The sequence below is a fragment of the Pinus tabuliformis genome, chromosome 8 (genome assembly GCF_031772625.1).
Source record: "Pinus tabuliformis cultivar Carrire ecotype Pingquan chromosome 8, CPIR1, whole genome shotgun sequence".
NCBI lineage: Eukaryota > Viridiplantae > Streptophyta > Pinopsida > Pinales > Pinaceae > Pinus > Pinus tabuliformis.
In genome coordinates, this window is record NC_142294.1 from 1,888,805,766 (window position 1) to 1,888,949,944 (window position 144,179).

A 144,179-nucleotide genomic window follows, 5' to 3' on the forward strand; every position below is an offset into this window, starting at 1 on the left:
ATAAATCCAAACAAAGTGTGGCTGAAAAAGGAAGAGAAGTAAAGGCTCTTAAGGAGAGGATAAAAGAGCTAGAGAAAGAGCTCTCTTTGGACAAGGTTGTGGCTGAAATCAAGACAGTCCTATGGGCCAACATTGGTCAATCTATAACAGACCAATGGAAATTCATAGAAACCATTCATGAGCACATGGACCTCATAGGCAGGGCACACAGGGAAAGCCAAAGAGCAAGGGCATCTCTAGGCAATATGCCTGAGATAGCCAATAGGATGATCAATGTCCTGAACAACCGTACAGGCCCTCAGTTGGCAGCAATAGGTATCCAAGGCAGGACTGATACTATTCTATTGATTAAAAGGGTGCTCACCTTGAAAAGTCTTGTGCAAACATTGGATAGGAGATGCCAAGAAATGCAAACAGAGGTAAACAAATTCATGGATAAATTCGCAGCATTACAGAGCAGAGGCCTTCCTGGCTTACTGAACAGCGCAGGGAGGCTACTATCACATGAAAATTATGCCAAAAGGGTAAATACTTTTGCTACAAATCAGATCACTACAGGATCAAGCACCTCAGAGGAAACAGGGCCTGCATCTGGGCAAAGTCTCTATGACAGAGTAGAGAACTTATTTTTTATCATGAATGAGATCAAACATCTGTTTGAAGTGCCTCCCAATTTCTACAAATATACAGAGGCAGATGAAACATTAGGTGCAATTTTGAGGCATCAGTTGCCTTCTCAGGAATGGTGGACCAGCATGATACAGACATTGCTGTGAACACACATTTTCACCAAGTTTTTGCATTAAAAAACAAGTCATCATGTTCAGACAGTGGATACATTCACTATGACAGTAAAAGAGTGGACTGAGCCAACTCAGCAAACCAATTCGGCCACTAGAGCAACATTGACAGATACAGATGACGGGGCCGAGAAAGCTACAGCCCGACAGAACATTAAAAGCATGTCATTCAGAATTAACGCCGAAGTACTCAACCGACTCAGTGGCCTCCAAAGGGCAAAAAGATCTCTGACAGAACTGAAAATCCATTTATTGTATATTTAGAGTAGCAATAACTCTCTTATCTGCTGTTCTGAAAGTTGGTGAACACATTTATTGAGTAAATGACTCAGCGTTCAGATATTTTGTAAAACTTATTGTATATATATCCCCTCGCATAAGTTTGCAGAGGTTGTTGATTTTCTCTCAAAGAGATACTATGCTGTAAATTTCAGAGTTTTAATACAAAGAGCTGATGGAATTTCCAAAATTCTGAGTTTTGGCGTGTTGCAGTCTGATGGCTTACTACTACAGGATTCCTGCGTATTTCGTGGCACAATAAGTTTTCTTGAACTCCTTTGTTATGTATTTCGTTCTTCCAAAATCCGTCCATGCTTTGTATTGCATAATTTAATAGCACAGAAAAAGAATAGTTTCAGGATTTGTTCACAGAACACCCTGAACTCAATCTGTTATGCTGTTATGAATGTTTTCCTCTAGTATTAGTTATGAAAGTGTAATTCTTGATTGCTTCACCTTCAGACTAAGACTTCACAGTGAGTATTGTTCAGGAATTCAAATTTGCTCCTGAGTGATATATCTCTTTCTTACATCACCAGCTTAGTGAAAAACTCTTAATTGCCTTTCACTGGCTACTCATAATTCATCATCACAATTTTAAGTTTGTTTCATGACATACCTAAATGGCCCTGCAGTCCTAAGCTATCTTACTCAATATCTCAAACAACTCATAATCACGGACTCCATTGCCCAATGGACTGAAAACCCCTGAAAATTTCACCTCATTTCCTGGAAGACATCATTCAACCAAAACTATAAACAAAACCCTCACTTCATAACTAGCCTAAAATCCTTCAACAAACAAAGTCAAAATTAAAAGAGAGAGCCCTCTCTGATTACAGGTAGGCTAGAACCTGTAATCCAAAGCTTGGTTAGTGGTTACCCCGGCCGTATTCCCTTGGGAGTCAAAGGGAACAACCTGGGTGTTAACAGGCTGCATCAGTGGTATTTTCTCCAAGGCAAAGGCGGTAAAAATAGAACCATATCCAAAGTTCTTCAACCTCCCGCTCTTTACCTTGGTCAACTGTTCTTTCATCACAAGAAGTACTACGTCACACCAGTTGAACACCTTCGGTTGGAGGCATTCCAAGGCATACTGCATATAAGATCGGTTGGCTACATGAAGAGCCGCACCACCAGCCATCCTACCAAAAGTAAACAAAATAGTCCTGAGGGACCTGTCAGTAACATCACGGATGATGATCTTGCCATCTTTACTCGGCTGAGATCCTTCTCTGCAGTACCGGCGGACATAATCTCTCACCGAGTCACCTCCTCGGGCCGAACCTGATAAAGAGATGGGGGCACCCCGCCTCGACAAACCAGTCAAGAAATAGATGTCTACTACAATCAAGGGGATAGATTTGCCCCTGATCTAGAAAACCTGGTTGGTAGGATCCCAAGCATCGAGCAAATACTGCAGTAAGTTGATCTGTTGTCTCATGCTAGAAATGCAGAAAAACTTCAGCAAGCCACAGTTCCGCAGTGCATTTACTGTAACTGGATCATGTAGGGAAAGCATGTCCTCTTCTTCATGCTCACGTTCTCACCATGTAATAGTCATCTTGCTCCAAAGATCTCTGAAAAACAAACAAGAGAAGAGTTAGATCCTGATTTTGGCAAGAAACAGGCAAAATTTCCATTAAAAATTGTGCACAGAATTCCTTCTCCGCGCCCATCGCACCTGCAGCAGTACTATGGGTGCGTTGCATGTCAGATGGCCTTCACAATGACCAACATTCAATGCACCTTTCGATACACAGAGGGTGCGCTGAAGGCAGAGCGAGTTTTTTTAAACCCTAGGGGTTCAGAAAAACTAGGAATCAAGCTCAAAATGCAAAATGGAAACCATGAAATGAAAGAGCTCAGGTTTAGCTCCTACCTGGTCCAGATGGCGCCGAGAATCGTCCACAGAATCTCCCGAAATCAGCTGATGAAAATCAAGGGGGAAAAGCACCTCCAAAGCTCCAACAAACCAAAGTTCAAATGAAATGGTAAAATGACAGGTAAAAGCACTTTTAATTACTTTTTATGTAATTTGAGTAAAATATTAGTGTTTTAACTCGTTTTTCAAGCATATATTGTTCATTTCTAACTAGTTTGATGAAGCAATTGAGAATGCAGTACAATCTTTGAAAGAACAAAAGCCATTTATGGTAAAGTCAAAAAGAGACCATTTAATCGAGCAGTTTTAGCGCATAGTTCATGCTCGTTAAAAAATAAACATAAGCCATGAGCAAATGTTTCAACCCGCATTTAAGCTCATTAAAAAATGAACTATTCCCCGGTAAATAACCATCGTGAATGTAGTACTTCAGCCATTAAAGCCTTGGTCGTGTTTGCACTGTCACCTCCACTTTTTCATTGGTCGATCATTCACCTCCATTTGATTGTTTACCCATTTTGAGGAACAGCTGCGAAGAGTGATTTCACTAGCCATCCTTGTGACACTGCCGTGATTGGAAAATTCCAAACCTTACCTGGAATCAGTTGCTACCCATTTTATCACTCGTTCCTCAAAAGACGAGTCTCCTTTAAGCTCTTTTCAACTGACTCGTAAAATATGAAAAGATTGCCGAGTCCTTGGCCTTTCCAGCTCGTTAAAGGGACAGGAAGTGCTATCCCTCCTCTAGATTTTAATCTTTTTGGACTTGAGGGATTATTACACAAAAAGATCGAGCGCTTGTTTTGTTCGGCTCGTTAAAAGTATCGAAAATTCATCCCTTCTGTATTGTTTTATACTTTTTCGGACTTAAGGGATTAGGTGACGAAAAAGGAATTTTGGATTTTCCTTTTCAGACTCTCTAAAATTGAAAAGGACCGAGTTATCTTTGTCGTTAAACTCGTTAAAAAGATTAATAGTGACAAACTTGTCTATAGACGAGAACGAGTTTCACTATCGCTAGGCTCGTTAAAACATAGCGATGAGTTTGCCCGAAGGGAAAATTATAGAACAAGCATATGTTATCCTCCTCAAGCTTGACAAAAATAAGAGGTACTGGTCAGCAATGACTGGGGAAAAATGGGAAGAAAACTCAAAGAAACTTTGTTGGTAGCAAGTCACTCTTGAACATGACACTTCCACTCCGTGTCCGAGTCGGGTTGGGTTGTTTCATTCACCGGTCACATCACCATGGTCACGCCATACCATCCACATTTGGGGTTAATGCTACCAATCCATCACATCAGTGTCGCCGATATGTTCAAGAGAAGTCATTTAGTGAATTCACCTGTGTCTCGCCCACTACCATACATTATACTCCATTCATTCATGATCGCCACCCTGAAACTTATATCACGAGATCATTTTCACCTCCATTAAAATCATTTGCTCCGTTCCGTGTCATTGATGTGGGATTCATTAAGGCCCTCCTATGACGGATCACTTCTTGTCGACATCAGCTCATTATCCAAGAAGTTGATCTAGGAACACCCCATTCAGTACTTTGAAGCTTGCATGCCTCAATGGCAAGTTTCTCACTTCCGGCGACAGGTTTACATCAATGGCCTTCGACCGAAAGATTTTGCGTGGTGTTCGACGCCAAGTCCTTTATTCACACCACGTGAATTGTACTGTAGTACCTTGAGGGTCATTATCATTATCGGTGATTCCTCTTGCGCTTGTTAACAGTTTACATCATTGACTGGTAATCAAGCGATGTCTTTCCATGTTCGACTTCAGAACAATTCTCACATGGATCGACTTGTACTTCGAGTGAACATCGAACGAGATTGAAGACCCCGGATCTAGTTTCATCCATCCGGGCTGCGATATATATTCAGGGAAATAAAGACATTAAATGTACATCATTACTGCACAGATAATCGTCCACTCAAAAGGATGATGGCTCTACCAGAATCATTAGTCTACACTCAGACGATTGTCTGTCCTATGTACATGAAAATGAATTTATAAAGTTGAGCATGGGAATGCCCGCCTCAGCTAGATCATGAAAATAGTATGAAGATAATGTATTGTATTGTATCTTATTACAGGTCTCCTCCCAGCATCGAAAGAACTTCGGATCCTCATAATAAAGCATTTCACCCGACACCAAAAGGTTAACGGGCTCATACTTTAGGGGGAAACTGTTATAGACATTTTTGGGCCCTACAACCCCAAGCATGAAATGTCCATAAATCAAGGGCTCCTAAGTCCCTAAAAGTGTTGTTTTAACCCCTAAAGGAACAAGGTCAACAGATTACAGCTTCTCCCAGAAGTTCTCCACCAGAAACTACTCAAAATTGGTCAAATCAGGATCATTGCAGCTGCTCCACTGGCTAAGTGCGTTGCATTGCACCTAAATACACTATGAGGGTGCGTTGCATTTCAAAACTCCCTTCTGTGGGGTGCGATGGGTGAGAAATGGCAAATGGCAGTGTCATTCCGCGAGGTGGAGAGGCAATGGAAGCTTCCAGAATCTTCTCCTGTGACACTTGCCTCACTGTGTTCGACCAAGGATGAGTAAGAGGCCTTCAGTCTCCAAGTGGAAGCAAGAACTATCAGAGGGAAGACACTAATCAAATCACAAGCTGACTCATCCCCCTTACAGATATCTATATATGGATCCCTCATCCCAGAGATCCAGGAGGCTGGAATTTTGCATATTGTAAGGAATTGCTGTTGGTTTATTGAGACAAACAATCAGATTGTTGGGTGATCTATGCTTTGTTTGAGGTGAAGAGGGGCTTCTTTGCTGGGAGGTTGATGCTGGGTCAGGAACCATTGGTTGTAACTCCTCCTGAATCTTTTCTTGTTTCTCAATAAAAGCTATTTGAGTTTTCCTCCATGCTTTTGTATCATTGATGCTTGTTACATTTGTAGGGTCAATTTACATCTGATCCTAGATTGTTTATGAATATAGATCCATGTCTTTGTATAGTGCTATGCTTCTGTGATCTTACAGGTACTTTGTGAAGCTGGGCGTGCAAGGGAGCAGGTAGCTGAGGACTATCAAAGAAGAGAGGAATCGACTTAAAGGATTAGCGCAAGACAGAGGTTGGTCTTTCTATTTCTCTCTATCTATAATTCATAAAGGAAAAACAAAAGTAGCTTTTCTCTGTTTGTTTCTAAGGCAGCTGTCACACCTTAGTGGGATAGAGCAGTTCTATATAGACACTTTTCCCTGTAACACCTGCGTACTGGTAAAGGACTGCACCAGTACAAATTCATTGTAAAAGAAATTCTATTTGAAAGAAGACATATTGCAGCAGGTGGTTTTCACCCACATTGGGTTTCCACCTTATATCTGGTGTTCCGTTGTGTGACAATCTGTTTTTAACTGTTCTTGTTCATCATTTTATGGTACTTACATACAAGTTAATTATCAATTTCGGAAGAATAATTTAAAAGCATAAATCTGGATGGTTTATTGAAAAGAAATTAATAATATTGATTGACCCCCCCCCCCCCCCCCCCCCCCCCCCCCTCTTAGTGTTATTTCCAACAATTGGTATCAAAGAAGATCCTTCTGAAGAAGCTTGATCGCTTGAAGGAGATCGTTCATCATGAGCAACTACGAGAGGGAAGCATCAATCAGGCCACCAATTTTTGATGGGACAAACTTCGTATATTGGAAGGTAAGAGTTACTGCTTATCTTCAATCTCTGGGTACATAAGTCTTGGACATCATAGAAACAGGTTATACTTTTCCATCAGCTACTCCTACAGATCCAGCTGAGAAGAAGAAATATGAAACAAATGCAAAGGCGGTCAATACTCTTCTAGGATGTCTATCTCAATCAGAATTCGTGAAAGTTATGCAGTTAAAATCAGCAAAAGAAATATGGGACAAGATTGTCCTAAGCTATGAAGGAGATGATCAGGTAAAACGAGCAAAACTTCAAACCCTCAGGATTCAGTATGAAAATCTCAAGATGTATAATGATGAAAGTGTGGCTAACTATTTTCTTCGTGTAGATGAGATTGTTAATTGTATGAAAAACTTGGGAGAAGAAATAAAAGAGGCTATTGTGGTTGAAAAAGTTCTAAGATCTTTGTCACCTAGGTTTGAATCTAAAGTTTCTGCAATAGAAGAAAAGGAGAATCTACAAAGTCTTAAAATGTCACAGCTGCACGGAATTCTTACTGCTTATGAAATGAGGAAAGGAGGTCCATCAGATAGGAGAGAAGCTGCCTTCAAGGCTTCAGGCAAAGGAGAATACTATGAATGAGGACACGTGTCAGAAGAAGAAGAAGAATCAAATTTTGTCAAAAATCTCCAACGGGGTGCTGGATGATTCCGAGGTAAGTTACCTTTCAAATGCTTTGCATGTGGAAGAGTGGGTCACTATGCTGCCAAATGTCCTCATAAAGAAAAGAATGACAAGGGAAAGGAACCTGTTAGATGTAACAAGAAACAGAATGCTAACAGGAAAAGCTATTACACTCATGAAGATAGTGATGGACTCTCAAATAGTGACGAAGATGAACAAGGTAATGACTATAAACTCTTAATGGCTTTTGAGGATGATGACTACATGGATGTTATAGATGAAGAAGGTTTTTATGAAGAAATGTCTAATCTCAAAATTTGCTTAGAAGAGAAAAATGTGATTATTGAATCTCTGCAATGTCAACTAGCTGAAAGAGAAAAACATCTTGAAAAATTGGAATGTGAAATTGTTGGTCTTAGAAAAGAGATTGAGAAGACAAAAGCTCTTAATCTTAAATTTGTTAAAGGATCTGAAACTCTGGATGAGATCATCAATGTGCAACGTTCTCCATTAATCAAGACAGGTCTGGGATATAATGGAGAAGCATCTCAAGCATCCAGCTCCAAAAGTTATCTTGATGCAGCAAGAAGGAGCGAGCAAAGGCCTAATAGAAATCATCAAGTAAATCAGGGACAGTTTATCTCAAGAATGAACAAAAACTATCAAGAAAATCAAAGGCAAGCTACAAACAGAAGCTACAACCAGCCACAGGTAAAATCTTCCCAATTTGCCTCAAGAATGGATATTGGTAGAAACTACAATCGGTTGGATGACAGATTTGATAATCGCAGAAGTTTTTTCAATGGGCAATGTTTCTCTTGCCATAACTTTGGTCACAAAGCAGCTCAATGTGTTGCCTATAAGACAATCATGACTAGAGAAGCTCAAAAACAAAGAAGTATGTCTGGAATCAAGAAAAGGACCTATAACAATTTTTTCGCCCTTGAAAGTGAAATTGAATGTTCTATTTGTAATAACTTCGGTCACGAAGAATCTGAATGCAGGAGCAGGTTTCGGAAGACAACTCAGAAGGAACAAAGCCCGAATGCCAGAACATGGAGAATGAAGGAACCACAACCAGAAAGATGTGGAATAGCTTTTTATGCAGAAGGACAGGAAAATTTATGGTTTATCGATAGCAGATGTTCGAAGCATATGACAGGTGATAAAGAAAAACTTGAATCATATACTACTCTAGAGAAGGGAAAGAAGGTTTCTTTTGGAAATGATACTCCTGCGGCCATAAAAGGAAAAGGCACTGCTCAGTGGAAAGAAAAGGTAAAGGTTGGAAATGTTTTGTATGTTGATGGCTTGAAGCATAATCTACTGAGTGTCAGTCAGATGTGCGATCAAGGAACGAAGGTAATATTTCGATCAAATGGATGTAGTGTTCGTGATCTCGATACAGGAAAAACAGTGATCAAAGGCAGAAGAACTCCAAATAATTTATACATATTTGAAGAAGGACAACAACAATGCTATTTGAGCAAGGACGATGAACATTGGTTATGGCACCGAAGGCTGGGGCACCTAAGATTTTCACAAATAAGGAAAGCATGCAAATACCAGGTAGTCCGAGATCTTCCAGACATCAAAATTCCAGACAACACAATATGCAAATCATGTCAGTTTGGTAAGCAAACCAAAACTAACTTTCCTAAAAAGGAAGGATCAGCTAGCAGGCCTCTTGAGCTGGTACATACAGATGTATGTGGTTCATTTAGGACAAGGTCACCTTGAGGAGAAGAATATTTTATATTATTCATTGATGACTTCGCTAGGATGGTTTGGTTAGGACTTATGAAGCACAAAGACGAAGCATTCGAAAAGTTCAAGTCTTTCAAAGCCTTGGTTGAAAATGAATCAGATTACAAAATTAAGTGCCTCAGGTCTGACAGAGGTGGGGAATTTACCTCAAATGAATTTTTCGATTTCTGTGAAGAACATGGAATAAGAAGGGAATTATCTACAGCTAGGACTCCTCAGCAGAATGGAGTTGTGGAAAGGATGAACAGAACAATCCAACAAATGGCTCGTGCTATGCTTGATGAGTCTGGAACTCCCGCAACCTTCTGGGGAGAAGCTGCATTTGCTGCGGTTGTTATTCTCAACAAAACAAATGTCCGAGTGAATAGCACTCAAACTCCGCATGAGCTTTGGTATGGTGAGACTCCTTCCGTAAAGCACTTCAAAATTTTTGGGAGCAAATGCTATATTAAGAATACTGATGAACAGCTTGGAAAACTTGAGCCTAGAGCAGATGAAGGCATTCTCCTTGGTTATTCTCCTCACAACAAAGCATATAAGTGTTACAATAAGAGACTTGGAAGAATTGTTGACAGCATTGATGTAGTGGTTGATGAAAAGGGATACATTCCTAGGCAAGTAAGGTATGAAAATATCGAAGAAGATGAAGACTACCCTCCAAATCAGACCAATGATAAAGAAAAAGAACCTCAAGAGGCACCCGAAGAATAGATAATGATAGAAGAGAAGACTCCATCCAGGTATGTACAGAAGAATCATCCAGAATCTCAAATTTTGGGACAAAAAGAGGCAGGAGTACAAACAAGAAGATCAACTACAGAAGCTTCAAGCTATTTGGCATTACTCTCCTCCACTGAACCACAAAATGTAAGAGAGGCATGCAAGGATGAATGTTGGGTCAAGGCAATGGATGAAGAACTTGAACAGATCGAAAAGAATAACACTTGGGAGTTGGTTCCTAGACCAAAGGATAAGAATGTCATAGGAACAAAATGGATTTTCAAAAATAAGTTGAACGAAAATGGGGAGGTAATTAGAAACAAGGCAAGACTGGTGTGTAAAGGGTATGCCCAACAAGAAGGAATAGATTTTGAAGAAACTTTTGCTCCTGTTGCAAGACTTGAGGCCATCCGAATGTTCCTTGCTCTCTCAAGCTCTCAAAAGTTCAAAGTATTTCAAATGGATGTGAAATCAGCTTTTCTGAATGGAGACTTAGAAGAAGAAGTATACATTGAGCAGCCAGATGGTTTCATTCTTGGGAATGATCCAAATCTTGTATGCAGATTGAAAAAGGCTCTCTATGGTCTTAAACAGGCTCCAAGGGCTTGGTACTACCGTTTGGACAAATATCTTCATCAACAAGGTTTTTCAAAAGGATCAGCAGATAGCAATCTTTCAATAAAAATTGAAAATGACAAGTTGCTAATACTTGTTGTGTATGTAGATGATATTATCTTTGGCAGCAATGAAGAAGCTATGAGTCAAAGCTTTGCCTTGGTAATGCATAAAGAATTCGAAATGTCCCTGCTAGGAGAACTGACATACTTTCTTGGATTGCAAATCCAACAAAATGAAGATGGTATCTTCTTGTCTCAAGCCAAGTACCTCAAGCAGATTTTGAAGAAGTATGGCATGGAAGATTCAAAACCAGTATGTACCCCCATGGTTACAGGATGCAGTCTTAGTGTGAATGATGAATCAACAGCAGTTCATCAACCAACCTACAGATATATAATTGGAAGTCTACTTTATTTGACAGGTACTCGACCAGACATCATGCATGCAGTGGGAATAGTTGGAATATTTCAGGCCAATCCTAAGGAAACTCATCTTCATGCAATTAAGAGAATCTTCAAATATCTTCAAGGTACTCAAAACTATGGCTTATGGTATCCTAGAAACACAGATCTCACACTCCATGCTTACACAGATGTAGATTGGGCCGGAAGTGTGGATGACAAGAAAAGCACAAGTGGTGGTGCTTTCTTTATGGGTTCCAGATTAGTATCATGGTTCAGCAAGAAACAGAGTTCAATTGCCTTATCTACAGCTGAAGCAGAATATGTGGCTGCTGCATCTTGTTGCACTCAACTTCTTTGGATGATGCAGACCTTGCAGGATTTTCAAATCACTTGTACTCCACCTATCTCCATCTTATGTGATAATACAAGTGCAATCAACATTTCAAAGAACCCAATCATGCATTCAAAAACCAAGCACATACCGATCAAGTATCATTTTCTCAGGGAACAAGTGCTTGAACAAAAGGTCAAGTTGGAATATGTTTCTTCTAAGGAACAAGTGGCTGATATATTTACCAAACCATTGCCCAGGGAGACTTTTGAATACCTCAGGCAAAAGCTGGGGGTTGTTGACGCATCATCCTGTTGTTAATTCTCAGATTGGTGCTTGTACGCGAGGTCCTTATGGGGTATACGCGTACAAGGTTTAGGGGGAGCATAATTCATTGTTGGCATTATAGTATTACAGAAGGAGTAATATGTTGGTAGATGAACTGTAAATAAGGTGTGCACCATATTTGATTTCAGTAGGAGCGAACAGGGCAGCCAACGGGCCTCGATAAGTTCCTTTAACGGCACCAGCTGAAGGGAAAAACAGGGCGGTCTCTGTATTATACGTAGCCAGAATAGCTCGACTTTCTGTCATAAAGAACATGGTGTCGCCAACTGCTGTGGAATGAAATGGTTGCCAGAAAACTCTGATGTTGATGTCACTTTCAGAATTCGGTTCATAATCAGGCGGAACAGGTTCTCAGGGGGAGAAATCAGGAGGAGCAAGCTCTCAGGGGGAGAAATAGTCAGGAGAAGTAGATATCCACCCTTTGCCCTTGATGTCAAAGGGGGAGAGCGCTTTTTGGTCGGTATTGTTTCCATCAAGTCCAAAGGGGGAGATTGTTGGCATTATGGACATGTGTTGAACTTGATGGCAACTCTCTCATAGACGGACATCTCTCTTATATACATCTTGATGGGGACAAGAAGAGCCAAGAGGAGCTAAGAGGAGAGAAGAGGGGCCATTTACATATGTTTATATCACAAAGAAGCAGTTATTGGAACCATTGAGCCATTGGGAGCTTATTAGAGCAATAGAGGCTCATTATCATATATATGCTTATCGAGAGGTATCAGGCTTATTAAAACCCATATATGCATGCATTAATATTATCGGGAGCAGTTTGGGTGCGTAAAACCCATATACATATGCTTTATTCAATAAGCAATAGGATGTATGCATTTTCCCCTTTCGGCGGATATATCCCAGTTACATGAGTATTAATACATGTGTTTCGGCATATCGGCATCGGGGCTTGTCGACCCGATTGCATTGGACCCGATGGCATTTCAAATATGGTTTATAATAATATCGCATCCGCTATATATCGCAAGGTATATAGGGTCGCCCACCTCAAATCCTCTGATTGCGATAACTCCGCGGACCCGATGGCGGAGTTAAAACTGGTTTATAACAATATCGCATCCACAGTATGTCGCAATGTATATAGGGCCGTCCACCCCAATCCTCCGATTGCGATAAGAGGTAGCGGACCCGATGGGAACTTTAAAGGGCCTTTATAATATATCGCATCCATCGCACAGTTTATAAAAGCCTCCCTCTTCAAATCGCCGATAGCAATGAAAAGAGCGGACCCGATATATATAAAAAGGAGGGTTAATGGGCATGTCGCATCCAATCCATCGGATCGGAAGTCGGGAATAAGCCATGACACGAGCATGCGTTGTTAGCGATGAGGAGTGGACCCGATATATATATATATATATATATATATATATATATATATATATATATATATATATATATATATATATATATATATATATATATATATAGGCTGGTTAATGGGGCATGTCGCATCCGATCTATCGGATCGGCCATCGGCAAATAGACAATGTTATACAGCGATAAGGAGCGGACCCGATATATTTATAAAGCATGGTTAATGGCCATATTGCATCCGATCCATTGGATCGGCCATCAGAAAATAGACGATGTTATACAGCGATAAGGAGCGGACCAGATATATTATTGTTATGGGTGCATAATGTTTAAAGTCCGCCTTTTGTTGTTTGGACTTATTTTTTCGTTTTCCCGCTATCATCGGTCAAAGCAAGCGAGCCTCAGGATTTCGGATCCTCTGGTTTCGACTCATGGTTTTATCAAAAGCATGACTATATAAGAAGAAAAGAGATCCTTTGGCAAGGCATCGATTATGAATTGAAGATCTTAAGGGAGAATTGATTGGCATTCTTGTGATCAGTTAAGGAGCAATTACTGAACCTAAATCAAGGAGAATGCACGCAGAACAAAGCAAAGGATCGCAGGCTTGAAGTTCAGACATTTCTTCGAGAGAAATTGCATTGCTTCGGGTGTATTGCAGTTCAGTAAGTAGCATAAGAGCAGCCAACCGCAGGGTTTCTTTTAAGCAGCAGTCATTCTTTAACTCTGATATAGCCTCCTCTGTTGTTCGCTAAAGGGTTCTGGGTGCGCATATTGGGTTTGTCTTGTGTCTAGCCTCCAGGTGCACTGTTATATGTATATCCTCTGCATTGTGTTCTGATTTCGGCATAAACAACCTCTGTTTTATTGGGTGGCCAGATCGAATATTTATTTATATTTGATCTAGTGCTTGGGTTGGCGCTTGGGTGTTTTTGAAAGATCTGCTGTATAAAGAAAATATATATTGATCTGATGCTTGGGTAATTCTGAAGAATTGTTTATACTTGATGACCATTTGATCTTCTTGGATCCAGTCTGAAAATTAATGAAACGTGGTCCTTGAACGAAGTAGGGGGTTGTAGCTCCCTTCCAGGAGAGACTGGAAAACGAGAGAGGGTTGTAGCTCTCTGCAGGTTGCAGCCTGCGTACTGGTAAAGGACTACACCAGTACAAATTCATTGTAAAAGAAATTCTATTTGAAAGAAGATAGAAACATATTGCAGCAGGTGGTTTTCACCCACATTGGGTTTCCACCTTATATCTGGTGTTCCGTTGTGTGACAATCTGTTTTTAATTGTTCTTGTTCATCATTTTATGGTACTGACATACAAGTTAATTATCAATTTCGGAAGAATAATTTAAAAGCATAAATATGGATGGTTTATTGAAAAGAAATTAATAATACTGATTCATTGCCCCCTTCTCAGTATTATTTCCAACATCATCCCTGTTGTGGTCACTCCTACTGTGATCATCCTTGCTGGGATCCAAAAATAGAACTTGCGCCATAATTTGCCTGAGGGCCCACTTAGTGAAGGCAACTCTTTTCACTAAGCTCCATCATCTTGTTGCATTCTCAACAAGCATTTCTTGTTGCACACTTTTCAACACAAAACCCATGCATTGAAGTAGCTCAGCCAACTTACAATGCTGAGGTACAACACTTCCAAACATCTCCTCTTGAGATCAATGGTATTCACCATAGCTCAGGAAGAGTATTGCAAAAAAGAGACCATCTTGATATCATTGAATGACCACATCCAAAAGAAGAATATCCAAATAAGAAGACCACAAAACCATCGGTTGCAATTGATGAAGAGCAGACATCAAAATTAGATATCAAGAGAACTCCCTCATGGTTACCATCAAATCCTCTATGTATTCAAGAGATCAATCAACAAAAAGAGGAATACTTGAAGGTCATGGTAGAAGAATACATACAAGATGATCTAAATCAGCAAGTGGACCAGAGGCATCAATACTATATTGAAATAAGGTTCTAGACAGTCACTAAGTTGCAGCATCACTTTCTTCCTCAACTATGCTTGATCCTTTTAAAGTCTAATCATTGTGTCTCTAAAATCCAGGTATATGTCAAAGCATATATTTCAAGCCTCCACATCATTTTGTTTGTCATCATGATGTGCACATGGCTCCATTGGAAGTATTCTTATACTTGAAAGTGATTTTGTTTTTCAAGTAGGGTAGGGTAGAAGAAAAAAATGAAAAATAAGAGAAAATAAAATAAAAATCTAAGGTGAAAACCTCCTTGGAGGCGCCTCACATTGGCTCATTGATTGAAAACCTCCATGAGGTGGTCAATGGGTTGAAGAAAATAGAGGAAAAAGAAGATCCTAGGTGAAAACCTCCTTTGAGGTGCCTAGTCAGGCCTACTAGATGAAAACCTCATTGAGGCAGCTAGCAGGCCTAGAAGAAAAAAAGAGAAAAAAATAAAAGAATCCTTTCTCCATGCATGCATGTACTCTCCAACATCTGCAACCAACAAGAACAAGTTGGTACCGAAAGGAAAATTGGTCAAGCCTAGTCAAAAGAAGTCAAATTTTGACTTTCTCCTACTTCGCTCAAATGCTCCAACAAGGCCCAAGCCATGCCAATCCATCACCCTCATCTATTTTCACCATCTACCCATCATTCTAAATCTTCTACCACTTATTTTCCTTGCTTTCCTAAAAAACTACAGGATGCTCTGTTTTACTATAAGATACAAAAATACATAAAACAGATTATTTTTTTGCCATAAATTGAAAACCTTGCATCCATTTGCCAAGATGTTTCAGTGGGAGATTCATATGGATGATGGTAATATGATCAAGCAAATTGAGCAAATTCCAGTGCACGGTTTCCAAGATATTGGCCTCCATCACCTTCAGCCATATCCATTTAAAAAGATGTTTCATGGGGAGATGCATATGGATGACGGTAACATGCCCAAGAGGTTTTAGCAAATTCCAGTGCACGGTTTCCAAGAAATTAGCCTCCATTACCTTCAACCATTTTTAGTTTTTTTGAGATCCATGCATCTGCTGACCAAAATGTTCCTATGGGGAGGTGCATAATGATGACGGAAACATGCTCAAAAATTTTCAACTCAATCCAATCTACTATTTGAGATATATGGACAAAACAAGTCATTGTCTTGTAAACCTATAGGATACAAAACATCACCTATAAGATTGATAGTGAGTAATTTTAAAGGAGATCCAGAGGTCAAAGAAACTCCTCTAGAGCTTAGCAGCAACATCAGGATCATCAGCATCACCATCCAACACCTGCACATCAACATCAACTCAGCAACAACATGCATGTCTCTCCAACAACCGTCAGGTAGGTACAGGTATGCAATAATCTTGACCTCTTCTCTTGAGCATATTATAGTTATAAATATGTTGTTAATGCATGAGGGATGAGGTTTTATAAGCTAAGGATAGGTCAGCAAGCTCAACTGCCTTCAACTAGTTGATTGTAGCTCACTCCTTCACTCATGCAAATGTTGAAAAGTCAAATTAAGAAGGGTGATGATTCCAAGGAATGAAGACAGCAGTTAAAAGAAGAAATTTTTGCAAAGGCCAAGGTCACCACAGCACTCAAAGCCCTCCATCCACTTCATATTCACTATCTATTCATTATTCATCCATCCCATTTCTTTCTTGCAAAAAAAAAATAGCATCCTCTCCATTTTCATGAAATTTCCATTTGCAAGTCAGCGAGAACAGTCAAAGAGAAAAGGAGGATCACAAAGAGACCCCTATCACTCACATTTTTATTTACCACTCATTACCATTCATTCTTCCAACATTTCTATCATTTTTTCCACTCCTTTACTTCAGTTTACAAAGGGACTGTGTTTTCTACAGGATGATCCTGTAGGAATTACAGTGACCCATAAATCCTACAGAAGGCAATCCTAAGGAAAATAAATGACTTTCTATGTAAGGGTGTGGAAGACCTTGCTAAACAAAAAAATATTCAAGAACTCATCTTGAATAAGGGCAAGAAAGAAAGCTAATGGTCTCAAGAAACAGTGATTTTTCTTTGAATAAATATGTTTTTGGGCTTGTCCATGCAGAGCTTACAGCCAATATTCTTAATGCACAAGAGAGAGGCCACCACAGCCATGGATGAGGCACAATAAGGTCATTAAGTTGCTCAGAGGATGAGAAACACTTTCGGCAAGGAGTATGATGGGCCTCTAGATTTAAGGCCTATGAGCATCATTTAGCACATTAAACCTCTTTTTTTGCATTAGATAAATTGCTTTTAACTTTAATATATTCACTAGGAAGGTTTATGAATAATTGAATATTTGTGCCTAATATTATTTATTTTTTGTGGAATATTATGAGAATATTGGGCAGATTATGAAGAATTGGAGGAGCTAATTTAGGGACGTTTTCCCTACTACTGGAGGATCAATAATAAATAATAAGTCAACAAGATATTATGGCATTATGGCACAAATTACGGAACTCCAGTGATTGAGAAAACCTAGGAATGTGTTCCACTAATCAAGGGATTAGATCCACCAATCAAGGGAGCATATCCACTAATCAAGGGATTTCAGTTGGGAAAGCTTCCTCCATCCATGGGGAATGAATATTAATCATTTTGTATACGTACCAAGTCGATTTTTCCTCTAGGGAATGATTGAGAAAATCTAGGAATGTGTTCCCTACCATTTAATGCAAATTCCTAGTATTGGGGACTAGATCTAATAATCAAGGGATTTTGGTGGAGAAAGCTTCCTCCATTCATGGGGAATGATTCATAATCATTTTTATAAGTACAAAGTCGAATTTTCCTCTAGGGGGACATTTTCATTAGTGTTATTGTGGAGAGAGCTTGTATTCTTGCAGCTCCATTGTATTTTCTTGCAGGGATGTAATTCTATTAATGAAAATAATGAAGATTGGTTTCATGTGCAACTTCTAAATCTTGTTCTCTTCCATAGGTCTCTGATTTTCCTTGGGCTTGGCCATCCCAAGAACCTCAGAGCCTTTTTGTATCATTTTCTTTCCTTATTTTCATTGCTTATTCACATGGATCTCTAGTTTTTATTTCTTTCTATTTCTGCATTTAGTATTAATGATTTCTTGTTGTAGGATTTAGTTAAATGGTTGATGTAAATTCTTTCGCAAGATCACAAGCATTATTTCATCCTTGGAAAAGTTTTGGAATTTCATAATAATCATTGAGTTGCTTGGATTAGTCTTCTTATTCCCAAATCTAGATTGTTGGACCTCCTTTTTTTCTAATATTTTTTAGAGCATGCTAACAAGATTCAATCAACTTGATTCCACTTGAATTAGATCACAAAAACATTCTAGTTCATACAAAAAATTACCTCATTGCATTTTCACTTGATTTGGTTAGGCATTTTTTTAGATTTACTAGCTTACTAGTTCTTGAATTTCTAGATTTTCGACTAGTAATGTTTTTTATTTTTTTAGAATGGGTTAACAGAGGTCTTTTTTAATGATTCCACTTGGAGTGGGGACCAAAGACATCCTAATTAATAAAAAAAAATGGTCCCATCCAATTTGGATTTGATTTTCTTGGTCATTAAATCCTCACAATTTCATCATTTCACAAGGGAACTTCTCCAAGCTTCTTGAGAAAATGCATCCATCTCCCAACTTTGGTTTTGAGTTCTAAGTGATCCTAGGCATTTTCCCACTTCATTCCACCCATCACACACCTCTCCTAGGCCTCCCATCACCTCCAACACCTCACATTTTTCTCTCAATTGTATCTTGTAGGTTCACTATAATTCCTACAGGATCATGTTGTAGGTTTCTATTACATCTTGTAGGTTTTCCTAAAATGGCTTGTTTTAAGGCTGAATTGATGAAAAACCTCTAGGAAGTCACCAAAAGCCTCCCAAGGGTCTCCCACACCATCCAACCAACTCCTAACCCTTCCATACAACCTCCAACATCCTTAATTCACCTACCACATCACCAAAGGAAATTAGTTTGTATACTTGATTTTGCATGAAAAGACAAAAAGACAAAAACATTTTTATTTCCGTCCCTTTACTTGCACATTAGTGATGTTTGATGCTTCTTAATTCCATGCTTAGATAGTAGCATTTGTTTCATGATAATCTAGCATTATTTCAAAGCATAGTTTCTTGACAGTTAATTAGGAAATGGTGTGATTTAGCATTTAATTTTCATCTCTTTCCTTGTACTTTCTTCCTTCTAATAGGTTAAGGTTCCGTTTCGAACATTTCATTTTCTGCAATTAGTTTAGGATTTGACTTCAGTACATGCATTCTATTACATCATGATAGCAAAGGAAGGTGTTGGGTCCCTATAATACTAGTGATTACCCCATTACTATTGTAGTTGTATCCCTTATTAATATTGTTGTGCCCCTATTGTCCCCATATTGTTATTACTGTGCCCCATAGAATCCCTCTATTGTTATTTTTGTGGCTTTATATTATTATTGTTAGGTCGGCTGGGTTATATTGTGACTCCTTAGACTCCTGTACATAGAAAGGAGGTTTTGTCATTTGAATCATCCAAGAATTGTTCATTTATGTAATGTAAAGGAGGTTTCCCCCTCGAAGAGGCTGAATTCTAAGGCGTGGATCTATCTTTTCTATCTTTTTCTTGAGCTGGTTCATAACATCTGGTATCAGAGCTTTGGATTCTAGGGTTTCGCTGCTCCAAACAGGTCATCGTGGAATTTTCGCTATAACTTTTTTCTGCAATGTTTCAGAAGCTTAAAAAAAAACCCATTTGAGAAGACATCGCGCTGAATCTCGGGTCTGAATTTCAGATCTGTTCGCGTGATGTTTGCGGAGATATGATCTGAGGAATTTGGTCTTTTTGTAGACTCCTGAATTACATTCCAAAGAGGTGACTTGGGGAAAATAATCATAACTTTCTCTCTGAGCATCAGATTGAAATTTCGTAAGAAGGTATAGAAAGAGGATGGACTTTAGTTTCTTATATATCTTTTTTAGAGCCAAAAGTCGAAACAGGGACACGTGGCATGTCGTACAAGTTCGCTCTACTGAACTAGTCTATAATCAGGTCACTATGGGAGATTTGACATAACTCTTCCTTGGAGAATCCAATTTGGATCAGACTGGTGGCATTGGAAACAGGAGACAGGGGGCTACTACAAGTTGCAATTTTAGAACTGGATGATTCGAAATTACAGAGAGACATCAGAGGCAATATCGAACTCCTACAAAGTGAAAAAAGGTGTGTAGATTTTTTTAAATTTTTGCTTAAGCTTGGTTTGAAAAATTATTTTGAAGGAATTCAAAGGGCATAGTAGAGCATTGTTATCGGTAACTGATGCCCCGAGGAAAGAAAATGCAAACACCTAGTAAGCAACTTGAAAGCCCTAGCATGACTCATAAAGAAGAGGAAGAAATGCTACATGATATATCAAAATTACAAGACCAAGTGCAACAAATTTCACTCTCAAAAAATCTAACAGAAGCTAAGATAAATTGTGTGGAATCTAAGATAAAGGGCGTGGAAGCTAAGATTAATGATTTGAAGACAGATTTGACAAATTTTCTAAAAGAAATACTTACTAATGGTGAAAAGGTAGTAAAGGAAACTCATGATGCTAACAAAAGAAATGTTAATCATGATTTCATAGAAGCTAATGTGGGATCAAAGACCCACCATATTCCAAAAATTGATATGAGGAAGTTTGATGGCAAGGATCCCGCAACATGGATATTACAGATGGAGCAATTTTTTGATCTCAATAATGTGCAAAACACACAAAAGGTATGTATTGCAACTTTATATTTGGAGCCAAATCAGTTTGTATGATATCAATGGCTTTGCTCTCATAAACAAATTATCACTTGGGCAATTTTTATGGAAGAATTGATAGCACATTATGAGGATACAAAAAGCAACACTTTTTTAGCCAATTGATAAGTCTCAAACAAAAGGGTTCAATAATGGAGCACATTGAGGAGTTCCAAAAATTGAACATAAGGGTAAAAAATATTCCAGAGGAGCATAGGATTGATGTGTTCATAGGGACTTTAAAGGATAATATCCAATGTGATGTTCACATTTGGGAACCTGATTCATTAGAGAAGGCATTCAGGTTAGCAAGAAAAATGGAAAGCAAAATTATGGCAACCAGGAAGCGTACCACTCACAACTATAAAGATGGAAGTGTTGTTGCCCCTAGTCTTCCACAACCTATAAGGTTGACACCACAACAATTGGAAGAAAAAAGAGCAAAAGGGCTTTGTTACAGTTGTGATAGCAAGTACACTAAAGGTCATAAGTGTGCTAAGAAGAAATTATTCTACGCAGATTGTGAAGAGGAAGAAGAAAAGGAGCAAGAAAGGTCAAAAGAAGAGGATATACTCTAGGAACAAAGCCTAGATAAAATAGAAATGAATCCAACCATATCTTGTAATGCATTGGTGGGAATTACCACTCCTCAAACCATCAAGATAGAAGGACAAATCAAGAAGAAAAAGGTAATAGTGTTGATTGATTCAGGAAGTACCCACAATTTTATTCATTGTAAGGTAGCAAAAGAATTGAATTGCTTCTTATATCTAGCACCAGAGTGTCAAGTGATGGTTGCAAATGGAGGAACAATAAATTGCTCAGGAAAGTGCCATAATATCAAGCTATCCAAGGGAGAATATGTATTGACTAGCCCAATGCTTTCCATTCCAATGGGAGGTGTTGATGTTGTACTAGGAGTCCAATGGCTACAATCATTGGGTACAATAGCTTTTAATTTTCAAGAACTTTTCATGAAATTTTCTGTGGAAGGAAAGGAAGTTGAATTAAGGGGTATTGCAGGGAAACCGGGAAAGATAATCAACTCTAACGGTATGACAAAGCTTCTAAAAAATGAAAAAGAGGTGTAATTGCACAATTATGCTCACTAAATGTTTCCACGTTGGAATCATCTATTTCTCCAGATCTCCAAAAAGTCTTGGACAATCATTCCAAGGTATTTGAGACTCCCAAAGGTCTCCCACCTATTCGTGATCATGATCATGCTATTCATCTGATTCTAGGAAGTGTTCCTCCAAACATCAGGCCGTACAGATATCCCTATGCCCAAAAGAGTGAAATTGAATGTATGGTTGCAGAAATGCTAGAGGCTGGTATAATTCAACTGAGTCAAAGTTCTTTCTCTGCTCCAGTAGTATTGGTGCACAAGAAGGATGGATCATGGCGCATGTGTCCAAATTATAGGGAGCTCAACAAGCTCACTATTAAAGATAAGTTTCCCATTCCTGTCATTGATCAATTACTGGATGAATTGCATGGATCAATTTACTTCACCAAGTTGGATCTTCGTTCAGGATATCATCAAATCATAATGAAGACTAAAAACATTCCGAAAATAGCGTTTAGAACTCATGAGGGTCATTATGAATTTTTGGTCATGTCTTTTGGCCTTACCAATGCACCTTCAACATTTCAAGGTTTGATGAATTCCATTTTCAAACCATTCCTTCGAAAATCTGTGTTAGTATTTTTTGATGATATAATAATCTACAACAAGTCTTGGAAGGATCATGATGAACATGTTGACAAGGTGCTACAACAATTGGAAGAGAAACAATTATATGCAAAAAGATCCAAATGTTTCTTTGGAGTACAAGAGGTGGAATATCTGGGTCATATTGTATCTCATGAAGGAGTTAAGGTAGACCCTAGCAAAATTAAAGCCATTAAGGAATGGAAAATCCCCACATCCATAAAGCATCTATGAGGATTTCTCGGGTTGACAGGGTATTATCACAAGTTTGTTAAGAATTATGGGAGAATAGCAGCACCTCTAACAACATTATTGAAGAAAGATGCATTTTCATGGACTCCAGCAGCAACAAAGGCCTTCGAACATCTTAAAGAGGCAATGTGCCAAGCACTGGTCTTAGCTAAACCAGACTTCAAAAAAACCTTTATTGTGGAATGTGATGCTTCAGGAAATGGAATTGGTGTTGTTTTAATGCAAGATGAAAGACCCATTGCTTTTAAAAGTCGTCCAATCAAAGGAAATGTTTTACACAAAGCTATTTATGAGAAGGAAATGTTGGCAATACTCCATGCACTTAAGAAAAGGCGACCCTACCTAATGGGAAGACACTTCAAGGTAAAAACGGATCATGATAGCCTTAAATACTTTTTAGAACAAAGATTATCCTCTGAAGACCAACAAAAGTGGGTCACAAAGATGTTGGGTTATGACTTTGAAATCATCTACAAAAAAGGGAAGCAAAATGTGGTGGCAGATGCACTCTCAAGAAAGGATGAGGATGTGGAAGCATTGTTGTATGCCATTTCTATTATCCAACCAGTTTGGATAAATGAAGCAAGGGAGGAATGGAAGAATGACGAAGAAGTGTGGGCACTTATTCGAAAGTTACAACAAGATTCTAGTACGTCTAATACATTTAGCTGGAAAAATGATTTGTTATGGTACAAATATCACTTATACCTCTGTAAGAATTCCCAGCTAAAACAAAAGATTCTTATGGAATTGCACACTTCTCCCTTAGGAGGGCACTCGGGACTTTTAAAAACTTACCACAAGGTTAAGAAGGAATTTTTTTGGGATGGCCTTAAATCAGATATTCAAAAGTTTGTGGCGGAATGTTTGGTTTGCCAACAAAATAAAGTTGAAGCAATTAAGACACCGGGTCTATTACAACCTTTATCCGTTCCAAGCCAACGTTGGGAGGAGGTTTCAATGGATTTTATCACAGGTTTACCCATGTCATAGGGAAAGAGTGTCATCATGGTGGTAGTTGATAGACTTACCAAGTATGCACACTTTTGTGCATTATCACATCCATTTAAAGCCAGTACAATTTCTTCTGCATTTATGGAAACAATTCAAAAGCTACATGGAAACCCAAAGATTATTGTAAGTGACAGAGATCCCATTTTCACTGGAAATTTTTGGACAGAATTATTTTCTTGTCTTGGTACTCAGTTAGCTCATAGCTCATTTTATCATCCTCAATCTGATGGGCAAACTAAGATAGTAAACAAATGTTTGGAAGGATATCTTCGTTGCTTTGTATCTGATAAACAGACACAATGGGTCAAATGGTTGCCTCTAGCTGAATGGTGGTGTAACACTTCCTTCCATACAACAACAAAAATGACCCCATTTATGGCACTTTATGGATATCACCCACCATCCATCACATCATATTTAAGAGAAAATTCTAAGGTTCAAGCAGTGGAACATAACATCGAACATCAACAACAAGTCCTCCAAATCTTAAAGGATAACCTCGTGTTGGTACATAATAGAATGAAACAACAGGTAGATCAACATCGCAGCGAAAGAAGTTTTGATGTAGATGATTGGGTATTCCTACGGCTACAACCATATAAGCAAATGTCCTTCAAGCAAGCTAAGAAGGATAACAAATTATCACCAAAGTATTATGGTCCGTACAAGGTGTTGCAAAAGATTGGTACTATGGCATACAAATTGGAGCTTCCTACAGCTTCTCGATTGCACCCAGTTTTCCATGTTTCATGTTTAAAGAAGGTTATAGGCAACAAGCTCCCAGTTCAAAAAATATTGCCAGAACTTGACGAGGAAGGAAAAATTATATTGGAACCAGAAGTAGTCACAGAAACAAGAACTCGACAGCTACGAAATCGATCAATTTCGGAGTATCTTATCAAATGGAAGAACTTATCCACTGAAGATTCCACATGGGAGGATGAGAAATTTATACAGAAGCATCCAGAACTACTCAAGCGTTGAGGACAACACTTTTTTGAAGGAGAGGGGCATGTTGGGTCCCTATAATACTAGTGATTACCCCATTACTATTGTAGTTGTATCCCTTATTAATATTGTTGTGCCCCTATTGTCCCCATATTGTTATTACTGTGCCCCATAGAATCCCTCTATTGTTATTTTTGTGGCTTTATATTATTGTTTTTAGGTCGGCTAGGTTATATTGTGACTCCTTAGACTCCTTTATATAGAAAGGAGGTTTTGTCATTTGAATCATCCAAGAATTGTTCATTTATGTAATGTAAAGGAGGTTTCCCCCTCGAAGAGGCTGAATTCTAAGGCGTGGATCTATCTTTTCTTGAGTTGGTTCATAACAGAAGGACACATTATGTGCCGCACATATAGTATCGACACCTCTTAAGTTTGTATGAACCGCTAGTTGATAACTAAAGTTGGTAGCCTTGGAAGTTGCAGCATTCTTGTTGCAATACCAAGGCTCATTAGGCTTAAACTAGTTACACTTTTCAACACTTTGTCTTAACTAGGGAGGTATTCATAAGGGTACTTGGTTATTCTCAATCAGAATAATTTCTCATAACAAGAATCAGATTGGTAACCCATCTGTATAGCATCATATCAACTAGCATTGTCACATAGCAAGGCCTTTTCTAACAACTCTATCTCTCCACAAGACCTGACCTCAATTATGGCAAGACCAATGATTTATAAACAATCTCATCATTGTCTCACCCGGAACATACCCCACCTGAGTTCTTAGGGTGTGTTCCATCAAGACTTTTCTTATCTAGGAGTCCCAATTGTTGGCTTGATGGGGTCTGACCTAGGTTCAAATTTGGTCAGCCAAGCAAATCCCTACACTACTGGCCCTTTCAACATTAGTTCGCAGAGTGCACACTGTAGTCTCACCCGAAGTAATATGGGGGGATGCAGGAACAAAGTTTCCACACCATGAGATGGATGTGATGTTGGTTTTATATCTTAATCTCTGCCTTCGCACAGACCGATAAGCATTTTTAGGGCTTATCGATGTACTTTCTTATTCCTCTTTCAGGACCTCTGCGACGGTCTATGATCACCCTTCACGCAACCCTAACAAGTGATGTAGGCACTTACATGCCTCTGTAACCACTCTACTGTATAATTACCCAAATTATCTTAAGTGTTTGCCAACTCTAACGTGCAATTAATTTTATCTTTGCGTAGCCATATACCTTTACTTGTGTTCATATAACAGAGGAAAACATATAGATTGACGGATCAAAACAGCATTAAAATATAAACCCAATGTTCAGCATAGCATAATCACATGCAATTGACAGAAGTAAAATACACAGTAATTTCAGAATACTTCTCTTTATTGATGGTTCAGATTTCCAGTACAGACTCCAACTACCCTGTGCACATAGCTGCAGGGGTCCACACACTCAGCTGCAAACCTCTACCCTAGGCCTCTGCGCACTCAAATGCAGAGCGTCTTCCTACACTAAGACTCTTACTCTTAGTTCTTCACAGACTCATCAATGACCCCAACTATTATGACTTACTACTAAAAGACTCTTCTAATACTTCCTTTTCGTTATAGACATATTTGGGCACTGCAACCCCAATCAAATATGTCCATAAACCAAGGGCTTCTAAGCCCCTAAAAAGTGTTGTTTCATACCCTAAATGAACAAGGTCAACTGATTACATCATTTCCCAGAAGTTCTCCCTGAAAAACTACTTAGAACTGGTCGAAACTGGACCATCTGACCTGCTCCATGGTCAGAGTGCGATGCATCTCACCTGCTACACATGGGAGGTGCGATGCATACTGAAAATTCCTTCTATAGGGTGCGATGAGTGAGAATAGACAAATGGCAGAGACAGTTTGCTAAGTGGATGATCAAGGAATCTTCTAGAAACTTCTCATATGACACTTGCCTCTTAGAATTCGCCCAGGGATGAGTAAGACATCATGAAATCTCCAAGTGGAACCAAGAACTATCAATGAAATGACACTAATCAAAATCCCAGAAGCTGACTCACCCACCTACAAATATCTATATATGGATCCCTCATCCTAGAGATCTCGAGGCTGGAATTTTGTATTTTGTAAGGAAGTGTTGTTGGTTTCTCTGTGTAACATTGTATTGTTGGGTGATCTAAGCTTTTCATGAGGTGAAGAGGGCTATCATGCTAGGAGGATGGCGCTGGGTCAGACGAATGGGTTGTAATCCTCTCTTCTACTACTTCTATCAATAAAGCTATTTGAGTTTTCCTCCATATTCTTGTATATCTCTAAATCTTGTATTGATATATGCATTTGTATGGTTAATATACATCTGATCCTATATTGTTTATGGTTATATATCTCTATGCTTTGATGGTATTATGCTGCTTTGACTCTATTGGTGTTCTTTGAAGCGGGACAAGTAAGGAAGGAGTGGCAAAGTTCTGTCAAAGGAGGGAGGAAACAAGCAAGGAGCCAAGCGAAAGACTAAGGTTGGTACTCTCTACTTCTCTCTCATCTATCTCTCATAAACGAAAACGCAAGTGACTTTAGTTTGTTTGTTTCTAAGATAGCTACCCGTCTTAGTGGGACTAGTAGCTCTGAATGGACACTAGTTTTCCCAATAACAAAATGGCGACTCCACTAGGGAGCGAATAGCTTGTTTGCTTGTTTATATTTGTTTGCTTTATAAACTACAGACGGAGCCTGAAGTTAAGCCAACTAGCCTTCGAACTGCATTTGCTATGCAAGTGCAAAGTAGATCAATGTTGCTTCAGTCCATCTCTAGGTTTTATTTATAAACTGAACAACTAACTTGCAAACATCCTAAGTGCCCTGGTGGTAGCTCAAGTAACCTCATTAGATCAGCCCCTATACTTTGTGTTTACTGCCTATCATTAGCTCAGCCTAAACCCCTGAACTTAGCTGCAAACTGTGAGCAAAAACCAAGCTCAGTCTCGTCCCTGGACCATCGCACTGTCCCCCAATTGCAATCTGGATGCATCGCACCTCTCGTGTGCTATAGGTGAGATGCATCCCTGTTTCCCTATGTTACAAGTGCGATGATTAGATAAGACTGTTTCTGCCTCTAGATTTTGGTTTTTTCTTCATTGTCTTTAGCTTTATTCAGTAGTTTTGATGTCTATGATCAGTATATCACTGTTGAAAATCCCTTCCTTTGCATTATTCAGCCTCCATTGTGTAAAGAATTGTTTTATGTATTTTTCGCCATTTACAGTTCTCTTTTGGCAAACAGTAGCTTAATCGAATTGTCGTTTGTTGATTTGAAAGTGTCACAAGTGTCATTTTCAGTCAAAGAAAAGATTCTCCCTCTTTTTTGATAGTCGATTACACTTTTGCCATTGTATTTGATTTGAATCATCAATTCTTTGAAGTGTCTAAAGCAGTTTTCAAATTGAAATTGAAAGTGTAGTTCTTAGTCTCCCTTTCCTTTTTCAAATTCGAAATCACAAAGTGTCATCTTCTTCTTCCTTTCGTTTTTGAAAAGAAAATTGTTAGTACTGTCACTTTGAAAGAAGAATAGTTCAGATATGTACTTAGCATTCTTTTTGTCATTCACGGATTAAGAAGGCGGAAAACAAATACATGCATGTGCATTTGCATTTAAACTATTTGTGGAAATTGATTTAGGAAAGTGCATCTTAGTGTGTACTCTCTACTCTATGTTGAAAGATTTGTATTTCTCCTTCCTTAATAGCTAGGATTTTCATTACAAAAAGAAAGTAAACAACTGTTTATCATCTTATATTGAATATTTAGTATTTGTGTATCTACATCACGCGGTGAACCTTAAACTCAAACTTCTTAAGAAAGATCAACTGTAAAATAAATTTCAATGAACATAAAAATGCTTTGGAACCTAACACACAACATTTAGAAGTCAAGGCTAGAGACGTATTTCGGCGTCATAAATCCTGGTAACTATCGCTTTCATCGTAGGTTGGGTGATTCCTCCTCTTTGAGACAACAAGTGCCAGTACGGACTTGTGCTCCCACATACCGTCGACTATATATTGGGAGACCACAATAGGCTATATCATTTATCCTTAGGAAGTTGTGCCTGCCGCCCTATCGATCGCAATGCACTGAACACAGCATTCGAGAAGATTGACTACCGTACCGTAAAAAGTATTCTGCAATTTTGCGATTGGTTTGGTAATCCCTCTATCTAGATTTCCAGAGTAGTCAATTTCGTTCCTTTTGAGACTCCTTAAAAGAAAGGGTCGATCTGAGAACTTGTCACTACAGGCTCATTAAAAATCGAAGGCGACTAGAGTCATCTTTAGTTTTTTCTCGACTCTTAAAAATTGAAAAAGCAAGTTGTGTCAAAGCGTCATAAAATTCATTAAATTCGGAATAAATGGGGTGAGGCCAACAGGCAAAAAGCTATCTTTCAGCTCAATGATTTCTGCCTCTGTTCTGTCTATGTCTTCCAAGTGCATTTGTTTCAATTGTTCTATGTTGTCTTTGTCAAAAACAGTTGGTTTGAGAATTTGCTTTGCTGTTGCAGCGGTTACAGTTTGCTGATTTTCATTTATTTGTTGTTCTGGATCTGTCATAGCATCCATATCGATGTTGATATTTGAAAATTCATGCTCAAGGGTGAGGAAATTGTTAATTTGGGCATCATTCTCGAATACTTGCCAATCTCTAACGTTATTTGGGACAGTGGGCCTATGTTTTATTTCAGCTGTGAAGTGATGATTCGAGTCAAAAGGAAGCTTACATGTACTTGCAAAAGTGGCTAGGTTGTGCGCATGAATGTTGTGATTTCTTGAAATCTTGTCAAGCTTGAATTGGGTGAATGCCTGGAGTACGTTAGTAGCACCAGTCCTATAGGCTCTCATTCTGTTGTCATTGGTAACAAAATTACCTTTCATTTGTTATATAACTAGATCAGAGTCACCTAAGATAGACACTTTTACAGCTCCTAGAGTTTTCAGCAGTTTAAGGCCTAAAAGCAGAGCCTCATACTCTACCATGTTGTTTGTGCATTTGAAATTCAGTCTGTAGGCATGTCCTTCTGCATGGTTATTGTGTGTATTGTGAATCCAAACACCTGCCCTTGCTCCTAACTTGTTGACAGAGCCATCAAACTCTAGGTACCATGTGATTTCATGCTTGCTGACAGTACTGAGACTTTCAGCTGAGTCAGGATTGGGCAGATTTGCACTATCTGTTTGGGGAAATTCTTCTAGCAGGCTGGTTGCATTTGTTGTTTTGACAATATCTTCAGTGTGGGCAACCGATTCTTCATTGATGTGTGCTTGTTGTTCTAGAGCCAAAGGCTCATTATTAGGGGGCAAATTTATTTCGTCATTAAATAAAATGAAAGAATCCATATCAGAATGAATTGAATAAATGGGAAAATTTTCAGGCTTGCTCTCACTACTCACTACATACTTCATCAGTGTTTCTCTGTACAGTCTCTTTGGTTGCCCAAAGACTGAAATAGTAGTGTAGGAAAGGTCTAATTCAAGGGATCCTTCGAGCTTTGCTCCCCATGATCTTGAGAGGAGCATTCCGTACTTTGGTGGGATGTCAGCCACCACTACATCCATGAGAATGGTCTTGTTGGGATATTGGACTAAGGAGACACACAAGTCTTTGATGAGGCCTAAACATTTCACTTGACTTGAGTCAAATGAGTACAGATCTTTGTAAGGTCTTGTAATATCAAGGTTGAGTTTTTCCATAACTGCTTTGGGCATTAGATTGTGTGAAGCCCCTAAGTCAAACATAGCGTTGTGCAAAACTTTGTCATGTATATGCAGACTGATATAAAAGGGTGGGACAGGTCCTTGTGTTGATTTTCCATTAACTTCTGGTCCAAACAGCAGTTCAGGGGAATCATCCAAAACATTTACATCATCTTTGTTTTCTGGTATTTGAAGTGACCTTTGAATTTGTTGCCTATATACATCGTGTTTGGCGAGTTTTGGAAGGGGAATTGATATCTTGAGTTTCCCAATCTCTGCCTCTAAATTAAATGGCTTTTCCAGTGGAATCCTGGTGTTGATAATGGTAGTTTTTTCTTTTTCCTTTGGATTGTCGGCGATTTTCTCTTGTTTTTCAGCATTATGGGAAGTTTTTGCTTGCGGTTTTACATTTTCAGGAGTGCTTTTTGGGATTCTATTTGAATTTTCTTTTGAGGAAGGAGGTGGCAAAGGCTGCTCAACAGAAAACAGTGTTTCTGTTATGTCTTCTACAGTCACTTGATGCGGGTTTGGGACAGTTATATCAGTTGGTTCTGTTACAACAGCTTTGCTTTTAATCTTGTTGGGCTGTTTGCCTTCCTTTGTTTTGCTAGGCTTAGAAATGACAATGGTCCTAGTTCTCAGTTTGTATTGTTTGTGTACTTCGTAAACAGCAGTATCATAACCTTGTTTAAAATCAAAAGACTCACCAGTTTTAGTCTGAAATTCATTACAGTCATGTTCATTTTGGTCTTCTTGCGTCATGAAAGTTTGATGCTCACCCTTTAGATCCATTAAATTCATGTGAGCATCTTCTATGGGTTGACTAGAAGTAGATCCTTCTGCATAGTTATCTTGAAAAGGGGGCCTTATGTCATGGTCTTGGTTAGACCTGCCAGCATTTGTGTTCTGTGTTTTCCTGAAATTTGGGTTCCTTATGGGATTTGACTGTTGTCCTTCCCATGATGCTTTTCTCTCAACATTTTCCACTCTCTCTCCTAGTCTTTGCAGGCCATTGATAATAGCATCAAGCTTCTGGTCAAAGGCTGAGGGTTCTTCCTTAAAGGTGGTTCTTCTTTCAGCTCTAGCTCTGTTTCTATTGGCAATTAGGTTCGCCTCTACGGTGACAGCAACCTTTTGCGCGTCTTTAAGGGTTTTAGGAGCTCTTTCTTTTAACTGATATGCCATATCAGGGTCAAAACCGTCAGGGAATTTGTACAAGGCAAGGTCTAGTGGAGGCCCTAAGTTCTGCGGTATTGCATTATATACATTATTGAATCTTGCACAGTAATCCAAAACAGTCTCTTGAGGACCTCGTTTGATCGTATCGTATTCAGCTAGTATGTGCAAGGGATCTTTCATTTTCTCCCATCTGTTGGTAGAGGATAGGTAAAGCTCATCAGGAGTGGTTATGGAATTTGCAGCAAGTGATCTGAACCAAGTTCTTACATCACCTGTTAGACTCTGGACAAAAATTCTCATTCTCACAGTATCATCATCTATTTCGTAGTTTTCAAAGTAATCTTGCATCTTTTTGGTATGCTGAATGGCTGTGAGATGACCAGTGGAATCAAAATATGTAATTTTCGATTGGTAGTCATGGGGTAAAGCACCAGCATTAGCAGGTAATTGCAGGGGTGCATATCTATTAGCCATATTCGCAGGTACAAGTGGAACAACGGGGATGAATGGAACAACTGGAACAGCTAGGATAACAGGAGTAACAGGAATGGTGGAAACAACAGTAGAGGTGATGGGAATATGTGCAGTGAATGCAGGTGTAGAAGGAGTGCTATGAGATGTGGATGATGAACAAGGGGAAGCAGGGGTGGACCGGAATAAAACCTTGACAGGAGTTGGAACAGAGCTAGGGTACTCTGTTTCAGGACTCAAATCAGCAAAATTTTCCTGTCTTTGTTGCTTCCTAAGGACTTTTTGGGATTATATTAGGGTTTTCAAAAACAGCTGGTGGATCTAGGTCGGGATTTGACCTTGTATATCGTGGATTTTTCTTGGGAGCCAGCTTTCGAATATGTTTTTTGGGTATTTTTCTGGGAATATTTTTTGTATTAACAAGGGACAGATTAGATTTTGGAATGGTTGTGTATATCTTAAAACTAGCATGAACATTGACTGAAGCAGCTTTTATCTAATCCTGTTAATGTAAAACAAAAACAGTTTCAAAGGCTTCCTGGCTGACATTCAGGCTTCACCTGTAGTTTTAAGAAATATACAGCAATTAGAAAATCGATTTTTCAGGGGATTTTTCCAACCTTCTTTGTGAAACTAACTGAGGAAACTTCCCCAGTGGAGTCGCCATTTTGTTATCACTCAGGTTGTCCCTAGGTTGGAGTAAGGGATACGGCCGAGGTAACCACAGACCAACTTTGGATTACAGGTTCTAGCCCACCTGCAATCAGAGAGGGCTCTCTCTTTAAGATTTAGCTTTGTTTAAAACGGATTTTAGGCTAGGTATCGAGTTCAAAGGGTTTTTGTTTTGTTTTGGTGGGAAAATTGATATTTCAGGTAGAGAGGCAGAGCATAATCTAAGGGTTTCAAACCATTGGGCGTGGATTCGAGGAGTATGACTTCTGGTGCTTTCACTTGGTCACAACAGAGGGAAAATGGAGCAAGATCGCTGAGCAGGAAACAATGTTTCATGTCTAAGTGATGGAAAGAAATGCTAAGCGATGAGAGGCAGTTAAGAATCTCCCAATCAACTTAGCAGAGGGAAATAACAGAGCGCTACCTAGGGGCAGTAAAGAATCCCTAAGTAATTGGCAAACACAGGTGAATCGGGGTAAACATGAGCCGGGAGGAATTCATATTCATAACCAATTCATTCAGAAGAAAACATAAAGAAACAGCAGAAATTGAGCATAGAGAGTATTTAAACTAATTCTAGGCTATTCTTTCTTTCTGCTATTTAGATAGTGGTAAAAATAAAACAGAGGTAAGATGCACTTATTGCTTCAGGCTACAGCACAAGAATTCCATCTTCAGTCTACAAAACATTCATTTACAACAAACAGTTTGCTCTCCAAGCTTTCTGCAATCTTTGATTATAGAAACAGTCAAGTATATAGTGCGAGTCTCTAGTGGAAGTTCTCAATTGACCAACCCTTGTAACAATGTAGAGGGCGGTATATATAGGAAAACCCTACAAAATTGTTTATTTACATTTTGACCTAAACAGTCCTGAAATAATGATTATTTTTAACCTAATCCTATCTGAAATAAATGCATGAAAATATCTCAGGCTGCGCTGGGGGCGGCCGTATAAAAAATGAATAAATGATGTAGTCCTTGGTGCCTAGGTGCAGTGTCTTCTAAAATAAATATGTATGGGCTTCTGCTTCCTTGCTATCTGGTGGCTTTGAATGCCTTAAATGTTGTAGCTGTGCTTTGAAGGCAAGGATGGGCTAATGTTGCCTGATTTGACTTTCTGGGGGCTGCATTAATGTACAGGTGCTTCGAGACCCTAAAAAATCTTTGCTGATACTCTTCGACATCCTTTCCTCCTCTAATACTCTTTGACGGTGAACTGGGCTGCTTTTATGGGGTGTTGTGGGTCTAATCACAAATTAATGGCCGTTGTTCGGCCTCTGTTTCCTCTGGAACTGTCTTCTGCTCCTTTCGGTATGCTTCACAAAGAAAATGGGTCATTTTTGCGCCTTTCGCGCCCAAAAAAGTGTTGATGACATTAGCATGACGTCAGCATGATGTGACATTGTACGGTGGGTGACGTCAGCATGACATCATCATGTACGGACGGTGACGTGGCAGGTACGGTGGCAGGGTACAGTGGCATGACACATGGCAAGGGGCCACGCAGGCAGATGACTCGACATGTGACTGGGCAGGAGGGGTGACGTGGGAGGTCACATGGGAGGTGACATGGGCTTACGTCACAGGGGAGGGCGGTAAGCGATATTGTGGCACACCGCTTTTTGGGAAGGGTGGTTTCGTGAGGGGGGCCTCCGCCACAGCCCAGAAGGTGACGCGTGGCGGGAGGTACGGCGACAATATCGCCCATCTCCCGGACGCTAACCTTCGGGCAGGTCGGGAATGGGGATGCCCGCCCACCGTTGATCTATGGGGCGGGCGATCTAACGGTTGGCGGTAGACGCGAGGCGGAGGGTAGTTAGGGCGGGGAATATTCAAGGAATATAGCCTTTTTAATTATATGCGCGCGGTGGGTTATAACTTAGGGAGCAGCGGGTTATGGGGGTTAATACGCGACGGGGTGTGGTATTTACAATTAGGACTTAGGGAAAAGGGGTAAAACATGGGTTTTTGGGGATTTGGGAGCGGGGTTTTTAACAATTTATGCACAAAAACTTAGGATAAGGGCGGAAATGTGGGTTTTTGAGGGTTTTAGGGCTAGGTGAGAGGTTATTAATCTGGCCAGGTGTCAGATTAATCCCTGCTATGACACGGATGGGCTAAAAACAGCCCCAGGTGAGCCATTTTTTCCTGGACTTGTAAAAAAAATATGGCTATATTGCCAGGGAGGGGATATTTACATAGGGGGTTTTATATACTTAGTTTTAATAGGGGAAGGGGGATAACTAATAGGGAGTTATATAATACTGTTAGTAGTTAATATGCAGATGATAAGCAGGCGCTAAGGTCAGGGACCTTAGGCTAATTTTGGGGAAAAGAACTAGTAAAGAACTGAAATCCTTGAATGAAACATATCTTCACCAAGGAAACTGATATGGAGTATGATGAAACTAAGAGGAATCAGGCAGATCCTGACCTCTTTGGGGGAATTAGTAAGTGACTTGGGGAATTAGAAGAAGGGGGAGTTAGTGATGTCCAAATTGAGATCCTCTTAATGCAAAACTGCCTGCAACTGTGATCTGTAAAGATGAAAACAGTTTGTAACACAAAATTGATCATCAATTGTCATTCTGCAACCACACAGCTACCTACCCAGCCTACTTTCCTAACATTTTTTCTCCTTTTTTGATTTGGGTGCACTTAGACTTGCAGACCCAGATTTACAATTTTTCTTTTGAATTTTTCCTATCTAAATCTACACTTATTTCTGCCAGGGCCCAGATTAAACAGTTGGGTCCCTTTGATTCTCTACCTATCTACAAATCTGCCAAGATTAAACTGTTTGGACAGATACATTCTCTATATTCTACAACAGGAAATTGAAACCTAGGGAGACCAAGATTAGACTGTTTGGACCTCCCTTAAATGAAAACTCTTCAAAACTGGAACAACTCATCAAAAATGGAACATCAGTGCATTTGGATCAGCACACTTCATGGCTTTCTTCTTTGGTCTCTTCTGGAAATATGGAACACTGCAGCTTGCAAAGTATGACATATTTGGCATGTAAAAATGTCAATCATGAAAGATGATACCCTGTTGCAATAGGAGGCTAACAGTGGCTCCACTTGGGGATGGCTTTTCCTTGTGAAAAGTCAAGAACAGCAGGTCAGACTGCCTTGATCTTCTGTTGTTGCTGTTGACTGAAAAAACTTCTTTGTTCTGGCTGTTACAAATATGAAACTTTGAACTATGAACAACCTCCTTCTCATCTGTGAACTGTACAGCATCGCCTGCTTTCTTCTGCGTGCTTAATAATTATGTACCATGCTTCGAGCAACTATGCTGATATAAACTGAAAATTCTTACTCAGTTTGGGTACTTGTGACTGAAAATGCAAACAGTTTCTTTCTACCATGAATCTCTTGCAGTGTGGCATTCTTCTTCTTGATGTTTTGCGTAAAATACTGTGGAGACCGAGCTTTGAAACAATGGATACTTGTATTTGTTGTGCCTTCACGAGATTTACTGTTGCTCCTTAAACAATTGGCTTGAAAATAATAAAAAATGTTGATATATACAAATAAATCTGTACAAGGATATACACAACGCTACATTGTTTCAACAACGAGGATCATGATAATGTTTCAACATCCTGCCATTAACAGGGCCTTCTTCAACAGTGTTGTCTTCTATAGATCTGAGAAAATAAGTGTTATTTCCCTGAACACCGGAAACGACAAATGGACCTTTCCATAAAAAATCAAACTTTGCATGTTTTCCCTTGTCTTCCCTTCTTGAGTCCCATCTTAAAATTTTGTCACCAATACTGAAATCTTCAGCCTTAGCCCTCTTATCAAACATCTTTTTGAGCTTTTCTTGCAAAATTTGTGCTCTGTCATAAACTTGTTCTCTGGTTTTTTGCAGGTGAATTGTTTGATTAATTCTTCTTTGAATGTCATTTGGTTCAGCCTGAATCTCCTGTAACGGTTTGATAGTAGGAATTCCCAGGGATGAAGGAAATCTAGCCTCCATGCCATATACCAGTTCATAAGGGCTCATTCCAATGGATCTTTTTCTTGAAAGCCTGTCTGCCCATAGGGCATTCACCAGCTTTTTGTGCCAGTTCTTCTTGTTTTCTTCTAGCATTTTCTTTATGATGTTGATGAGGCTCTTGTTAGATGATTCGGCCAATCCATTACCTTGAGGGTAATAAGCTGTCGAGTGGCCTAGGGTGATATGAAACTTATGGAAAAAACTGATCATCTTTTTGGACTTAAAAGCAGCGGCATTGTCAGTGATGATTTTTTCAGGGCAGCCAAATCTAGAAAGAATATTACACTCAAGGAATTGGATAATGATGGTATCGTTCGCTTGTCTACAGGGAATGGCTTCAACCCACTTAGTGAAATAATCAGTGGCTGTTAGGATCCATTTGTGTTGGCCTGAAGAGGAGGGATGGATTTCTCCGATGAAGTCAAGACCCCATTGTTGAAAAGGTTTTTCTATGGAGACTGGTTTAAGGGGCAGGGGTAACAATTTTCTCTTTCCCTCAAAAATTTGGCACTTGTGACATGATATGGAAAACTTTTTTACATCTGCAAAAAGGGTGGGCCAGTAAAAACCATCCCTCAGAATTTTGTCTGCTGTGGACTTCCAGTAGAGATGTCCTCCACAATCACCTGCATGGAATTCTCTCATGACATTGTTAGTTTCATTCATGGTTAAACAATTTAGCAATATACCTTCATGATTTCTCCAAAATAAAGCACCATCTATAACACAAAATTTCAAAGCCTTCATTCTTAAAAATCTTTTCTTTGTCCTGGACAATCCTGGGGGAGCACACAGGTTTAACAATACGTAGCAAATATCAATGTACCAAGGGCATTGCAGAAATATTTCACTGATCTGTGGAGTCGCCAGCTCCAGTTCATTGTCCAGCTGGTTTATGTCTAAGGCTTGAAAATTTGTTTCGGACATCAGTTTAGCTAAACCTTGTCCCTTTATCAGTTTGGTTGGTTTTATTTCTATGTCATACTCAAGGATGCTTGTGATCCATTTACCTCTTTTGCCTTCTAATCCGTCTTGGGTCAATATGTCTTTTACAGCAGCGTGCGGGACATAGGCAGTCACATGTGAATACAATATGTACATTCTAAAGTCCTTGATGGCCTTGACAAGTGCGTAGGCCTGTTTTTCCATTATTGGGTACTTTAATGGGGCGTCTCTTAAGGCTCGACTGAAAAAGGCAATTGGCTTTTCAGCTCCCTGCTCGTCCTTTTGCAACAGGATAGCAACTATTGTGTGATCAGATGCAAATGAGAAAATGATAAAATCTTTGTCAAACTGTGGGCTGGTGAGGTCAGGAGTTTGGGTTAATGCAGTTTTGATACTTTCAAATGCTTGCTTGGTTTCAAGGGACCATCTTACCTTGGCATCCTTTTTTAGCATGCTGCTTAACAATCTTATTAATTCAGCTAAATTTGGAATAAATCTTCTCAAAAATTTGATTTTCCCTAGGAATGCTTGTAGCTCTTTTATGTTTCTGGGATATGGAATTTGGAGGATGGCTTGTATTCTTTCAGGATCAATTCTGATCCCATCTTTTGATATGGTGTGGCCAAGTAAGTTGCCTTCCTTAAGGCCAAATAGAGATTTCTTTGGATTCAAGGAAATTCCATATTTCCTGCATGTCATAAAAATTTGCCTAAGATGCTTGAGGTGTTCTTCATCAGATTTGGAAAATGGAGTTAAGTCATCTAGGTAGACAACTAGGAAATCATGTATTTCTTTAGCAAACGCAATATCCATTGCTCGTTGAAATGTAGCACCAGTGTTTTTAAGTCCAAATGGAATCTTTACATACTTAAATGTTCCCCACGGTGTGGTAAAAGCAGTTTTGTCCTGGTCGTCTGGGTGAACAAGTATTTGGGTGAAGCCTGAAAAACCATCTAGCAAGGAGATTCTAGATGATCCCACTACTCTCTGCAATATGTGGTCCATTTTGGGCAAAGGATAATGGTCTTTTAAGGAGACTTGATTTAAATTTCTAAGATCTACACAAAGTCTGATTTCACCTGTCTTTTTCCTTGTAGGAACTAGGTTGGACACCCACTCAAAGAATCTGATAGGTGCTATGATGCCTACTTCCCACATCCTCTTTACTTCCTTTTCAATCGGGGGAAGAAGCACAGGGTTAATTCTTCTCAATTTCTGTTTGAAGGGCTTCTAATTGGACTTCAATCGAATTGTATGTTGGATCACCGAGGTGTCATAGGATTTCAAATCCTCATAGCTCCAAGCAAATACATCCTGGAATTCTTTGAATAAGTCAATGTACTTGGGCTTTTGATCTGATGGCAAATTTTTGGACAACTTGATCATTTTTGGATTTTCTGGTGTCCCATTGTTGTGCTCTTCAATATCAGTGTTCAGTGGTTGTAACTTTGGTTTTCTGGGAACATCATTAGCGTCAAACATATCTTCTAGAGGGGTGAGGCCAGCAGGCAAAAAGCTATCTTTCAGCTCAATGATTTCTGCCTCTGTTCTGTCTATGTCTTCCAAGTGCATTTGTTTCAATTGTTCTATGTTTTCTTTGTCAAAAACAGTTGGTTTGAGAATTTGCTTTGTTGTTGCAGCGGTTACAGTTTGCTGATTTTCATTTATTTGCTGTTCTGGATCTGTCATAGCATCCATATCGATGTTGATATTTGAAAATTCATTCTCAAGGGTGAGGAAATTGTTAATTTGGGCATCATTCTCGAATACTTGCCAATCTCTAACTTTATTTGGGACAGTGGGCCTATGTTTTATTTCAGCTGTGAAGTGATTATTCAGGTCAAAAGGAAGCTTACATGTACTTGCAAAAGTGGCTAGGCTGTGCGCATGAATGTTGTGATTTATTGAAATCTTGTCAAGCTTGAATTGGGTGAATGCCTGGAGTACGTTAGTAGCACCAGTCCTATAGGCTCTCATTCTGTTGTCATTGGTAAAAAAATTACCTTTCATTTGTTGTATAACTAGATCAGAGTCACCTAAGATAGACACTTTTACAGCTCCTAGAGTTTTTAGCAGTTTAAGGCCTAAAAGCAGAGCCTCATACTCTGCCATGTTGTTTGTGCATTTGAAATTCAGTCTGTAGGCATGTCCTTCTGCATGGTTATTGTGTGTATTGTGAATCCAAACACCTGCCCCTGCTCCTAACTTGTTGACAGAGCCATCAAACTCTAGGTACCATGTGATTTCTTGCTTGTTGACAGTACTGAGAGTTTCAGCTGAGTCAGGATTGGGCAGATTCGCACTTTCTGTTTGGGGAAATTCTTCTAGCAGGCTAGTTGCATTTGTTGTTTTGACAATATCTTCAGTGTGGGCAACTGATTCTTCATTGATGTGTGCTTGTTGTTCTAGAGCCAAAGGCTCATTATTAGGGGGCAAATTTATTTCGTCATTAAATAAAATGAAAGAATCCATATCGGAATGAATTGAATAAATGGGAAAATTTTCAGGCTTGCTCTCACTACTCACTACATACTTCATCAGTGTTTCTCTGTACAGTCTCTTTGGTTGCCCAAAGACTGAAATAGTAGCATAGGAAAGGTCTAATTGAAGGGATCCTTGGAGCTTTGCTCCCCATGATCTTGAGAGGAGCATTCCGTACTTTGGTGGGATGTCAGCCACCACTACATCCATGAGAATAGTCTTGTTGGGATATTGGACTAAGGAGACACACAAATCCTTGATGAGGCCTAAACATTTCACTTGACTTGAGTCAAATGAGTACAGATCTTTGTAAGGTCTTGTAATATCAAGGTTGAGTTTTTCCATAACTACTTTGGGCATTAGATTGTGTGAAGCCCCTGAGTCAAACATAGCGTTGTGCAAAACTTTGTCATGTATATGCAGACTGATATAAAAGGGTGGGACAGGTCCTTGTGTTGATTTTCCATTAACTTCTGGTCCAAACAGCAGTTCAGGGGAATCATCCAAAACATTTACATCATCTTTGTTTTCTAGTATTTGAAGTGACCTTTGAATTTGTTGCCTATATACATCGTGTTTGGCGAGTTCTGAAAGGGGAATTGATATCTTGATTTTCCCAATCTCTGCCTCTAAATTAAATGGCTTTTCCAGTGGAATCCTCGTGTTCATAATGGCAGTTTTTTCTTTTTCCTTTGGATTTTCGGTGATCTGCTCTTGTTTTTCAGCATTATGGGAAGTTTTTGCTTGCGGTTTTACATTTTCAGGAGTGCTTTTTGGGATTCTATTTGAATTTTCTTTTTAGGAAGGAGGCGGCAAAGGCTGCTCAACAGAAAACTGCGTTTCTGTTATGTCTTCTACATTCACTTGATGCGGGTTTGGGACAGTTATATCAGTTGGTTCTGTTACAACAGCTTTGCTTTTAATCTTGTTGGGTTGTTTGCCTTCCTTTGTTTTGCTAGGCTCGGAAATGTCAATGGTCCTAGTTCTCAGTTTGTATTGTTTGTGTACTTCGTACACAGCAGTATCATAACCTTGTTTAAAATCAAAAGACTCACCAGTTTTAGTCTAAAATTCATTACAGTCATGTTCATTTTGGTCTTCTTGCGTTAGGAAAGTTTGATGCTCACCCTTTAGATCCATTAAATTCATGTGAGCATCTTCTATGGGTTGACTAGAAGTAGATCCTTCTACATAGTTATCTTGAAAAGGGGGCCTTATGTCATGGTCTTGGTTAGACCTGCCAGCATTTGTGTTCTGTGTTTTCCTGAAATTTGGGTTCCTTATGGGATTTTACTGCTGTCCTTCCCATGATGCTTTTCTCTCAACATTTTCTACTCTCTCTCCTAGTCTTTGCAGGCCATTGATAATAGCATCAAGCTTCTGGTCAAAGGCTGAGGGTTCTTCCTTAAAGGTGTTTCTTCTTTCGGCTCTAGCTCTGTTTCTCTTGGCAATTAGGTTCGCCTCTACGGTGACAGCAACCTTTTGCGCGTCTTCAAGGGTTTCAGGAGCTCTTTCTTTTAACTGATATGCCATATCAGGGTCAAAACTGTCAGGGAATTTGTACAAGGCAAGCTCTAGTGGAGGCCTTAAGTTCTGCGGTATTGCATTATATACATTATTGAATCTTGCACAGTACTCCAAAATAGTCTCTTGAGGACCTCGTTTGATCGTATCGTATTCAGCTAGTATGTGCAAGGGATCTTTCTTTTTCTCCCATCTGTTGGTAAAGGATAGGTAAAGCTCATCAGGAGTGGTTATGGAATTTGCAGCAAGTGATCTGAACCAAGTTCTTACATCACCTGTTAGACTCTGGACAAAAATTCTCATTCTTACAGTATCATCATCTATTTCGTAGTTTTCAAAGTAATCTTGCATCTTTTTGGTATGATGAATGGTTGTGAGATGACCAGTGGAATCAAAATATGTAATTTTCTATTGGTAGTCTTGGGGTAAAGCACCAGCATTAGCAGGTAATTGCATGGGTGCATATCTATTAGCCATATTCGCAGGTACAAGTGGGACAACGAGGATGAATGGAACAACTGGAACAGCTGGGATAACAGGAGTAACAGGAACGGTGGAAACAACAGTAGAGGTGATGGGAATATGTGCTGTGAATGCAGGTGTAGAAGGAGTGCTATGAGATGTGGATGATGAACAAGGGCAAGCAGGGGTGGACCGGAATAAAACCTTGACAGGAGTTGGAACAGAGCTAGGGTACTCTGTTTCAGGACTCAAATCAGCAAAATTTTCCTGTCTTTGCTGCTTCCTAAGGACTTTTTGGGATTATATTAGGGTTTTCAAAAACAGCTGGTGGATCTGGGTCGGGATTTGACCTTGTATATCGTGGGTTTTTCTTGGGAGCCAGCTTCCGAATATGTTTTTTGGGTATTTTTCTGGGAATATTTTTTGTATTAACAAGGGACAGATTAGATTTCAGAATGATTGTGTATATCTTAAAACTAGCATGAAGATTGACTGAAGCAGCTTTTATATAATCCTATTAATGTAAAACAAAAACAGTTTCAAAGGCTTCCTGGCTGACATTCAGGCTTCATCTGTAGTTTTAAGAAATATACAGCAATTAGAAAATCAATTTTTCAGGGGATTTTTCCAACCTTCTTTGTGAAACTAACTGAGGAAAGTTCCCCAGTGGAGTCGCCATTTTGTTATCACTCAGGTTGTCCCCAGGTTGGAGTAAGGGATACGGTCGAGGTAACCACAGACCAACTTTGGATTACAGGTTCTAGCCCACCTGCAATCAGATAGGGCTCTCTCTTTCAGATTTAGCTTTGTTGAAAAGGGATTTTAGGCTAGGTATCGAGTTCAGAGGGTTTTTGTTTTGTTTTGGTGGGAAAATTGATATTTCAGGTAGAGAGGCATAGCATAATCTAAGGGTTTCAAACCATTGGGCATGGAGTTGAGGAGTATGACTGCTGGTGCTTTCACTTGGTCACAACAGAGGGAAAATGCAGTAAGATAGCTGAGCAGGAAACAATTTTTCAGGTCTAAGTGATGGAAAGAAATGCTAAGTGATGAGAGGCAGTTAAGAATCTCCCAATCAACTTAGCAGAAGGAAATAACAGAGCGCTACCTAGGGGCAGTAAAGAATCCCTAAGTAATTTGCAAACACAGGTGAATCGGGGTAAACATGACCCGGGAGGAATTCATATTCATAACCAATTCATTCAGAAGAAAACATAAAGAAACAACAGAAATTGAGCATAGAGAGTATTTAAACTAATTCTAGGCTATTCTTTCTTTCTGCTATTTAGATAGTGGTAAAAATAAAACAGAGGTAAGATGCACTTATTGCTTCAGGCTGCAGCACAAGAATTCCATCTTCAGTGTACAAAACATTCATTTACAACAAACAGTTTGCTCTCCAAGCTTTCTGCAATCTTTGATTATAGAAACAGTCAGGTATACAGTGCGAGTCTCTAGTGGAAGTTCTCAATTGACCAACCCTTGTAACAATGTAGAGGGCGGTATATATAGGAAAACCCTACAAAATTGTTTATTTAAATTTTGACCTAAATAGGCCTGAAAGAATGATTATTTTTAACCTAATCCTATCTAAAATAAATGCATGAAAATATCTCAGGCTGCGCTGGGGGCGGCCATATAAAAAATGAATAAATGATGTAGTCCTTGGTGCCTTGGTGCAGTGTCTTCTGAAATAAATATGTATGGGCTTCTGCTTCCTTGTTGTTTGGTGGCTTTGAATGCCTTAAATGTTGTAGCTGTGCTTTGAAGGCAAGGATGGGCTAATGCTGCCTGATTTGACTTTCTGGGGGCTACATTAATGTACAGGTGCTTCGAGCCCCTAAAAAATCTTTGATGATACTCTTCGACGTCCTTTCCTCCTCTAATACTCTTTGACGGTGAACTGGGCTGCTTTTATGAGGTGCTGTGGGTCTAATCACAAATTAATGGCCGTTGTTCGGCCTCTGTTTCCTCTGGAACTGTCTTCTACTCCTTTCGGTATGCTTCACAAAGAAAATGGGTCATTTTTGCGCCTTTCGCGCCCAAAAAAGTGCTGATGACGTCAGCATGATGTCAGCATGATGTGACGTTGTACGGCGGGTGACGTCAGCGATGATGTGGCGGGATGACGTCAGCGTGACGTCATCATGTACGGACGGTGACGTGGTAGGTACAGTGGCAGGACACGTGGCAAGGGGCCATGCAGGCAGATGACTCGACATGTGACTGGGCAGGAGGGGTGACGTGGGAGGTGACGTGGGAGGTGACGTGGGCTTACGTCACAGGGGAGGGCGGTAAGCGGTATTGTGGCGCACCACCTTTTGGGAAGGGTGGTTTCGTGAGGGGGGCCTCTGCCACAACCCTGAAGGTGACGCGTGGCAGGAGGTACGGCGGCAATACCGCCCATCTCCCGGACGCTAACCTTCGGGCAGGTCGGGGATGGGGATGCCCGCCCACCGTTGATCTGTGGGGCGGGCGATCTAACGGTTGGCGGTAGACGCGAGGCGGCGGGTAGTTAGGGCGGGGAATATTCAAGGAATATACCCTTTTTAATTATATGCACGTGGTGGGTTATAACTTAGGGAGCGGCGGGTTATGGGGGTTAATACGCGGCGGGGTGTTGTATTTACAATTAGGACTTAGGGAAAAGGGGTAAAACATGGGTTTTTGGGGATTTGGGAGTGGGGTTTTTAACAATTTACGCACAAAAACTTAGGATAAGGGCGGAAATGTGGGTTTTTGAGGGTTTTAGGGCTAGGTGAGAGGTTATTAATCTGGCCAGGTGTCAGATTAATCCCTGCTATGACACGGATGGGCTAAAAACAGCCCCAGGTGGGCCATTTTTTCCCGGACTTGTAAAAAAAATATGGCTATATTGCCAGGGAGGGGATATTTACATAGGGGGTTTTATATACTTAGTTTTAATAGGGGAAGGGGGATAACTGATAGGGAGTTATATAATACTGTTAGTAGTTAATATGGAGATGATAAGCAGGCGCTAAGGTCAGGGACCTTTGGCTAATTTTGGGGAAAAGAACTAGTAAAGAACTGAAATCCTTGAATGAAGCAGATCTTCACCAAGGTAACTGATATGGAGTATGATGAAACTAAGAGGAATCAGGTAGATCCTGACCTCTTTGGGGGAATTAGTAAGTGACTTGGGGAATTAGAAGAAGGGGGAGTTAGTGATGTCCAACTTGACATCCTCTGAATGCAAAACTGCCTGCAACTGTGATCTGTAAAGATGAAAACAGTTTGTAACACAAAATTGATCATCAATTGTCATTTTGCAACCACACAGCTACCTACCCAGCCTACTTACCTAACATTTTTTCTCCTTTTTTGATTTGGGTGCACTTAGACTTGCAGACCCAGATTTACAATTTTTCTTTTGAATTTTTCCTATCTAAATCTACACTTATTTCTGCCAGGGCCCAGATTAAACAGTTGGGTCCCTTTGATTCTCTACCTATCTACAAATCTGCCAAGATTAAACTGTTTGGACAGATACATTATCTCTATATTCTACAACAGGAAATTGAAACCTAGTGAGACCAAGATTAGACTGTTTGGACCTCCCTTAAATGAAAACTCTTCAAAACTGGAACAGATCGTCAAAAATGGAACAGTAGTGCATTTGGATCAGCACACTTCATGGCTTTCTTCTTTGGTCTCTTCTGGAAATATGGAACACTGCAGCTTGCAAAGTATGACATATTTGGCATGTAAAAATGTCAATCATGAAAGATGATACCCTGTTTCAACAGGAGGCTAACAGTGGCTCCACTTGGGGATGGCTTTTCCTTGTGAAAAGTCAAGAACAGCAGGTCAGACTGCCTTGATCTTCTGTTGTTGCCGTTGACTGAAAAAACTTCTTTGTTCTGGCTGTTACAAATATGAAACTTTGAACTATGAACAACCTCCTTCTCATCTGTGAACTGTACAGCATCGCCTGCTTTCTTCTGCGTGCTTAATAATTATGTACCATGCTTCGAGCAACTATGCTGATATAAACTGAAAATTCTTACTCAGTTTGGGTACTTGTGACTGAAAATGCAAACAGTTTCTTTCTACCATGAATCTCTTGCAGTGTGGCATTCTTCTTCTTGATGTTTTGCTTAAAATACTGTGGAGACCGAGCTTTGAAACAATGGATACTTGTATTTTTTGTGCCTTCACGAGATTTACTGTTGCTCCTTAAACAATTGGCTTGAAAATAATAAAAAATGTTGATATATACAAATAAATCTGTACAAGGATATATACAATGCTACATTGTTTCAACAACGAGGATCATGATAATGTTTCAACATCCTGCCATTAACAGGGCCTTCTTCAACAGTGTTGTCTTCTATAGATCTGAGAAAATAAGTGCTATTTCCCTGAACACCAGAAACGACAAATGGACCTTTCCATAAAAAATCAAACTTTGCATGTTTTCCCTTGTCTTCCCTTCTTGAGTCCCATCTTAAAATTTTGTCACCAATACTGAAATCTTCAGCCTTAGCCCTCTTATCAAACATCTTTTTGAGCTTTTCTTGCAAAATTTGTGCTCTGTCTTAAACGTGTTCTCTGGTTTGCTGCAGGTGAATTGTTTGATTAATTCTTCTTTGAATGTCATTTGGTTCAGCCTGAATCTCCTGTAACAGTTTGATAGTAGGAATGCCCAGGGATGAAGGAAATCTAGTCTCCATGCCATATACCAGTTCATAAGGGCTCATTCCAATGGATCTTTTGCTTGAAAGCCTGTCTGCCCATAGGGAATTCACCAGCTTTTTGTGCCAGTTCTTCTTGTTTTCTTCTAGCATTTTCTTTATGATGTTGATGAGGCTCTTGTTAGATGATTCGGCCAATCCATTACCTTGATGGTAATAAGCTGTCGAGTGGCCTAGGGTGATATGAAACTTATGGCAGAAACTGATCATCTTTCTGGACTTAAAAGCAGCGGCATTGTCAGTGATGATTTTTTCAGGGCAGCCAAATCTAGAAAGAATATTACACTCAAGGAATTCGATAATGATGGTATCGTTGGCTTGTCTACAGGGAATGGCTTCAACCCACTTAGTGAAATAATCAGTGGCTGTTAGGATCCATTTGTGTTGGCCTGAAGAGGAGGGATGGATTTCTCCGATGAAGTCAAGACCCCATTGTTGAAAAGGTTTTTCTGTGGAGACTGGTTTAAGGGGCAGGGGTAACAATTTTCTCTTTCCCTCAAAAATTTGGCACTTGTGACATGATATGGAAAACTTTTTTACATCTGCAAAAAGGGTGGGCCAGTAAAAACCAGCCCTGATAATTTTGTCTGTTGTGGACTTCCAGTAGAGATGTCCTCCACAATCACCTGCATGGAATTCTCTCATGACATTGTTAGTTTCATTCATGGTTAAACAATTTAGCAATATACCTTCATGATTTCTCCAAAATAAAGCACCATCTATAACACAAAATTTCAAAGCCTTCATTCTTAAAAATCTTTTCTTTGTCCTAGAAAATCCTGGGGGAGCACATAGGTTTAACAATATGTAGCAAATATCAGTGTACCAAGGGCATTGCAGAAATATTTCACTGATCTGTGGAGTCGCCAGCTCCGGTTCATTGTCCAGCTGGTTAATGTCTAAGGCTTGAAAATTTGTCTCAGACATCAGTTTAGCTAAACCTTGTCCCTTTATCAGTTTGGTTGGTTTTATTTCTATGTCATACTCAAGGATGCTTGCGATCCATTTACCTCTTTTGCCTTCTTATCCATCTTGGGTCAATATGTCTTTTACGGCAGCGTGCGGGACATAGGCAGTCACATGTGAATACAATATGTACATTCTAAAGTCCTTGATGGCCTTGACAAGTGCGTAGGCCTGTTTTTCCATTATTGGGTACTTTAATGGACCGTCTCTTAAGGCTCAGCTGAAAAAGGCAATTGGCTTTTCAGCTCCCTGCTCTTCCTTTTGCAACAGGACAGCAGCTATTGTGTGATCAGATGCAAATGAGAAAATGATAAAATCTTTGTCAAACTGTGGGCTGGTGAGGACAGGGGTTTGGGTTAATGCAGTTTTGATACTTTCAAATGCTTGCTTGGTTTCAAGGGACCATCTTACCTTGGCATCCTTTTTTAGCATGTTGCTTAACAGTCTTATTAATTCAGTTAAATTTGGAATAAATCTTCTCAAAAAATTGATTTTCCCTAGGAATGCTTGTAGCTCTTTTATGTTTCTGGGATATGGAATTTGGAGGATGGCTTGTATTCTTTCAGGATCAATTCTGATCCCATCTTTTGATATGGTGTGGCCAAGTAATTTTCCTTCCTCAAGGCCAAATAGAGATTTCTTTGGATTCAACGAAATTCCATATTTCCTGCATGTCATAAAAATTTGCCTAAGATGCTTGAGGTGTTCTTCATCAGATTTGGAAAATGGAGTTAAGTCATCTAGGTAGACAACTAGGAAATCGTGTATTTCTTTAGCAAACGCAATATCCATTGCTCGTTGAAATGTAGCACCAGCGTTTTTAAGTCCAAATGGCATCTTTACATACTTAAATGTTCCCCACGGTGTGGTAAAAGCAGTTTTGTCCTGGTCGTCTGGGTGAACAAGTATTTGGTTGAAGCCTGAAAAACCATCTAGCAAGGAGATTCTAGATGATCCCACTACTCTCTGCAATATGTGGTCCATTTTGGGCAAAGGATAATGATCTTTTAAGGAGACTTGATTTAAATTTCTGAGATCTACACAAAGTCTGATTTCACCTGTCTTTTTCCTTGTAGGAACTAGGTTGGACACCCACTCGGAGAATCTGATAGGTGCTATGATGCCTGCTTCCCACATCCTCTTTACTTCCTTTTCAATCGGGGGAAGAAGCACAGGGTTAATACTTCTCAATTTCTGTTTGAAGGGCTTCTGATTGGGCTTCAATGGAATTGTATGTTGGATCACCGAGGTGTCATAGGATTTCAAATCCTCATAGCTCCAAGCAAATACATCCTGGAATTCTTTGAATAAGTCAATGTACTTGGGCTTTTGATCTGATGGCAAATTTTTGGACAACTTGATCATTTTTGGATTTTCTAGTGTCCCAATGTTGTGCTCTTCAATATCAGTGTTCAGTGGTTGTAACTTTGGTTTTCTGGGAACATCATTAGCATCAAACATATCTTCTAGAGGGGTGAGGCCCGAAGGCAAAAAGCTATCTTTCAACTCAATGATTTCTGCCTCTGTTCTGTCTATGTCTTCCAAGTGCATTTGTTTCAATTGTTCTAGTTTTCTTTGTCAAAAACAGTTGGTTTGAGAATTTGCTTTGCTATTGCAGCGGTTACAGTTTGCTGATTTTCATTTATTTGCTGTTCTGGATCTGTCATAGCATCCATATCGATGTTGATATTTGAAAATTCATGCTCAAGGGTGAGGAAATTGTTAATTTGGGCATCATTCTAGAATACTTGCCAATCTCTAACGTTATTTGGGACAGTGGGCCTATGTTTTATTTCAGCTGTGAAGTGATTATTCGGGTCAAAAGGAAGCTTACATGTACTTGCAAAAGTGGCTAGGCTGTGCGCATGAATGTTGTGATTTCTTGAAATCTTGTCAAGCTTGAATTGGGTGAATGCCTGGAGTACGTTAGTAGCACCAGTCCTATAGGCTCTCATTCTGTTGTCATTGGTAACAAAATTACCTTTCATTTGTTGTATAACTAGATCAGAGTCACCTAAGATAGACACTTTTACAGCTCCTAGAGTTTTTAGCAGTTTAAGGCCTAAAAGCAGAGCCTCATACTCTATCATGTTGTTTGTGCATTTGAAATTCAGTCTGTAGGCATGTCCTTCTGCATGGTTATTGTGTGTATTGTGAATCCAAACACCTGCCCCTGCTCGTAACTTGTTGACAGAGCCATCAAACTCTAGGTACCATGTGATTTCTTGCTTGCTGACAGTACTGAGAGTTTCAACTGAGTTAGGATTGGGCAGATTCGCACTTTCTGTTTGGAGAAATTCTTCTAGCAGGCTAGTTTCATTTGTTGTTTTGACAATATCTTCAGTGTGGGCAACCGATTCTTCATTGATGTGTGCTTGTTGTTCTAGAGCCAAAGGCTCATTATTAGGGGGCAAATTTATTTCGTCATTAAATAAAATGAAAGAATCCATATCGGAATGAATTGAATAAATGGGAAAATTTTCAGGCTTGCTCTCACTACTCACTACATACTTCATCAGCGTTTCTCTGTACAGTCTCTTTGGTTGCCCAAATACTGAAATAGTAGCGTAGGAAAGGTCTAATTGAAGGGATCCTTGGAGCTTTGCTCCCCATGATCTTGAGAGGAGCATTCCGTACTTTAGTGGGATGTCAGCCACCACTACATCCATGAGAATAGTCTTGTTGGGATATTGGACTAAGGAGACACACAAGTCTTTGATGAGGCCTAAACATTTCACTTGACTTGAGTCAAATGAGTACAGATCTTTGTAAGGTCTTGTAATATCAAGGTTGAGTTTCTCCATAACTGCTTTGGGCATTAGATTGTGTGAAGCCCCTGAGTCAAACATAGCGTTGTGCAAAACTTTGTCATGTATATGCAGACTGATATAAAAGGGTGGGACAGGTCCTTGTGTTGATTTTCCATTAACTTCTGGTCCAAACAGCAGTTCAGGGGAATCATCCAAAACATTTACATCATCTTTGTTTTCTGGTATTTGAAGTGACCTTTGAATTTGTTGCCTATATACATCGTGTTTGGCGAGTTCTGAAAGGGGAATTGATATCTTGAGTTTCCCAATCTCTGCCTCTAAATGAAATGGCTTTTCCAGTGGAATCCTCGTGTTCATAATGGTAGTTTTTTCTTTTTCCTTTGGATTGTCGGTGATTTGCTCTTGTTTTTCAGCATTATGGGAAGTTTTTGCTTGCGGTTTTACATTTTCAGGAGTGCTTTTTGGGAGTCTATTTGAATTTTCTTTTGAGGAAGGAGGTGGCAAAGGCTGCTCAACAGAAAACTGTGTTTCTGTTATGTCTTCTACAGTCACTTGATGCGGGTTTGGGACAGTTATATCAGTTGGTTTTGTTACAACAGCTTTGCTTTTAATCTTGTTGGGCTGTTTGCCTTCCTTTGTTTTGCTAGGCTCAGAAATGTCAATGGTCCTTGTTCTCAGTTTGTATTGTTTGTGTACTTCGTACACAGCAGTATCATAACCTTGTTTAAAATCAAAAGACTCACCAGTTTTAGTCTGAAATTCATTACAGTCATGTTCATTTTGGTCTTCTTGCGTCACGAAAGTTTGATGCTCACCCTTTAGATCCATTAAATTCATGTGAGCATCTTCTATGGGTTGACTAGAAGTAGATCCTTCTGCATAGTTATCTTGAAAAGGGGGCCTTATGTCATGGTCTTGGTTAGACCTGCCAGCATTTGTGTTCTGTGTTTTCCTGAAATTTGGGTTCCTTATGGGATTTGACTGCTGTCCTTCCCATGATGCTTTTCTCTCAACATTTTCTACTCTCTCTCCTAGTCTTTGCAGGCCATTGATAATAGCATCAAGCTTCTGGTCAAAGGCTGAGGGTTCTTCCTTAAAGGTGGTTCTTCTTTCGGCTCTAGCTCTGTTTCTCTTGGCAATTAGGTTCGCCTCTACGGTGACAGCAACCTTTTGCGCGTCTTCAAGGGTTTCAGGAGCTCTTTCTTTTAACTGATATGCCATATCAGGGTCAAAACCGTTAGGGAATTTGTACAAGGCAAGGTCTGGTGGAGGCCTTAAGTTCTGCGGTATTGCATTATATACATTATTGAATCTTGCACAGTACTCCAAAACAGTCTCTTGAGGACCTCGTTTGATCGTATCATATTCAGCTAGTATGTGCAAGGGATCTTTCTTTTTCTCCCATCTGTTGGTAAAGGATAGGTAAAGCTCATCAAGATTGGTTATGGAATTTGCAGCAACTGATCTGAACCAAGTTCTTACATCACCTGTTAGACTCTGGACAAAAATTCTCATTCTCACAGTATCATCATCTATTTCGTAGTTTTCAAAGTAATCTTGCATCTTTTTGGTATGCTGAATGGCTGTGAGATGACCAGTGGAATCAAAATATGTAATTTTCGATTGGTAGTCTTGGGGTAAAGCACCAGCATTAGCAGGTAATTGCAGGGGTGCATATCTATTAGCCATATTCGCAGGTACAAGTGGAACAACGGGGATGAATGGAACAACTGGAACAGTTGGGATAACAGGAGTAACAGGAACGGTGGAAACAATAGTAGAGGTGATGGGAATATGTGCAGTGAATGCAGGTGTAGAAGGAGTGCTATGAGATGTGGATGATGAACGAGGGGAAGCAGGGGTGGACCGGAATAAAACCTTGACAGGAGTTGGAACAAAGCTAGGGTACTCTGTTTCAGGACTCAAATCAGCAAAATTTTCCTGTCTTTGCTGCTTCCTAAGGACTTTTTGGGATTATATTAGGGTTTTCAAAAACAACTGGTGGATCTGGGTCGGGATTTGACCTTGTATATCGTGGATTTTTCTTGGGAGCCAGCTTCCGAATATGTTTTTTGGGTATTTTTCTGGGAATATTTTTTGTATTAACAAGGGACAGATTAGATTTTGGAATGGTTGTGTATATCTTAAAACTAGCATGAAGATTGACTGAAGCAGATTTTATCTAATCCTGTTAATGTAAAACGAAAATAGTTTCAAAGGCTTCCTGGCTGACATTCAGGCTTCATCTGTAGTTTTAAGAAATATACAGCAATTAGAAAATCGATTTTTCAGGGGATTTTTCCAACCTTCTTTGTGAAACTAACTGAGGAAAGTTCCCCAGTGGAGTCGCCATTTTGTTATCACTCAGGTTGTCCCCAGGTTGGAGTAAGGGATTCGGCCGAGGTAACCACAGACCAACTTTGGATTACAGGTTCTAGCCCACCTGCAATCAGAGAGGGCTCTCTCTTTCAGATTTAGCTTTGTTGAAAAGGGATTTTAGGCTAGGTATCGAGTTCAGAGGGTTTTTGTTTTGTTTTGGTGGGAAAATTGATATTTCAGGTAGAGAGGCAGAGCATAATCTAAGGGTTTCAAACCATTGGGCGTGGAGTCGAGGAGTATGACTGCTGGCGCTTCACTTGGTCACAACAGAGGGAAAATGGAGCAAGATAGCTGAGCAGGAAACAATTTTTCAGGTCTAAGTGATGGAAAGAAATGCTAAGCGATGAGAGGCAGTTAAGAATCTCCCAATCAACTTAGCAGAGGGAAATAACAGAGCGCTACCTAGGGGCAGTAAAGAATCCCTAAGTAATTGGCAAACACAGGTGAATCGGGGTAAACATGAGCTGGGAGGAATTCATATTCATAACCAATTCATTCAGAAGAAAACATAAAGAAACAGCAGAAATTGAGCATAGAGAGTATTTAAACTAATTCTAGGCTATTCTTTCTTTCTGCTATTTAGATAGTTGTAACAATAAAACAGAGGTAAGATGCACTTATTGCTTCAGGCTGCAGCACAAGAATTCCATCTTCAGTCTCCAAAACATTCATTTACAACAAACAGTTTGCTCTCCAAGCTTTCTGCAATCTTTGATTATAGAAACAGTCAGGTATACAGTGTGAGTCTCTAGTGGAAGTTCTCAATTGACCAACCCTTGTAACAATGTAGAGTGCGGTATATATAGGAAAACCCTACAAAATTGTTTATTTACATTTTGACCTAAACAGGCCTGAAAGAATGATTATTTTTAACCTAATCCTATCTGAAATAAATGCATGAAAATGTCTCAGGCTGTGCTGGGGGCGACCGTATAAAAAATGAATAAATGATGTAGTCCTTGGTGCCTTGGTGCAGTATCTTCTGAAATAAATATGTATGGGCTTCTGCTTCCTTGCTGTCTGGTGGCTTTGAATGCCTTAAATTTTGTAGCTGTGCTTTGAAGGCAAGGATGGGCTAATGCTGCCTGATTTGACTTTCTAGGGGATGCATTAATGTACAGGTGCTTCGAGCCCCTAAAAAATCTTTGCTGATACTCTTCGACGTCCTTTCCTCCTCTAATACTCTTTGACGGTGAACTGGGCTGCTTTTATGAGGTGTTGTGGGTCTAATCACAAATTAATGGCCATTGTTCGGCCTCTGTTTCCTCTAGATTTGTCTTCTGCTCCTTTCGGTATGCTTCGCAAAGAAAATGGGTCATTTTTGCGCCTTTCGCACCCAAAAAAGTGCTGATGACGTCAGCATGATGTCAGCATGATGTGACGTTGTATGGCAGGTGAAGTCAGCGATGACGTCAGCATGATGATGTGGCAGGATGACATCAGCATGACATCATCATGTACGGACGGTGACGTGGCAGGTACAGTGGCAGGGTACAGTGGCAGGACACGTGGCAAGAGGCCACGCAGGCAGATGACTCGACATTTGACTGGGCAGGAGGGGTGACGTGGGAGGTGACGTGGGCTTACGTCACAGGGGAGGGCGGTAAGCGGTATTGTGGTGCACCGCCTTTTGGGAAGGGTGGTTTCGTGAGGGGGGCCTCCGCCACAGCCCAGAAGGTGACACGTGGCAGGAGGTACGGCGGCAATACCGCCCATCTCCCGGACGCTAACCTTCGGGCAGGTCGGGGATGGGGATGCCCGCCCACCGTTGATCTGTGGGGCGGGCGATAAACGCGAGGCGGCGGGTAGTTAGGGCGGGGAATATTCAAGGAATATACCCTTTTTAATTATATGTGCGCGGTCGGTTATAACTTAGGGAGCAACGGGTTATGGGGGTTAATACGCGGCGGGGTGTAGTATTTACAATTAGGACTTAGGGAAAAGGGGTAAAACATGGGTTTTTGGGGATTTGGGAGCGGGGTTTTTAACAATTTACGCACAAAAACTTAGGATAAGGGCGGAAATGTGGGTTTTTGAGGGTTTTAGGGCTAGGTGAGAGGTTATTAATCTGGCCAGGTGTCAGATTAATCCCTGCTATGACACGGATGGGCTAAAAACAGCCCCAGGTGGGCCATTTTTTCCCGGACTTGTAAAAAAAATATGGCTATATTGCCAGGGAGGGGATATTTACATCGGGGGTTTTATATACTTAGTTTTAATAGGGGAAGGGGGATAACTGATAGGGAGTTATATAATACTGTTAGTAGTTAATATGGAGATGATAAGCAGGCGCTAAGGTCAGGGACCTTAGGCTAATTTTGGGGAAAAGAACTAGTAAAGAACTGAAATCCTTGAATGAAGCAGATCTTCACCAAGGTAACTGATATGGAGTATGATGAAACTAAGAGGAATCAGGCAGATCCTGACCTCTTTGGGGGAATTAGTAAGTGACTTGGGGAATTAGAAGAAGGGGGAGTTAGTGATGTCCAACTTGAGATCCTCTGAATGCAAAACTGCCTGCAACTGTGATCTGTAAAGATGAAAACAGTTTGTAACACAAAATTGATCATCAATTGTCATTTTGCAACCACACAACTACCTACCCAGCCTACTTACCTAACATTTTTTCTCCTTTTTTGATTTGGGTGCACTTAGACTTGCAGACCCAGATTTACAATTTTTCTTTTGAATTTTTCCTATCTAAATCTACACTTATTTCTGCCAGGGCCCAGATTAAACAGTTGGGTCCCTTTGATTCTCTACCTATCTACAAATCTGCTAAGATTAAACTGTTTGGACAGATACATTATCTCTATATTCTACAACAGGAAATTGAAACCTAGGGAGACCAAGATTAAACTGTTTGGACCTCCCTTAAATGAAAACTCTTCAAAACTGGAACAACTCATCAAAAATGGAACAACAGTGCATTTGGATCAGCACACTTCATGGCTTTCTTCTTTGGTCTCTTCTGGAAATATGGAACACTGCAGCTTGCAAAGTATGACATATTTGGCATGTAAAAATGTCAATCATGAAAGATGATACTCTGTTGCAAAAGGAGGCTAACAGGTAACAATACTGCCTCAACAACTAAGGGTTGTATATTCTATACAACCGAATCAACCTGTGTTGAATATTCCCACTACATCAGCTATTGTGATGGTGTTGCAAGTACAAGCGCTGCCTATTGTATGTCAACCTCCAGTCGTTATACAACAGCCTCTTGTCTCCGCAACTCAATCACAACCATCGATTAGTGGATCCTTAACTGAAGCGACCCAGGCTCAAACAGGTACTATAACCCCTCATCTTGGTCAACATCCAGTATTGGGCAACAACAAATGGTCTTACAGCCGTGGCTGGTGCAATATCAACAACCACAATTCCAGCAAGCTTACCAAGGACCTGAGCAACAAAGCTTTGCGTGTAATGGGCAGTTGTATATTCAGAACAGTCACTATCCATCCTAACATAATGGTTATGCCCATCAACCTTATCAAAGTTATCAGTGTCAAATACATTATGTTGGTATGCAAAGACCCATTGCTTAGGCGATCCCGTCCTATCCTGGGTATGCTTCGCCAAACCTGAATCAACAGTTGCCTTTCGTAGCAACTTTAGAATTACGAGATCTGAATCGGCTAACAAATGATCCAATTGCTTACGCCCCTTGGTGGCCAGTGATTCCTCATAAACTTCCGTCAGATATTCCTAAATTAAATGGAAATCCAGGTGAAGATCCATCGAATCATGTGATGACCTTTCATCTATGGTGTTCATCCAACACTCTCAATGATGATTCGATTAGGCTTCGCCTTTTTCAGCGAATGTTAATCGGTCTGGCAGCAAAATGGTACATCGAATTGCCTAGAGCTTCAGTCGATAACTTCAGCACCCTTGTCACCACTTTTTTAACCCATTTTTAGTTACGAATAAGGTACGAAACAAGAACGGAGCTTATTACCAATTTTAAGCAGACGACAGCCACTCACATATTTGATCATATTCATGAGTGCCAACGTCGTCGTCGAATGGTAAAAACATATGTTCCTGATCAGTTGCTAGCTGAATGGTTTATTAAGTCATTGTTACCTTCTATTACAGAAGATGTGGCTACAGGGGGAGTTGTCACTGAAGAGCAAGTCATTACTCGTGCGCAATATCTAGACTTGATCTATACTCAATCTGGCATGCTCTATGACAAAATCCCTGATGCTCCTAGACTAGAGTTTTCCGTTCCTCCTCCTCCTAAATCAAACAAAGACTCTCATGTCGGCGATGGCGTGATAGGTACGACCAGCACGAAAACCGCAAAGGCTACATCTAAGAAAGCTCGTACGGTTTCTGGTCAAAATGCAAATGAAGAACTTCTTGCCTCAGAGGTTAATGTCATGTCGACTGACAAAGGCAAAGAACCGAAGCAACCAGGGGGCAAGAAGAAAGGGAAAAGCAAAAAGAAGAAACAGGATGATTCGTCTCCTGAAAAATCTTCTACAAACCCTTCTGGACAAAAGAAACCTCCTTTGGCATGTCACATATGTGATGAAGACCATTGGACAAAGGACTGTCCATATAAAGCTGAGATTATGAAATTTTTTAAGAGTTCATTAACCTCAGCAGTATTGACGATCCGTTTCCAAACCTAGAAACCAATCTGGTTGCTAGCGAAAATGCTTCTCGATCCCAAGTTCTCATGTTGTCCATTTCGAAACAACAAAATGATGCTTTGATATCGATAAGGAATAAAGAATATAGGAATCCACAGCTATCGAGCAACAAGGCTGCAGATCAACCTAGTAGTTTGACAACAACTTCAACCGAAGTTGTGCCACCCATCATTCCCGAGCTAACAATAAAGCTGACAAAGGGAGTAGTACTCAAATTGACATTTAATCCTCATGCCTAAGCAGTACAGAATTATAATATAGTAGAGAATTTGGCCCAATCATCGTCTGCTATGTCGACACTTGAAGTACTGCAAAATTGCCCCTCCCAAAAGCAGGCTCTATTATCAGCAATAGGTGGGATTGACCCAGTGGATTCCAATCTTGTGGCCTTTAATCATAAAGGATATGAACCTCAGTTACCGGCTAAACTCACTTTCCTCATCCAAGTGAAAGCCCTCAACAAAACTGTTCATCGAACAATTATTGATGAGGGGGCATCTACATGCATTATGTCAATGAGTTGCTAGAAAACTTTAGGCTCACCACCCTTGTCAGGATCGTCAATGACATTAAAAGCATTCAATGGATGAACATACACCCTATATGGGATTTTAAGTAACTTGCAAGTTGAACTAGGGGGCAAAACAACAGAAATTGACGTTGCAGTTATCGATGGAAACCTCAATTACAATATCCTACTAGCAAGGCCCTGGATTTATGCTATGGCTGTAGTTGTGTCAACATACTTTAGAAAGATTGAATTTCCTTTTCAAGGAGGAATTACAATCGTTGATCAACAAACCTTCCTCCCCAACATTTCACAAGTTATGGGAAGCATTCCAATGATACATGGAAGCTCTCATTTGCTTCAAAATATCGGAGTAGGCCTCCTAAAACACCCTACTTTAATGGGTACTTTTTCCCTACCGCCTCCGAGTAATCTGGCGGAAGTGGCCACGGTGGAAACCTACAATATGATATCTTCTATATCTAAAAGATTCAGAAGATTCCCGAACATTTTGTCAGCATGGATCATCGCCAAGTATTGCCCCCAAGCCCAATAGAAATATTGTAGCAATCAATTTTCTTGGCCTGGGGGGCAAACCCAAATCAACGCTCATCGAGTGTTTGGATAGATAGGTCTAAGGAATATGGTACCTCTTCAGATCCTTGGTCACATGTACATTCTATAGACGAAGGAATCATTCAGTCAATGATGATAGGAGAGGCACCATGGGAATATCACCACCATCGTTCCCATCTTCCGGATTACCACGAAGATTATTCCAGCGACCTTAATCATCCTTCAGTTTTTTATTTTCTATCAAATACTGTAAATACAGTGGATTCCGAGGACGGTTCCTATCCTGTGTCAACCTCATTAAAAAATGAAACAACTCCCTTTCCAAATCGAGTCTTTGATTACAATCTTGTAAAATCCAAGTTGAGTCTTTCAAAGATCTCGAAGGTAAACCTTCATTCCAACCACCGCATTGAATGCAATGAAGCTTGGGGGGCATGCACCTCGATTTGCATCATTATGTTGGGGGCATGCAAACTTATAACAAGCATAGTTTTTTGTTTTAAGCTTGTGTAAACATGAAACCGAACACGAGCAGTTTTATGCGAAGTTCAAGCTCGTTAAAAAATAAACCTAGCAATGAACATATGTTCCACCAGAGTTTAAGCTCATTAAAAAATGAACCTGCCTTCGGTAAATAACCATTGCGATCACATAATTATCAGCTTTTACACCTTGGTCGTGTTCTTACCATCACCTCCACTTTTTTTAGCCGATCATAGGCCTCCATTTGATTGTTTACCCCTTTTGAGGAACAGCTATGATGAGTGATATTATTAGCCACCTTCTTTACACTGTCGTGATTAAAAAGTTCCAAACCTTACCTGGAACCAGCTGCTATCCGAAAAAATCACTCGTTCCTCAAAAAATGAATCTCCTTTAAACTCTTTTCATCTGACTCATAAAATATCAAAAGATTGTTGAGAAATTGGCCTCCCCAGCTCGTTAAAGTGATTGGAAGTGCCATCCCTCCTCTAGATTTTAATCTTTTTGGACCTGAGGGATCATTACACAAAAAGATCGAGTGCTTGTCTTGTTCGGCTCGTTAAAACTATCGAAAAGTCATCCCTTTTGTATTATTTTACACTTTTTCGGACTTAAGGGATTACATTACGAAAAAGGAATATTGGAGTTTCCTTTCCATCTCTTTTCAGACTCTCTAAAATTGAAAAGAACTGAGTTATCGTTGTCGTTAAACTCGTTAAAACAATAGCAACAAACTTTTCCATGCAGACAAGAGTGAGTTTCACTGTCTGTAGGCTCGTTAAAACATAGCGACAGGTTTGCCCAAAGGGGAAATTATAGAACAAGCATATGTTATCCTCCTCAAGCTTGATTCAAATAAAGAGGTACTGGTTAGCAATGATTGGGGAAAATTTGGGAAGAAAACTTGAAGAAACTTTATTGGTAGCAGGTCGCTCTTGAACATGACACTTTCACTCCATCACCATGATTGAGTCAGGTTGGGTTATTCCGTTCACTGGTCATATCACCATTGGTCCTCCATACCATCCATTTTTGGGGTTAACGCTACCAATCCATTTCAGTGTCACCGATATGTTCAAGAGAAGTCGCTCAGAGAATTCACCAACCCAGCTTATGTCTCATCCGTTGCAATACCTTCATGCTTCATTCTTTCATGACCGCCACCCTGAACCTTGTATCATCAGATCGTTTTCACCTCCACAAAATCATTTGCTCCATTTCGTGTCGTAGATGTGGGATTCATTAAGGCCCTCCTACGATGGGTCACTTCTTGTTGACATCAGTTCATCATCCAAGAAGTCGACCTAGAAACAACCCTTTCAGTACTTTGAAGCCTGTATGCCTCAATGGCCAGTTTCTCACTTCTGTCGACAGGTTTACATTAATGGCCTTCGACCGAAGGATTTTGCGTGGTGTTTAACATCGACTCATGTATTCACACCACGTGAATTGTACTACATGTTATAGATATTTTTGGGCCCTACAACCCCAAGCATAAATATCCATAAACTAAGGGCTCCTAAGTCCCTAAAAGTGTTGTTCCAACCCCTAAAGGAACAAGGTCAACTGATTACAACTTCTCCCAGAAGTTCTCCATGAAAAACTGCTCAGAATGGGTCAAAACAGGATCAGTGCACTTGCTCCATGGCTAAGGTGCGCTGCAGCTCACCTAAGTACACTATGGAGGTGCGTTGCAATGCAAAAAGCCCTTCAATGGGGTGCGCTGAGCGAGAAGAGACAAATGGCAGTATCATTCTGCAAGGTGGAAAAGCATGGAATCTTCCATAACTTTCTCCTGTGACACTTGCCTCTCTGAATTCGACCAATGATGAGTAAGAGATCATCAATCTCCAAGTGGAATCAAGAACTATCAGAGGGAGGACACTAATCAAAACACAAGCTGACTCATCCCCCTTACAGATATCTATATATGGATCCCTCATCCCAGAGATCCAGAGGCTGGAATTTTGCATCTTGTAAGGAATTGTTGTTAGTTTCTTGAGGTAACATCAGTGTATGTTGGGTGATCTAAGCTTTGTATGAGGTGAAAAGAGGGCTTTTCTTGTCAAGAGGATGATGTTGGGTCGGAACAGCTGGTTGTAACTCTCTTGACTCTACTTTGATTATCAATAAAGCTATTCTTGTTTTCTTCCATACTCTTGTGTAATTTATGTTTCATGCATTTGTATGGTTAATCTACATCTGACCCTAGATTATTTATGATAATAGATCCATGTTCTTGTATAGTTTTGTGCTGTTGTGATCTTGCAAGTACTCCGTGAAGCTGGGTGTACGAGAAGGCAAGCAGTGAAAGACTATCAGAAGAGAGAAGAACCGAACAAGGAGTCAAGCGAAAGACAGAGGTTGGTCTCCTTATTCTTCTTTCATCTATCTATCGTAAAAGAAACGAAAGTAGACTTTACTTTGTTTGTTTCTAAGGCAGCTACCACACCTTAGTGGGATAGAGCAGTTCTATATAGACACTTTTCCCTATAACAAAATGGCGACTCCACTGGGGAGCGAATAGATTGTTTGTTCATTTACATCTGTTTACTTTATAAACATACAGACGGAGCCTGAAGCTAAGCCAGCTAGCCTTCGAACTGCATTCGTTTTACGAATGCAAAGTAGATCAACGCTGCTTCAGTCAATCTCCGGGTTTGTTTATGACTTAAACACTTGATCTACAAGCTCTCTAGTTGCCCTTTGTGGTGGCCTTAGTAACCTCATTTAGATCTACCCCTGATTGTTGAGTTACTGATTACCATTTTCACAGCCAAAAACCCTGAACTGAACTGCAAATTGTGACCCGGAGCCTGCTCAAAGTCTCGTCTCTAGACCAGCGCACCCTCTGTTCTGAGAAACTGCATTTCAGCGCACTTCCCGAGTGAGGAACCTGCGCTGCAATTCAGTTTCCCTGTGTTACAGGTGCGCTGATCAGATTGAACTTTGTCACTGGATTTTGGTTTCTGTGTTCACTCCTTTCAGTTCTATTCTTGAATTTTGCAGCCTGTGATCAGTACACCTCTGTTTGAAACCCTTTTCCTTGCTGATATTCCGCCTCTAATGTGCAAAGAACTGTCAGTGTTTTAAGTGTATTTTTAGTCATTTTCAGTTCTCATTTGTAAAAAGTAACATAATCGAGCTGTCATTATTTGATTTGAAAGTGTCGTAACTGTCGTTTTCAGCCATAGACAGCAATCCTCCTGTTTGGTAGTCGATTATATGATTTACTATTGCATATGATTTGAATTGGTGTAATTTTTAAAGTGTCGAAAAGCAATATTTCATTTCAAAATCGTTGAGTGTCTCTTTTACCCTCACTTCTTTTTGGAAAGAAAGTTGTTAAATTACAGTCGCTTTAAAAGTAATTCAAATTTGCACATTAAACTTTCTTTTTATCATCTACATATTAAGAAAGTCGAAAAAATACATGCATGTGCATTTGCATTTAGACAGTTTGATTGGTTTGATTTAGGAAAAGTGCATATAGTGTGTGCTCTTTGCTCTTTGTTGAAAGAAATCTGTCTATCTTTCCTTAGTAGCTAGGATTTTCATGGCATAAAGAAGATAAAACGTTTGTTTATCATCTTAGATTGCATTTTAGGAATTGTATCTATACATCACGCGGTGAACCCAAAAGGCAAATTTCATAAACAAGATCAACTATAAAATAAATTGAATGAATCTAACAACGCTTTGGAACCTAACGCAACATCTAGAGGTCTAGGATAGAGACGTGTTCCGGCGTCGTAAAACGTGGTAACTATCGCTTTCACTGTTGGTTGGGTGATTCCTCCACTTTGAGACGACAAGTGCCAATACGGACTTGTGCTCCCACGTACCGTCGAGTATATTTTGGGAGACCACTATAGGCTTTATCCTTTATCCATAGGAAGCCATGTCTGCCGCCCTATCGATCGCAATGCACCGAACACAGCATTCGGGAAGATTGACTGCCGTACCGTAAAAAGTATTCTGCAGTTTTGCGATTGGTTTGGTAAACCCTCTACCTAGATCTCCAGAGTAGTCCCTTTTGTTCCTTTTCAGACTCTTTAACAGAAAAGGTCCATCTGAGCACTTGTCACTTCAGGCTCATTAAAAATCGAAGGAGACTAGAGTCATCTTTTGTTTTTTCTCGACTCTTTAAAATTGAAAAAACAAGTTGTGTCAAAGCGTCTTAAAATTTATTTTAAACGGAATAATCATCACCTTTCCTACGTTGGTCTTGGGTTGAGAAAATGGAGTCCACCAACCAAGGAATTCCCCTTGGAGGGAATCCTAGTCCCTTCTCCTCTTGGGGAGATATTGGTGCACCCCACATGGCCACATTGTCACTTCCAGGATTGACAATAGGCTTGCCGGTATGGCTCTTCTCAACCTCTGTCGTTCAGAACACCGCAATTCCTGAACAGTCAAGTCAGTAGCTAGACGATCCAAGAGTTACCCCCCAAACCTCCACTTCATCCAATTCTTCCTCTCTTCCTTCCTCTTCGCTTGATGGGGCTGGTAAAGCCAAGAATCAAGTACCTGAGAAGAAGAAAGAAAAGAAGAAGAGAGAGAAGAAGAAGAAGGAGCCAAAAATGAAAGGGGGCAACAAATCGTTATCTAGCGAAAATCCACACACTGCACCGACCAGGCCTAAATCGCCATGTGTCATTTGCAAAGGAGACCACTATCACAGAGATTGTCCCTGCATCCCTCGGATCCTAAGGGACTGGTCTCCTCATTTGCACAATCCGGTGTCGTCAACCTCTGATAATCATGTTGAAAGCACACCGTCGACTAGTGAGAGTGAAGTTCATGGACAAAAAGGAAAATATAAATTTCCTTGTAAACTGTGTGAAGGCGATCATGCCGTCCACCGTTGTCCCTTCTTAGACGAGGCTAAAAGAGTTCTGGAAGATCGTCCGGTTTCACCGTTACGACTTCCACCTGGATATAAAAAACTCTCGCCAAATCCATCACTAGTCGAGAATCCGGCTGGCCCTCTTAAGTGGTCGGCCGAAGCATCTATCATTGAAGATGAACCGTCTGAATCCACACCAGACGAAAGTCAAAAGGTCGAGACGGCAGTTGACCCGGTCTTGCCTTCAGAGGTTCCATCTTCGGATGATACAGTCACCGAAGAGAACAAGGATGACACCGTCCAAATTCTTTTCGTAAACACAAACTCCGACGAACAAGGGAGCAATTTACCCATTCCTTTACCGCAGGAAGGAAGTTCGTCAGAGTCGTATCCGACCGTCTATTCGGTCCCACCTCCAAGCAACCTGGTTGTTTCCTTCGATTGGAATCAACTAGGCAGACCCCGCCTACGACTAATGTACCATTTCGAATCATTGTTCAAATATATAAAATGGTTATGGCCGGTACCATCATAGATGAAGGGGCTTCTGTGAGTATCCTTTCCTCGACTGCTTGGAAAGCGCTTGGTTCGCCATCGCTTTTGCCTGAAATGAGAAATCTAACAGGCTTTGAGAAAGGAACCAGTCGACCTTTAGGGATCCTTCCCAATGTACCCATAACATTGAGAAGGAAAACCGTTCAAATGAACGTAATGGTCGTCCAAGGGCCCTTAGATTATAATCTACTCCTTGGGCGAGACTATATTTATTGCATGGGAGCGATTGTCTCCTCACTCTTTAGAGTAATGTGTTTTCCGCACGAAGGAAGAGTGGTCAAGCTCGTAGACCAGCTTTCGTTTCCCGGTTCACACATGGCAAATAGTCATACACCATCCCTAAATGGTCTTTTCACGCAAGGAATGTCTCAACACCCAGTCCGTCAGCCCGATGAGCGCGAGTAATTCGGGGGCGTGACTGAAACCCAAGGGGCATGCACCCTGGTCTGCTTCGGCAGGAAAACTTCAGGTATAGGGTAGGTTTCCGCGAGAGATATATGACCTCCGTACTCCCGTCCGTGATTGGAAATGGGGGTTGGACTGGAACAAGATTCTCTTGTCAAAGTTATGTGAGTGAGTGAGCACCACCACTCACCTTTGTTTATTTCGGTAAACATCGCCGAAGAAGTGTTTCATTTGCGCCGTGAATAAGACAATCTTTGGTAACCTGTAAGAGGTAGGCCTCTCTCGGTAAAACGAATGTTTTGACGGATAGAAGAAGGGGTAACCTCGAAACTCTACATTATACCTGGGGGCATGCAAACCTCTCGCAAACAAGTGAAAAGAGACCAGCGTAACGCTAACCTCATTCGTTTTCTAACTATAACCACTCGAGTCGGGTGAATGGTCGAATCGACCATTCATTTCGTGCAGAACCTTTTTCCGAAAGGCTCGGCGGATTAAAGGAGAGATTTCCTACCTTGCTTTAGTGGCTAGCTAACTCCATAAACAGTAGTTGGTCACTCCTAGCTTGCATGTAAGAGGCTCAAGGGCAAAGAATTGAAAAATTGCCATATCAAATGAGACATCCTTTTTATACGACTGGATTAATCGAGCAGTTTTAATGCGGACTTCATGCTCGTTAAAAAATAAATATAAGCAATGAGCACATGTTCCTCCAGAGTTTAAGCTCAATAAAAAATGAACCAATTTCTGGTAAATAACCATCGTGAATGTAAGACTTCAGCCTTTAAAGCCTTGGTCGTGTTTGCACCGTCACCTCCACTTTTATATTGGCCAATCATTCACCTCCATTTGATTGTTTACCCATTTTGAGGAACAGCTGTGAAGAGTGATCATGTTAGCCATCCTTGTAACACTGCCGTGATTGGAAAATTCCAAGCCTTACTTGGAATCAATCGCTACCCAATTTTATCACTCATTCCTCAAAAGACGAGTCTTCTTTGAGCTCTTTTCAACTGACTCGTAAAATATGAAAAGATTGCCGAGCCATTGGCCTCTCCAGCTCGTTAAAATGGTCGAAAGTGCTATCCCTCCTTTAGATTTTAATCTTTTTGGACTTAAGGGATCATTACACAAAAAGATCGAGCGTTTGTTTTGTTCGGCTCGTTAAAAGTATCGAAAATTCATCCCTTCTTTATTGTTTTATACTTTTTCGGACTTAAGGGATTAGGTGACGAAAAAGGAATGTTGGAGTCTTCTTTACGTCCCTTTTCAGACTCTCTAAAATTGAAAAGGACTGAGTTATCTTTGTCGTTAAACTCGTTAAAAGCATAATAGCGACAAACTTGTCCGTGGCAGACAAGAACGAGTTTCACTATCGCTAGGCTCAGTAAAACGTAGCGATGGGTTTGCCCGAAGGGCAAATTATAGAACAAGCATATGTTATCCTCCTCAAGCTTGACAAAAATAAAGAGGTACTAGTCAACAATGACTGGGGAAAAATTGGGAAGAAAACTTGAAGAAACTTTGTTGGTAGCAAGTCGCTCTTGAACATGACACTTTCACTCCACTTCCATGTCGGGTTGGGTTGTTTCATTCACCGGTCACATCACCATGGTCACATCACACCATCCACATTTGGGGTTAATGCTACCAATCCATCATGTCAGTGTCGCCGATATGTTCAAGAGAAGTCATTCAGAGAATTCACCCAGGTCTCACCCACCACAATACACTTATACTCCATTCTTTCATGACCGCCATCCTGAACCTTATATCATCAGACAGTTTTCACCTCCATAAAAATCATTTGCTCCGTTCCGTGTCATTGATGTGGGATTCATTAAGGCCCTCCTATGACGGATCACTTCTTGTCGACATCAGCTCATTATCCAAGAAGTCGATCTAGGAATACCCCCTCAGTACTTTGAAGCTTGCATGCCTTAATGGCAAGTTTCTCACTTCCGGCAAAAGGTTTACATCAATGGCCTTCGACCGAAATATTTTGCGTGGTGTTCGACGCCAAGTCCTTTATTCACACCACGTAGATTGTACTGCAGTACCTTGAGGGTCATCATCATTATCGGTGATTCCTCTCGCGCCTGTTAACAGCTTACATCATTGGCTGGTAATCAGGCGATGTCTTTCCATGTTCGACTCCAAAAAAAAATTCACATGGATCGACTTGTACTTTGAGTGAAGATCAGACGAGATTGAAGACCCCGGATCTAGTTTCATCCATCCAGGCTGCGATATATATTCAGGAAAATAAAAACATCAAATGTACAGCATTACGGCACAGATAATCATCCAATCAAAGGGATGATGGCTCTATCCGAATCATCAGTCTATACTCAGATGATTGTCTGTCCTATGTACATGAAAATGAATTTATAAAGCTGAGCATGGGAATGCCCGCCTCAGCTAGATCATGAAAATGTTATGAAGATAATGTATTGTGCTGTATCTTATTACAGGTCTCCTCTCGGCTCGAAAGAACTCCGGATCCTCATTATAAAGCATTTCACCCGACATCTAAAAAGAATTAACGACCTCATGCTTTAGGGGGCAACTGTTATAGATATTTTTGGGCCCTACAACCCCAAGCATAAATATCCATAAACTAAGGGCTCCTAAGTCCCTAAAAGTTTTGTTCCAACCCCTAAAGGAACAAGGTCAACTGATTGCAGCTTCTCCCAGAAGTTCTCCATGAAAAACTGCTTAGAATGGGTCAAAACAGGATCAATGCACTTGCGCCATGGCTAAGGTGCGCTGCAGCTCACCTAAGTACACTATGGGGGTGCGTTGCAATGCAAAAATCCCTTCTATGGGGTGCGCTGAGTGAGAAGAGACAAATGGCAGTATCATTCTGCAAGGTGGAAAAGCATGGAATCTTCCATAACTTTCTCCTGTGACACTTGCCTCTCTGAATTCGACCAAGGATGAGTAAGAGATCATCAATCTCCAAGTGGAATCAAGAACTATCAGAGGGAGGACACTAATCAAAACACAAGCTGACTCATCCCCCTTACAGATATCTATATATGGATCCCTCATCCCAGAGATCCAGAGGCTGGAATTTTGCATCTTGTAAGGAATTGCTGTTAGTTTCTTGAGGTAACATCAGTGTATGTTGGGTGATCTAAGCTTTGTATGAGGTGAAAAGAGGGCTTTTCTTGTCAAGAGGATGATGCTGGGTCGGAACAGCTGGTTGTAACTCTCTTGACTCTACTTTGATTATCAATAAAGCTATTCTTGTTTTCTTCCATACTCTTGTGTAATTTATGTTTCATGCATTTGTATGGTTAATCTACATCTGACCCTAGATTATTTATGATAATAGATCCATGTTCTTGTATAGTTTTGTGCTGTTGTGATCTTGCAGGTACTCCGTGAAGCTGGGTGTACGAGAAGGCGAGCAGTGAAAGACTATCAGAAGAGAGAAGAACCGAACAAGGAGTCAAGCGAAAGACAGAGGTTGGTCTCCTTATTCTTCTTTCATCTATCTATCGTAAAAGAAACGAAAGTAGACTTTACTTTGTTTGTTTCTAAGGCAGCCACCACACCTTAGTGGGATAGAGCAGTTCTATATAGACACTTTTCCCTGTAACACTATAGTACCTTGAGGGTCATTATCATTATCAGTGATTCCTCTCGCGCCTATTAACAACTTACATCATTGGCTGGTAATCAAGCAATGTCTTTTAATGTTCAACACCAAAACATCTTTTCACATGGATCGACTTGTACTTTGGGTGAAGATTGAACGAGTTTGAAGACCCTAGATCTAGTTTCATCCATTCGGGCTACAATATATTCAGGAAAATAAATACATCAATTGTACATCATAGCTACACAGATAATCATACAAGCCAAAGGATGACGGCTCTACCAGAATCATTAGTCTGCCACACAAACGATTTTCTGTCCTATGTACATGAAAATGAATTTATAAAGCTGAGCTTGGGAATGCCCACCTTAGCTAGATCATGAAAATGTTATGAAGATAATATATTGTATTGTATCTTATTACAGGTCGCCTTCTAGTTCAAAAAAACTAGGATCCTCATGATAAAGCATTTCACCCGACATCAAAAGATTTACGACCTCATGCTTTAGGGGGCAACTGTTATAGAAATATTTGAGCACTGCAACCCCAATCACATATGTCCATAAACCAAGGGCTTCTAAGCCCCTAAAAAGTGTTGTTTCATACCCTAAAGGAACAAGGTCAACTGATTACATCATTTCCCAGAAGTTCTCCCTGAAAAACTACTCAGAACTAGTCAAAACTAGACCATCTCACCTGCTCCATGGTCAGGGTGCGATGCATCTCACCTGCTACACACGGGAGGTGCGATGCATACTGAAAATTCCTTCTATAGGGTGCGATGAGCGAGAATAGACAAATGGCAGAGACAGTTTGCTAAGTGGATGATCAAGGAATCTTCTAGAAACTTCTCATATGACACTTGCCTCTCAGAATTTGCCTAGGGATGAGTAAGAGATCATGAAATCTCCAAGTGGAACCAAGAACTATCAGTGAAATGACACTAATCAAAATCTCAGAAGTTGACTCACCCACCTGCAAATATCTATATATGGATCCCTCATCCTAGAGATCCGGAGGCTGGAATTTTGTATTTTGTAAGAAAGTGATGTTGGTTTCTCTGTGTAACATTGTATTGTTGGGTGTTCTAAGCTTTTCATGAGATGAAGAGGGCTTTCATGCTAGGAGGATGGCACTGGGTCTGACCAATGGGTTGTAATCCTCTCTTCTACTACTTCTATCAATAAAGTTATTTGAGTTTTCCTCCATATTCTTGTATATCTTTGAATCTTGTATTGATATATGCATTTGTATGGTTAATATACATCTAATCCTATATTGTTTATGGTTATAGATCTCTATGCTTTGATGGTATTATGCTACTTTGACTCTACAGGTGTTCTTTGAAGTGGGACAAGTAAGGAAGGAGTGGAGAAGTTCTGTCAAAGGAGGGAGGAAACAAGCAAGGAGCCAAGCGAAAGACTGGGGTCGGTACTCTCTGCTTCTCTCTCATCTATCTCTCATAAAGGAAAACATGAGTGACTTTAGTTTGTTTGTTTCTAAGATAGCTACCCATCTTAATGGGACTAGCAGCTCTGAATGGACACTAGTTTTCCCAATAACACTTTTATACAACCCCATGGTGCGCCGACCATGGGTAGATCTCTACAGCTGACATGACCTCTACAAAAGAAGGGAAAAAAACCCTTAGTAATTCTTTATATCTTCATGCTCAGCGACTACAAAATGCGGAGACTTTACATTCTTTATACAAAATTTGGGCTTTCTACCCCAAAACTTGGGATTTTAACCCGAAAATTGACTCTTAGGGGAACCCGTTCCCAATGGGCCCCCAACACAAACATGGTGACTCACCCTCAAGTCACTCTGCTAGCATGGAGATCTTGTGGCAAAGACCTCCCAGCTCGACTTGGACTACTACAAATTCAGCGATGAAATGTGTTGCCGCCTGCTTCATCTCTTGGACCCGTTGCTCCATCGCTTCCCCTGCGCTATCTGTCTGTATCTTCTATTGAGTCTCTTGCAGACTAGCCAGCTTTCCTTCAATAGTTCCCATGATCAAATATGCCTTTTCTGGCATCCACCTGCTCTTTCAACACCTTTGCCTCTAACATATTTCCTAACCTTTGTGTGTTGGAAACGCTATGTGTCATAGCTCTAATTTCGTCATATCACTGTTGGAGCTCTCGCGCCTCTGTTTCCATCCTCTACACATTGGGGTCTTCTTATAGGCTGGTGACTACCTCGAGTGACTACTCGAAGAGCATAGTGCAATCCTTCACTGTGTTTTCCACTGCTGGAATGGAATCCTTCACAACTGCCTCGCGTTGCTCTCTAATTTCTGGCGGAGTAGAAGGTTGGGCCTTCAACTATCCTTGCATCATGCACTTCGAGAGAGAGCTTCTGAATCTGTACATCCATTGGCTAATCTTTAGGAATGTCCAGCTCTGGGAAATACCTTCATGCTTCAGCTACCACCTTGGTTATTTGCGCATTCTTTTCTGTGATGGCCTTAACGAGATCAATAGCATAATTTTTATGCATAGCCATCTGAATGTTGTTTACTTTCTACTCATTGATAACTAGTAGTGCACATTGTTCATGGCCCGAAGCTCGGTGATCACACCATTCAACAAAATGTGAAGGGTCTCACTTGGAAGCGCGGCCAAATTGAGTCCAACTCCTTCAAGGGCACTGACAGCGGGCTTGTCAGCTTCTACTTTTGTGGTCAGCACTTCATCTGGAAGCACTATTGCCCGAGGATCTAGTGTCTGCAACATCCCTGCTGCTTCTAAGGTGCTAGGCGCCAAGCTAGTTGATGCCACATAGCACTGACCCACATTATTCTGTACCTGCGATGCTTGGAACTGCAACTTGCGCAGACCCATCAGAATGGTGCCCAATGCCTCTTTCTGTTGTAGCTCAAACAACTGCAGCAGTTCCATGGTGGAATCCCTCACCGTATCTCTGATATCATTCAAATCTACTTCGCTCAAGGTGATTGGATCGAGGGAGGTCTTGCTGGCCTTACACTGCTTTCGTAGCCCTACCTTCTTTGGATCTTTATTGCACTTAACTCAGAGCGAACTAATCATCGGGTCCGCTCCTCCCTATTCTAACTATTGTTCCTCCTCCTTCATATCTGAGGAAGGCCACTTCTAACTCTTGTCATAGCTACGCTCCTCTTCCTCCTCCTAGCCGCTTGTCTGCTTCACGGTAACACACTCTATGTTGACCTTGTCCTCAACCTTCTTTTTTCTCTTCACGGCTAACTATTCCATCTTCAACTTGGCCTCGTCCTTCTTTCATTGCACTACGGAATTGCTAGACCCAACTGTCAAGTTCGATGCAGTGTGCCAATATATCGGCCAACGGTTGAGGACCATTGAAACCACGTCATTTGTGGCCAGGTATGGCAGGTCATACCACTTCTACTCATGATCTTTTCGCACGCATATCGAGACATGGTGGAAGTTGGCCTTGAACTCCACATACTCTTGCAGCTTATCAAAAATAGTTGGCAACAGTCGCGCCTTGTGCTTGATGGCCATATGGATACTCATCTCCATCAAGATCCAAAAGATATTGTTGTCCTTGACCCTTTGGGGATCTTTTGTAGCCCAGAGCAAAGAAAACTCCGTTGCTTCCGGTAGGTTTGGCACGACTATCCTCTAGTAACTCCCACGCGACTAGCACTATGGACAACAGCAGCCATGCACAGTGAAATGTTTTGTTGTGATCCTACGCTTCTCTGTAGTTCAAGAGGAGCTCGCCGCACAGGTAGTGCACCGAGTTAAACTGTACGCCCTCCGCACACTGAGCCACTAAGGCTACTACAGGTGTCTGCACTACGTTTGCGCAACACTCGATCATGATCTTTCCTGCCAAGATCTGCATCAAGACTTTGACCACGGGGTCAACTATACTCGTGATGGCGTAGCTGCACGACTTCTTTGCGGGCTTAAATTTTTCCTTCATTTCTTCAGTGAGGTTGCACTCACCTGTCTTTCCGTCAAACACCATGGCCAGATTTTTGCCTAAGTGTGGCAGCCGAGTGATCCGATGGATCAACATGTCAGTGATGGGTATTGGCTCTTCTAGCCACAGACACCCATCGTGCACCAAGAACAGTAATTACTTGATCACTATCATCGTGATGGGCCTGCAGTTGTAATGCAGTACCCATAGCAGGTTTAGTAGGCCTGCCTTGTCCACGCCTTTCAACCACTTCCTTGGATCCAAGGTGGTCACTCCAGATTTTTTGTAGAAGACATGGTGCATGCGTTGGTCTGTCACTAAATGGGGGAAATGCTCCATGTCAGCCAAATCCCAATCTTCCATCTTCAAAAGGGGGACGTGCCCTAACCATGGTCCTTCAAAGGAAATTTTATCCAACAGTAAGGGTGTGTGTAGCGTGACCTTAATTTCGTTAATATCCTTCAGCACCTTTTTCTTGCCTCTGCGCGGAGGAATATACTCGAGCAGTTTAGAAATATGGTCAGACCCTTCCACATCAATCTCCTCCACCCCCATGTCAATGTTCTTATCATCCATATGGATCTCTTCAACCTATTCTTTATGCTCTAGGACAAACACCTTTCCCTTTTTCTTGCGCGATGGGCTTGTCCTCCTGCAGGTGCTTCCGGGGTGATGCGCACACTGGCTGTGGTGTCGTTGTCTGATTTCCCTTCTTAGTCTTAGTTGGGGTAGTTCGCGGCCTAGGTGACCTTGGGGATTTAGGAACTTATACCAAAACTTCAACACTCGCAACTTCCAGGGCAGCTCCCTCTGCTAGCTTTGGAACGACTCCCTCGACTGCCATTGCTTCAGTGCTCATGGTTTCTGCGGGACCTAGTCCTAGCATAATTTCACGAATGATCTTGCAATCAAATTCTGGAAATCGATCAAACACTTGGGAGTCAAGCAGTTCTTCGAAGAATGCACGGTTCATGCACAGCAGATAGCACAACTCAAAACCTCTCAATATGCAAAGTGTTTCCTGTTGGGCAGCCATCTATAATTTATGGGCATTTTCAAATTCAAATCTGACCGTTCCCCCCAAAATACGTTGATAAATGCTATATTGGTGATAGATTTAAAAAGATATTGCCCTTAAATTCTGGCTTAAATTCTTCCCCTTGCTCCATTTGGCCATTTTTTCACCGTCAAATTATGAACAGTGACCATAAAGGTTACTTTCTAGTTTCCCTGTGCGGTTTCTTCATCAATAGAGTAGCTACCTACGCGCTTCATCTAACACTGTGATATTCCTTCATTCCACGCAGTTCACCAATCGCACGGCTCCCCATCCTGGGCAGTGTTTTTTATAGTCCCGTGCCTCCTTTCAGCTTCTTAAAGCAATAAGACTATGCTTCCCCCATATATTCATCTAGTCGGCTCACCAGTGTATGGCTTCAATTGGCTACCATTCACCTTCCCCGGGAAGGGTTCCCCATTCAATTTCACCAACTAAACTTCCCCACCATTGGTAATCTCCTTGATGGCATATAACCCCAGCCAATGCATCCTAAACTTCCCTATAAATTTATCAAACTTGTTGTCATACAATAAAACCAAATCATTTACCTTGAAGGGGCACAGTTTGATGTGCCGATCATGCCATGCCTTTTTATGCTCCTTTTGAACTTGTTTATGGAATCTAGCTAGAAATATATCCTTCTCAAGCTCTATTATCTACGCGAGCCTCTCTTCCACGGCTCTGCGATCCACCATTCCTATGAATTATGCTATGCGCAGGCTAGGTACAATGTACTCCATCAACATCACATCTTTTATGCCATAAACCAGCCTAAAAGGCATTTGTCCATTCAGCTTCTTGCAAGTCGTTCTGTAAGCCCTAGCACCGCAGGTACGTACACATCCCAGTTATTTTTCTAACCATTGCAAACCTTTGTCAGTGCACTCTCCAATATTTTATTGAATGCTTCCACCATCCTATTAGCCTTCGGATGATAAGGCATACTTTTCTGATGGTATACCTAAAATTCCTCTATCAACGCGGTGATTGTTTCATTAAGGAAATGTGTACCGCGATCACTCATCAAAATCTTCGAACACCCAAACCTCATCAGCACATATTCAAAAATGAACTTTTATATTGTTGCACCTGTACAGTGCTTCACAGGTTGTGCTTCCACCCATTTGGTTAAATACTCAGTCACGTTTATAATGTACAACGCACCCGTCTTCTTTCCTAGAGGCTAAATAGGTCCTACAAAGTCAATTGCCCACTTTTCAAATGGCTGTAACGTGACCTGTGGATTCAGAGGCGGCTCGTCCCTCTGCGACAGCCTACCAATCCTTTGACATGCATCGCATGCCTTACAATATGCTTTCAAATCTTTATGCAAGGTTGGCCACCACAACCCAGCACGTAGAATATTCTATGTTGTTACCTTTCCCGCATAAAGTCCTCTCGTGGCTCCCCCATGAGCCTCAGCGAGGATGTTGCTTCATTCAAAGTCTGGCACATAACGTTGCAATATTTCATCCGATCCTATTTTGTACAAGTGCCCTGCTATAACAAAACAATCGGTTGTGTGCACCACCAATTCCTTCTTCTGTTGGCTTGTATATCCTTCTAGAGTTGTTCTCGTCGTCAGGAACTGTATTATGTCCTTAAAGTGACTATCCCTGATGCACACTATGAAGAGATACATGTCAAACAGTCCTTCCTCTAAATTAGTAGGCTCCTCTTCAGTTTCAATGTGCGATAGATGATTAGGTCCCGCATTCAATCGTCCTGGCTTCACAATAACTTCGAAGTCGTACTCTTAGAACAACAACAGCCACGTCTACATATTCCCCCCCCAACACAGGCTTGTTGACTAGGTATTTCAATGTGGAATGGTCCGTATACACCTTAAAATCTCTGCCCAACAAGTAATCCCTGAACTTCTGGAGTGCGTACACCATAGCTAGTCTGTCGCGCTCTGTTGTGGAATAATTTTTCCCAGCCTTGGATAGCTTCCTACTTGCAAACACTATAGGATGATCCAAGTCTCCCTCACCAGCCTGAGTCAGTACTTCTCCCAGTGAAATACATGATGTTTCCGAATGCACATGAAATTCCTTCTTCCAATCCAGGAAGACTAAGATCGATGCGGTGACCATTTTCTCTTTTAGCACATCCAAGCTCTTCTGACATTCACTATCCCAACAGAATGTAACATCCTTATTCAACATCTTTTCCATATGTGCGGTGATCTAGGAATACCTCTTGATGAAATTCCTATAGTATTTGGTATGCCCCAAAGTTGTGCGCAGCTGTTTAACTGTGATCTTCATGGGGTCTACCATCAATCCTTGTATTCATACCACATGACCCAGTAAGATCTAAAAAGGGACACAAAACAAACATTTCTTTAGATTGAGTCTGATCGGGTACGTCCGGCATGTATCTAGCATTAATCGCAAACTTGCCACATGGCACTTACCAATCTAGACATTGTCCAATCATCAAAGTATACCTCCATAAATTTATGGATGAAGTATTTCAATGCTGCAATGACTATGCACGAAAAGATCGTTGGTGCATTCTTCAGCCCAAAAGGCATTACAGTTTACTGAAAGCATCACCATTCAATCGCAAAAGTCATCTTACTTCTATCTCTAAGTGCGATTTTGATCTAATGGTACCTAGAGAATCCATCAGTGAAAGTGTACGCTTCTTGGCCAGCTACATTATCCAATACCTCATCAGTAAACGAAGTCAGGAAAGGATCATGCACGCAACATCATTCAACTTTCTGAGATCTATGCATATCTTTATTTCATCCTTCTACTTCTTTTCATGGACTACCACTGGGCTTACCCAATCAAATTCATCTACTAGTTCAATAATGCTTGCTACAATCATCTTATCCAACTCTAAGCGGACCTTTTCTTTATACTTCGGATTGAGCCGATAAGGTCATTGCTTGACTAGCTTCACGTCTGGTTTTAGAGTGATATTCATAATTCCAAAGTCCCCTATTATTCCCTTTAGGTCTGAAAATTTCGTACGGAACAAGTCCTGGTATTCACAGGGAAATTCAAAGACCTTATCTATTATTGCATCATCCCATTAGTCTCCAATTTTTACAAATTTCAGCTCCGCCTCTGTGCAAATGTTCACCTGTCTCGTCTTGAGCAGCGCAATTATGTCTGGATTCTCTATCTGTGGTCCCTCAACCTCGTGGTGACATTCAGTCTCAAGAATGTTAATCCTCCTTGGAGCTTCGTCGTCTTCCTCAACAGTCACGCTCTAACACTCCAGTGTATGGCTCAACTGAGTAGCCCAATTCGGTTGAATCAGATCTAAAGGATCCTAGAGTATCTTGAAGATTGTTGCTTTGACCTCTTGTAGCACTTCATCAATACAGTCAAATCCATCCTCAAAGTTGAACATCATTATGAACCCCTAGTGCAAAATATCCCATTCTTCCATGCCATGGAAAAGCTTTATCTCCAAGTACCAATTCATCGGTATCATATCTAGAGTATGGAAGAACAGATGCACCCACTTAGGTTGAGGCTCCGCTCCATAAGCCTTAGTCCATTTGGCCAAGTGATCGTGCAGATTCTCCCTCCCATCATATTTGTCCATTAATCACACTTTCCGCTTTCAAAACCATATTCTCGTCACCCTCTTATATTCGCACCAATCATGAAAACTACCTATGTGCGTACCCCAACATCTTGCGGGCGTAGTGCACAACACCCAATCCAAGGCCTGGAAGTGATGCTTCTCTAGCATTTCCCTTTCAAATGCATCTAAAAACATATCCACATCCATAAAACCATCGTAAGAGGGCAGATTTCTTACTTTCGATGACACACAGTGCAGCGATTTTGTCATCATGTTATAGCGTAGTGTAGAAACTTCATGTAATCGATTCTACGAGTGTTCCAATTCTTCGTCTGAATCTAATGTGTAGGAACTTTCGCGGTCCCATGCAATACATCCATCCTCTATTATATTCACCCAATCTTGATCTCGCACTATTATCTTATATATATGGTCCAAATCATCATCACTTTCGTAATCACAGACTGGTTCAGTATAGCGTGATCCTTCTGCAGGATCCAAGGGTACTACTACAAGAAGCGCCTTCTTTTCAAACGTCTTTTTTGGCTTCTTCAGGTTAATCACCCCATTCATGTCAGTAGCCCAATCAATCCCAAGGAGTGCAGGATAGGGTTTCTTGTCATTCATAATCTCTATCACTTCAAAATCAACCAACAAACTTGCGCCTTAAATATCCACTGCCACTCCCTACAGTCATCCCATGGGGATGATATTCTTCTGATTTTCCATTCTTAACTGAATCAGATACCATTGCAGTGTAGGTCTCCCCATCCGCTCCCATGTTTGTTTAGGCAAAACATTTGTGTCTGACCCTAGGTCCAAAATAACTTGATCCATCTCATATTTCCTATCTACATGGTGAGTCTCATTTCACGTCTTGTCCTTGCCTTATGCTTACCAATCTTGTTAACTATGAGCATTTCACCAGCAGCATTTTCTTTCCCAGCACACTTATTTATCAACTCCTGTAATTCCTTTACAGCCTTACTATCGCACAACATCTTCATGCAGGTTACTAAGAAGATATTAAGCATAGAATTGATTTCTTCAGTGGGCTTATCCTGACTTCTTGAGATAGAGGTCTCAACAAAGCTTTTCTTTGCCTCCATAAACATTTCATGTGTGTGATCCAGATCAAATTCAACCTCCTTCTCTGGAGCTTTCTGGACCCAGGTACCCTCTTCAGGTTGCTTCCCCTTATCTTCGCCCATTGTAACTCTACTTCATAGCACTATGTTTATGTTCGGGTCCTCTTCGCAAGGCTCAACCCTCATCATCTGTAAGTTCTGAGTTGGTTCTGGGGGATGTGCCCACGTCTCACGTATCCTTGTTAATAGTGTGGGGAAATCTTCAATTTCATGGTCGAACTGAGTACAATATCAACATGATAGACGCATTGGGTTTGTACATTCTCGTGCATAGTGTCATGGTCCTCCACAATTGTAACAAATCACTTGTCCCTGTCCTCTACTAGATCCTCCTCCACCTTAGCCTCTTCCACACCCTTGAAATCCTACTTGTGCTATCCTAGCACCCTAATCAGGAGGCCGCATTTCTGCCTAAACTCTATATGCGGGTGTTCTTTCCATCATCAAGTCATAACTACGACAATTGCACTCATCATGGTCCACTGATTGAAAAAAATTACAGAAGAGTTGTTGCGGTGTCTACACAAATTTCAACAGCAAATGGCAATTGTTAGTCACATGTTTTCCTACTATCTAACAGAAAGCACACCATAGCGTAGGCCCTATGCTCTGCCTGTCCTGAGCTTATGGCCTCAGAGGCATTGGTCCCCCTGCTACAACATAATTTGTGAATATGGGGCAGTTATCTTTATCATGCCCCTGACCTTTTCATTTCAGGCACCAAATCTCCTCGTGCACCTCTAGCGAACGATTCTATCGTTCTTCAGACTCTATAGTTCTAAGCAGAGAATCTGCAACTGTGCATGAATCTGTTGAACACCTAGATTCAGTTCTTGCATCGGTGATTCATGTAGTCTCATCACAATCTCCAAGGCCTCTGCTTGGGTCCCAATATTCTGTTGTGATAACGCAACTCTTAAATGGGGCAGGAGTGAAGCCACAAACCATTCACGGTGCTATCCATCTGTCAAATTCATATTAGCTTCGCTGATTTTACACTTCAATCTCTGATCCAACTCCCAAGGTGTCTCGCCTGGTTTCATTGTGATTTATTTGAACCACACAATTGACTGTGCTTTAGACTTGACTCAATCAAATTCCTTATTCAGCGCAGTATGGATATCTGCCAACGTAGCTATTGGGTTATCAGTTCCATACTTAATGTACCATGTTAGCACGCGTTCCTGCAAAGAACTAACCAATGTCACCTTCTTCATTTGATCATCTGTGATATTCTGAGCTTCCCATACAGCCTTCGCATTGAAACACATTGGTGTAGATCCTCATTTCCCAAGCTTTTGAATGGAGGCATCTTTACTGAATTTTCCATACTGAATTGTAGTGGTGGTGGCAGTGTTGTGGGCAAGGGTGTAAGCGGTGGAGGTCAAGATGGAGGTGGTGTGGGTGGATGTGGTATTCGTGGGAACCCCCGTATTATTAACTGAATAGCACTCTAAGGATAGGTATGCACTATTCCCTCATTTTCACTCAGAGGAGGTTCAATCAATGGGTTATATTCAGGGCCCCTTATTCGTCTGTTCCTGTAAGTCCTTCCACTTCACGTAGCCCCAAACATCAAGATAACTACATAACCCTCTTTTCACACAATAGCATCTTAATTAAGGTATTTAATGACTTTAAATACTTACCTCGTGATCCTTTGAAGAATCGTTGCTCCGGTTCGTTGTAGCTGACCAAAGTATTGATCGTGAACTTGGTTACAAATCCTCCTAGGATACGATTGAGACAATGGTCGACTGCGCGCGCGATCTTATATTCAAAGGGTTCCAATCTCCGCACTAACTTCGGGGTCCAGACAATTGGACCATCAAGCCTCCACCTTCCTTGGTTGTCCGTTAACTTCATGATCCACTCATATAATTCAACTACGAATGAAGAGAAGAAGTTTTCGTGTATCTCGTATATAGATATTTTTCCAACCATTACTCTTTCATCAATCGCGGAATCCTATTTTCCTGAGCTGCGAATTTGTGGATCTTTCTATCCAACCAGTCTTCAACCTCTTTCCTAGTTGGATTCCAGTGATGCGATATCACACATCTCTCATGCAGATCCCAGACCCAGTATTGGAACCATTTTTTGGCTTGATGGGGCCTGACCTAGGTTCAACGTTAGTTAGCCAAGAAAATACCTACACTACTGGCCCTTTCGGCATCATTCCACAGAGCGCAGATTGAAGTCTCACTCGAAGTAGTATGTGGGGATGTAGGAACCAAGTTTTTGCACCCTGAGATGGATGCGATGTTGGTTTTATACATTAATCTCTACCTTCGCACAGATTGATATGCCTTTTTAGGGCTTATCAATGTACTTCCTTATTCTTCTTTCAGAACCTCTTCTATGGTCTACGGTCGCCCTTCTCACAACCCTAAAAAGTGATGTAGGCACTTACGTGCCTCTGTAACCACTCTACTATATAATTACCTGAATTATCTTAAGTGTTCACCAACTCTAACATGAAATTAAGTTTATCTTCACGTAGCCATATATATTTTCTTATGTTCATAACAGAGGGAAACATATAGATTCTCCCATCAAAACAACATTAAAACATAAACCCAACGTTCAAAATAACAGAATCTCATGCAATTGACAGAAGTAAAATATACAGTAATTTCATAATACTTCTCTTGATTGATGATTTAGATTTCCACTATAGACTCCAACTACCCTGCGCACATAGCTGCAAGGGTCCGCGCACTCAGATGTGGAATTCTACCCTAGCCCTTTGTGCACTCAGCTGTAGAGCCTCTTCCTACACTAAGACTCTTTCTCTTAGTTCTTCACAGACACATCAATGACCCCAACTATTATGACTTACTACTAAAAGACTCTTCTAATCCTTCTTTTTAGACAATCCCATCGTCTGCAGACCATGGGTAGATCTCTACAGTCAACATGACTTCTATAAAATAAGGGAAAAAAACACTTAGTAATTCTTTACATCTTCGCGCTCTGTGACCACAAAATGCGGAGACTTTACATTCTTTATAAAAAATTTGGGCTTTTTGCCCCAAAACTTGGGCTTTTAACCCCAAAATTGACTCTAGGGGAACCCATTCCCAACACCAATCCTAAAAGAAGATCAATCTTCTATGACTACTCTTATCTTGGATTCCTTAATGCATCCTCAAAGAGCATTAGATGTCAGATGATTACCCAATCCTCCATTCTGTCTTCCTAAATGAAGACCAGAATGGTGTCTATATCTCCCTCTCAATTAGGGAGGACATATCTATTCCAATAAAGGAATGTACTCATTCCTACTGAAGGAATGTACCTAAGCTCCCTCTTGGGTTAGGAATTTCCAGGTTTCTTCCAAGTAAGAAACTTTTTTTTAGGCTCCCTCTTAATTATGGACCTACAACAGCTCCTCAGGCAGAGATGAAAATACAACTAGCTGCTTGAAGAGCTCCTTCCTTCGATGTCACGATTTTTTTTTCACGGAGTATTCATCTTATGGTACTTCTTCATAGGGAACAAACCATCCATCACTTTCATCAATGAGTCAGTCATGTCATCATTCCTTTCATCAGAAAGTGATCCATTAGTCTATATTTACATTGCTTCATGTCACACTACCTTCTTCATGTTGTCTTCTTCAAAAGGATCTTACATCTTTCTATATGGTCTTCTTGGAAGACATCCACAGTTCTTCCCTTGGCAGTCCTACATAAGCGCATCTAGATATTGTTCAAAAATAAGAAATGAACACTTAAATAAAAAATAAAAATTACCTTTCTGATTATCTTTCATCATGACATATTTCGGTAAGCATCAACATCCTGCATACATGTTGACACATCTCCCAAAGATATATATTGTCAAGGGTCTCCATCTTTTCCAGACTTCCATTAGAGTCTTCAAATCTTTCTGGGAGATATCATAGTCAAATCTTTCAGTTCTTAGATGTTTAATGTCATCTTCCATGGTTGCATAGTCTACGATATCTTCCTTTCTTTCTTCACACATGACATTGCCAGGAAATTACAATCAAAGTTCTTCCAATTACTGTCAACCACCTCATATTCCATATGAGGACATATTGTGTTGATTTAATATAGTGTGATCTGTGCCTTTCTACATCCTTTCATGGGAGGAGATTCTTTTCCTTTGATCATGCTTCTTAAGATATAGAAGTGATCCATGTTACCTCAAATCATACGACATGACTTTATATTATTAAATACAATCACACATACCCCATTTACCTTTAGGTGATCTAGGCTTCTTTCAACATCTTCCTTAACTGAAAAGAGCTTCATCTCCTTGATCTGATTCATCTCTTATGTGATCATACCATCATACCATGAATTCCACAAGTTGGAGTTCCTCGTGAAACACTTGCTTCCTCTCTAGATTGGTGAACCTTCAGATGAAGATTCCATCAGAGAATCTTGAGTATCTTGCATATCCCTATCCAGTAGATGTCACCTTTTGATGTATTATGAACCTTGTCCTGGATGGCTTCTTCCTTTCCTTAAGTTTCCAATGAGGTTCACAAGAGCTATATACTTCATATTTGACTTCCATAGATTTTGTTCCAGCTGCCCTTCATGTTTTCCTATGGTGATGACACAAGCTTCCGCTTCTAATTTCTTGGACTTCCTTTTAATATTTCTCCATTTCTTTGGTGAAATGGACTTCTTCTCTATCTTCCTTTTCCATCCGGAAAATGTTTTAACACCTTTTTCCATCAACCTATCTTCTTCTATGTTGCATAAAAACCATAAGTTGTTGAATGGAATAGCTTTCCTATCCTCATCGGAAATTGTTACCTTGTTCATTAGTTAATGCATTTAGAACAAAGGAGATTATTTCCTTATCTGAAATCATCTCTCCCAGATCTTGCACTTGAGATCTTATGAAGACTTCTCTTCATTCTTTGATACCTTCAATTTGTGTAGATCATATCTAAGTGATATGACCTTTCTTATCGCATCTTCAGAGAATAGTTCTACTAGCCTATCAGATATCTCTTTTGGTGTCTCCAAACCTGATATATGAGAAAATGTTTTGAACGACTCCATATGAATCTCTTCAGCCCTTAGATCTGTTTCCATGTATTTAGATAGTACTTGACCTTCAGATGGTTTGGAGACTGTTGAAACCTAATCATAGGGATTGGGTGAACAACTGTAATTAATGTAAATAAATAATAGAAAAGATGGAGAGTCACCGGGAGATGAACTGAACAGTCACTCCCTCTTGTATTTAATAATGAACAACCTTAATGAATAACATGATTTGATTTGAGGATTTACCTCCTGGTCTGACATGGTATCATAGCTAGCACCATTTTTGGATTCCCTCTTTAATTTGTAACTCCTATTCTGCCTATTCTACCTATGTTCTCAATCCTTTGCAGACTGACATCTCTCTCATACCACCTGCAACTCAATATTATTATGCTGATTAGGCACTCTAAACCCCGTGAACCACTCAGATAACCTTGCTAGAGGATTGAGTCTATGCTGCCTGGAAATGATATAGTGCGGTGAGCCTCCTCCATGTTGCATGAATGGATGTACTGAAATGCTATGTTGAAACACCTCCATACCATATCCACTGTCATATGCATTTTAATATTCCACCACTGCCCATACCATATATTCCGATGTCATATATATATGTGTGTGTGTGTGTGTGTGTGTGTGTGTGTGTTTTCTGCATATACATGTATTCACCTCCTTCTGTCATATATAACACTGCTCTACCCACTGCGCATATTGACCTTGGATACGCTGCATACCACACTCTGTTTTTTACCATTGCGTTGAATGTATATCGCTGGTATCATACCTCCCACTACATACCACCGGTATCATACCATTGTTTCCCTGTGACATCACACCTCTCCACATCAGTTTACGTTTCTTTTTAATACATTCCCCGCAGGCCATACCGTTGTTTGGTGATATGCTGCCATGGTTTGGTGATATGCTTCCATGGTTTGAGTCTGCTCCCATTTTTTTTTAACTGTGTTATATGTGTTAATATATGTGGTTTTTTTAATATATGTGCTTTCCACAACCGGCATACCATATATCATTACCTTACTGCCTCCCGATACGGCTCTTCCATTACGTTGGCCCATTAATATCACATTAATACCATTATCCCATTACTCCCCATCGCTATTTGGTAAATCTACTTCAGTTTATGCATTGTTGAAGATAACCAAATATACCTCTGATATATACATATTAGAACTATATTTTACTACAACGCAAGTTTTTTTCTTTTACATAGCAAGTGCAAATTGTTTTACCAGTAGAAGAGTGATTTTTTTCCACATTACACAAATTTTACAATGCATTCAATCATGTCTATTGTGGGAGTAGTTCTCACTAACAAGGAGAACTATCCTGAGTGATCCCGGAAGATAAAACACACCCTCATTTTCAATGAGTTGTGGAAAGAAGTGTGTGTTGGAGACAAAGACAAAGAGCCAGAACAACCTACCTCAGATAAGGAGTTCGCCATTTGGGAAAATAAGAACAGCAAGGCTTATGCATTGATTGTAGCATCAGTAAATGAAGAGGTGAGTCACCATATTTCGCCATTTTCAAATGCTTTAGAAGCCTTACAAAAACTTGAGGAACTCTATGACTCACAATCTGCACTTGAAGTTGTTCAACTCATGACTAAACTCTTCACCCTTGAATTACAAAATAATGATCTTCTTGCTCTTGCATCAGAAGTAAAATCTATAATGCATGATATCAAAGTCACTAATTTTGAACTGGATATTCCTCTGATAGCTTTTCTCAAGGCACTTTATCCCACTTACTCAAATTATCTTGAGTCATTGCAAGCAAATGGAAACCTCAAAGATATTACCTTTGACTCCCTTGTTAAAAAATTTGTTGAAAGAGAGAAAGCTTTTGGCAAGAAGATAGCTCCTGAGTCTACTCAAGAGGCTGTGTGCCTTGCTCATAGAGAAAATAATCTTGCTCAAGATTCTTCCAGAGGAAGAGGTCGTCGAAGAGGAAGACGAAGAAATTTCAGAGGCAGGGGTTAGACACTCTCAAGGAGAAAAGTTAGATTTGCACTGTATACCTTGCAAAAGAGATGGATCACATGATGCATCCACATGAAAGTTCCCTTGGGATGGAATTGAGCAGGAAATAAATTAACCCAAAGGTAAAACTAATGACAAAGACAAAGGTAAAGCACCTAAATCCACTCATTATGTTGTGGCACACTATAATATTGGAGTAAATGAAGGCTTATTTAATGCTTCACTTGCTTCTTGGAAAAATGATTGGTTTCTTGATTCAGGAGAAACTTGCCACATGAATTTTAGAAGAGATTTTTTTGAAGAATTTACTGACAATGTTGATGGAGCAGTATACTTTGTAGACAAATAAAAACTCAAGCCATCAGGACTTGGCACAATCAAGCTTAAATTGCCTGGTCTTCGAGACTTTCTTCTGCATCATGTTCTATATCTCCCACAGCTGAGGAGAAACTTGTTGTCCTTGTTCCACATCCACCAGCAAGGACACTCCATTCATATGTTTGATGGTAATATTGAGGTGAGAAAATCTTCAAACCACTCACTTGTCATGACAGGGATAGAAGAAGAAAGGCTTCTCAAGCTGCAGAGTACCTCTGCTCATGCACAAAATTTATCATACAAATCTCATTATGAAGAAGGTGCATTTCCATCAAGTTTATTATGGCATGCTAGATTTGGACACTTGAACTATGACAGCCTCCGCTTGTTGAAGAAAAATGGTGTTACTAGTTTTCCTACAATTCCTAGGAAACTTAAGCAATGTGATGCTTGCATTCTAAGAAAGCATAGCAAACAGTCTTTTCATGATTCACATTCAATAGCACATAGAAAACTTGAACTCATTCATTCAGATTTATGTTGTCTAATGCCTGTTCCTTCTGCAAATGGAAATAAATATATGTGTTGAGCCTCAAAACTGCTCTTTCCTTAGCAACACTCTCATCCCTTTTCTTTGTTTTTTCCAGGAAGAAAATGCATTCCTATCATCAATGACCAGTATATATTGCCTTAAGGATGACATTTAGTGATTAACATGTTATGATTTTATGTTTTGTTGTTTCAATAAGTTTTTGTCTTTTACCTATGGAACACAACCTATTTTGTAGCTAATCGGTTGTTCCACAACTACTTCCATGCTTTAACAAGTTCCAGGTGTCAGAAGGAGAAACTAACTACATGGGAAACTTGGAAATCATCATGACATGGACTGTGTCCTATTCACCTAGCCTAGGTCGACAAGGAAGATGGTACAAGATTCTGGTCAATGGAGAAGTCAAACGTAGAGACCGAAGGCAATAGGACTCTGTTTTGTGGATAATCAAACCATTTCACAGTGATGGGAAGCATTATCTGAAACAACATCCTAAACCCACAGACTCCTATAGCCATCTGTGCAACTGAATCTAACTACCATCATCTTGGATTTATGTCTCCGGCAGCTGAGGAAGAAAATTTTGTGTGCCTGTCTTCTACGTGTTTTTAGCTGTAGCTTATTTTTCTCCACAAACGGTTGCATAATTTTCTTATAAATACCTGTGTAAAGAACTCAGAAGGAGTTCAAATTTCCTCATGTATTAATCCTAGACTTACTGTTCTGTAATTTTGAAAAACTCATTTTCCTGTTTTAATATGAAGATTGCATGTTTTATGGATATATGAAAGAGTTTCTTGAAGATTGATTAAGCACGCATAACCTGATCAGTTGCAGAGGGAACCTGCGCTGACTAAGGTTTTATTTCATTTTGTTTTGTTTTTTCTAGCTAAACTGTAAATTCATCATTTCCTCTCACAGTGTTCATAATCATTTTCATACTAACCTTGTTTATAATGCAATCTTTATCATTTTCTTACTAATGCAGAATAGCTTCTTTCAGTATAGAATAGCTTCTTTTTGTTTAATTTCTTTCTAGTTTTTATCAGTAGTTAGAAGTTGAAATTCAGTAGTGTAATGTAGTTTGTTTCATTTACTATTTCACTAGTCTTTAAGTTTTCAATTAGACTGATCAGTTCCATTACTGTTCTTGCCATTTTATTACTATTTTATCGACTCATGGTGTTAATGAATGTTTTTGAACAGCCTTTCTAGTTGATAACTCATCTTAAACTAAGTGGTTGAATACCTCATTCATGAAATGAGTCTTTTCTACATTTTTGCATTTATCTTCTCTTAGAATAATGAAGTACAAAATTCCTCAAAATGTCATCACAAGGAGGGTTTTCTCCCAAAATTGAGAGGTAGAGTAACTTAGTACTTCATTTAGTTTTGTTTCCATAATAGATTAGACATTAATTGCCTTAAGTTTTAGTATTTCATTTAGCTTTGATTTTGTAATTGATTAGACAGTAGTTGCAATTTTACTTTTTAGTTTTTAGTTCATGATTTGGAAATAATGATAAGAGCAGAAATAGAAACTCTATTTTCATTTCTTGATTAAAATTTGCTTCCAAATCTTTCTTAAGCTCTTTTAATTCTCATTTCTTTAGGTTTTTAACAGTCTTTACAGAAGTTAGATTTAAGATTTTTGTTAGTCATATTGTAAACCATTAGGAATTAAAGGACCAAAAAGCCCCAAAACAACATAAAATATAAAAACAATGAAGTAAGAAGGGCCATCTAGCGCAAACAGTGCACTACACTTCATTAGTTTACGATACCCAGATTGATAATTTATGTAGAGCAATTTAGGACACTAAATTATCCAAACATTTTGGCGCCATTGCCGGGGAAGTGTAACTAGGTAGCCTTATTTGTTAAATTCAAAAAAAAATTAAAACAATGACATGCATAGAGAAGGAGACTCTAGGGGTAGATTTATAGCTAGGGGCAGAAGTTTGATTCCTACAACACCACCTACTCCACCAAGAGTAAGGAAAGACACACCTCCATCCTAGACTTATACTCCCAGCCATAGGATTCCTGGAATTCAAGGGGAAGAAACTTAATCAGAAGAATCTCCTACTTCATCTATCAAGACAATCCTAGGAGAGAAAAATTTCGAATCTCCAACAACAGGGATAACCTTTTTCACCTCCACGGGAGAGCCTATTGTAGTTGAAGAATTAGGAATACGTGGTGAGGAAGAAGAAGTAGAACCTCTCTCCATAGTCCATTAATAGAAGAACCAGAGGAGGAGGGAGAAACCTTGCAGGTTGAACCCTATACTGACTCTGAAGAAACTATAATGGCAGACGAAGAACAAGATTTAGAATTATCACTGTTTGGAGTAGGGGGTAGAGGGAGAGGTAATATAGGAGGAGGCAGAGGAAATAGGTAAGTAAATAACTCTTTTCGATTCCCTATAGTGGATGACGAAACACATGCCACAATGCAAAATATCTCACCATCTGTCGTCCCAAACTTCTATGGGTTGAGAAGTGAGGACCCTAAAACATTTTTGTTTGAGTTTGAAGTCTTGTGCAGAACTTATGGCTATCCAGAAGACTCTCAAAAACTTAAATTATTTCCTTCAACATTGAAATGAGTTGCTTTGAAATGGTTCATGGGTTCAGTCACTCAATCCATTAGAACATGAAATGACATGAAAAAGGCATTTTTGGATAGATACTTGGATTATTGCATGCCTACCAATCATAAAGATGAGGTGTTCAAAATGATGCAAAGAGAGGATGAAAACTTAGAAGATTCGATTGAGAGATTCAACTATAATTTGAAAAGAGCAAAGATGAACAATTTAGATGAAGAAACTTTGAAAGCTCTTTTGTTAAAGGCCATTAGAGATGAGAGGATAGATATCCTTAACATGATGGGGAAGGGAGATATCTCTCAACTTCCATTGAATGATATAGGAGAACTCTGCATTCATCTCTCAAGAGGGAAATCTAAAACAGGGAAAGGGCCGAGAGATCCTTCTCTTGTTAAAGAAAAAAATTTGCAACTGGATCTATAAGTAGGGCAGAAATTGGTAGTATTCTTGATGAGTTTAAAAATCACATTCTAGGGAGCCTTAGTGAGCAACTAGACACCCTTAAAATTCAAAACAAGTAGAAAATAGAGGCTAATGCTTTAGCCATTTTTTGTCCAAAATGCAGAAAAAAAAAAAAAAAAAAAAACATGCTCTAAGGGAATGCCCTTTCGATCCAAAAATTGTAGAAACTTGTTTGATCTATTCGGAAAGCCATGAAACCTTGTGTTGTCCTTCAATCCCAGGTCTTAAGGTTGTCTTTCAAGAGGAAACAGTCCCAAATTCTGTAGAATCTCTTTGTTTTTTTACAAGAATACCTTGGTTGGGGCCACAACATCAGGGATTTAACAATCAAATGTATCTTCAACCCCCACCAAACTGGAAGTCTTGGCAACAACCTTGGTCTTAGCCTCAACCTCAATCTCAGTATCAATCTCAACCATGGGCACAAGGGGTACAAAATCCTTGTGGGAGATTTTCCCAATATTATCAATATCCTCCATCCTATCAAAATTATCCTCCCCCACATAATCACCAACACAATCAACAGCCACAACTTCAAAATCATAACCCTCAACTTTCATTGCCATTTCCACAAAAACCCCCACAACAAAGTCAAAATCCTCAACTCTTGCTGCCATTTCAATAGAAACCAAATCAGCTACCTGCCCAACCATTACCAAACCCCAATAATAAAAACCCTCAGAATGCTTACATGGTAGAAGGACAACAATTTCCAACTTACATGATTACTCCTCTGGATCTTAATTATGTTCAACTAAGATCTGGTAGGATATTAAAAAATGAAATACCTTTTGTAGTTATTCAAGAACAAGACACTTCTGAGGAAGATTCTCTAAAAGTCAATAAACGTTTTGAGGAAACATCTCTCCAAAACCAAAACATTGAAAAAGAAAAACAAAAAGAACCAGTGAACACAACTCCTATCATTGAGCAACTAGCATCTATTTCTACACCTCTTTTTCCTGAGAGGCTACAAATTGATAGAGGGGTAGAAAAATAGATCTTGTTGCCCAATTATGATTTTCTAGATGAATTGAAGAATGTCTGTATCAAAATTCCTTTGCTACAAGCCATTAGAGAAATTCCAATTCTAGCCAAAACAATAAAGGAGTTGAGCATAAAAAGACCAGGGTCAAAAGCAAAAGAAACAAAAAGAATTTACCTGGTAGGAAAGATAACAGACATAATTATGGGAAAATTTTCCATACATATATATGTGGATCCAGGGAGTCTAATTGTCAAGACACATATAAATGGAATTGAAATTCCAAATACATTGATTGACTTAGCGGTAGGAATAAACATCATGAGTAGACAAACTATGGAGCAGCTTAAACTTCCCAATCTTCTTTACACATCTACCTTACTGCAACTTGCAGATAGATCAATAATCAAACCAGATGGTGTGCTAGAAGATATTTCAGTATCCTTAGATTCTTTGGAATACCCTTTTGATTTCATGATCTTAACGCCCAAGAATAATCAATGAGGACACCCACTCATATTAGGAAGACCTTGGATGGCCACAGTTGATGCTTTTATTAGTTGTAGATCTGGTGACATGTATATTTCTAATGGTAATTCAAAAAAGAATTACTCTATATCCTCTAGCAAAAGCAATCATAAAAATAGATGACAAGGAATGGATTGAGGTTGAAGATGATATTCAGTCTCTCTTTACTATGTCAAAAATTAGTGAAGATAGTCAAATTTTGAATACATTGGAAAATTTTGAAACATCTTCAAAATATGATCATGCACAATTTCAAGAAAAATATAATGTTGAATACTTCTCATCTAGGCAGATGTCTCTCTATTCTATGGAAGAGTTTGGTAACTCTAGAATTGAAATTTTTCCAGGTAGGACATTGAACATAAACAAAAACTTGGAGAAACTACAACAAGAAGAGCTAACCAAAACATTACAAAAACATTCTGTTGCATTTGCATGGGAATACATTGACATGAATGGAATTGATCCTAAGACTTGTATCCATCATATCTATATTAAGGAAAATAGTAGATCGATCAGACAACCTCAGAGAAGAATGAATCCAAATCTTAGGGAAATTGTAAAAGAAGAGCTCCAAAAATTACTAAATGTAAACTTCATTTACCCAATTTCAGATAGCCAATGGGTTTCTCTGTTGGTAATTGTGCCTAAAAGGAATGGTAAATGGAGGGTGTGCATTGATTACTGAGAATTGAATAAAGCAACCCTTAAAGATCATTTTCCTTTGCCCTTTATAGATCAAGTGTTAGATACATTAGCAGGTAAGAAGTATTTCTCATTCTTGGATGGTTTTAGTGGTTATAATCAAATTCAAGTAGAACCTAAGGATCAGGATAAAACCACATTTACTTGTCCATGGGGAACGTTTTCCTACCAAGTAATTCCTTTTGGGTTGTGTAATGCACCTGCAACATTCCAAAGAGTAGTACTAGGAATTTTTTCTGATCTAACACATGATTGTGTAGAGGTATATATGGATGATTTCACAGTCTATGGAAACACATTTGAAGAAGCTTTGGAAAATTTGGAAAAAGTTCTTAAAAGATGTAAAGAAACAAACCTTTCACTAAGCCATGAAAAATGTTTTATGATGTTTACATAAGGTATTGTTTTAGGACATCACATTCCAGGAGACGAGATTAATGTTGACAAATCTAAAGTTGAAGTCATCTCTAAGTTATCAATTCCAAATTGCCAAAAGGATGTTAGAATTTTTCTAGGATTTACAAGATACTATAGAAGGTTTATAGAAAGCTTCACTAAAATAGCATCTCCACTCTTCAAATTTCTTACAAAAGATTGCGAATTCAGTTGGAATCCTGATTGCCAATTAGCATTTGAAACCTTGAAAGCAAAAATTTCTGAAGCACCTATTTTAAGAGGTCCAAATTGGAAACTTCCTTTCCATATTTCCACAGATGCCTTAGATACAGCTCTGGGAGTTGTATTGGGACAAAAAGATTTGATTCCTTATGCCATTTACTATACAAGTAAGAATTTCACTCCCACTGAGTTGAATTATACTGTGACTGAAAAGGAATGTTTAGCTATTGTTCATGCAATTAATAAATTTAGACATTATATAACAGGCTATGAAACCTTTGTTCATACAGATCACTCTGCAATTAGATATTTGATGAATAAACCTATTATTAATGGCATAGTTACAAGATGGATTTTACTTTTGCAAGAATTCAACATTACTGTGCTAGATAGACATGGAAAACAAAACACAGTTACTGATTTCTTGTCCAGGATTCTGAATATCAAAGAAGACTCTCTGATTGAAGATAAGTTTCTTGGTGAATATCTTTTTGCAGTAACTACTCAAACTCCTTGGTTTGCAGATGTTGCTAATTACTTGGTTACAAGGAAGTTACCTTCACATTTGTTTCCTAGAGAAAAAAGAAAGATTATTCAAGAAAGTGCAATATATTCATGGATCACTAACGAATTGTATAAAACAGGGCCAGGTCTTATAATCAGAAGGTGTGTCAGGGAAGATGAAATTTCTGCTATTCTCAAAGCATGTCATGATGAGCCATGTGGTGGACACTTTTCTAACAAGAGGTAAGCCTATAAAATCCTTTCCTTAGGATATTATTTGACATCCATCTTCAAAGATGCTAAAGAATATGTCAGGAGGTGTTGTTAACACTCAGGTTGTCCCTAAAGCTCCTTAAAGGGATACGGCCGAGGTAACCACAAACCAATCTTTGGACTGCAGGTTCTAGCCCACCTGCAATCAGAGAGGGCTCTCTCTTAATGATTTAGCTTTGTTGATGATGATTTTAGGCTAGTTATGGACTTCTTTGAGTTTTTTTTAAGTTTTGGTGGGAAGGATGATGCTTTCAAGTAGAGAGGTAGGTATAATATGAGAGTTTCAAACCATTGGGCATGGAGTCAAGGAGCAGGACTGCTGGTGCGTTTTCTTGGTCACAAGAGGAATATGGAGCAAGATAGCTACATATGAAACAACATTCAAGCTAAATGGAGAGGGATTGAAGGCTAAGGAATGAGAGGCAATTAAGAATCTCTCATTCAGCTTAACAGAGGGAAGGTGAATGAGCTCTATCTAGGAGCAGTAAAGAATCCCTAGATAACTGTCAAACATGGGTGAATTAGGGGAAATATGAGCCAAAGGGAATTCATATTCATTACCAATTCAGATGAAAACAAAAATAAACAGCAGAAATTGAGGATAGAGTGCAGTTAAACAAAGTGTAAGCTATTCATTTTTCCTGTTATTTTAGATGGTGACATATATATGATATGAGCATATATCAATGGAAAACAGAGGTAGGAAACACTTATTGAGTCATGTTGCAGCACAAGAATTCCATAATTCACTCTTCAAAACATTAATAACATAGCAAACAGTCCATCTTCCAAGCTTTCAGTAGTCTTTGATTAAAGAAATCATCAAACATACAGAGCGAGTCTCTAGTGGAGCGAATCAACCAACCAACCCTTTAAACAATGCAGAGGGTGGTTTATATAGGGAAAATATCTACAAACAACAAATCGGAGCCAGATCTCATGAAATAAGTGCCTTAACCTAATTTGTACAAAAATAAATGCAAGAAATATCTATATGAGCTGCGCTGGGGCAGATGGCATCCCAAAATATCTATTACAGTAGATCTTAAACAGATCTGAGGGAAATAAGTGCTTTTTAATCTAAGTTATCCTGAAATAAATGCATAATGATCTATCTAAGTACTTCGCTGGGCAGCTGCCTCAAAAAATGGGTAAATATCTATCCTTGTGGCTCTGTGCTGTTCATTTGGCCATAACTGCACACTGGTCTCTGATCTACCGCTTCCTAGGTGGGTTTAATATCATTAACTGTGATTTGAGAGCTTTTAAATGGCTTCACCACTTTCTTTGACTTTGTTGGAGGCCATTCAATGTTCACTTGCTTTGGAAATAAATATTTCCACTAAAAACATTTAACTGATACTCTCTGACATGAATTTGGGCTTTGTCTTTCCTCTGATACTCTTTGCTGCTTCTTGCCATTCCTTGACATGCATCTCTGCCCATTCTTTATTGAAAAAACACTCCAAACTGTCAAATCGGCCCCCTATGGCCGCTGTTCGGCCCAAATATCTGCTGCGAGGTCCTCTGCTACCTTTGGAGCTGTTATCGGCCCTTTCCGATCAGAAAATGACTCAAAACTGATAAAAATGCTGCAACAACCGAGGAAAAAGGGGCTCTGGAGGTACGTCGAAGAGAAATCCCTGCATTTGGATGTGTTTTGACCTAGAGCGATTTCAAAAAAGCTAAGGAAAGCATCGTTCCTTTGCAATTGGGCGGGCGCGGGCACCGTATGAACATACTCCAACAAATGCCCTTTTCCCTTTAAAACAGGCGGAAAGCCTGAAAACATGAAAATTCATTGAAATTTTAGCGTTGGCGGGCACTGTTCAAAATATTAAATCGTGGCCGTTGGATCCGGCGCGGGCCGATCCAACGGCCAGCGCTAACTCGACGGATGGTAGATCGGCGGTCCCAACATATAAAAACCCCGGTGAGCGTTATACCACGGACCCGAAATTGCTTTGAGGCCCTCTTTATTTTATTTCGGGTTCGGCCCATCGACGGAACCCAAATCGGCGGAGTTTACAATTGAAACGGGTCCGCGGACCCGAAATCTTTTAACACTACAATGTATAGCTTTTCGGGTCACGAAACGGAGGGTATAGTACCACCCCTCTTCGGACCCGAAATATATATATGCTCCATTTTATTGTTTTTCGGCTCCGGCATATCGGAGCCATCCCTTTTCGCTGTACAAAGGGCCTTTTTGGACCCGAAATATATATATGCCGCATTTTTTGTTATTTTGGCTCCGCTAGTCGGAGCCATATATGGGGGCACTGCGATACGATCGGGGCCATTGATCTGAGGGCCTGATCCAATGGCTCTGGATCAATCGGCATATCGCTAATCGGTGGAGCGGAGGGTGTGGCCCATATGTAATGAAGCGATGCAACTATAACACGCGATGCGATAGTTTGAAATATATGCGATATAATACATATATCGCGTCAGCGGTAGGGCGGGGCATTGTAATATGAATTGGATTGATGCAATGCGACTGCCAACTGCCGATGCGATATCGCAATCGGCGATCGGCGGTCCACCATAACACATGCTTTATACCACGATGCTTGCGATATGCCGATAGGCGAAATCACATCGGCACTTGTTAATCGGGCTCCCATATATGTGCTATGTTAACACATGACTCCCCCTCCCGACTGCGATATCGCATCGGAGGGGGTCCAAGAGGAACTTTTATGCAATCGGACCAAGATTTTTAGAAAAAAGCCAAGCCTTATGAAATCGGAGGAGTTTCCTTTAGTGTTTTGAAGGGTTCTTAAGGCTTCGGAAGGGGTCCGAAGTGTAAAAAGGAAGGCTTTAAATGCATTTGAGGGATTTTTGGCCCAAAAGAGGGGTTTTATGCATTGAGAAGGTGGAAACAAGGCCAAAAAGATGGTTTTTATACATTTGAAGGGAAATTTATGCTTTGTGAAGGAGTCAAAAAGCATTTGGGAGGTTTTATGGAGTGATGAAGGGTTTTATGCATCGGAAGGAGTCCGAAATGCATGAGAAGATGGTTTGAGGGGGGAAATGAGGGTTCTTGCTAAGTTTCAGGTAAACTTAGCAATTCCCAAGCACACTTATGGTTATTTTTCAACCAGGGGGAGGGGATAAGTATATAGGGGAGTTATTAACATAGTTTTAGTAGGGGGAGGGGAGATAGATAGGGAGTTACATAGTAAAGTTAGTAGTTAACATGATAATGATAAGAAAAAGCACTAAGTATGAGATCTTAGGCTATTTAGGGGGGAAATGACTCAGAGAGGAAGTATGGACATTCCTTGAGTAAAGCAGATCTTTACCAAGGCAACTGATATGAAAATGATGAGACTAAGAGATATCAAGCAGATCTTGACCTCTTTAGGGGAAGTTAGTGAGTGATTTGGGGAAGAGGAAGAAGGGGAAGTTAGACATGCCTCGCTTGAGCTCCTTCAAATGAAAAACTGCCTCATGCTTGAGATGTGAATAGATATGACACTTGAAAATATAAAATGGATCACAATCCATGATTCTGCAACCACAAAACTACTTACCCAACCTACTTGCCTAGCATTTTCTCTTCTTTTGGTTTGGGTGCACTTGAACTAGCATACCCAGCTTTTCAACTTTTCTTTCAACTGTCCTCCTCTCTACATCTACACTTATTGCATCCAGGGGCTCAGATTAAGCTGTTGAGCACCCTTGTTTCTCTACCTATCTACAAATCTACCAAGATTAAGCTGTTTTGGACAGAAATCCATTCTCTATGTTCTACAACAAGAAATTGAAACCTAGGGAAGCCAAGATTAAACTGTTTGGCCTTCCCTTAACTGAAAATTCTTCAAAATGGAATGACTCATCAAAATTGGAATACAGCAGTGGCACTTAGACTAGCACACTCTCATGGCCTCTTCTTTGGCCTCTTAAGGAAATATGGAACATTGCAGCATGCAAAGTATGACATATTGGCATGTAAAAATGTCGATCATGAAAGATGAATACCTGTTGCATCAGGAGGCTAACAGTGGCTCCACTTGGGGATGGCTTTTCCTTGTGAAAAGCCAAGAATAGCAGGTCAGACTGCCTTGATCTTCTATTGTTACTGTGGATTGAAAAATTTCTTTGTGTTGGCTGCTAAAAGACTGGAATTTTGAGATCTGAACAGCACTTTCCTCAACTAAATTACTGTGAACTATATAGCATCGCCTGCTTTCTTCTGCGTGCTTAATGTTATGTACAATGTTTCCTGAGCACTGCCCTTTGAAATAGATCCAAAACATGGATCAAAACTGATGTATTTTCCTTTAACTCTGTCTTTGAAAATGTCGCTGATGTAAAACCAAAAAATGTTCCTCCCTTTTGATGCTATTGACTGAAGTTGTGGAAGCCTGATTGCAGCACTTTTAATTGAATTTGCTGTGATATACAGCAGCGCTCTTGTTGTCTTCTGAGCGCTCTAAATACCCAAACTGCCCTGAGTGCCGATCTCCAACATGATTCAAAACAAAGAACGTAAGGAGCATTTCCTTTTGCTGGCTATCAGATGATTGGAGTTTAAAATTCTGAACGCAGCCTCCCTTTAACCGAATCGCTGTAAAGTACAGCGCTGCCTTAGATTATATCTCAATTGGCCCTAAGCATCCTTCTGTTATTTGTTTGAAAACAGGGATCGAATATGGATAATTTCTCTTTGAAATCAATTTCAGAAGAATAGAGAGCTAGGTTTTGCATTCTATTGCTCCTTTCACTCAAAACTGCGCTGTGCACTCATGCTGAAACTAATGCAAAGACAGAGCCTTTGAAATGGATGATTTGCATGGGCTCTGCCTTTACAATCTTGCTGCGCTGTTCTCCTGAAGTTAATGCTATGGTCAGAGCGTTTAAAATGGATGACTGCCTTACTCTGTCTCCATAACTTCGCTGCTCGGTTCCAAGCAATCGGATTGCTTATACAAACATAAAAAGGAAAGCGTTGACATATATACAAACACTAATATACAAATATATACACAGGGGCATTGTATCCCTTAAAAGGGATCTCGATAATGTTTCAACATTCGGCCATTTACAGGGCCTTCTTCAACTGTGCTGTCATCTCTAGATTTGAGAAAATACGTGTTATTGCCCTGCACAGTGCTGATAACAAATGGGCCTTTCCATAAAAAATCGAACTTTGCATGCTTCCCCTTGTCTTCTCTTCGTGAGTCCCACCTTAGAACTTTGTCACCAATGTAGAAATCCTCAGCCTTGGTCCTTTTGTCAAATGCTTTCTTCAGCCTCTCTTGCACAATTTGAGCTCTGTCATACACCTGCTCTCTAGTTTGCTGAAGATGAATGGTCTGATTTATCCTTCGTTGAATATCATTTGGTTCTGCCTGAACCTCTTGTAACAGCTTCATAATGGAAATGCCCAAAGAAGATGGAAACCTGGCCTCCATACCATATACTAGCTCATAAGGGCTCATCCTAATGGATCTCTTTGTTGAAACTCTGTCTGCCCATAGGGCATTTGTGAGCTTTCTATGCCAGTTCTTCTTGTTTTCTTCTAAGATCTTCTTGATAATACTAATCAGGCTCTTGTTGGATGATTCGGCCAAGCCATTACCTTGAGGGTAATAGGCTGTAGAGTGGCCTAAGGTGATATGAAATTTATGGCAAAAACTGATCATTTTCTTGGATTTGAAGGCAGCAGCGTTATCTGTAATGATCATTTCAAGGCAGCCAAATCTAGAAAGGATGTTGGTCTCAAGGAATTGGATAATGATGGAGTCATTGGCCTGCCTGCATGGAATGGCTTCAATCCACTTGGTGAAATAGTCTGTGGCTGTTAGAATCCACTTATGCTGGCCTGAGGAAGAGGGATGGATTTCTCCAATGAAGTCAAGACCGCATTGTTGAAAAGGCTTCTCGATTGAGATGGGCTTAAGAGGCAAAGGTAACAGCTTTCTTTTTCCCTCAAAGATTTGGCATTTGTGACATGAGATAGCAAACTTCTTTACATCTGCAAACAAAGAGGGCCAATAGAAATCAGCCCTTAAAATTTTATCAGCAGTGGACTTCCAATATAGATGTCCTCCACAGTCCCCTGCATGGAACTCTTTCATGAAATTGTTAGTTTCATTCATGGTTAAACAATTAAGCAATATGCCTTCATGATTTTTCCAAAATAATGCACCATCTAAGACACAAAACTTTAAAGCCTTCATTTTTAAAAATCTTTTCTTGGTTCTGGACAATCCTAGGGGAGCAAACAGGTTTAACAATACAAAACAAATATCAACATACCATGGGGATTGCAAAAAAGCATCACTGATCTGTGGAGTCGCCAGCTCCTGTTCATTGTCCAGTTGGTTAATGTCTAAGGCTTGAAAATTTGTTTCGGACATCAGTTTGGCTAAACCTTGTCCCTTTATGAGCTTGGTGGGTTTTATCTCGATGTCATACTCAAGGATGTTTGCAATCCACTTGCCTCTTTTGCCTTCTAATCCTTCTTGAGTTAATATGTCCTTTACAACATCATTTGGGACATAGGCAATCACATGTGAATATAAAATGTAAACTCTGAAATCTTTGATTGCTTTAACAAGGGCATAGGCTTGCTTCTCCATGATTTGGTACTTCAAAGGGGCATCCCTAAGGGCTCGGCTGAAAAAGCAATTGGCTTTTCATTTCCTTGGTCATCTTTTTGCAAAAGGACAGCAGCTATGGTGTGATCATATGCAAAAGAAAAAATGATGAAATCCTTATCAAATTGAGGGCTTGTGAGGATTGGAGCTTGGGTTAATGCAGTTTTTATGCCCTCAAAGGCTTGCTTAGCCTCTAAGGTGCATTTTACCTTGGAATCCTTCTTTAACATGTTATTTAGCATTCTTGTTAGCTCAGCCAAGTTTGGGATAAATCTCTTTAGGAAATTGATCTTTCCTAAGAAAGCTTGCAACTCTTTGATGTTTCTTGGATATGGGATTTGCAAAATGGCTTGGATTCTTTCAGGATCAATTCTAATCCCACCTTTTGAAATGATATGGCCTAGTAATTTGCCTTCTTCAAGGCCAAATAAAGATTTCTTGGGGTTCAAGGAAATGCCATATTTCCTACATGTTAGGAACACTTGTCTCAAATGTTTTAGGTGCTCTTGATCAGATTTGGAGAATGGGGTAAGGTCATCAAGGTAGACTACCAAGAAATCATGGATTTCCTTGGCAAATGCAATGTCCATGGCCCTTTGAAAGGTAGCACCTGCATTCTTTAGGCCAAAAGGCATCTTGACATATTTAAATGTTTCCCACGGTGTTGTAAAGGCTGTCTTGTCTTGATCATCCGGGTGAACCAGTATTTGATTGAAACCTGAAAAGCCATCTAGCAAAGAGATTCTAGATGACCCCACTACTCTTTGTAGGATGTGGTCCATTTTTGGCAATGGGTAGTGGTCTTTAAGGGAGACTTGGTTTAAGTTTCTCAAATCTACACAAAGTCTAATCTCACCTGTTTTCTTTCTTGTGGGAACAAGATTGGATACCCATTCAGAAAATCTGATGGGTGCTATGATACCAGCTTCAAACATCCTCTTTACTTCTTTCTCAATCAAAGGGAGAAGCACAGGATTGATTCTCCTTAGTTTCTGTTTGAAGGGCTTTTGATTTGGCTTTAAGGGAATGGTATGTTGAATAACTGAGGTGTCATAGGACTTCAAGTCCTCATAACTCCAAGCAAACACATCTTGAAACTCTTTGAACAGGTCAACATACTGTGGTTTTTGATCAGCAGGCAAATTTTTGGACAATTTAATCATTTTGGGCTTCTCTGCTATCCCAATGTTGTATTCTTCTATGGCAGCGTTTAGGGGCTGCATCTTAGGCTTTCTGGGGACATCATTAGCATCAAACATATCTTCTAATTGAGTGAGGCCAGTAGGCAGAAAGTTGTCCTTTAAATCAATGATTTCGGCCTTTGTTTTGGCTACTTCCTCCAAATGCATTTGTCTCAGCTCTTCTATGTTTTTGTTGTCAAAAATAGTTGGGTGTAGGATGTGTTTTGTTGTTACAGCTGTTACAGCGTGCTGATTTTCATTTGTTTGCTGTAAGGAATCATCCATGGCATCTTCATCAATTTTTAGGCCTGAAAACTCATGCTGCAAAGTATGGAAATTGTTTATTTGTGCATCATTTTCAAATACTTGCCAATCTTTAATATTATTAGGGACAGCAGGCCTGTGCTTTATCTCATCAGTAAAGCGGTGATTGGGCTCAAAAGGAAGCTTGCAAGTGCTAGCAAAAGTAGCTAGGCTATGAGCATGAATGTTATGGCTTCTAGAAATCTTAGCAAGCTGGGATTCAGTGAAGGTATCAAGTATTGCAGTGGCAGCAGTCCTATAAGTTCTTAGCCTTCTATCATTAGTAACAAAATTTCCTTTCATTTGCTGTATGATTAAATCGGAGTCACCTAGAATGGACACTTTTGCAGCTCCTAGAGCTTTGAGCAGTTTAAGGCCTAAAAGGAGAGCCTCATACTTTGCCATGTTGTTGGTACATTTGAAGTTTAGTCTGTAAGCATGACCCTATGCATGGCTGTTATGTGTGTTGTGAATCCATATTCCTGCCCCTTCTCCTAGCTTATTAACAGAACCATCAAACTCTAAATACTATGTGATTTCTTTCTTGTGGTTAGTATTAAGAGTTTCAGTCATTTTAGGATTGGGCGGACCTAGGTTTTGTGCTTCATGTGGTTCTTCTTGTATGCTGGTTGCATTGACTATTTTGACAGTTTCTTGGGTATGGGCAACCGATTCCTCATTTATGCATGTTTCTTGTTCTAAAGCCAAAGGCTTATCATGAGTTGGAGGACTTGTTTCATCATTAAACAAAATAAATGAATCCATATCAGAATGGATTGAATAGATGGGGAAGTTTTGGGGCTTTTCCTCACTACTTACCCCATATTTCATCAATGTTTCTCTATACAGTCCCTTTGGTTGCCCAAAGACTGTAATAATGGCATAGGAGAGGTCTAATTAGAGAGATCCTTGGAGTTTTACTCCCCATGATCTTGATAAGAGCATGCCATACTTAGGTGGAATGTCAGCAACCACCACGTCCATTAGAATTGTTTTGTTGGGATATTAGACTAAAGACACACATAAGTCTTTGATTAAGCCTAAACACTTGACCTGACTTGAGTCAAAGGAGAATAAGTCTTTGTAGGGTCTTGTTACATCAAGGTTTAGCTTTTCCATTACAGCTTTGGGCATAAGGTTGAGTGAGGCACCTGAATCAAACATGGCATTATGCAAGACTTTATCATGTATGTGTAAACTGACATAAAAGGGTAGAACAGCTCCATGTGCTAATTTGCCATCAACTTCTGGACCAAAAAGGAGCTCAGGTTGATCATCTAATACATTCACATCATCCCTATTCTCTGGCATTTGCAGCGATCTTTTGATTTGTTGCCTATATACATCATGTTTGGCAAGTTCAGATAAAGGGATGGGTATCTTAAGTTTGCCAATCTCTGCCTCTAAATCAAATTTTTTGTCTGTTTGGGCTTTATTATAGAGAGAGGCAGGCTTCCCTTTTTCTATTGGAGTATCAGTGATTTTCCCTTTTTCTTCATTGATTTCTTGAACTATTTCTGATTTGGAAAGGTTATTAGGAGTGTTATTTACATTTTCCTTTGAGGGAAAAGATGCAAAAGGCTGAATTTTAGAGGGCTGAACATCTGTGATATCCTCTGTGGTCACTCCTTTTGGATTTGGGACTGTTTTATCAGCAGTTTCTATGAGGGCAGCCTTTTCTTTGACCCTCTTTGGCTGCTTTGATTCCTTCTGTTTGATGGGCTCGGGCACATCTATGGTTCTTGTCCTCAGCTTATACTGTTTGTGCACTTCATACACAGCTGAATCATAACCTTCTTTAAAGTCAAAAGACTCACCAGACTTAGTCTGAAATTGATTAAAGTCATGCTCATCTTGGTCTTGTTGGGTTAGAAAAATTTGTTGCTCACCCTTCAAATCCATCAAGTTCATGTGAGTGTCTTCTATGGGCTCACTAGTTGTGGATGCTTCAACATAGTTTTCATGGAAAGGAGGCCTTATATCATGGTCTGGGCTAGACCTGCCAGCATTTGTGTTCTGAGTTTTTCTTAAATTTGGGTTCCTTATGGTATTGGGTTGTTGTCCTTCCCATGATGATTTCCTCTCAACATTCTCTACTCTGTCTCCCAGTCTGTGCATGCCACTGATAATAGCATCCAGCTTTTGATCTAACGCTGAGGGTTCCTCTTTAAAGGTGGTTCTTCTCTCGGCTCTTGCTCTATTTCTTTTGGCAATCAAGTTTGCCTCCACACTAACAGCTACATTCTGCATGTCTGCTAAGGTTTGAGGGGCTCTCTCCCTCAATTGATATGCCATATCTGTATCAAAACCATCAGGGAAATTATACAAAGCAAGATTAGGTGGAGGTCTGAGGTTTTGTGGTATTGCATTATAAACATTATTAAATCTTGCACAATAGTCTAAGACAGACTCTTGAGGGCCTCTTTTGATGGTGTCATATTCAGATAATATGTGCAAGGGGTCTTTCTTCTTCTCCCATCGGTTGGTAAATGTCTGGTAGAGGGCATCAGGGTTAGCTATGGAATTGACTGGGAGTGTTCTAAACCAAGTCCTGACATCACCTGTCAAACTTTGGACAAAAATTTTCATTCTTACAGCATCCTCGTCTATTTCATAGTTCTCAAAGTAATCTTGCATCTTCTTGGTATGCTGAAGGGCTGTGCAAGAACCAGTACCATCAAAATATGTGATTTTAGTTTGGTAATCCTGAGGCATAGCCCCAGGATTTGCAGGTAATTGCAGGGGTACATATCTATTAGCCATATTCAGAGGGATAAGTGGAACAACTGGAACAGCAGCAATAACAGTGGTAATGGGAGTATGTGCAGTGAATGGAGGTGTGGAAGGAGTGCTTTGAGAGGTGGATGATGAACTAGGGGAAGTAGGGGTTGAACGAAATAAAACTTTGACAGGGGTTGGAACACAGTTTGGCTGAACTGTTTTAGGACTAGAATCAGCAAAATCTTCTCTTCGCTCTAGCTTCCTGAGGTTCCTTGGGATTGTATTGGGATTTTCAAAAGCAGCTGGGGATTTGGGTCTGGATTTGACCTTGTATAATGTGAATTCCTTTTGGGAGCCAGCTTCTAACCTGTTTTTGGGGATTTTTCTAAGAATATATGGGTTATAAAGAAACTTTTGAAGGTCTGATTCTTTCCTAGTGGAGCTTTCCAACTTGATTTGTGAAATTATCTGAGGATTTTCCCCAGTTGATTCGCCATTATGTTAACACTCAGGTTGTCCCTAAAGCTCCTTAAAGGGATACGGCCGAGGTAACCACAAACCAATCTTTCGACTGCAGGTTCTAGCCCACCTGCAATCAGAGAGGGCTCTCTCTTAATGATTTAGCTTTGTTGATGATGATTTTAGGCTAGTTATGAACTTCTTTGAGTTTTGTTTAAGTTTTGGTGGGAAGGATGATGCTTTCAAGTAGAGAGGTAGGTATAATATGAGAGTTTCAAACCATTGGGCATGGAGTCAAGGAGCAGGACTGCTGGTGCGTTTTCTTAGTCACAAGAGGAATATGGAGCAAGATAGCTACATATGAAACAACATTCAAGCTAAATGGAGAGGGATTGAAGGCTAAGGAATGAGAGGAAATTAAGAAACTCTCATTCAACTTAACAGAGGGAAGGTGAATGAGCTCTATCTAGGAGCAGTAAAGAATCCCTAGATAACTGTCAAACATGGGTGAATTAGGGGAAATATGAGCCAAATGGAATTCATATTCATTACTAATTCAGATGAAAACATAAAGAAATAGCAGAAATTGAGGATAGAGTGCAGTTAAACAAAGTCTAAGCTATTCATTTTTCCTGCTATTTTAGATGGTGACATATATATGATATGAGCATATATCAATGGAAAACAGAGGTAGGAAACACTTATTGAGTCATGTTGCAGCACAAGAATTCCATAATTCACTCTTCAAAACATTAATAACACAGCAAACAGTCCATCTTCCAAGCTTCCAGCTGCCTTTGATTAAAGAAATCATCAAACATACAGAGTGATTCTCTAGTGGAGCGAATCAACCAACCAACCCTTTAAACAATGCAGAGGGTGGTTTATATAGGGAAAATATCTACAAACAACAGATCTGAGACAGATCTCATGAAATAAGTGCCTTAACCTAATTTGTACAAAAATAAATGCAAGAAATATCTATATGAGCTGCGCTGGGGCAGCTGGCATCCCAAAATATCTATTACAGCAGATCTTAAACAGATCTGAGGGAAATAAGTGCTTTTTAATCTAAGTTATCCTGAAATAAATGCATAGTGATCTATCTAAGTACTTCGCTGGGCAGCTGCCTCAAAAAATGGGTAAATATCTATCCTTGTGGCTCTGTGTTGTTCATTTGGCCATAACTGCGCACTGGTCTCTGATCTACCGCTTCCCAAGTGGGTTTAATATCATTAACTGTGATCTGAGAGATTTTAAATGGCTTCACCGCTTTCTTTGACTTTGTTGGAGGCCATTCAATGTTCACCTGCTTTGGAAATAAATATTTCCACTAAAAACACTTAACTGATACTATCTGACATGAATTTGGGCTTTGTCTTTCCTCTGATACTCTTTGCCACTTCTTGCTATTCCTTGACACGCATCTGGGCCCATTCTTTATTGCAAAAATGCTCCAAACTGTCAAATCGTCCCCCTATGGCCGCTGTTTGGCCCAAATATCTGCTGCGAGGCCCTCTGCTGCCTTTGGAGCTGTTATCGGCCCTTGCCGATCAGAAAATGCCTCAAAACTGATAAAAATGCTGCAACAACTGAGGAAAAAGGGGCTCTGGAGGTACGCCGAAGAGAAATCCCTGCATTTGGATGTGTTTTGACCTAGAGCGATTTCAAAAAAGCTAAGGAAAGCATCGTTCCTTTGCAATTGGGCTGGCGCGGGCACCGTATGAACATACTCCAACAAATGCCCTTTTCCCTTTAAAACAGGCGAAAAGCCTGAAAACATGAAAATTCATTGAAATTTTAGCGCTGGCGGGCACTGTTCAAAAATATTAAATCATCGTCATTGGATCCGGTGCGGGCCGATCCAACGGCCAGCGCTAACTCGGCAGATGGCAAATCGGCGGTCCCAACATATAAAAACCCCAATGAGCGATATACCACGGACCCGAAATTGCTTTGAGGCCCTCTTTATTTTATTTCGGGTCCGGCCCATCGGCGGAACCCAAATCGGCGGAGTTTACAATTGAAACGGGTCCGCGGACCCGAAATCCTTTAACACTGCAATGTATAGCTTTTCAGGTCACGAAATGGAGGGTACAGTACCACCCCTCTTCGGACCTGAAATATATATATGCTCCATTTTATTGTTTTTCGGCTCCAGCATATCGGAGCCATCCCTTTTCATTGTACAAAGGACCTTTTCGGACCCGAAATATATATATGCCGCATTTTTTGTTATTTCGGCTCCACCAGTCGGAGCCATATATGGGGCGCTGCGATACGATCGGGGCCGTTGATCTGAGGGCCCGATCCAACGGCTCTGGATCAATCGACATATCGCTAATCGGCGGGGCGGAGGGTGTGGCCCATATGTAATGAAGCGATGCGATAGTTTGAAATATATGCGATATAATACATATATCGCATCGGCGGTAGGGCGGGGCATTGTAATATGAATTGGATTGATGCGATGCGACTGCCGACTGCCGATTCGATATCGCAATCGGCGATCGGCGGTCCACCATAACACATGCTTTATACCACGATGCTTGCGATATGCCGATAAGCGAAATCGCATCGGCACTTGTTAATCGGGCCCCCATATCTGTGTTATGTTAACACATGACTCCCCCTCCCGACTGCGATATCGCATCGGAGGGGGTCCAAGAGGAACTTTTATGCAATCGGACCAAGATTTTTAGAAAAAAGCCACGCTTTATGAAATCGGAGGAGTTTCCTTTAGTGTTTTGAAGGGTTCTTAAGGCTTCAGAAGGGGTCCGAAGTGTAAAAAGGAAGGCTTTAAATGCTTTTGAGGGATTTTTAGCCCAAAAGAGGGGTTTTATGCATTGAGAAGGTGGAAACAAGGCCAAAAAGATGGTTTTTATACATTTGAGGGGAAATCTATGCTTTGAGAAGGAGTTCCAAAGCAGTTGGGAGGTTTTATGGAGTGATGAAGGGTTTTATGCATCGGAAGGAGTCTGAAATGCATGAGAAGATGTTTTGAGGGGGTAAATGAGGGTTCTTGCTAAGTTTCAGGTAAACTTAGCAATTCCAAAGCACACTTATGGTTATTTTTCAACCAGGGGGAGGGGATAAGTATATAGGGGAGTTATTAACATAGTTTTGTAGGGGGAGGGGAGATAGATAGGGAGTTACATAGTAAAGTTAGTAGTTAACATGATAATGATAAGAAAAAGCGCTAAGTATGAGATCTTAGGCTATTTAGGGGGGGAAATGACTCATAGAGGAAGTATGGACATTCCTTGAGTAAAGCGGATCTTTACCAAGGCAACTGATATGAAAATGATTAGACTAAGAGATATCAAGCAGATCTTGACCTCTTTAGGGGAAGTTAGTGAGTGATTTGGGGAAGAGGAAGAAGGGGAAGTTAGACATGCCTCGCTTGAGCTCCTTCAAATGAAAATCTGCCTCATGCTTGAGATGTGAATATATATGACACTTGAAAATATAAAATGGATCACAAGCCATGATTCTGCAACCACGAAACTACTTACCCAACCTACTTGCCTAGAATTTTCTCTTCTTTTGGTTTGGGTGCACTTGAACTAGCATACCCAGCTTTTCAACTTTTCTTTCAACTGTCCTCCTATCTACATCTACACTTATTGCATCCAGGGGATCAGATTAAGCTATTGAGCACCCTTATTTCTCTACCTATCTACAAATCTGCCAAGATTAAGCTGTTTTGGACAGAAATCCATTCTCTATGTTCTACAACAAGAAATTGAAACCTAGGGAAGCCAAGATTAAACTGTTTGGCCTTCCCTTAACTGAAAATTCTTCAAAATTGAATGACTCATCAAAATTGGAATACAGCAGTGGCACTTAGACTAGCACACTCTCATGGCCTCTTCTTTGGCCTCTTAAGGAAATATGGAACATTGCAGCATGCAAAGTATGACATATTTGGCATGTAAAAATGTCGATCATGAAAGATGAATACCTGTTGCAACAGGAGGCTAACAGGTGCGACAGTTGCCAAAGGGTAGGGAAACCTTCTCCTTGAAATGAAATGCCATTACAAACTCAGGTACTTATTGAACCCTTTGAAAAATGGGCTTTAGACTTTATTGGACCAATTAATCCTCCATCTAAGAAGAAAAAGTATATATTGGTATGCACTGATTATGTCACCAAATGGGTAGAAGCCAAAGCATTACCTTTTGCTAATGAAAAATCTGTAGTTAATTTTCTTTTTGAGGACATCTTCACTCGTTTTGGTGTTCCAAGAGAAATTGTGACAGATCAGGGATCTCAATTCACATCCAACATGATGGAAAGGCTTGTGGAGGAGTACAAGATCAAGCATAGGAAATCTACTCCCTATCATCCACAAGCAAATGGTCAAGTGGAGTCTACAAATAAAGTGATTGAAGGAATCCTCACTAAGACTGTGCATCTACATAGAAGAGATTGGGCAGAAAGGCTTCCTGAAGCCTTATGGGCCTATAGAACTACATGGAGGAACACAATAGGACATACACCCTATGAACTTGTTTATGGGAAACAAGTCATGTTCCCTATAGAGTTCCAAATCAGAACTTTCAAGATGGCAATCCAGTTGGGGATGGATTTATCAGAAGCTCAAAAACATAGGCTGGAGAAATTAAATGAACTTGATGAAATTATGCAAGAGGCAGTTCAAAGTACTGGTATAGTCCAACAACAGAGGGCTAAATGGCATGAAAAATACATCAAGGACAAGAGGTTTCAAGAGGCAGATTGGGCATTGTTATTTGATTCAAAGTTTAAAGATTTTCAAGGGAAGTTTCAAACTCATTGGCTTGGGCCATATTAAATTGAAAAAGTCTTTAGTAATGGAGCATTAGGGATCAGAAAAATAGATGAAAGTCAAAATCCTCTTCTTGTGAATGGTCATAGATTGAAAATATATCAAAACCCAATTTCAAAGGAGGATCATCAAGATATTCCAGAACAATTCTGAAACGAAGTTAGTGAAGAAGAATTCGTCTTCTCCACCAACTTAGTCTTTATTTTACCTATATATATATGTATATATATATATATATATATATATATATAATTGTATAAGGTTGAAAACCAATCATTGATTGGCATGCTTATATAGAAAATGCAGGGTGAAAATCAAAAGTTTCTAACATCTTATATTTTCCATTTCCTTTCTGTAAAAAGTGGTGACAAAAAAGCCACAGTCACTCTGCATTTTGCAAAATTCATTATCTCATCTCAGTTTACTCTGTTTTTATTTTACAGTTTCACTTCTTTCCATTTCCATATTTCACCAATAAATTTTCCCTTTCCCAGTATTTCTTTCATCTCCATTCTTCATTTATCATCTTGTCTTATTTTCACTTGCACAACCATTTCCATTTCATTCATTCATAAGCCATATTTTACTCTCTGTTTCACGTTCTACAGTTGTTCTCACATTCTAAAGCTAATTCCGTTCTGCAGCTGATCCTATTCTGCAGCTAATCTGATTCTGCAGCAACAATTGGTTTATCAGTCCAAGCACAAGTGTCCAATTCATAATAAAATCTTGTATGTAGGTGTTTGAAGAAAAATCAACTTTGAATACCAAGCATGCCTAAAGTACCTGTGGACCAAACATCAAAATATTAGCAAGCAAAAGTTAAAGGTTCCAAAGGTAAATACAAAAATTTATTTCAAAAAGCAATTTGAAAACATAAGCTTGTATAATATGTATGATCACATATCTTCTTAATTAACCATCATGTGATTTAACTGCCACGATGTCTCCGCCATATCTTCCGCCTTCAATTACAAACAATCCAATGATTCCTTCAGAACTAATCTCCACTTCAAACTCCATAATTTGTACTTAACTGGTCCTCCACAGCTACACCTGTTAACGATCAGAATAACGATGTGACCTACCTATCTACGACTCTCCAAACCCTGATTGTTTATTTATTACATGCCAACTCTTAAGTTTTTATCTCATATTTACGCAACCATTTCATGTATACAGCCATCCTGTTTCCATATCCATAGCCATTCTATTTACATACACCCAGTCACTCTATTTCCATATACGCATTCATTCCATTTCTTAGACAGTAAGAGTAGTTTTGAAGGGTAACCGAGAATAGAGGATATGGGGCTTATTGTCAGAACTAAGCCCATAGGGGTAAAATATATGGAGGGGTATCCGCAGCTTAAGGGGATGTTACAGAAGGCTGAATGGTTATGTTTTATTGAAAAATTTGACGGCTACCACAAAGAAATCACTAAATCCTTTTCAAGGTCATTTGATGGCACGGAAGTGGAAATAGGGGATATCAAATTTCCAGTTACAGAATCCTTCATAGTAGAAGAAACAAAACTCCCGAGACTAGGGGAAAGATGGTTTAAGAACAAAAAATTCCATGATGGATCTTGGAAGGTGATCCTTAAAAACCCAAGTATGGATGTTACAGTATTTAGAAAAGGGATTCGAATTTCAACACTCAAAAACAAATGGAGTAGCATGTTGTTAATACTGCAAAAATTCATTACATGTGAAGGAAGGTTTGGGTCTATGTATGTCTATCATATATGCTTGTTAATGAATTTTGTAGAGAATGGAACCATCAATCTTCCCTTTTTCCTTCTAAATAGTCTGAGAAGAATGGCAACAAATGTCCAAAAGAAAGTTGAATCAATAAAGACAACTCTATATCATCATGGATTAGTGAAGATTCTAGTTGAATTTCAGTTGAGAAGTATAGGGGATACATGGGAAGACTTCTTGGTAAGGAATTTCTTCCAGGATGCTGTAGATTTATCTAAGGGAAGTCATGTTAAAAGAAGTAGAAGAAGAAATATTAGCATTAAAATCTCCTCACAAAAAGATGATGCAGAGATGGCTCCTAAACCAGAGGTTAGGAAGTAGACTAAGCAGAAGAGAAAAATGAAAGAAAGGGTTGAAGAAATCAATAAGGACATTCCTAACCTTCATCACCACAAGAAGATGAACAACTGCTCTCTGAAAGACTGACCAAGATCAAGGAGCAAATCAAGAAACATAAGGAGAAAGAAAAGAGGAAAAATGACACAAAAGAAGAAACCATAAACTTCCAAAACTTGAGGAGGAGCTCTAGACTCCGAGGTAAGGTGAAGAGGGTGAAATCAAAAGAGGCGCAGTTTATAAACTTAGAGGAAGAAACCCCAGTTCAATCCCTTGACAGTATTCCATCTTAACAAAGTCCACAGAACTCTCCTCCACAGAATTTTGAAGGCAACCCAAGTAGAGCTTCTCCTGGCATAGATCCAGTACAACAGCAAATCTATGACTACATAGAGTCTATGTCACAGGGTTCATCGAATTTTAAGGTTCAGGTTTGAAATTCGACGAACCTAAAGAAAAAATTGAAATTCGTTCAGGTTCGCCGAACCTGAAATTCGAACCTGAATGGCGAACCTAAATGAATTCGAACCTAATCCGAACCCGAACCTGAAAGCGAACTTGAACGAACATTAATGCGAATTTGAACTATTTTTTTTTAGGTTTCACGGTTTTTTTTTAAGGAGAAGAGCGATGTGTATAGGTCACACCGTATGTGGAGATGGATGAAAATCGTGGAAAAATAATGGAAATCATTGACAAGAGGTTGGGTATAAGTTACGACATCAAATCCATCACCGGCATTGCCAAATTAGCGATTCGATGCATTCATTCGGAACCATCAGCTAGACCACACATTAGTGAGGTCATCGCAAAGCTCAAGGATGCTATCAAACTTGAGGAGCGTAAGACTTCTCTAATGTCGGAGATTTATATCGCGTATGAAGATTTATCCATAGTTTCCATTGGATCCAAAGATATGGAATCTGCTGAAAGCAGTAGCTCGAAGCTAACTCCAGGACCTCAAGAAGGACGATAAAGCTCAAACTTCGTGGCTATCTATATTTGTGGAATGGTAAACAAGTAACGTCAAGTCAATTTGATAGACGCTGAAACTGGTTTACCTGAAGTTTTAATTGGTTGCTTTGAAATCTTATATATCTGTTAATGTTACAATGGTTTTCATTCAATGAATTTCACTATTTTGAAATCTTCAATAAATTTTATTAGTTTTTATTGTGTAACGCTTTACCAGCCATTTGCTTCATTAATAAGCCATCCACTGCCCAGATTTTGGGATGTTGAAGGGTAACGCTATCATTAAGATTAAATATTTTATCATTTAGTTTTGATAATAACCATATTTGTTGGTTAGAAAAATATCTGTCAATTTTTTTTTATGTGATTTCTACTTAAAAAAATTTCTTAATTTATTATGCATCACAAGAACTTGAATACACAAAAATAAAAATAAAAATCATTCAATAAATTTCACTACTTAAAATCTGCAATAAGCTTTATTAGTATTTATGGTATAATGCATTTATCTTGGGAGGCTTTACAAGCCATTTGCTTCATTAATAAGCCACGCACTACCCATATTTTGGGTTGTGAAAGGATAACAATATCACTAAGATTAAATATTCCTGATAATAGGAGAATAATTAAATAAAATTAGTTGTATGGTTTATTTTGGGCGGTAAGGAAGAGTGATTCATATCATTTTTATCTAAGTTCAGTTCTCACTAAGTTATATAATGGCTTGAAGTAATATTATTAAAGATAAATAATTTTTTCAAAAATAAAGTATAGATAGGAGATGGTTGGGATGTCCGGTTAATAAAAAGTTGTAAGCCGTCCTCTCATTATTTTTTCATGGTTAAAGGACCTAATATATTAAAAATTTGCTTATATTTTTGCACAAATATTTATGATACATTAAAAAAATATTGAAAATGGCATTTTTATATAAATTTTTATGATTATATTTCTAACTGTATAGAAATTTATGAAGAACTTATTTATTATCTTACACTTTAATGGCTAAGACGTTATTTATTAAATGATGGTCATCTCATATCTCATATCTAGATGTTAGAATGATTACATTATTCATGTATGTTTACTAATAAGAATTTGTATTCATGTGTTTATGGATCGATTTTGAATTTTTTATTATTTTGTCACATATCTATATATATATCTATATATATATATTGAAAAATATGTATAGTCGAACCTAATGTTGAACCTCATTTCAACCTGATCAGAAAATTCGAATTTGAATCGAACTTAATCATTGTCGAACTCGAATTTGAACTCGAATCGTGTGACATAGCATAAAGTCATTAGAGAAAAAGAGTACCTTAGTAGATCCAGGGACTTCAGCTAATCTAGAGCAGCCTGTCACCCCATAAGAAACTCTAACTAGCTCTCTCAAACAAGAGATCTTTGAGCTAGAAATTTTGAACAGTCACATCCAAAAAGAAAATGAAACCTTGAGGGAACAGAACAAGCTGGATATAGCTATTCATGAAAACACAATGCTACACTTGGGATTATGGTACAAAAAGAACACGAAGCTAAAAAGGAAAAATAAGAAGCTGAGCAGAACACTTATTAACCTCAAATACATATTTCTTATGAGGAAGCAAAGGATGGCAGTCAGTGCAAAGAAAAGTGATAAGAGGAAGTTGGATGTGTTGGGAGAAGTGTCAGAACAAATGCGATAGGAGGAAGAAGTTCGCAATTTTGATTGCATGGGGACATGCAATGGTTTTCCATTGGGGGTATGTTGAGCCTCAAAACTGCTCTTTCCCTAGCAACTCTCTCATCCCTTTTCTTTGCTTTTTCCATGAAGAAAATGCATTCCTATCATGAATGACCAGTATATATTGCCTTAAGGAGGACATTCAGTGATTTACATGTTATGATTTTATGTTTTGTTGTTTTAATAAGTTTTGTCTTTTAGCTATGGAACGCAGCCTATTCTACAGCTAATCGTCTGTTCTACAACTAATTCCATGCTTTAACAGGTTCCAGGTGTCAGAAGGAGAAACTAACTAAATGGGCAGCTTGGAAATCATCATGACATCGACCGTGTCCTATTCACCTAGCCCAGGGCGGCAAGGAAGATGGTACAAGATTCCGGTCAATGGAGAAGTCAATTGTAGAGACCGAAGGAACCATGACTATGTTTCGTCGATAATCAACACGTTTCACAGTGATGGGAAGCATTATCTGAAACAACTTCCTGAACCCACAGACTCCAACAACCATCTGTGCAACCGAATCCAACTGCCATTATCTTGGATTTATGTCTCCAGCAGTCGAGGAAGAAAATTCGGTGTGCCTGCCTTCTATATGTTTTTGGCTGTAGCTTATTTTTCTCCACAAACGGTTGCATAATTTTCTTATAAATACATGTGTAAAGAACTTAGAAGGAGTTATAATTTCCTCATGTATTAAGCTTAGACTTACTGTTCTGTAATTTTGAAAAACTCATTTTCCTATTTTAATATGAAGACCGCATGTTTTATGGATATATGAAAGAGTTTCTTGGAGATTGATTAAGCATGCATAACCTGATCAGTTGCAGAGGGCCCCTGCGCTGACTAAGGTTTTATTTCATTTTGTTTTGTCTTTTCTAGCTAAACTGTAAATTCATCATTTCCTCTCACAGTGTTCATAATCATTTTCATACTAACCTTGTTTATAATGAAATCTTTATCATTTTCTTACTAACGAAGAATAGCTTCTTTCAGTATAGAATAGCTTATTTTTGCAAAAAAAAATTCTAGATTTTATCAGTAGTTAGAAGTTGAAATTCAGTAGTGTAATGTAGTTTGTTTCATTTACTGTTTCACTAGTATTTAAGTTTTCAATTAGACTGATCAGTGCCATTACTCTTCTTTCCATTTTATTACTATTTTATCGACTCATGGTGTTAATGAATGTTTCTGAAGAGCCCTTCTAGTTGATAACTCATCTTAAACTAAGTGGTTGAATACTTCATTCATGCAATGAGTCTTTTCTTCATTTTTGCATTTATCTTCTCTTAGAATAATGAAGTACATAATTCCTCAAAATCTCATCACAAGGAGGTTTTTCTCCCAAAATTGAGAGGCAGAGTAACTAAGTACCTCATTTAGTTTTGTTTCCATAATAGATTAGACATTATTTGCCTTCGGTTTTAGTATTTCATTTAGCTTTGTTTCTATAATTGATTAGACAGTAGTTGCAATTTTACTTTTTACTTTTTGGTTCATGATTTGGAAATAATGATAAGAATAGAAATAGAAACTATGTTTTCATTTCTTGATTAAACTTTGCTTCCAAATCTTACTTAAGCTCTTTTAATTCTCATTTCTTTAGGTTCTTAGTGTTATCACTTAGGTTATTCCCCAAAAGCAGTGGAAAAGGGAATACGGTCGAGGTAACCACTAACCAGTCTTTTAGCTGCAGATTCTAGCCAATCTGCAACCACAGAGGGCTCTCTCTTTATGATTTAGCTTTGTTTTGCTATATGTTAGGCTAGTTATGAGGCACAAGTATTTGTTTGGTGTTTGGAAGGTGACATTCAATAAAACATAGCTGCAAAGTATGAGAAGTTCAGACCATTGGGTTAATGGAGTCAGTGAGAATGAATTTCTGGGTATGGTTTCTTATAGACATTTTTGTGCCTTACAGCTCTAAGCATGAAATGTCCATAATCCAAGGGATCCAAATTCCCTAAACATGTTGTTCCTACCCCTAAAGGAACAAGGTCAGAAAACCACAGCTCCTCCCAGAAGTTCTCCACCAGAAACTGCTCAGAACCAGTCAAATCAGGATCATTTCAGAAGGTACACTAGCTGCCTGCGTTGCAAAGCACCCCAGTACACTAGCTAGGTGCGTTGCAACGCACCTAAATGCACTACCAGGGTGCGTTGAGCGGGAAATGACAAGTGGCAAAGTCATCATGCGAGGTGGAAAGACACTGGAAGCTTCCAGAATCTTCTCCAATGACACTTGCCTCACTGAATTCGACCAGGGATGAGTAAGAGGCTCTCAGTCTCCAAGTGGAAGGCTCTCACTCTCCAAGTGGAAGCAAGAACTGACAGAGAGAAAGGACACTAGTCAGATGACAAGCTGACTCATCCTCTTTGAAAATAACTATATATGGATCCCTCATCCCAGAGATCCAGAGGCTGGAATTTTTTACTTTGCATAGAATTGTTGTTGGTTTGAGATTAGAACTATTGGGTGATTTGCTTTGAAGGAGGTGAAGAAGGGATTCCTTTGCTGGGAAGGTGATGCTGGATCGGGCCTCATTTGGTTGTATCTCTTCCTGAACCTTTGTTACTCTATCAATAAAACCATTTGAGTTTCTCCTACATACTGGTGTATCTTTGATGTATGTTGCATTAGTGTGTTTTGCTTATTATCTGATCCTAAGCTTTTATGCATATGAACATCTAGCTTTGTGTAGTCTCTCTCTCCTTTGATCTTGCAGGTATTGTGCTGCTGGGCCAGTGAAGGAACAAGAGGTTGAAAGCTATCAAAGAGAGGAGGAACTGGGCTAAGGGAACTAGCGGAAGACAATGGTTAGTTCATCCCTTCCTTCTTTGTTCATCATTCATAAGGAAGAATACTCAAGTAGTTACTTTGTTTGTTGCTAAGGCACTGTCACACCTTAGGTGGATAGGGTCGTCCTGCATAGGCACTTTTCCCCACACAAAATGGTGACTCCACTGGGGAACGTGTCTAGTTAGTTTATTTGTGTTTCTCTTGTTGTTTGTCTCATAAACTTGGAAGCAGCAAATCGAACTGCATTTGTCATTATCGAATGCAAAGTAGACTGCTGCTACATCAATCCTCTCACTGGATTTGTTTATGATTTGAACAATGGATTCACAAATGATCTGATTGACCTTTGTGATAGCTCTTAGTCCTCCTTTAAATCATCCCTCTAATTGTACCTTACTGCTTGCTTGTACTCGGCCAAAAAGCCATAGATTAAACTGCAAACCGCAACCCAGAACCCGGAGAAAGTCTCGTTTCTGCCCCAGTGCAGGCTCTGTGAAGAGACTCTGCATTTCAACGCAGGTCCTGAAGGGGCTACCTGCGCTGCAATTCAGTTTCTCTGTTCTGCAGGTGCGCTGATCAGCCTTGCCCTGTGCAGCTGTGGTTCTTTGCTTCCTTTTGCTCAGTTTTATCTCTGTTTTTTGCAGCCTGTGACCAGTGTAGGTACCTATCTGAAAACCCCTTTTCTCTGCCTTAATTCCGCCTCCTTTGTACAAAATAACTGTGAGTGTTTTTGTGTATTTGTGGCATCATTTACAGTTTTCCATTACAAAAGTGAATAGTCATACTGTCGTCCTTAGATTCAGATTTTTCGTGAGTATCGACTTTGGTCTTAGGAGAAAGCTTATTTGCTGTAGACAGTTGATTATACATTTGCTTTTGTCTTTTGGTTTGTATTTGTGCTTTTCGAAGTGTCGAAACGAGTATTTTTCTTGTTTGTATTAATCACTGAAAAGCGAATTCAAATTTGTACAAGCACTTTCTTTATAGGCATCAATATTAAGAAAGGAAAAACAAATACATGCACTTGTGCATTTGCATCTTGATAGTTTGTGTGGCTTGATTTAGGAAAAAGTGCATCTATAGTGTGCTCTTTGCTCTTTGAGAAAAGATGTTGTCTTTCTTTTCCCCTTGTAGCTAGGATTTTCATTGTCGAAAAGAGATAAAAGATTTGCTTATCATCTTTAGATTGCATTTAGGAATTTGTATCTACATCTCGTGGTGATCCCAAAAGGAAAACTTTTAAGAAAGATCAACCTAAAATAAATTGAATGAATCTAACAATGCTTTGTAACTTAACGCACAACATAGAGGTCTAGGCTAGAGACGTGTTCCGGCGTCGTAAAGCCTGATATCTTACCGTTGAGTGGTTGGGTGATTCCTCCACGGTGAAGCGACAAGTATCAGTACAGATTGTGCTCCCACGTACCGTCGAGTATATATTGGGAGACCCCTATAGGCTTAAAACCTTTTATCCATAGGAAGCCGTGTCGGCCGCCCTACTGATCGCAATGCACCGAACACAGCATTCGGGAAGATTGACTGCCGTACCGTAAAACGTATTCTGCAGTTTTGTGATTGGTTTGGTACACCCTCTACCTAGATCTCCAGAGCAGTCCCTTTTCGTTCCTTTTCAGACTCCTTAACGGAAAAGGTCCATCTGAGCATTTGTCACTTCGGGCTCATTAAAAATTCGAAGGAGACTAGAGTCATCTTTTGTTTTTTCTCGACTCTTTAAAATTGAAAAAACAATTTGTGTCAAAGCGTGTCAATTTATTTTAAACGGAACAAAATCACCCTTTTCCTACGTTGATCTTTCGGTTGAGAAAATGGAACCCACCAACCAAGGAATTTCCCTTGGTGGAAATCCTAGTCCCTTCTCCTCTTGGGGAGATGTTGGTGCGCCCCATATGGCCACATTGTCGCTTCCAGGACTGACAATTGGCTTGCCGATCTGGCTCTTCTCAACCAATGTCGTTCAGAACACCACTATTCCTGAACAGTCGAGTCGACGGCTAGATGAGTCTAAAGTTGCCCACCAACCTTCTACCTCTTCTAACTCTTCCTCTCCTCCTTCCTCTTCGCTTGAGGGAACTGGTAAAGCTAAAAGCCAAGTTCCTAAGGAGAAGAAGGAAAAGAAGAAGAAAGAGAAGAAGAAGAAGGAGCCAAAGGCGCATGGGGGCAAACAAGAGTCGTCCAGAAAAAATCCACACACAGCACTGACCGGGCCTAAATCGCCATGTGTCATTTGCAGAGGAGACCATTTCCACAGAGATTGTCCCTGTATTCCCCGGATACTAAGGGACTGGTCTCCTCGTTTGCACAATCCGGTGTCATCAACCTCTGGTGATCACGTTGAAAGTACACCGTCAACTAGCGAAAGTGAAGCCCCAGGACAAAGAGGGAGAGCTAGATCTCCCTGCAAACTGTGTGAAGGCGATCACGCCATCCACCGTTGTCCCTTCTTAGATGAAGCGAAGAGAGTTTTGCATGATCGTCCGGTTTCACCGTTACGACTTCCTCCTGGATATAAAAAACTCTTGCCGAGTCCTTCGTTAGTTGAGAATCCAGCTGGCCCGCTCAAGTGGTCGGCTGAAGCGCCTGTCATTGAGGATGAACCAACTGAATCCATACCAGACGAAAGTCAAAAGGTCGAGGCGGCAGTTGACCCGGTATTGCCTTCAGAGGTTTTATCTTTGAATGATACAGTCACTGAGGAGAATAAAGATGACACCATCCAAATTCTCTTCATCAACACAGACTCCAATGAACATGAGGTTAATATACCTGTCCCTTTACCGCAGGAAGGGAGTTCATCAGGGTCGTACCCGACCGTCTATTCGGTCCCACCTCCAAGCAACCTAGTTGTCTCCTTCGACTGGAATCAACTAGGCAGACCCCGCCTACCAGCAAGCATACCATTCAGAATTATCGTTCAAATATATAGAATGGTCATGGCTGGTACCATCATTGATGAAGGGGCATCTATGAGTATCCTTTCCTCGACTGCTTGGAAAGTGCTTGGTTCGCCATCGCTTTTGCCTGAGATGAGAAATCTGACAGGCTTTGATAAAGGAACCAGTCGACCTTTAGGGATTCTTCCCAATGTGCCCATAACATTGAGAAAGAAGACTGTTCAAATGAACGTCATGGTGGTTCAAGGACCCTTGGATTATAACCTACTCCTTGGACGAGACTATATTTATTGCATGGGGGCCATCGTCTCCTCACTCTTTAGAGTAATGTGTTTTCCGCACGAAGGAAGAGTGGTCAAGCTCGTAGACCAGCTTTCATTTCCCGGATCACGCATAGCAAATAGTAATATACCATCCCTAAATGGTCTGTTCACGCAAGAAATGTCTCCACCCCCAGTCCATCCTCCCGATGAGCGCGAGTGATTCGGAAGGATGTAACTGGAACCCAGGGGGCATGCATCCTGGTCTGCTTCGGGCAGAAAAAACTTCGGATATAGAGTAGGTTTCCGCGGGAGAATATGACTAGTCTGTACCCCGTCCGTGATTGGAAGAGGGGTTATTCTAGAACAGGATTCTTTTGTCAAAGTTATGTGAGTTGACAGAACAGAGTCAATCACCTTTGTTTATCTCGGTAGACATCGCCAAAGAAGTGTTCTATTTGCAACATAACAATCTTTGGGTGACCTGTAAGAGGTAGGCCTCTCCCGCTAAAACAATTGTTTTCTTGGACTAAAGAAGGGGTAACCTTGAAACCATACTTTATACCTGGGGACATGCAAACCTTTCGGAGTGCAAGCAAGGGGCGGCTATTTATTTTTTTAAATTTTTAGGTCCTCCCTTTAAACCTGTAGGCTCTAACCCTTTAAACTCGTAGGATTAGTCGTTTCCGAACTTGCATAATGAAAGGATGCGGGGCAAAGCTTCGTAAGATGTAAGCTCCATAAAAAATAGCATCTTACATGAGACATTCTTATCATATGACTGGATTATTTGAGCAGTGTTACCGTACAGTTCAAGCTCGTTAAAAAATAAACCCGCACCGAGCAAGTGTTTCCACCTGCGTTTAAGCTCGTTAAAAAATGAACTATTCTCTGGTAAATAACCACTGTGAATGTAACCTCATCAGCCACTAAAGCCTTGGTCGTGTTTGCACCGTCACCTCCACTTTTCATTGGCCGATCGTTCACCTCCATTTGATTGTTTACCCATTTTGAGGAACAGCTGCGAAGAGTGATTTCACTAGCCATCCTTGTGACACTGCCGTGATTGGAAAATTCCAAACCTTACCTGGAATCAGCTGCTACCCTGTTTATCACTCGTTCCTCAAAAGACGAGTCTTATTTAAGCTCTTTTCATTTGACTCGTAAAATATGAAAAGATTGCCGAGTCCTTGGCCTTCCAGCTCGTTAAAGGGACAGGAAGCGCTATCCCTCCTCTAGATTTTAATCTTTTTGGACCTGAGGGATTATTGCACAAAAGGATCGAGCGCTTGTTTAGTTCGGCTCGTTAAAACTATCGAAAATTCATCCCTTCTGTATTGTTTTATACTTTTTTGGACTTAAGGGATTAGATGATGAAAAAGGGATTTCGGAGTTAACTTTACGTACCTTTTCAGACTCCCTAAAAATGAAAAGGACCGAGTTATCTTTGTCATTAGACTCGTTAAAAGAATTAATAGCGACAAACTTGTCTTTAGACGAGAACGAGTTTCACTATCGCTAGGCTCGTTAAAACATAGCGATGGGTTTACCCGAAGGGTAAATTATAGAACAAGCATATGTTATCCTCCTCAAGCTTGACAAAAATAAAGAGGTACTGGTCAGCAATGACTGGGGAAAATTGGGAAAAACTCAAAGAATCTTATTGGTAGCAAGTCGCTCTTGAACATGACACTTCCGCTTCGTGCCCGAGTCGGGTTGGGTTGTTTCATTCACCGGTCACATCGCCATGGTCTCACCATACCATCCACATTTGGGGTAAATGCTACCAATCCATCACACAAGTGTCGCTGATATGTTCAAGAGAAGTCATTCAGAAAGAGTCAACTGTGTCCCATCCACTACCATACATTATACCTCACTCTTTCATGACCGCCACCCTGAATCATATATCATCAGATTGTTTTCACCTCCATCAAAATCATTTGCTCTGTTCCGTGTCATTGATGTGGGATTCATTAAGGCCCTCCTTTGACGGATCACTTCTTGTCGACATCAGCTCATTATCCAAGAAGTCGATCTAGGAACACCCCCCTCAGTACTTTGAAGCTTGCATACCTCAATGGCAAGTTTCTCACTTCCGGCGACAGGTATACATCAATGACCTTCGACCGAAAGATTTTGCGTGGTGTTCGACACCAAGTCCTTTATTCACACCACGTGAATTGTACTGCAGTACCTTGAGGGTCATCATCATTATCGGTGATTCCTCTCGCGCTTGTTAACAGTTTACATCATTGACTGGTAATCAAGCGATGTCTTTCCATGTTCGACTTCAACACAATTCTCACATGGATCGACTTGTACATCGAGTGAAGATCAGACGAGATTGAAGACCCCGGATCTAGTTTCATCCATCCGGGCTGCGATATATATTCAGGAAAATAAAGACATTGAAGTGTACAGCATTGCAGCACAGATAATCATCCTACCAAAAGGATGATGGCTCTATCAGAATCATCAGTCTATCAACAGACGATTATCTGTCCTATGTACATGTAAATGAATTTATAAAGCTGAGCATGGGAATGCCCGCCTCAGCTAGATTGAAAAGCAGCATGAAAATAATGTATTGTATTGTATCTTATTACAGGTCTCCTCCCAGCATCGGAAGAACTTCGGATCCTCCTAATAAAGCATTTCACCCGATAAACGGCCTCATACTTTAGGGGGCAACTGTTATAGACATTTTTGTGCCTTACAGCTCTAAGCATGAAATGTCCATAATCCAAGGGATCCAAAGTCCCTAAACATGTTGTTCCTACCCCTAAAGGAACAAGGTCAACAAACCACAGCTCCTCCCAGAAGTTCTCCACCAGAAACTGCTTAGAACCAGTCAAATCAGGATCATTTCAGAAGGTACACTAGCTGCCTACGTTGCAAAGCACCCCAGTACACTAGCTAGGTGCGTTGCAATGCACCTAAATGCACTACCAAGTTGCGTTGAGCGGGAAATGACAAGTGGCAAAGTCATCATGTGAGGTGGAAAGACACTGGAAGCTTCCAGAATCTTCTCCAATGACACTTGCCTCACTGAATTCGACCAGGGATGAGTAAGAGGCTCTCAGTCTCCAAGTGGAAGGCTCTCACTCTCCAAGTGGAAGCAAGAACTGACAGAGAGAAAGGACACTAGTCAGATGACAAGCTGACTCATCCTCTTTGCAAATAACTATATATGGATCCCTCATCCCAGAGATCTAGAGGCTGGAATTTTGTACTTTGCATAGAATTGCTGTTGGTTTGAGATTAGAACTATTGGGTGATTTGCTTTGAAGGAGGTGAAGAAGGGATTCCTTTGCTGGGAAGGTGATGCTGGATCGGGCCTCATTTGGTTGTATCTCTTCCTGAACCTTTGTTACTCTATCAATAAAACCATTTGAGTTTCTCCTACATACTGGTGTATCTTTGATGTATGTTGCATTAGTGTGTTTTGCTTATTATCTGATCCTAAGCTTTTATGCATATGAACATCTATCTTTGTGTAGTCTCTCTCTCCTTTGATCTTGCAGGTATTGTGTTGCTGGGCCAGTGAAGGAACAAGAGGTTGAAATCTATCAAAGAGAGGAGGAACTGGGCTAAGGGAACTAGCGGAAGACAACGGTTAGTTCATCCCTTCCTTCTTTGTTCATCATTCATAAGGAAGAATACTCAAGTAGTTACTTTGTTTGTTGCTAAGGCACTGTCACACCTTAGGTGGATAGGGTCGTCTTGCATAGGCACTTTTCCCCACAACATGGTTTCATAGGCAAAAGGAGGGACTACAGAGCAAGATAATTAAACATAGAACAATTTTCAAGCTGTAATAAGATGAAATAAAGTTAGGGAATGAAAGGAAATTAAGAATCTTTCATTATGCTAACAGAGAGAAAATGAATAAATATTACCAAGGAGCAGTAAAGAATTCCTTAATTATATTTAGAGTGTAAGAACCAGGGAGACAGGAGTAGTTAAGAATTCCTGCCTATGCTAGTCCTGTAGACAACATGAAAAATGAGAGGAATTGAACACAGAGTACAACGAAGTAAATTCTAGGCTATTCTTTTTTCCTGTAATTTAGAACATGATATATAGATGATATAAAACACAGGTACAATAAAACATGAGTTAAGAAGAATTATTGATCCATGAAATAATACGAGAATTCTGTAACATATTCTTCTGCCATTAATTCCACAACCAGCAAGTTCATCAGCAAAGGATTCCAGTAATCTTTATTCAGAAGAGTTCTCAAAATATACAGCGTAGGTCCAGAATGATATTCACCAACCAACCCCTAATACATCTCTAGGGGGGTTATTTGTACAAAAAGAGTTACAAAATATCTTACAGAGAAAATATCAAGCAATAAATTTATCCATCTACTTCTTCAAAGGCAATAAATGACTTTGAAAACAGAGCGTAATTAATGTAGGAGTAACTTCCGTTGTACTGGTTGCCTTAGGTGGTCTGCTATACTTGACTTTTTGACTCAACAAGTCGGCTGGTATCTGTCTCTTTAATGTGCATCCCTGCGTTGCTGTCACGGCCCTGTCATCTGTGCCTAATTCTGCTTTAATGCATTCTGGCGTGCCTTTCTTTTCTATTGTTTTCATTCCCATGATGTGTGGCACATACATTGAATTTGATTTAATGCAGATGACCAAAAGAAGGAGAACCAAAATTACCTTGGTAAAACCTCTAACATGCCCTGCCACCATTGGTCTGTTGGCAGCTGGTGCCTTTGTAGTTTTATTAGTGTTTCATCAGCTTCAATATACCTGTAGTAATTGGGCTGGACTTCAAAAAGATGTGTTATTTCATGTTCAATATAGAACAGATTTTCCAACTTGTCATATAAGCTCTGTCCAGAGGGAGGTACTGTGTCTTCTGAAGTGCTTGATGATGCTGTAATCTGATTGGTAACATATGTATTTACCCTGTGAGAATATTGTTCATGTGTCAACAATCTGTGATTACTGGTCAATAAGCTGGGTAACCCTTTGCTCTGCAAGACTATGAACTTCTCTGTAAAGGCATTTATTTCGGTCTGCATTTCTTGGCACTTTCTTTCCAGGTTTTGTACGAAATTCCTCATGGTCAGCACCTTTTTCACTGTCAAAATGGTGCTTATTCTGTCCTTGATATCCAGAGCTGCCAACTGTTCTCTAGTATGAGTATTCAAAAAATGAATTAGTCTATTGGCCTATTGAGGCTTGTTTGCTAATAATGCTCTGGAATTTTGAATCTCAACTTGAGCTATTTCTATCAATTCAATTTGCTCATGGATTGTTTGAATTGATCTCCATTGATCAGTGATGGACTAGCCAATTTTAGTCCACAAAATTGTTTTGATTTCTGCCAGAGTTTTATGAAGAGTAAGGTCTTTTTCCAAGGATTTTACCTTATTTTCCAAGGCCTTTACTTCTCTTGTTTTTTCAGCCACGGTTATTTTTCATTTATCATAGCTCACCTCTAACTTGGCCAATTTTTCTTTAGCTTCCTTGAGCTCTACCATTTGGAGTTCTAAGGCCTTTATTTCCTCCATCATCTTTTCCATGCTCATGTTGGTATCTGGTACTGTTGTTGGTGCTACTGTAGTTGTTGCTGGAGCCGAGGTATTTGCTGTTGATGCTGGGACAGCGGGAGGGACTGCTGTTGTAGTTGTAGGAGGAGCTGTTGTACTTATTGGAGTTGTTTCTGGTGGTTTGGAGGTTGACACTCCCTTCTTTCCTTGTAGTGATTCCTCCAATGCCTTCTATGTTTCTGCTAATCTCTCATTCATCCTCATCAGTAAACCCATCACGTCCTCCTCTTCTTTCTGCTGTGCAACCTCTGTGGTTTGTGGGTGCATTGTAATCGGCAGCTTCAATTGCTTTTTGAGGGCTGCAATATCTTCTTCTTTCTTTTTTATTAATGCCTGGATACCTTTGGGATCCTTGGGATCATGTCCCAGCTCTATGATAATTTCCTCCAAGGATTTGATCCTGTTATCCTTGGCTAATGAGGAGGCCTTTTCCAATTCTAATTGGGCGGAGGTATTGTGCAATGAATTCTGCAATTTGTGAGCTAATAAAGCTTTGTCTGCCAAGGTGGAGTACACCATTTCTCTGGTTTGTTTATGTAATTCAATCTGGTCCATTGGGTGGATGTCTTTAGAGAGAACCTCCAGATTGGTCCTGATATAATCAGCAGCTGACTGAGGCTACTGCATTGTGGGCCTGAAGTGACTAAGGGTAATTTTCCCTTCTTGAATATCATAGGCTGCCTTTAGCCTTTGTTGATTTGTGGGGGCCATTCTCAGCAATTGATTGTAAAGTTGGAAACTTACTGGCTCATTTCTAGTCTTTATTTTAGTAAATGCTTTCTTGATATCCAAGCCTTGCTTGCTCTGTTACCTGGTGGATGTAACCTCCACACCATGTTGCCTCTCTAGCTCTTGCTGATATGAGCTAGCTGATGTTTCTAAAATTGGAGGAGTCTGTTGTTCAGTTTTCCCTTCACGCTTAGGTTGCCTGTTGTCTCTCCCAAGAGTTCCTCTTCAGAGTGAGGATTTAACCTTTGCCTCTTTTCCCCTTGGTGTTCTACTGATCCACTTCTAGGTGTGTCTTCCTGCCTGTCTCTTTTCTTGGTTCTTTCCTCATTGAGAGGAGTTTGTAACAGAGGGATTTCAGGTACCTTTATTTGTGTTGAAGGACCCTGCCCTTGGCTTTGTTCCTTTGATGTATCTGGCTGGTCTGCCATTATATCCTGCTGCTCTGAATGCAGCACTTCTTTGCCTTTGGATGTCCCTGCAGGTGGAGTACTTTCCTGGGCAGGTTGTTGTGAAGTTGTAGCAGATGATGTGCCCGCTCCAATGTGTTGAGGCAATTTGAAAGGGACCTATCCAAAAGAGTCCAGGTCAAGCATTTTTTCAAGCCCTTTCATTGCTTTTTCTAATTTCTCTTCTTCAGTAATCTCTTCAACTAATGTGCCTTCTACCCATTCTTGTTGATTAGCATATTTTTCAATTTCAGGGATTTTGTGGTGAACATATCCTGTAAGCTTGTTTTTGACTCTTCTAAAACTTATGAAATGTTCAGGGTCATATGGTGACCAATGGAAACTTTGTTTCAGCATAAGTTGATCCCTTAAAATCTTATCTGCTTCTTCCCAGGCTTCTTCCCTTTTATTGAAGATAAAAGGGCCCAATTGATTTCTTATCTTGAGCTATGCCTTTTTCCTAGCACCATAGAAATGAGTCAAATCTGAACTACTAAATTGTCAGAAGTATTCCAGGGAAAAGAGTCTCATAGGGACATAATTTGGCAGCTTGTATGGGGATAATTCACAACCATAAATCCTAATCACTATGTGATTTTGGTAAAAATACCAGTCACCAATACTGTAGTCCTTTGAGAGATGTAGAATTTTCTGCATTTCAGCAGAGAGCCTGGCAGGAGGAGTTGTCATCAACAAAGAAGTGGCTGGATATATGAACAGGTCAATAAACTCACAATATGTATAAGGGGAGTTGTGGACTTCATGGAATACTGAGGTCCAGAAAATTATAGACCTCCTTTCTCCTTTGAGGTCCAATCTTCTAAGAGGAATTTGGAAACTATCAGGTTGATAGTACAACAGCAAATGATATATGTAGGATGTGTATTTGAACACTCTTTCTCTGTCCAAGTTCATGAATTTCTCATGGATTTTATTTTCTATGAAGGTGGCATAATCATACTTGACAGCAGGGGGCTGTCCTGGAGTGAATATGGACATCAATACTAAAACAGTTTCATCAATATGCTCACTGGTTTTGAAGCCCAAGATGTAGGAGATCATATCAGTAATGAGTATACCAGCTTCATTGAACCAGACTTGATTAAAAGGAGGTGGATGCCTGGGCTGGCTCTCTGGTCTCATGAATAATTGAGCTATTCTAGTTATCTCTGAACTGGGCAGTTTGGCAGCTTGGTCAAGCAAGAATTTCATGGTGAGAGGAGCCAGAGGCTGAGTTGGCTTAAAGTTCAACATCTCATTTATGGATTGAGGAGTAATATAGAAGAGGACAGTCCCAGATGGAGCCATAACTGCTCTTTGTGTGGGTTCATAATTTGCACAGCATAAATGGATGAAATCAGGGAGCACATTCACTGAAGGGAGGTAATAGATAGGCATGTTGGATTCCCAAATTCCCAAGACATCAGTGTTGCTTCTGTAGCTATTTCTAATTTCACAAAAGGCTTGCAGGTGAGGCTTGTCACCCATCATATCCTTAATTTGGAAATCCCTGTCAGCAAGGGGCATCCATTCCAATTCCTTATGTGGTGCATTTAAGGGGGCAACATTCAAGGCCACTGGAGCCTCCATTTTCAAATTGTTTTATGAGTTTTTGAACTTGTAATTAGGGCTTTTGTAGCAACAGTGTGGTAAGATGACAATCTGTGGGCTTTTTTGCGGCAATTGCAGGCGGAAATAAGCTTAATTTCAGCTCGATGGGTGAATTTGCAGAGGGCAACACAGTTCACAGGTTTTCTTTGAAAAAATGGGTGAAACAGTGATGTTAATGTAGAGGTGTAGAGGCAGCACTGTGATTTTGAGTCGAATTTTGGTTCTGCGGGCGATTTTCACAGAAAAACTTGGAAAAAACAGGGTTTATGAGCGAATTTCGAGTAAATACCTGTTTTATGGGCGCCTGGTGTGAAATGTAGGTAGAAGATTGAGTTGAGGTGCCAAGCTGCGGAGTGAATTCCTCTGGGTGGCAGACTGTGCAGCGAAAATGGCGTTTTGGACGTCAAAAACCATGCAAATCTCGTGCAAAACGAACAAATAGAAATGGAAAAAAACAACGTTAAAACGACTTTTTAACAAAATTTTGATTTTGGCGGGTTTTTGGTGCGCTTCGGTCGGGGGACATCAGCATGACATCATCTTTGTCGGGTAGCGGGGGGTACGGACGGTGACTAGGCACTGACGTGGCAGACACGGTGGACGAAACAGTGACGAGGTGGTAGCTGACGTGGGTGTCAACATGGGCGCTGACGCGGGTAGTGACGCCAGCAGCAAGAAGCAGGAGGCAGTTTATGGTTTTATCGCACCGCCTTATGTACCATGGTGGTTTTGGGCCAAACAGACACGATAAACTGTGGGGGAGACACGTGTCCCGTAGTACGACGGGAATTCCGCTTTTTATCGGAGCCTATCGTTCAGTCATCGGGGCGCCTCCGATATTGACGAGAGCCGTCCGATCTGCGGGATCGGATCCGATGGTTGACGGGACGAGGAGTTGACAGGGAGGTACGGCGCGGGTCCCGCCCATATATTTTCAACGTTTTGCAATGTTTTTGCGGGGTTTGCAATGTATTTAGACTTTGGGTTTGGGCACTGGTTATTTATTTAACCGGATGTCAAATAAAACCCATAGTTTATATGCGCTCGGGGAGGGTTGTCCATTGCTTCGGATAAGCCTTGGACCCCCAAAGTATTTAACAAATAATATTAACATATGGCTTTAATAAGCCTGGGGCGGGATATTTATAATATTTTTTGGGATTTTTATGTATTTTACATAAGATAGGGGCGGGGAAACATTATAAAGGAGCTATACAAATAGAATTAATGTTAATATGGTTTTATGAATGTAGGACGCTAAGTTTGTAAGGTATTACTTAGGTTTTTAGGAAAATGAAAGGGTTTTTAAGTAGCAAAGTTGGATAACTTAGGCTTAAGAGAAGATAAATGTTTTACACAAGAAATGTGGCTTTATTCTTTAAGCAAAATATCATTTTACTTAAATCTTTACATGAAGATGGAGGGTACTTGAGAGTATTGAGCAGATCTCAATCTCTTTAGGGGAGGTTAGTGAGTAATTGCTATGAGAGGAATGAGGGGAAGTTAGACATGCAACCCCTAATTTGTCACCATATTTTGCCAAGGTAGATATGATACCTTTGAGATGAATCATCTTTAAAAGGCAATTTTCTTCATGAACCTGCTTCTGCAACACCAAAACTACCTACCCATTCTGCTATAACTAACATTTTTTCTTCATCTTGTTTGGGTGCATTTGAACTAGCAAACCTGATTCTCTTCTTTTCTTTTTGCTGCCCTCCTATCTAAGTCTGCCCTTATTTCTTCCAAGGGCTCAGATTTAGCTGTTGAGACCCTTTGCTTCTCTACCTAGTTGTTTGTCTGCCAAGCTTGCACTGTTTGAACAAACCTTATTCTCTAATGCTAAAACAAGAAATTTAAACATGGACTGGCCAAGATTGAGCTATTGGGCCATCCATCAAGTGTGACAGAAGTCAATGATTACACATTCTGAACTTGTTTGCAAAAAATAGGACAGTAGTGGCATTTTGACTAGCCACTTTCCTGGTCTTTCTTTGGGGTTCATTTTCTTTGTTTTCTTGACCAATTCATTCTTTTTGCCCTTTGATTTTTCTTTTAGGGCATACCCTCTTTACATTTTCTAAATTCTTGATTTTTTGAAAATATGGAATCTTTGCAGCATGGAAAGGATGATCATATTTGGCATTTACACAGTCAATCATGAAATATGACACCTATTGGTATAGGAACCTAACACTTAGCAGTCTTTACAGAAGTTAGATTTAAGATTTTTGTTAGTCATATTGTAAATCATTAGGAATTAAAGGACAAAAAAACCCCAAAACAACATAAAACACAAAAACAATGAAGTAAGAAGGGTCATCTAGCACAAATGGTGCACTACACTTCATCAATTTACGATACCCGGATTGATAATTTATGTAGAGAAATTTATGACACTAAATTGACCAAACAATATGATGACATTTATTGATGGCTACACCAGAATGTGCTGGGTTTATTTATTGAAGAACAGATCTGATGCTTTTCAAACATTCAAGAACTTTCATAAATGGATTGAAAATGATGCACAATCTCATATTGGCTCTATTCACACTAATAATGGAAAAGAATACACTTTAAATGAATTTGAAAACTATCTTCGCCAACATGGGATAAAACATCAAACAACTGTGCCTTATAATCCCCAATAGAATGAAGTAGCTGAAAGAATGTATAGGACAATCTTAAATATGGTACGCTCCATGATGTGTTTCAAAAATGTAAAATTGATGTTTTGGGATGATGTAGTTCTATGTGCTATATATGTAAAGAATAGATGTCCATCTAATGCTATTAGAAACAAGACTCCTTATGAAATGTGGTATGGCCACATTCCTTCGGTAAAGCATCTCAGGGTCTTTCGTTCCACATGTTATGCCTTGATACCAAAGGTACATAGAAACAAACTTGGTGCAAGAAGTTGTAATTGTATCTTCCTGGGGTATTCAAACACCTCCAAAGAATACTGTCTCTATGATGAAGTCAATAAAAATTTTGTTGTATCTAGAGATGTAATCTTTCTTGAATCATCCAAAACTGACAATGGTTTTGAGTGGCAACTTGATTACTTGGATAGATTCACAAATGAAAAATCATTTCAAGAATTTGATAATCAAATTCCACATCTTGAAGGGGGGATTCCTATACTAGATCAACCTGTGGAATCTTCTTCTAAAGCACTCTCTCCCCCACATGAAACTCCAACAAAGGATGATACTTTGAGTGATGTGATTGACAGAATTGAGAGACTCGATATTGATTCAGTCCCAACTCAATAAACGGAGTAGCCTGGACCATTTGAGAAAGGTCCCCCCAAATTGGCTGACAAAGACACTTGAAAGTGTTCATCCAGATGAGGTTGGAAAGACAGGAACTAGAAATTCAAACCAGTAAAATGGTGATGTAGATGACTCTGATTCACCTGTTGATATGGATGTTTCTTATGATTGTGAATTGAATTTGTCTATAGATTTTGAACCAACTTCCTTCAAAGATGTTGCTTCTCATGATGAATGGAAAGAAGCAATGCAAAAGGAGTATGATTCCCTGATAAATAATGTCACCTGGAAGATGGTTGATCCTCCATTGGGAACCAAACCAATTGGCTGCAAGTGGGTCTACAAGAACAAGTATAAAGCTGATGGCTCACTTGACAAGCACAAAGGCAGGCTTGTGGCAAAAGGTTTCTCATAGAAGGAAGGGGTCGATTATGAGGAGACTCTTGCCTCCACAGCAAAATGGGCTACCATCTGGACACTCTTTGCCCTAGTAGCTCAGAATGGTTGGAAATTTCGTCAAATGGATATAAAAACTGCTTTCTTGAATGGATATCTAAAACAAAATGTTTTTATGTCCCAACTTAAAGGATTTGTTGTGAAAGGACATGATCATAAAGTATGAAAACTTGTGAAATCCTTGTATGGCCTCAAACAAGCACCGCGAGCCTGGTATGAAAAACTAACTGAGCATCTTCTGAAACTCAATTTCAAACATTATGATCTTGATGATGCAACTTTGTTTGTCAAGAAGGTTGGAAAAATAGTTGTATATCTTGTTGCATATGTAGATGATCTTTTGATGATAGGGAACAATGAAAGCTACATTGCATCCATAAATAAGGAATTGACGAAAGGTTTTGAAATGAATGATTTTGGCTATGTTCATTACTATCTTGGTATTAAAGTAACTCAACATCCAAAGTCCATATTCCTTTCTCAAAAGAAGTACATTGGAGATCTATTGAATAGGTTTGGCATGACTGAATGCAATCCTCTGACTACTCCAATGGAACAAAACTTAACTCTCACATCCAATGAAGGAAAAGAATTTGAGGATGCAACAAAGTATAGACATCTTGTAGGAAGTCTCAACTACCTAAATACTACCAGACCAAACATTTCGTTTGTTGTTGGAATTATCTCCAGGTTTATGCAAAAGCCTTGTGAGGGACATTGGTCTGCTGCAAAAATATTTCTAAAGTAATTGAAGGGAACTCAAGACTTTGGAATCAAGTATACACAGGTGGGCGACTTTAGCTCGATTGGATACTCTGATTCAGACTTCGATGGAGACAAAGAAACTGGGTTATCTACTTCAGGTTATGCTATGAGTCTTGGATCAGGAGCTGTCTCCTGGAGATCACGCAAACAATCGGTTCCACCAGATTCCACAACAGAGGCATAATATGTGGCAGCAACTGAGGCAACAAAATAAATTGTGTGGCTCAGGAAAATTCTTAAAGATTTGTAGGTAAAACAAGTACAATCGACTCCACTCATGATTGACAATACCTCAGCAATAAAGTTCGCCAAGAACCCAAAGTTCCATGATCGAACAAAGCACATCAATACTAAATATCATATGATTTGACATCATGTTGAGGCCAAAACAATCTATCTCTGCCATTGTTCCACTAATGAGCAAATTGCAGACATCTTCACCAAAGTTCTTGGAAGGGAAAAGATTGAAACATTCAAAACGATGCTTGGACTCACCAACATCCCTTCATATTAAGGGGGGGAATGTTGACACCTAATCATAGGGATTAGGTGAACAATTGTAATTAATGTAAATAAATAATAGAAAAGATGGAGAGTCACCGGGAGATGAACTAAACAGTCACTCCCTCTTGTATATAATAATGAACAACCTAAATGAATAACATGATTTGATTTGAGGAGATACCTCCTGTTCTAACAGAGACCTTTCCATTAATATGATCAATGACTTCACTTTCTTCGAGGACTATGTATATCCTCCTTTTCCATGCAAGGAAGTTCGATGACCCAACCAATTTATAGATCTCCTTGCAAAATGAAGTCATTTTACTAGATTAGATTATATAATAAAACATACTCACTTGACAAGTGACGATGAAATCTTCAAATTTATCTGTTTGATGATGGTTGATGAAGATGTATTAGTGCCCTTTTGGATGTTCTTATTCCAAATGAAATCCCTTCTTCAACAAAAGGACATAGCCCCTTTTATGAAGACAATGCCTTTTGATCTAACTCCCTTTGTTGATGATGATTGATGAGGACATCTTGATGCTTCCTTGGATGATCTTATTCAAGGATAAGGGAGGGGTCCTTGCTTCAATGAGAGGGAACTTGCCTTATGGCCTTCTGAAGATGATGGCAATGCTTTTAGCCTTATTTTCCTTCAAGATACTTCGACTTCCTCGGTGGTCAATGAGTGAAAAATATGAAATGCTTCTACGGTTTCGACTTTCTCCAAGATGATGTGATCTCAGTCCTTGAAGTGCTTCTCTTGGATGTCTATTCTTTGGGCTACCTTTCTTTGTATACTTCTTCAACTTGATGAGGGTGTTTGTGGTACTTTGATGATGACTAGAAAATAGAAAAAACTTGTTGATGTAGACTTCTCCTTTGATCTAGGGTTTGATATTTTGATGTAAATCTCAACTTCATGTGGATATCCTTCGACTTAATTTTATGCCATTATTGAAACTCGATCCTTGAGTGTCTCTTTGATTAGATTCCCTTCCTTGACTTAGTCACATTTTCTTTGATATCATGTTGAGAAATTTAGGGTATCAATAGTTAGTTGATTTCTCTTTCATTAGTAACTGCTTGTGCGTGCTTTCTAGATTAGGATCTTATTTACTTAATTTATTAGTGTTCTTCTTCATCAAACAACTACCAATACATGAACATAACTAGACAAGAGACACAAAATGTAGGCTATGATCCAGGGCCAAAGCCTCTCACTCTTTGAGAGGAAAACCCACACAAATTATTCTTGTAGAGTTTTCAATTTACGAATACAAAGACCAAGACCCTTAACCTATTTTCCACTCCAATACCAAGACACAATTTCTCTTGACAGTCAACCTTCTTCTTGAATCCTCTTCCACTTCGACCTTCTTAGTATTAATACATTGTCACCACCAAGATCTTATCCCTATCTTGACATTGATATCTCCTTTACTGTGAGACCTCCTCACTATCATATTATAGAGACCTTACTTTTGTGATGGCACCAAGTCCTTGATAACACTGATTCCTTCATCGGGCCTTTATCACTGAGATGGTACCAAAACATAATAACATCATCAATGAAATCTTGTTGCAAGGAATTTTTATGGCACCAAGGTTGTATTTCTGAACTTGTTATGACACCAAGACAGAGAGACCCTTCACTGTGAGATAGCACCATTCTTATCTCTTCCATCATGTACCCTTGACCGAGCTCCTTGACCGAAAAAGTCTTTTCACTGCCACTGTTCACCCAAAGTATCAAAGAGATATCCAAACCGTTGACTGTAATCCTATCCAAACTTCAGAGAGATTTGAACTTGTCATTGTGGAGTAGGTTGAGCTTCCTATTTATAGTAGTCAGCCCATGTAGATTATCCGACATGATTTTATGAGGCCGGATTGAAGAGGATAACTTGTTCTCGTCTTTGGAGGGATTCTAGACAATCCTATTTGACTTATATAAATTTGAAACATGCCCAAGAAGGGTTCTTCATATATGATATTGACTCTATTTGAATTTTATGACAAATCCTAAAGGCTCTCAATGGGATCCATCCAACAATAAAATCTCTTACTCATGAAATCCATGAAGCAAGCATATAATCATTTAATTTTTCTTATTTACATTAATTACATAATAATCACAATTACACATCATTATGAAGACCAACCTAGTTACAATTTTCAATAGATTTTTCATTTTCTGACGAAGAGCAACTGAGAAGAAGAGCATCCTGATTACAATGAGAATTGGAACGATGAAGAAGAAGTCTCTTTAGAACCATCATGTGAGGAGGAGGAGGAGAACGAAGACATGGTCAAAGAAAAATTGGATTGGATGGCCCAAGGGTCTCTTTCTCTTCTAGGAAATCTTCATCGCATGCCTAAGCACCAAAAAATTTTCTCTAGAAGTAGGATCTCGATAAGAAAGTGAAGGCGAAGGACCACATCGATGATTTCTACTTACATCTATGGATGTTATAGGTATGCTTTGATGATGTTTCTTGTAGATTGTTTCCATATACTCTAGAAGTTAGAGCTTCGGTTTGGTATCAAAGCCTTCCACCTAATTCAATCTAGATAATTGGTGGGAGTTTAAACAATTTTTCTTAGAAAAATTTGTTGATGATAAAAATCCAACCATGTTATAAAAATAGCTCATAAATCTTACACATATCTTGAATAAATTCCCATAGATGTTCAACTGCATCATTCCACTACAAAATATTATTATATTGTTGCCTTGCCTACTAACATTTCAGTTTTTTTCAAGTGTGCTGCAAAAGAAACTCTAGCTCTTAACTTTGTAGAAGTGATTTCCATTGAAAATGAATTATGGTATATTGGCATTATCAATTATCAAGAGGATTCAAAGACTCCAAAGACACTTCTAAGAAGTCCCAAGCCTCTTCCATCAAAGCTAAAGAGAAATATCCTTTTGATATGGACAACTGGACTAAATATTTAATGTTGTTTACCAACAAAGTATTGGAACTCAAGAGGAAGTCAAGCAAGGCTTCTAAGAGTAAGAAGTCTTTCAAATCATTCATTAATAAGAATTTCAACCAACCAACTAAGTCTGCACAGAGCCCCAATGCTATGTTCAAAGTGGAAAACTTGGGCATGGATAATTATTGTACCTTTCACTAAGAGGTGCATTCAGACAAAACATGCCCTCAGTGGAAACACAATAAAAATTTGTGGTTGCAAATGTTATTGAAAGTTTTAAAGTAGAATATAATTCCATGTAGACATAAGACATTGATGAACCTACCTTGTCAGATAAAAAATTAAATGTTTGTGATGCAATTTGCATTCTTGATATTATTGTCAATAATGATTGACAAGGTGTTGGTGAGCCTCCAATGGGTGATGCTCCTCCTCATCAAACCTGCAAATCAATATAAATTGAGGAGAAAAGGACCCATGCTTGAGAAAGATGTGAGTAAGTAATTGTTAAGAAATATTTTACCACCTAGTAATCCTTCTTGGGGAACTCATATATTCTTAATGTGTATTTTTCATCCTCTATATACTTAATTTCTAGCCTTATTTAGTGATAAGTCATGATGTCCCATGTGAATTGGGTCTAAAACAAGTGGTTGTGGGATGGAGTTTTATCCTCCCCATACAAATTATATTCTTGTAAGTGACATGTTAATCTCTTACTTATTATATTGTTATAATGGTTTTGAACAATATTGTTTACTTAGCCTTGTGCCCTAAAGGATGTAGGTTTACCCTCCTATGCTTATGATCCTCATAATGAGGAGAAGTACAAAGGGTTTTCCATAGGTATTGTAACTTAGAAAAAAAGTCAAGATGTCCCTTATATCAAACATTATCTTTAAGTTTTCTTCATTTTTTGTCAAGAGATGCATTTTTTAGTTCGAATGGGAGAAATTTGTAATGTGCATAATGTTGACATGAGCCAAATAACGTTAAAATTAAAAAGAATAGGCTATCCTTGTAAATAAATTAATTTAGATCCATCTCAAGTTCAAATTATAAAGTATCAAGAGGGTCTAACTCACTCAATGTGCAAATATTTGTGATATGAGAAAAACTGAAATTTGTGTTAGAAAATATTTGATCTCGCTCTATGCATGATATTTTTAATGTTAAAATGGATTTTTTATTTTAAATTACATAATGATAATAAAATGTGTAGAATTCTACCCGGATGCGGGTGTTATTAGCTGGCATTAATGAAAAGCATGCAAAGATGGCAGCTGTCCTGGCACATGGCTGGTGGACGCAGCTCACACATCCTCGCTTCACCTGGTTTTAATGTTGCAGGGTACAGAATAATGGATCAGCTGCAGGCATTCAATGCGCACTCGGTTCGAGAAATCCCACGAGGCGATTTAACCATGGAGTGCTCTCTGGTTTTTGCACCTGATACTCTCGGCTCCTTCTTTCTTCGCTCGCTATTCTTCCCGAATCCCTGCTCTGTTCAGGTTGTCTGGAAGCTCCTCTGGATTTTTTGTTTGGCTTGTTCAGCCTGTGCTTGGTCCTCTCGCCCACCGCTCAGGTCTTCTTGCACTCATCTGCTCCCTGCTCATCCAGCCATGGTGCGCCGTCGCAGTGTCCCACGTCGTGGAGGGATTTCCGGCCACAGAGGCCCTCCATCGCATTCTTCTCCTCAGAACATAACTCCATTAGCCTCTGCCTCCCCGTCCTCACCGCCTCCTGAGCATTCTCGGCCATCTCTGAACAGCTCCTTTCAAACCACCCGAACCGCCCGATTTAAATTCAGAAGTAAGCTCAATAAGCCTTTGATTTCTGCCAGCATTACTATCATTCTCATGGAGGAGGAGGATGTGCCCAGCAGTTCAGATACCAATTCCACGTCTCATTCTCAGTCTCAGTCACAGCATGATAGCGGTCTTCAGGGGGAAATAGCTGGGATTGTGCTCAGTGAAAAAGATATGCAAAATGAAGAGGCAGTGCCGGACGCTGCTCAACCCCAGCCAACCTCCTCTCAGGACCAAACGCTCGCTTGTGAGCCGATGCACTTTACAGGCGGCATTCTGAATTTAACTATTCCTCCAGATGGCGGGTTACCAGAAGGTGAAGACAATGAAATGGTCACCTGGATAGGCTCGCCCAGCCAGGTGAATAAGGACGCCACTGACTCACAGACTCATGATTAAAGACTTCTGGCTCAATGGCGGTGCTCGAGCTCCCGTCTATGTTTTGTCGTTCTCAGGTTATGTGTCACTGGTTTCTGTTACCCCTGTTCATGCATATGTTACTGCTCTCTGTATTAGCAAGAATTGCTACAGTTTTCAGTTCGAGAATTTTGGCCAAGCTAGCCTGGTTTTGGTTTTTTTGTAATAGCAGCTATTTAAAATTGACTTTCAGCTAGTGAAAAGCTGCTACTGGCGCTGTTATGTTAGCTATAGGTCTGGTTAGCTTTCTTGTCTTTCAGGTTGCTCAAATCCTGCTTCACAGTCTTTCAATTTTGCAAGCTGAATGTTGAAAGGCATTTGTATCAGTTTCTTTGATGGAGGGCTGGCTTCGGCCCCCTCAGAGGTCTAGACCTCTCTGTAAATACTTTTTATCTTTTTTAATAGAAATAGTCTTTACTCATAAAGAAAAAAAAAAAAAAAAATGTGTAGAATTCTACTACAAAATTAAAGTCTTTATGAGAAAACACAGTAAATCTACACACTTGAATCACTATTTAAAAAAAAAATTAAAGAAGAACTTCAAAAAAAAAAAAAATTAATCATAATAAACATTAACAAAAAATCTAACTTCTCCATCTAAAATAGGTGATATAGAAATAAATTAAATACTACCAAAGAAGTCAAGTCCTCAAGTTATGTCAATTAAACCTCAGTAAAATAAAGTATAGTGATAATATGAATGAAATAAATTTAACATAAGACATAATAACGCTTTCATTGCATGATCTTCAATTTTACTACAATTTTCACAAATTTCAAGGGAATTTGATATGTAAATAGAAAACCCAAAAATTATAAGAATTTTATTTTCAAATATTTCACTCCTATAACCAAAATTTATATTTTTTTAAATTATCAAATAATGAAATCAAAAATTAAATTTACCTAATTATATATTGAAATTAATTATTTCAAATTAAATAAAAGACTAAAATAAAAAATCAAATTCATAATATTAATATATAAAACTTCATCATTAAATATCAAAACTAAAATACATAAGAAATTACCATCATCAAATTTTATATATATATAGATATAGATATATGAAGAAATTTAATAAACTAATAATAACACTCATAAGATAAATAGCATAAATATACCCAAACCAGACATGGCGGAAGAGGCCTGAGAGCCTCTCTATATTATATTCCTCACACTCTCTATGTAATGTACAAAGAATGATGATAGTAAAAATAAATACATCAGGAAGTTTGTCTCAAGATAGTACGTCTATCTTGGACACTATGGTTGAGAAAATATCTCAACAACACACTAATCTAAGAGCCTAACTAGTTGGAGAGAATCTCTTAACCAACTAAGCCTAAACTGACTCCTAACCATGAGGAACAAACTCAATCTAGAAAGGTAGGATTAAATCCTTTCATGATTTTAATTAATTTAATTATTTTGGACTTAGAATTGTTTTCATTGCATGAGAGTGAGGCTAACATTCCCCCCCTTAATGATAAGTTCAAAATAAGAACCTGGTACCATCTCCAAGTCCTCATACTGGAAGTGTTGATCCTAAAAAAAAATTGCCTAAAAAACCGCCAAAGATGGACGTTGAAAAAACTCAAATCTGAAGAGAACATGAGTCAGTTGCAAGTATGAGTCATCTCTGAAATTTTTCTTGACAACTCCATCATGTGCCAAGCTGCAAAATGATCCAACTGCCCTTTCCTTGAAATCAGCATCATGTGTCCACTGAAAAAATTTGATGAATGCCCACTGGCGTATTTGTTTGTCCACTGAAAAAAGTTGATGAATTCTCATTGGCAAATCTACTGATGATGATTGCCCACTGGTTGATGACGTTGAAAAACAACTCACTGTTGCTTTTGTTGTGTTTGAAAACTGCTCACTGCTGACTTTGTTGTCGATCGCCCACTAGTAAATTTGCTGATGCTCACTCGTTGCTTCTGGGAAAACTAGTATTCCTAAAGAATGCTAGCCCTCTAGGTTTGGCAGCTACCCTAGAAACAACAGTATAAAGAAATTCAATGATTTCTTCTATGTGTAACAGATAAGAGAAAGATAATAGAACTAAATTGGAACTTTTGCTTAATCCCTTGCTTGATCTCTCTCCCCTTTGACAGATCCTACAACTCCTCTCCGTACTTAAAATGTTTGGAGAGTACCTGCACAAGTACAACAACAAAGAACCGTCAAAGCATCATGATCTATTACAACATAAACATTACAGAATCAGATATATAATGAACAAATGATAGCGTTCACAAATGATAACATTCACAATTGCACAATCATATGGAAGAAAACTTGAAGAGTTTTATTAATAGAAAGGAGAATTACAACCCAGTTGTATGATCCAGCATCATCCTCCTAGCTTCAATCCTTCTTCACGTCATGAAATATCAAGATCACTCCAACAAGAATACAATACTCTCTCCTTAATTACAAACTATCAGCACTTACTTGCAATTCACAACATTCTAGAATCTAGATCTCTTGTATGAGGGATCCATTTATAGATGTTTGCAAGGGTGTGAGTCATCCATGGGGTTTTATTAGTGTCATTCCACTTGTTACAATTGGTTCCACAAGATAAGGGATTGAAGATTTTCTTAAATCCCTTATTCATCCTTGGGCGAATTCAGAGAGGCAAGTGGCAAAGGAGAAGTTTCTAGAAGATTCCATGAGAAACCAACTAACAAACTGTCCTAGACATTTGTCCATCCTCACCCATCACACCCCATAGAAGGCCTAAACAGTATGCATTGCACCCTAGTAGTGTACCACTCAGTATGCATCACATTTTCTCAGTGGAGCAGTCAGTATGGTCCAATTTAGGATTTTTCTGGATGATTTCTGAAGTGGAACTTCTGGGGAATGATGCACTTAGATGACTAAGTTCCTTTAGGGCATGAAATAACTATTTTAGGGGTTGATGAGCCCTAGTTTATTGACATATAAGTTTGCGGTTGATGTGCCCAAATATGTCTATAACAGTTGCCCCCTAAAGCATGAGGTCGTAAATATTCATGTCGGGTGAAATACTTTATCATGAGGATACGAAGTTTCGAACTGGAAGGTGACCTACATAAGTTACAATACAATACATCGTCATAATATAAATTCATGATCTAGCTGAGGGAGGCATTCCCATGCTTAGCTTTATAAATTTCATTTCATGTACATGGATCAGATAGTCGTCTGCAGATATAAACTCATGATTCTACAGATATAGAGTCGCAGTCCATGATTAGGATGATCATCTATGTAGAGCCTTTGTACATTTGATGATTTTATATCCCTAAATATATCGCAGCTCGAATGGATGAAACTAGATCCGAGGTCTTCAAACTCACTCAATCTTCGCTCGATGTACAAGTCAATCCATGTGAAAAGATGTTCTGAAGTCGAACATGGAAAGACATCGCCTGATTACCAGCCAATGATGTGAGTTGTTAATAGACGCGAGAGGGATCACCAATAATGATAATGATCTTCAAGGTACTACAGTACAATTCACGTGGTGTGAATGCATGATCCGATATCAAACACCACACAAAATCTTTCGGTCAAAGGCCATTGATGTCAACCTGTCGTCGAAAGTGAGAAACTTGCCATTGATGTATGCAAGCTTCAAAGCACTGAAAGGGTTGTTTCTAAGTCAACTTCTTGGATAATGAGTTGATGTTGACAAGAAGTGACTCATCGTAGGAGGGCCTTGGTGTATCCCACATCTACGACACGAAATGAAGCAAATGATTTCTGGAAGTGAAAATGGACTGATGACATAAGGTTCAGGAATGGTGGCCATGAAAAAATGAAGGTTGGAGGTATTGCAGTGTATGAGACATTAACTGGATGGTGATTTCTCAATTGAATGACTTCTCTTGAACATGTCGGCGACACTGAGATGAATCAGTAGCGTTAACCCCAAAAGATGGATGGTATGAAAGACCAATGGTATGATGATCGGTGAACGGAATAATCCAACCCAACTCAATAATGGTGATGAAGTGAAAGTGTCATGTTCAAGAGCAACTTGCTAGCCTAAATTCTTCAAGTTTTTCCCCTTTTTCCCAAGTCATTGTTGACCAGTACCTCTTTGTTTTTGTCAAGCTTGAGGAGGATAACATATTCTTATTTTATAATTCGACCTTCGGGCAAACCTGTCGCTATTTAATATTTTAATGAGTCTAGCGACAGTGAAACTCAGTCTCATTTAGATGGACAAGTTTGTCGCTATTGTTTTAACGAGTTTAAAGACAAGGATAACTCAGTCCTTTTCATGTTTAGAGAGTTTGAAAAGGGACGAAAAGGAAACTCCATAAGTTCTTTTTCGTAAAGTAATCCCTCAGGTCCGAAAAAGGATAAAATATTATAGAAGGGATGACATTTCTAATACTTTAACGAGCTGGAAAAGACAAGTGCTCGACAATCTTTTCATATTTAACGAGTCTGAAAAGGGTTTAAAAAGGACTCTATAATTTTCTTTTCATTTTTGAATCAAAGCTTGAAAAGAAGACAAAAAGTTTGCTTGGTGGTCAAAGATGTTCAATTCACTGTTTAGCACATCAGATTCTTTCATCAGTCATTCAACCTGCTCAAAACTCCATCAAATTGATTAGAAATACATATATATGGACGAAAAATGAACTAAAACTAACATTTCACTTTGAAGTACATGAATAGTAAACATAAAAAGTAGTTTCAACATTTCATTTTCATCATTTCATTTCAAATTTGGGATTTTGAGCTCTGAAGTGGTTTTCCCCCTCAAATTTCACCAGTTGATTTCGGGAGATCCTATGGACCATTCTCTGCGCCGTCAGGACCAGGTAGGAGCTATCCTCAAGCTCTTCATTTTCATTTCCTCTTTTCTCAATTCTGAGCAAGTTTTTTCACTTTTCTGGGTCCCTAGGGTTTAAAGATTTCGTTCCTCAATCATCGCACCTAGCTAGTATCGAAAGGTGCGATGCATACTGAGCTGTCAATAGGCCAGTCAATATGCATCTCACCTTGCTCAAAGGAAGGGTGCGATGGGCAGAGAAAGGAAACTTTATACAGTGTTTTTCATCAAGTTTTTACCTGTTTTGCTCAAAATTGGATCCAAACTCATCTATTGTTTGCATTTAAGATATTTGTTGGATCAAGATGGTTGTCACATGGTGTGAATGAGAACATGAAGAGGAGGATATGATTAGTTTACATGACTAGGGCATAGTGGATGCATTAAGAAACTGTGGTTTACTGAAGTTTTTTCTCATATACAGCATGAGGCAATAGATCAGTTTGTTGTAGTATCTTCTCAATGCTTGGGATCCTATTAACCAAGTATTCCAGATTATAGGTAAATCTATTCCTTTCACGGTCGAGGATATTTGTTTTCTGATGGGTTTGTTGAGGCGAAGTGCCCCTCTTTCACTATTAGGATTTGCGAACAAATCTTACATGCAGTATGCCCTAGAATGCTTGGAACCGAAGGTGTTCAATTGGTGTGAGGCGATACTTCCTGTTATAAAAGAACAACTGTCCAAAGTAAAGAATGGAAGAAACAAGAACTTTGGTTATGGATCCATATTGATGGCTTTTGCTTTGGAAAGAATTCCATTGATGTAGCCTCAAAACATTTCACTGGGATTGCCAGCACCGAGGGAACCATGGATGCAGAGATGGGTGGACCTTATGGCTAGACATGCCGGCCAATCACAGATCTCCTTCTCAGATGCCTTTTTCGAGTGGTTCAACCACTAGGAGATGGTGTTTACAGAGTATCCATATGTCGGGATGGATTTCTGAGGCGATCCGGATTTGGCATTACCAGCGAGTGAGCAGTGGAGTGATATAGGTAAAATGATTCGACCACATCTTTGTTTTTTCAGTTTTATAATGTTTTCATGTTTTTTATGTTACCAAGACTAAACATACTCAT